Source organism: Pipra filicauda, unplaced genomic scaffold (genome assembly GCF_003945595.2).
Source record: "Pipra filicauda isolate LSUMZ 115617 unplaced genomic scaffold, ASM394559v2 scaffold299_size895176_pilon, whole genome shotgun sequence".
Classification (NCBI taxonomy): Eukaryota; Metazoa; Chordata; class Aves; order Passeriformes; family Pipridae; genus Pipra; species Pipra filicauda.
In genome coordinates, this window is record NW_024104419.1 from 1 (window position 1) to 131,719 (window position 131,719).

The 131,719-nt window shown below is 41.4% G+C and overlaps 6 protein-coding genes across 11 annotated transcripts; 2 read left to right on the forward strand and 4 right to left on the reverse strand.

Moving 5' to 3' along the window:
- Positions 1-158: 158 nt before the first annotated feature.
- Positions 159-6,495, forward strand: CCNDBP1 (cyclin D1 binding protein 1; the record flags this gene model as incomplete). Its single annotated transcript, XM_039383062.1, has 9 exons — positions 159-329; positions 967-1,048; positions 1,492-1,588; positions 1,717-1,790; positions 2,095-2,171; positions 2,817-3,070; positions 3,436-3,496; positions 4,156-4,202; positions 4,582-6,495. Coding segments are annotated over 9 exons (972 nt in total), but the record flags the coding sequence as incomplete, so codon positions are not given.
- LOC114001063 (protein 4.2-like) lies at positions 5,415-14,203 on the reverse strand. The gene is made up of 13 exons (XM_027745928.2): positions 14,139-14,203; positions 13,306-13,491; positions 12,416-12,646; positions 11,693-11,811; positions 11,035-11,157; positions 10,466-10,643; positions 9,942-10,080; positions 9,458-9,561; positions 8,912-9,154; positions 7,769-8,089; positions 7,161-7,321; positions 6,625-6,758; positions 5,415-5,705 (listed from the first exon to the last, which is right to left on the reverse strand). The coding sequence occupies exons 1-13, from the start codon at positions 14,146-14,148 to the stop codon at positions 5,555-5,557; spliced, it is 2,100 nt and encodes a 699-aa protein (XP_027601729.1). The 5' UTR covers positions 14,149-14,203; the 3' UTR covers positions 5,415-5,554.
- Positions 14,204-17,719: 3,516 nt separating this feature from the next.
- LOC114001065 (protein-glutamine gamma-glutamyltransferase 6-like) lies at positions 17,720-31,305 on the reverse strand. The gene is made up of 13 exons (XM_039383079.1): positions 31,254-31,305; positions 27,851-28,024; positions 26,869-27,108; positions 26,258-26,376; positions 25,158-25,286; positions 23,805-23,982; positions 22,835-22,970; positions 22,099-22,202; positions 21,167-21,409; positions 20,600-20,917; positions 19,893-20,050; positions 18,177-18,310; positions 17,720-17,873 (listed from the first exon to the last, which is right to left on the reverse strand). The coding sequence occupies exons 1-13, from the start codon at positions 31,303-31,305 to the stop codon at positions 17,720-17,722; spliced, it is 2,139 nt and encodes a 712-aa protein (XP_039239013.1).
- A 1,766-nt stretch (positions 31,306-33,071) lies between these two features.
- Positions 33,072-45,883, reverse strand: LOC114001026 (protein-glutamine gamma-glutamyltransferase 6-like). The gene is made up of 13 exons (XM_039383080.1): positions 45,877-45,883; positions 43,784-43,957; positions 43,351-43,590; positions 39,761-39,879; positions 39,353-39,478; positions 39,009-39,189; positions 38,628-38,763; positions 38,126-38,229; positions 37,796-38,038; positions 36,224-36,541; positions 35,067-35,230; positions 34,282-34,406; positions 33,072-33,222 (listed from the first exon to the last, which is right to left on the reverse strand). The coding sequence occupies exons 1-13, from the start codon at positions 45,881-45,883 to the stop codon at positions 33,072-33,074; spliced, it is 2,088 nt and encodes a 695-aa protein (XP_039239014.1).
- A 3,971-nt stretch (positions 45,884-49,854) lies between these two features.
- Positions 49,855-60,701, reverse strand: LOC114001064 (protein-glutamine gamma-glutamyltransferase E-like). Its single transcript, XM_027745929.2, has 13 exons — positions 60,692-60,701; positions 58,833-59,000; positions 58,279-58,521; positions 57,616-57,734; positions 57,015-57,143; positions 55,895-56,072; positions 55,601-55,736; positions 54,851-54,954; positions 54,145-54,390; positions 52,898-53,203; positions 51,706-51,863; positions 51,360-51,493; positions 49,855-50,002 (listed from the first exon to the last, which is right to left on the reverse strand). The coding sequence occupies exons 1-13, from the start codon at positions 60,699-60,701 to the stop codon at positions 49,855-49,857; spliced, it is 2,079 nt and encodes a 692-aa protein (XP_027601730.1).
- A 22,109-nt stretch (positions 60,702-82,810) lies between these two features.
- On the forward strand, positions 82,811-131,285 carry ZMYND8 (zinc finger MYND-type containing 8). Of its 6 annotated transcripts, XM_039383068.1 has the most exons (22): positions 82,811-83,151; positions 93,608-93,678; positions 103,003-103,151; positions 107,550-107,768; positions 108,828-108,941; positions 110,625-110,717; positions 111,343-111,430; positions 112,069-112,124; positions 112,620-112,697; positions 113,687-113,802; positions 114,185-114,666; positions 115,016-115,156; positions 117,492-117,644; positions 118,365-118,868; positions 119,579-119,953; positions 121,313-121,503; positions 122,406-122,486; positions 123,000-123,078; positions 124,779-125,018; positions 125,180-125,337; positions 126,736-126,825; positions 129,896-131,285. In XM_039383068.1, exons 1-22 carry the CDS (start codon positions 83,138-83,140, stop codon positions 129,995-129,997), a joined length of 3,594 nt encoding a protein of 1,197 aa, XP_039239002.1. In that variant the 5' UTR covers positions 82,811-83,137; the 3' UTR covers positions 129,998-131,285. The 6 variants fall into 6 exon arrangements, with proteins under 6 accessions (XP_039239002.1, XP_039238997.1, XP_039238998.1 ...); XM_039383063.1 differs by having other exon boundaries at positions 126,736-131,285; XM_039383064.1 differs by lacking the exon at positions 126,736-126,825.
- The last annotated feature ends 434 nt before the right edge of the window (positions 131,286-131,719 follow it).

The following is a 131,719-nucleotide window of genomic DNA, read 5'->3' on the forward strand; positions in this document are numbered from 1 at the left end:
AAAAAAAAAAAAAAGAAAAAGAAAAAAAGCAGGCATAGGACACAAGCTACATGCATGGCACCATGGAATTCTGCTTTGGAGTGGGATTTAGTGTATATGTTTGTATGGCTTGGAAGGAAGTAATGATAATCAAGCAAGTAATGATAATCAAGTAGTAGCATCAGAGATGTCGCTCATCAAGCCGCTCTGTTCTTTTATCTTTTACCCAAGTTACTTTCTTTTCTTTTGCTCCCATTGGATTTTTTCTAGGTCAGACATTCCAAGTAACGTCACAGGAAGCTACAAAGCTGAGTCTGGCGTTCTCAAGGCCTCCGCTACCTTCTGCAGAGGTGAGTGAAAGCCTCCACAGACTGTGAAATTGCCCCTGTGCATGAAGGTTCAGGTGTCTCTTGGTTCACTTGACTAAAACAATTTGATCCAGTGCAAACAAGGGATGTCACTATGGACTGTGTATTGTAGAGTCCATTAACACAATCCAAGAGCTGCCCAGAGAACTAATTTCTATAGGCTAAGGAGACATACTTACTAGAAGTGTTCTTATATTCTTTAGCAGTTGCAGCTAGTTGCTGATAGAAACAGAATATTGGAGAATACAGACTTTAGATCCAACAAAGAATATGAAATATTTTTGCTATTAATTGAGAGAAATTTATCACACCTGTGTTTGTTGGACAGGAATAAAAAATCTCCAGAATAATGATCTAAGCTACTTCTTCCTCTCTGGTGTGTGACCACCACACCAGGGCGTGTTTTGTTACCCAGTCATGTTATTATGCATACAGCTTGTTTATTTGTGTTTTCTTCTTGTGTTGGATTTGTTTCTCAAACAGGACGGCCATTATTATGTTTCCCTTTTCTCAAAGCAGTCTGAAAGCCAGTGATTGCTTGTGAGACTTTCTAAATATGCTGCAGCTGTGTGCTACTCATGATGATCTGAAGGCGATCCTTTTGCATCTCCATTTTCAGGATTGCAGGAAGCTGAGTGAAGATGTCCAAAATGCCATTCTTGCAGTTGCCACAGTATACTACTGGCTCCCCAAGGGCCAAGGTGAGATAGTGACAGCAAGGCAGCCACCCCTGTATAAAGAAACCCCATATTTCAGAGCCCAGTATGAGATCTGACATCCACAGGAAAGCAAACTTTCATTAGCAGGTTATCCCATTATCAGCTGTTCTGTAGACTTTGAACGTGTTTATGAATGAACTACTTGTCTGTCTACTCCTGCAGATTTCCATCTGTGGAAGAATGATAATGTAGGAAGTTGTATAGTTGATTGAGTGTTGGTATTTATGAAGTGTTGAAATTATTGTCCAGAGTCCTTTTGGAACTGGGAAGCATCTTGCCTCCTTCCAAATACCTGTAACTTCATTTATACAGTGTATCCACACAAACAGAGCAGTCTCTGTGTTCATCTTTGTGTTCATCTCAGCAGTTGCTTTCTGTCAGTGCTGACTGTGGCAGCTTTCTTGCTCTTTCTCAATCTCACCCAGGTACTACTCTCCGGAAGATGGTACGAGATGCTACCACTGAAGTAGTGGAAGGGATGATCCAGCTCACAGACACAATTCTCAATGCTCCAGTGGAGAGGTAATTTCTAATCACATGATTCTATGATTTTATGATAATTTTTTGGAAAAAAGGGAAGAAAAAGTTACAAGTATACTTGTTAACAAGTATACTTGAGTCTAACTTTGGGGGCTTTTGTTTTGTTTCAGCTTGTCTCAGGAACAGCTTATATCCACTGGAGGTGTGTGGGAGGCATGTGAACAAGTGTCCAACCTGCCACGAGGTGAGTGTTGTAAATGCAGAACAACAGGACTACGATGTGTTGTCTTGGAAAATCAGTAGCCTTTGCAAAGGTATTCTAGGTGGTACAATGAAGGCTCACTCATTCTCCAAAACCCGACTGGTTTTGAAATGTATAAACTTGGAAGCCGGGCCAGATTCTTTGCATGACAACAGTGCAGCTCTGAGCTCTGCAAGAAGTATGATCCTGCAGTCTCAAGATCTAATGATGGCAAACCCAGATGAAGGTTGTTGCAAACTGATTTGAAACAGTGGGGTGCCACAATTTTTATCCTTTTCCTTTGCAGATAACCAGGCAGCAGTTGCATCAGCTCTGACTGCGTGTCTGGGTGTGGTCAAGGACGCTGTGGAGGAGATGGAACATGTAAGGAAGCCCCTGAGCCTCAGAGGAACCTGCAGTGGTGGATTGTAGACTCACAGAATATCCTGAGTTGGAAGGGACACACAAGGATCATCGAGTCCAACTCCTGTCTCTGCACAGGGCAACCCCAACAATCCCACCATGTGCCTGAGAGCATTGTCCAAACAATGCCTGAGCTCTGGCAAATTTGGGGCTGTGACCACTGCCCTGTTCCAGTGCCCCACCACCCTCTATGGTGGTTCAGTGATGGAATGCAGGGATTGTTTTATATACAGGCTTTGGTTTAAATTTGTTCTGATATGACCTAGGTTATTGGTTTTTGCATGGATTTTAATGAGTTTTTAATCTCAAACCGGGTTTACTTGATGTAAGGTATCCATAAAGCCATGTCCTGAAATGGGGGACATGGGAGATTGTGGGAGGAAGTTTAGGGTGATGTAGGAATGGCAGTATTTACCAGGTTCTTGCTGTTTGCACTGTTGAATTAGAGTGGGGGATTAATTTATCTTAATCCAGTTCTGGGATTAACCAGCTGAGATTTCCCCCATTAATTATTTGCATGATGTCTAGATGATGTTCTCCCTTTCCTCCCGGGTATTGCTGGCATTGATGTCAGGCTCTGGGTTTTCAGTGCATCTGTGTTCTCAGGCACTGGTGGAAGGGCAGGATCCCTATGGTGACATCATGGAAGATGAGGAGCTGGGCTTTCGGGGCAACAGAGACACATATTGGTCAGAAGGTGACCGGCAGCTGCTGAGCTCCTGCATGGGGTTAATGAAGGCTTCCAAAGCTTGCCTGAAGAAGGTCCTGGGTGCAGTGAAGGCCTATGGCAAAGCTGATTCTCCAGAGCAGATTGCTCAGCTGGATGACCTTGCAGACATTGCTAATGAGATCAGTCCAAGGTAAGCAGGTCTCTCCCTGTGCTGCTTTTTGCTCTGGAGCAGCCCTGGTCTCGAGGTCTAGAGAATGGATTAGGACCTCCTTTATGATACTGGAGCTGTGAGCAGGTGTTGGGGAGACTATTATGGTATAAGCTGTTGAGAGTTGTGCAGGTCAGGAGGGGAACAGACATTGCAATTTGGGGTGGAGCTGTGGCCACATCTCACGCTGTGGTGAGAGGGGCACATCCCATGGCTATGAGTGATGTCTGCTTGTCATGCACTGCTGTTCCTGACTTACATTCAGGGCTGGGTGTGGGCTTGGACCAGGATCCATGAGTTGTGCTGGCAGGACCTTTCTTCCATTGCTCCCCTCTTTTCTATCCTAGTGTTGATGAGCTGGCACTGAGCATGTACCCACCTGTGAACCCTCTGGCTGTGCGACTTAATGTGAGTATCTGCAGCCTGTGTGTGGGACTGGGCTGTAGAGAATGGGGAGAAATCAAATTGGAGGGGTTATGTGACTGTCAGGGAGAGGTGGGTGTTAGTGACTGCCTCAGTAAAGATTTCTTAGGGTTGAAGAGTGGTTCTTAGCTTCCTTAGCTTCCTTCAGGTGGAAATACATTCCTCATCTTTACCTCTTCTGGGAAGGGCATGACCACTTGGAGCTTTAGCTCTGAGCTGTAATCCATAGAGATGTCCAGTGACAAGACTGGTTTCATGCCTTTGGCCAGTGGCATGATTTTTTGCAATAAAAAAGAAAGTATTGCTTAATATCAAACTGCATTAAAGTCAGTCACTTGTGACTTCATATCTTAATATCAGTTACCAATTTCTAATAGGCTTGTCTTTTTTTTAAATAAAGCATTTTAATGTATGCTTTAAAAACCATACATGTCTTTATTTTCACCTGTCCCAGCCAGCAGTAGGGTGGGAGACATTTCCAGCTTGGCAGTGATAGATAACTCCATTCTGCATCAGGATTGGTGGCAGTTTTACTCATTTTTGGCTGTTGAGCATTCCTGCATTTCTCTTTCCTTTCCAGTACTGCTGAGACCCTGTTTTTCATCATGTTTGGCTCACTTCATTTCCCTTTTGTTTCCTTCTAGGCTGCTAAGTTGGCCTCAGTGTTAAAGAAGGTCTTAGAGATTGCAAAGTGAGTATGAGCTACTGTTTTATTAGTGTGTGTTCCCTGCTATGAAAGTTCAGACCTTTCTGCCTCGTGTCAAACATGACTCATTTCTAGACAGTAAATGCTGACATTTTGGAGTAGTTATGATGTTATCTGAGGGGTGAGACTAAGAAAAGGATGGTAGGGATGAAAGCAGTTCCCACTGAAGACACACACATGTGTGTTAAGGTTTGGGACTACATACATGAATGTGGGTTCTTCCTTGCTCAAAGCCCTCTGGGGCTATAGCAGCCCTGTTTAGTGCTGTGGTTATTCAGCACTTCACAGTACCCCTGTGTTGCCTGGATGCATAGATGTAGGACACCCAGGAGGCTTTCCTAATGAATTTCCTCCACTTTTGCAGGACAAGCCATGTGTGTCCACCATCAGAGGAAGGCTGGGTGCAGTTTCTAGATGGTGCAGTAGATCACAACATGAACAAAATCAAGAACTTCACGCAGGGTCAACTCTAGCTCTCCTGTGCCTACGTGTGTTGCTGCCACTGGCTCTGGCATGTGCTTTTCCAGTGAATCTTGCTGTTCTTCAGCTGCTTGGAGAATGATGAGAACAATGTTTCTAGGAGAGAACCTTACTGCCACTTGGAAAAACTTTTCCAGGAAGTTGCTCTTTGCCATTGCAGAAGTTGTCATTTTACTTGGATTCTTGGGATGATGCAGTGCTGCATCTTAACCTGCCCCATTCTTCAGACATTACAACTACTGTGGGGTTCAAAGAACAATAAAATATTGCTAGATTTGCATTAGTTGCTTTATCTGTCTTCAGGTGGCAGAGGATATATACCGAAGGAAGGGGTCTTGCTTCTTTTGCAAGCAGCCCAATGAACCATTATAAAATATGCTGCACTGTTGCTGTTTCCTGTTTAACCTTAGAGAGCAATGAACAGCTTTCTATTATTTATTTCCTCAGAAAGCAGCAGAAAATACTGTTTACTACTTTATTAATATCAAGGATCTGTAGGGGGAGAGGGGTGTATCTCTAGAGAATTGCTACATGTATCATCACTTTAAAGTTCCAGGATATCCTTTTGTTTTCACAGGGAGGGAAAATGCCTCAGCAGTGGTGGGTTCAGCACATGTGTGTGGTGAGAAATGTCTGCTTGAGCCTTCAGCCCATCTTTGTCACAGTAAGGTTCAACTTCTGAAACTGGAGAGTGGACATAGTGCCAGATGGGAGAGAGTTGAATTTATACAAATAATCAAAATCAGACATGGTTTTAAACTTAACTTTTATTAAACTGTTAACATCTGTGCTTGCCTAAGATCAGGGCACAGATCATGACCACTCTTTTGTAAGCAGGACCTGTTCCAAGCTGGGCCTCAGGCAGCTGCAATGTCAGTAGTTCTGTAGCTCTTCAGGCTCTGGAGTTGAGGGCAGGTAAGTTGTGCAGTGAGTCTCCTGGGCCCTGCTTGGATGGGGGTGAATGGGATTTGCAGCTCTTGAGTGCTTTTAGCTTGCACAGATCCCAACCTGAAAGGTGAGAAGGGATTATACAGGAATCACACCTCTCTGTATTTCTGGTTCCCTGGGCCTAGGAGATGCATTTGGTAGACAGGAGTGTGGTGCCAAAAGTAAAAAGAAAGGAGAAAAAGAAATAGAAGAAAGCTAGCAGTTATCTAAACTACCACAATGGAATTGTCATCTGACAGTAGTTTGGGCAGGAGGTAGGACAGGAAAGTTGAAACTCCCCATGGAGCCATCTAAGGTGACTTTGTCCTAATGCAGCTTCTTCAGATAAATGTGGGGTGTTTGTCCTGTGCAGGAGAGCACACCTTTTTGGATGACTCTTGGTTAAGTCACATTTGCCTGGTTCTTCAGTTGGGAAGGGGAAGACACCACTACAATTGTACCCAGGGACTGTCTTTATTGCTTACAGTGGGAAATGGGTGGAAAGATATGTCACAAACAGTATAGTTTTATTCCACTTAAGCATGTTCAAGTGGCTCACTAAAAAGTAATTGATTTCTCAACAGCAAATTTCTGAACTTCATGGCTCATTTCAGTGACCTCTAGCTTGTCTTATTTAATGTGAGTTTCTGACTAAGTCTTGTGGTATTTCTCTTGTTATCCTTTTGTTGGCAGGAAGCTTTTCCTTTTGTTGTCTAGGCCTTTGTGGTTGAAGCTTTCACAGATGCCATATTGGCTTCAACTTATGCGTTACACATTTGTTGGAAGTTCTGTTAGCTTCTCCTTTTGAGTGTGAAAATCTTCTGTATTGTATGTAAATAAAGGACAGAATGCCTGGGGCTTTCATGCTAAAGCAGTGTCTTCCTGCCATGTTGTTGCCTGGTTATTTTTGGGGATAGCCTTTCCTGTGCAAGGGTTTCTCTAGCTTGTATTGTGTCTCTTTTTCCATTTGCTGTTCTCAGATCCATCAGTTTGCACTTACCTGTACTTCCTCTGTCTGTAAATGAGCCCTTGCCCTGCAACTGCTACCACACACTGTTCCAGGGGTTTGGGGAAAGGGTTCAGGAGGCTGATCCTTGCTGTGCTTGGCTGATACTGTACCATGGTTTTTGGAAGCTGTTGAAAGAAGGAAATGAGCTGAAACTGAGAGAAGGAGAAAGATTCTTCTGTGATTAAAGGGAGATGTATAATTTTTGGTGCCAAAGCTGCCAGTTGGCAGAAGAGGCAAAATCCAGGTTAGTTTCTTCTGCTCTAGTTTCCTTCTGCAGCCTCTGATTTCCAGAGTAGTCAGTGAGTTAGGAGTCATCAGGATTTCCTCATGCACACACACAGAAAAGGCAGAAGTGGGAGCACTGTGTACAACACTGGCCCAACTCACCTTTCCCAAACTGATATCCCAGTGCTTTGAAAGAACAAGGCATGAGGAGAGCCACTGAACCAGCAGAGTTGTTTTGCTGCCTGTGACTGTGAAAGCTGTTTTCTCCCTACTGCAGTAACAGAATGACAGCCCAGTCTAACCTCAATAGTGTGAAGGGGATCAGAAACGCTGATCTCTTCCTGTGCCAGGTATATGTAGCAGGAGGCCTCATCTCTCAGCACAGCAGTCAGCCTGAGCAGGTGGGTCTCCCCCAGCTCTCTTCCACACCATGAGTAAGGCACAAGGATCTTCAGGTTGTGGACTGGAATAGAGTGGTGAAATAACAGATGATGAGTAGAAGTCTGGTCTTTGCCTGCGTGACACCTCTGAGTGTTTAGTGCCCAACATTGTACTGAAAGCTGCAGTGTTTAAATGCTTAAGTGATCCCAGCTGGATTCACAGATTGAAAATCTCTAAGGTGGTGTTGCCAAAGTGTTGTATTTCACAGAATCACTGAATGGGTAAGGTTGGAAGTGAATCATGTGGTCAAACCTCCCTGCCCAAGCAAGGTCATCCCAGAGCACATGGCACAGGATTGTGTCCAGATGGTCCTTGAATATCTCCAATGAGGGAGACTCCACAACCTCTCTGGGCAATCATTTACAATCAACTATTCAGACAACCTTTTGTAAACTTATGGCTAAGAGCATTTTTTCTGAAGTGAGAACTAGATACACTTTTCTAGCCATGCACTCAGCCGAGTCCTTACCTTCATTGCTTTGGAGGTTAAAATTAAACTCTTCCTTCCAAAGCTGAGTAATAGGCACACCATTATAATGTAGAGACTGGACCCCAACTACCAGCTGAGTAGCCTTTTCTTCACCACTGTGGTTAGACATTTCAATGGAAAGTGGAATATCTTGTCCTGGTTGCAGAGAACTACTCGACTGGAGGTGGAGGGAAAGGTTAACTGGCTCTTCAAGGGCAATAGGAATGGAGCTAAACACTGTTGAGCTGCTGCTGGTGGTTGTCTCAAGTTTCCTTATACTTCTGTAGGCTTTGTCAAGTACTCCTTTTTCCTTAAGAGAGCCTGTCACAAAAAGGAACACGTATTTTAGTATCCTTTCCAGTTTACTAGTGTGAAGCAGCAAGTGCAGGAGAATGGCATTGATTTATCCTGGCACTGCTGTAGATAACTGTTTCTAAGAGCATAGAGAGATATCCTTTTGAGCTTCTGGTTGGAGCAGTTCAAGAATTTCTGCTGACAGGATATTCATTAGATGTACCTGACAGATTCTACTTGGGAAGAGTTGTCATAGCTTTTAAAGCACCTTGGTGCTAACATCTGTCAGAGTAAAGGAGGCATTGGCCTCTTTAACTGTTGCTGTAGCTGAGGCACAGGGCTGTGTTCTCATGTGATGGACTGCAGCCAAGGAGACAACATGCCACAGCCTAAGATGAGATGGCAGGGTTGGGTCAGGGAAACAGCACTCACATTCTGAAGCTACTTTTTCAGGGAGAGATTTAGGCAATATCTGAGAGCATAACAGTCCTTTTCAGAAATCTGGGGTCTGAAATAGTTCTATCTATCTGTCTGTCTATCTATTACAGAGGTAATGGGAGGTGAATGTACAGAGTGTAGAGGCAACAGGAACCAGAAAAGTTTTTCCAGATGTGGAAGTGTCTGGTAAAGAAACACCCAGCCATCCACAGACCTGGTTAATGCAATTAAGCAGATGAAATTTAGGCTTTGGTTCTGTAGACAGAGTTGGGTGTTCTCGTGCCATTGAAGAAGGGGAAGTTGTGAGAAGTGGATGACCCTGGTGTTTTGGTTTGGCTCTGCTCTCTAGCCTTTTCCTCTTCACTTGCAACACTGCCAAGGAAGGTGCTCAGCCACTGGCCAACCCCATACCTTCAGGATATTTGTAGTTGTGTGTGATGTCCTCACAGCGTTCACTGCCAACACTCTTGGTGCTGATGTTGTTACCAGTGTATTTTGTGCCACCAAAAGCTGGCTTAAGGGTGTCATCTGCTCTTTGTATCCAGACCTGACACTTGGCATTGATGGCAGCAAAGAAGTAGCAAACATCATAATCGACTTCTGTGTCCCCTTCCTTGATGGCGTGGACAGGGGCTGGCCCACAGAAGGATCGACCTGAAGAGAAAACGTGGCCTAGTTAAGATTCAGATGCTTTACCAGCTAAAGCCATCCCTAGTTTAGACCTATACTGGGATTAGTGAAGTATCTAGTTCAGGAAGACATTAGGAAGCAGTGCTGTGATAGAGCTCTTAAAGCTACATAAGCTGCGTAAACCAAACAGATAAATAATGATTTGGGGCCTAAAGTCAGCAAGGTGAGTCCCTGTCCTGTTGCATCTTTCCACTGGAAGTTGGGGAAGGGAGGAATGCTGAACTGCTCCTCTTCCCCCCTTTCTCAAGCCCATCTCTGGTATCTTACCTTCACTTTTTTCCTGGCAGGTGGCATCCAGTGCCTGCCACCCGCTGTACTGGGGTGGCAAATCAGCCCGAGCCATCCAGCATTCGTTCCAAACGTGGAAGGTCCTGCAGGAGACATCACGAGCTTATACCAAGGGACTGGGCCCTGAGGTACAGTACATTTTTAGCCAAATCACAGCCGGTCAATGCTCCTTTGAAAGAGTTCAGTGCATGTTGAGGAGAGCAGAGACCACGTTTTTTGATACAAGTGGAATTTCTCTGGCTGGACTGGGCTATCATTCTTCCTTTGTGGGCCCTAATAATAAAGCACTCTTCAGTTTGGGTTGCCCACTTTATCAAGGACAGGTCATGTAGACAGGATCTCAGCTGAGCTGTCTCCTATCCACCTCCCTGCAGCTCTTTCACCTCTTTGTTCTCCCCCCCATCACTTCCTACATCCAGGTGTTGTCTCAAATTCTTGCTTGGGCCCTGCCATGTTTCCTTACCAGACACGAGCACGCTTGTCCTGAGTGAGCAGTGTCCCATCTTCATCATAATACTCATCCACACTCAGGCTGCTCTTAGTGTTGTGAGCCCATGTAAAGCCAGTGACCACCCTGGTAGGGATTCCCAGGCACCTCAGAACTGTGCAGAAGAGAGAGCCGTGAATCAGTTGTGCATCCTGCCCTAAGGGTGCCTCTGCTGATGGGTGTAGAGCCTTTTTTGGTGCTAGGACTTTTAGGAATGGCACAGGCCTGCTGTCTGGACTTTGCAATAGTCCTTGCCCCTTCAGGAAATAAGATCTCATAAGTGCCTTCAGAGAATGGATGTACTGATACTCTTTTATCTCAAAGCTAGTGATGGTCAGTGCTGACGAGGAAACTCTGGGGATCTGCCTCTCACCTAAAGATTAAGGGTTGTGTTACTGGGATCTGTGTTAATCCAGGAATTTAGGCATATGCTAGAGGTCCTGCAGACCAAATAAGGCTTTGCTCAACACGAAGGTCTTTGAAGCACCACTTTGAGGTACCTGAACACATGACTGCAGCAAACACCCAGCAGTGCCCGTAGCGGACAGGCTGGCGTTTCGATGCCATCCACTGCCAGAGGATGGGGCTGCTTCCCAGCCACTTGGAAGGGGGTGTCCCATTACGGTATTTCCCGGCCTCACACTCTGCCAGGATTCCTTTAAGCTCATTGCAGTTCAGCTGCAGGGAAGGAGGAGAGAAAGATGTATTAAGGAATTGCCTCTCTTTGCTAGATCAACCCAATCCTGTTTGATGAAGCCATTCCCAAGGCAGATGAAACCAAGAGGATTTTTTTGGTGCAAAGCATGAAGGTCATGGCTGAGCAGAACAAGCACAGCAATGTCCTCTGAGATTTATTCAGTAAGTGAATAAAGTCATTGCTAAGAAACTCCTGCAGCACTACTTGTCTGCTGTGAGAATATCAGGACAGGCTGGAGGTCGGGTTTGGAACAGCCCTGGGCAGGCTTCCTCTTTGGTCAGTGGGTTGCCCTGAGCTGGGGCTGAGAAGATGCACCCTGGGATTGAGAAGATGCACCCTGCTAGTGCCAGGGCTGCTGCCTGCTCTCCTTACCATGGCAGCCACTGCTCGGCAGACGTGGACAGGGCTCCTGCGCTGGGTGGGATCCTTCTCTCCTTGATGGTGTTCACCCATGCACAGCAGTGTGAAGCAGATGTCAACAATGCCCTGCTCAAACTGAAACAAGAACACATCATTTCAGGAAATCCGGCCTGAGTTTTTGTTCTCTTGAGTCCCTACGAGGGTTTGGAACTGTGGAGGTTGTTTCTCCCTTTCTGCTGATTGTCTTATAGAATCTGTCCTGTTCTAATCACTGGCTGTGTCAGGTGGCCTTGGGCAAATTGAAAGATCTACTTGTCCTCACTTTACCTGTAATACAGAGACAGTATTACTAAGTTCTGTTAAATGCTTTTATACCTGTTTTGGAAAGGAAGGCACACAAAGCTCGGATATAGATCAATGCGTATCTTTATATAGGACAGCCTGAGAAGGTAGCTAAAATGACATATAGGGGGTTATGTGATTTCATGCAGAGGTCCCTGTTCTCCTGCACAGGCTTAGACAAAGACAGTGAGTGCAGAGAGCAAGGTCTTTCATCAGAGCCACAGCACAGAGATGGGTAAGGCTATCAGCATCCTGTACACACAAGGATGTGTACCCTTCTCTGCTGGTGGCTGTGAGAGGGCACAGACATGTTGGAACTCTGGCTTACCTGACTGAAGTCCCAGGGTTGTGCTACGGCTGCATTTTCAGTCCCCCAGTAGATGACACCCTCCTGGTTTAAAATGTACTCCTGCCGCTGTGCCTCGTTGGGCAAGAACACCTCATCATCTAGATCAGAGGGAAAAAAGCATCAGGAAGAAAGCATTCCTGGTCTCAGATGCACTTGCATCTCTCTGACATCAGCAGACTCCACTGCACTCCAGGGACTTCAGCAGTCCCTGGCATCCTGCCTTGAAAAATTTCACAGTTTGTGAATCAGACAGGAAAAAAGAATTTCACTGTAATCTCTGTTCCTTGTTCAAAAAGTTCCTCCAGACCTAGGCAGTTGCACTTGCTGGCTCTGCTACTCTCCTGGCTGGTAACTTCTCTAATACTGAGAAAGATACAGTGGCCTTAATCAGACTAGTCACAATCTTGACTCATCTTAAAATCTTTACTATAGGAAACACTTCATCAAGCATTTTTCCTTAGCAGAAGGGCAGGGCTCTGGCAGTGGAGTACTCCAGCAATGGGACAGAAGTGCTGAGGTAGGCAACTTTGAGCTTTCTTAGCCCCTTCCTCTCTCCTCAGGTGCTGTGAGGAGCAGGGCAGGAGGGGCAGGGAGCACTGGGTGGGTCAGCCTCAGCCTCCAGGAGGGCAAAGTGCCAGAGCTCAAAAGCTGTTTTTGTGAAGTGACTGATCCCAGCCTGCCTCTCCATTTCTGACCACATACCTTGGCACCAGGGGTTAAAGAGAAGGGTGAATTCTCCCAGGTCATGGGAAGTTTGGGAAGCACGTAGAAGCAGAGTGTACTGGCCAATGGGAGCATTGGCAGGGGTGTTCACAGTGAGGGTCCAGGAGCACAGGTCCTGTTCTTCCAGTGCTGCACTCCACTGCTTCTGGTCTCCCAGGCTGGAGATGGGAAATTCAGTCTGGATTTCATCTCCTTTGGAAGGATGTCGTCCTGTAGCCAAAGAGATCTGGTTGTGTTTATTCCAAACATTGTGTTTATTCCTCACCTGTGCAGACTGCAGGGACCTTGTCTGTTTGGGAGCCACAGCTCTCCTCATGAAAGAGTCTAAACCCTTTAGCAGCTTGATGCCTTGTGAACCTTCCTAAGGTTACTGCTGCACTCAGGCCTCCACATTTGAAAGTGAGATGTGCATTTCATAGATTTGTAGAAACCAGTGTATTCACTGCCAGAATGGTGCAGACCTGCTGCTCCTGGAATTCAGTCTTAGAACAAGAGTCACAGCCAAATGCTCAAGTTTTGGTAAAACAGGCTGGGGCTGAACGTTGCTGTCCTTCTCAGGGGTCTCACTAGAGAACGTTCCTTAAGGCTACCTAAGTTTGAACATTCCTAAATCAAAAGCCAGGAGAGATCTTGTGAGTACTTTCAAATCACGGAGTAGTGAACCTGTATTGGTTATTGTGCTGCAGTGTCTCTTCTGGAAAGGGATCTGGTTGTGACCCTGCAGCAGCAGGAGACTATTTTGCCTTACATAAACAGTTCACTGCCTCATGTCTAAATGTGGGCACCTCTGTCCTGCTCTGGAGATGGCTTTGCCACCAGCTCTGTTCTTCAGGAGTGTGGAGTTCTGATAGGTTTGGTAGTGGTGTTACCTGTCTGTGCAATGATGAAGGTCCTCTTCATCTGCTGCAGGTAGTTGTGTACTGGAGCTGAGAAGTTCACAGTGATGGTGAATGGCTGCCCCCGCCTCACAATCAGCCTTTCAGTGCTGATTTCTTCTGTGTGGTGGTTATTGTTGTTCATGGGGACCTTGAAATCGCATTTTTTGAAGCTCAGACCTGTAGTGTGAGAAGATACAGAATGAGTTTGGGGCTGTGAACTGCCTGCAGTCTGGCCCAGAGCCACATTCTGAGACACACAAACAGCTGGCCAAGTGTTTTCTCCACTCAGACATTCCCTCCCTGCCTTTGAGACTTTCTGACCAGTAACTGTGGGAGCCTTCACTCTGAGCTTGGTTGTTCTGCTGTCAAGTGGCTACTGAGCTGCCTTTTTTGCTGTCACTTTCTTCAAGGTTGCTTGGAACCTGGACCCTCTCCCTGCTGCGTGGCTAAAACACTTCATCATCTCTCTGCTTCAGTTTTATAGTCTGGGTTACCTCCCACCACCCCTGCCCTCCATTCCCTCTGTCGAGGATACCTCACTTGCCTTTGCTTCCAGACTCTCACCTGTCTGCCTTAGCTGCTTCTTGCTGCTTCTCAAGCTCCTCTTAGACATTGATACCAGCTTTTGTTTGCTGTGCCTTTTTGTGCAGTCTGCCATGCAAACCCAACTCCCTCAGCTTTTAGAGCACAGTCTTGGCTCCTGCCCTGTAAGCTCAGCTCTTCTAAAGCCTCGTGAACACTGTCTTGGAGCAAGAACAGTTGGTTTTTTTCCCTGACACACAGCTTGCAAATGCTTGGAACTAACCAAAGTGATTTTTGCTTACCTTGGCCCATGGCTGGTTCCCTGTACCATGAAAGTCTTCAGCTCCTGCTCACTCTGCTGGGCAACAGATCCTTCCTCCAGCTGTCTGTAAAAACTGTCCTCTTGCAAAGTTGGTTGCTTGATTTCTTTATACAGGGTGGGACGTGATGTTGCCACCTTTCCAGCTTATCTTGCTGGCCTGGTGTGCAGATGTCAAGGGCTCTTTTATCTCTCAGGCCACACTGAAGACACCCAACAGATGAGGTCAAATTGCACAGCGGGATGTGAAGCATTTAGAGACAGACAGGGACAATTCCTTCAAGAAGCTGTGCACTGGGAACTCCAGAGTAGGAAATGCAAATCTCAATATGGCTCTAAACAAAGCACAGAATGCACTTCAAATGTAAGTGTTGGAGAGCTGCTCTACAGCATTGACCCCAAGCTACTTAGATCCTAAACTCTTCAAGGAGTTAAAAAAATATGAGTCAGTACATCCCTTGCTCTTGTGCCTAATTCAAAAAAGTGAAACCTCTTCAAAATGAGGAAATGTGCCAAAGGCAGCAACTAAAAAAAGTGGAATTTTTGTAGCATAATGCAGACTATTTAAAAGTTTTGCACTGCAGAGTTGGGCTAAGCACATTTTTTAAGTTGCTGTAATATTAAAGGGACACCACTGGATGGATAAATGATTGGTCAAAAGATAGGAAATAAGATATCAGAAATGAACATCTTTCACTGTGGAGTGAGTCACCAATAGTTTTGCAGAAACCTATGATCTTCCACAAATTCAAGAGTAATTTGAGAAGCAAATCACACAATATTACACCAGAGAACTTGGTGTTTTTCTTAGTATGTCTGTATTAGACTTTACAATCTCTTGCTTATATGCATCATTTAGGCTAAATAAAAACTCCCTGTGTTTTAGTCCTTTTACAGCACAGTCTTGATTGTATACATTCACTTTCACAGAATTGCAGAGTGGTTGAGGTTGGAAGGGATCTCAGAGGTGTTCTTAAATGCAGCTCTGCAATGTAGGTATGTGTTTATGAACCTCTAAATCAGAGTGGTTCAGATCCAAGCAGGTATTTATCCCATCAGCACTGCCTTGTAATGGCTGTGTATTCCCACAGTACCATCTCTTGGTCAAACTGGCAACTGCAAGGAAGATTTGTTGCATCCCTTTGAAGGTGTCTGCATTTCCAGCTCTGACAGTGGCATGTGCACAAATTAGACAGGAATTTTCCTTTTGGAGGGAATTTCTTGTTTCTTTAGAGCTACAAGAAATGCTTACACTGTGCCCTTGGGTTTGTCTTTTATAGTGAGCAGTGCCCTCCACATTCAGCACATGGACCAAGTGGTAAAGCAGTGCAGCTTTGGTGGCAGAACAAAGTGATTTGAAACCACCAACTTTGGCTATTTCTGGTTGATCTCTTTTAATCTGTAAAATAGTAGTAATTTCATCGACTGCCTGAATCAAGGCTCTAGAAACTTAGATCAGAAGAACAGGATGGTGGGGAGAAACATTCACCACCCTGGAGGCTGATTTCAATGTGTTTCAAGATCAATTTATGGGAAGCATGTGTCATATCAGCCAGTGCTCACTGGGTTATTTTTTTGAGTGATCAAACTGGAATGAGGGCTGGCTGGGTCAGCCTCTTGGGCATGCTCACGTTTAAACTGTGCATTTATAAAGAAAAATACTGACAATTAGCCATATTTTACTCCACCGACTCCCAGTGACTTCTGACCGAGGGCTGTGTAAAGATTGTAGGTTTGACAAAAGCTATTTAAATCCTTCCTCGGGCGCTTGCATGTTTTTCTCTATAATAATCATTAGTTTAATTGTACAGTTGTCTTATGTCTCATGCAGGAAGAATGTGTTTCTCATGCATGGCACTGGCCAGATCTGCATTTTCACACTCAAACTGAGCTGGGTGTGGTTGCTGAGGGCAGATGAAAATGCTGACACTGTGAAAACCCAACCAGTGTTGCAAAGCTTGGAACTTGGCAGAGGCTTTACAGCTGATTTCCCTTTGAACAGCAGGCTTCTTTTGCAGATAATTAGGATGAGGTCACTCCAAGGTCCTGTGACAAACACTGTCTGAAATAATTGCCTGGATTGTGTTTAAGAAGGAATACTGGAAGGAATTGGAATGGTTTGGCTGCATTGTGTATTAAATGTAATGACAGTCTGCATTCTTGCAAGATTTAATGAGATTTTGTGAAATACCATCACTACCTCAAGGCCTTCTCTGAGGCTGGTGGAGGATCCTATATCCTGACTTTCCAAGATCCTGCAAGACTTAATTGATAGGTGCAAAGCTGCCTATTCCCCTCTTCTTTGCCTGGAGAAATCTGAATTCCTGTGTGTGTGTGTGTGTGTCCTTTTCAACCTTCATTCCAGTCTCTCTGGGCTGACTTGTTTTAACCAGCTTCCGCATCCCCTGTAAGTGTGTGGGTGGGTGGCAAAACAGTGTAATTGATGTAATAAAACAGGAGTTTACATGTTTTGGAGATTTTGTTGGCTTTAAATCAAAGAAATTTAAATGAGACCTCAGTTTAATCTGTGTCACAGGGTCAGTTTGTGCTCATGGAACATTCTTTCTGGGTCTGCATTGCTGGACAGTACTTGGTGTCAAGTGGAAAAAGTCAAATTGTCTCTTAGGAACATTTATATCTTTGCTATTTTGGCTTGTTAACTTTGCAAGGAATGAATGGACACATTTAGGGATTTAGATACGGGTGGCTCAGTGTGTTCCTCATGAATGATGATCTGCTTTAAGCAGCTTTGCAGAATGAGGATATGGGATTGTTAAATGTGAATTTTCATACATCCTTCTGATTGTATTGTCCTGCACCTTTTCTTCCCAGCCTGTGCTTTCTGAGCACTTCTGGTAGTGAAAAGTATCTGCCTCTGCAAACAGAGAAATCTTTTTTTTTTCTTGGCTGCTTTGTCATACCTGCATGAAAGGAATTCCTCTAACATAATTTAGGAGGGTAGATACAATGGTTTTGTAAGAGACAGAAAGGGCTGTACTGAGTGGCAGCAGCCATTGGCAAACAACAACCTTGAAGTTGGTTCCAGTACAAAACAAAAATAAATGTCATAGGGTGCTTTTTGTCAATTTGGCCAATTTTTCCTGATAGTAAAGTGAGAAGTTTCTGACCATGGCAGGAGGGTTGGAATGAGATGAGCTTTAAGGTCCCTTCCAACCAAACCATTCTGTGATTCTGTGATGATTAAATTACATTCCGAGAAGCTTATGATTTTAAATTATGTTCCTTGGAAATCCAGCTGCTATTATTGCTACAGGCTCTAATGCTGAAAACCATCACACTTGATCCTCTCCTTCAATTTAAATTATATAATAATTTCCACTAGTAATTGTATGTGTGAAGGTCCATAAAACAGGTTAGGGATTGAAAAAGGCGACGCTGTCTTTACAGCACAATGTGTGTGGTACCTTTTTATTAGTTTCCACTCATATTACATCGCTTTGCTTTGGCTGAGTAATCTGCATTTCTGTGCTCCCAGTCATAATAATGTATGGACAGTGCACCAGCCTCATAAACAGGTACAACTGAACTGATGTACAGGTTATATCACTGAGCAGGAGCCACATCAAGTGTCACAAATCCCTTAATGTCTGAAAAATGGATGCAAACCAAGTCCACCTGAAGCTGCCTGGTGCCACTCCTGTAGGGAATGATTTCAAACTGGACTGTTGAACTCTCCATGGGGGCCATTCTTGCCACACTAAAAGAGAGAATGCGTTTGTAAGGTCAAGCAGCTGAAAATTCCTTGCTATGTATTCTTCAGATCCCTAAATCTAAGACAGCATGACATCTCTCCACCCCCTGAGCATCCTGTAATTCAAAACTTGGTGAAAGAGGTGTAAAAAACTCCAGCTGGTACATGGAGGGTACTGACATGACAGTATTTTGTACAAGGTTGGTGCCAACAAAAGTCATGAGCTTGACAGAATACTTTTAAAAACCCACTAGTATTCCAGATTTCCCCCCAAAGTGAGCGAGTTTTCAGCCAGCAGCATTTACATACCTGATTCTGAGTTGCTCTTTGAGCAGGCCACTACCTTCAGCTCTCAGTACACAGTCTGTCACCTCATCAGACAGTGGGTTGGTAAATGTGACCTCCACATTAACAGCCTGGTGTACCACTGTTGGACCAAGGACCTACAGAGAGAAAACATCTTGCTCAGCCACAGTGTTATTCTCACCTATTTCTTGTGCTTTTCTCTTTTCATTCCCATTTCAAACTATTTACCCTCTTAGGATTTCCTGGACAGGAAGAGGCCAGGAATTTATACATTGGCAGCAGAGTTCAGCCTTGAATGAGCCACCCACTGTGGCTGAGAAAGAACAAACTACTGTAGAATCTACTATTTAATCTTAACATTTTAACTAGGACAGTGTATGGTGTTATGTACAGCACAGTATATGACACTTGTCAGTGAGAACAAAATGAAAACACAACTATTAACTTGGCATATATGGCTGACTGGAGGCAGCTTATGTTAAATTAGCTTTAGTTAGGCTAAATGGAAGTTTAGGATTAGAGAACATGGAAGGTGTGAATTGTGGTGTCTCAGCCAAAAAAATCCCAAAAGCAAATTAGCAAGTAAACATATTCATTACCTTATTTTGACTGAGATAAAGTGGAATTGTCATATCTGGCTGTCTTTGTAGATAATGTAATATTAGTTAACATAATGGAGAAGTCCTTTACCCCAATTGCATTCCTCTATTACTGTCTGTATGTTTATAGAGAAGTTTCAATCAGCAGAAACAGAAACGCCTCTTAAATCTTAGTCACTGAACTGAAGTAATTTAATCCTGGTGCCTGCCCTGCAGAAGCTGACCCTGTTATTTGCATGGGTCAGCACAGAGACTTTGTACAAAGTCTCACTAGAACCTGGTATTCAGAAATTGCCAAAAATTCACACATTTTACTCCTGTGTGTTGCCTTGCTTTTCTTCTTTGTTACTGGCATAGTGATTTGGGGTGGCTAATCCAGTCTGGAGGCTCTGAAAGACTCTGCAAACGACCATATTCCCCTGTGTTGTTTACAGTAAGATGGGCAGACAGCATTTGATCCCGTGTGTGATACAGCACATGAGTGTGCTGTCCAAAACCAGTTAAACTCATTTATATGGATATGATGGGCCATGCAAATCCAGGACTGTCCCTAGGCAAACATAGTGCAGGGTCTTTCCTGTAGACTAAGAACTTTTTATTCATTGTACAACATTTGCCAGAGGTCAGTCTTGAGTGGAAAGAAAAAAAAAAAAGCCTCCAGTTCTGTTTAATCATTTGGGAAGATGTTGCAGAAGGTGGAAAGTGCCTCTTTTCCTGATTCAGTGAAAGAACTCCCTTGAATATTAGTAACAAAAAGCCTCACAGCCCCAGGCATTATCAGCTGGCCAGTGAGGATGTCTTTGGTAAAAATCAGTCTTCCTAAATAAACTGGAAGAGATTGATCAGACTCCCTTAACAAAAGCAGACTAAATACAGCCCAGATTTCTCTGTCCCTCTCTGTCCTGTCTCTCTGTAGATAAGCTTGCCTTGTAACTCTTGTAACACTGAGACTTGTGGCAAGAATACCACAGCTATGCCCTGGAAAGGTTTGCTTTTCCTCAGTGTACTTCATTTCACTTGTGTCGTATGGCCCATTACCAGAGCAACAAGATCCAGTCACCTTGATTTCACTTCCCACACTCCTTTCTGTGAGGAGTGGGAATTCTAGTTGCTTTTTTACCTTGATGGTGAGAAAAGGATCCTGAAGGACAATGTCCTTCTCAACCAGAAGCGAGGCTCCCTTTTTGATTTGGCACACAGCAGTCACCAGGATCTTCCTGTCGTCCATCAGAGAGTTTTTGTATTGGGAATAGGGGATCCCGAATGAAAACTCCTTCACTGGAATGGAAATGGAAATAAAATTTCCCTCTCTTCCTTTTTCTAAGTCCCTGCTATGTGTAAGGTACCTGTATTTTAAGGAGCATGTACACCATCACCCTGGGGCTGCACATTTGTGGGTGTTGACACCCACAGACAGGAATGATGCTCATAAGTGACTTCTACTTACATTCACATAAAACACTGAATTATCAGGTACAGTTTGGTGGCTGGACAGATCTGAGGGTGGGTATATGTGGGTAGCTCCCTAGTGTCCAGTGTATGTCTCTTAGTTGTTCTCTCTTAGCAAAAAAGGTCATAATGTAGCACCAACAGTGGCCCTGCTTGGTCAGACAAAAGGTCACCTTGCTCAGTATCTTTTCTGACAGTGCCCAAAAGCAAATGCTTAAGACAGGGAAATATGAATGTTTCTCTTCCCCTGAATAGCCTTGACCTCCAGCTGATTGCAGGTCATACACTTCTCGAGCCATTCTTTATTTCCATGTGATTTGACCACAAACCAAAACTATGCTTGTCCTGTAATAAAAAGTGTAATAAAATTAAAATTACCTTCTTCTGATCCGAGTTTAATAGACCTATACAGCTCTAAAATCTCTGCCTTTGGTCTTCTTGTGTAGAGAATGGCTGAAGCCTTCAATTTAACTTTTATGGTCTTGAAATCTGAGATCAGGTTTCTGAGTGACAAGGTAAGGAGGATGTCCTGGCCAATCACAGGAGATGCGTCGAGAATCAGCTTCCCTGAGATACTGGGGGTTTGTGCCCTTGAAAATCGCCTTTTAGGTTTTCTAATTTTGGTTTTTTTTCCGGTTCTTCTCACACCAAGCAGCTTCAGTGCTTTTTTGTACACCTGCCTTTCTTTCGAAGATCCTGCTTGGAAAGATAACATGGTCAGAGATCTCGTGTGTACTGGATGCAGTGCAGTGGAACCAGGATTGATCTCAGAAATTTAGGAAGGCTGAGAAGGGCAAAGATACTCCAGAGGAGAAAGTGAGATCTAACACAGCTACTTTGCTCTAGAAGAAGTAAAGAAATTAAGTCAGTGCTCAGTCCAACAAAGGCCTAAATTCTTTTCACTTCTGATCATCAGTGGTAAGACAACAGTAATAAAGAATTTACCTTCTGGATATTTGTAATTAGCAGTGACATCCACACGGGAGTTGGTGCCCACTGCTTTGGTGCTGATACATTTCCCAATCTTCCTGGTGTTAGAATAAATCCTCTCCTTTCTTTTCTTGCTGTGGCGAATCCAGGTAACACAGTCAGCATTCACTGCTGCAAACACAAATGGGCTGTCATAATCCAGGTTCACATCCCCTTCTTTGATGGCTCTGATGGAGGCAGGACCACACTGATAGATGCCTGTATTGGAGAGGGAGAAGTTAAACAACTGCCTCTTGCAAAAGAACATAAATCCTCACGCTGGCAGTCACTCCAAAGATGCATTTGGGTGAAGTTCACTGTTTGTGTGTCTGTGTATTATGGTGACAGAATGCCCAGACTCACATGCCTTTTCTATCAAAAGGTGGGAGGTTGTTAGGGAGAGCTAAAGCTTCTTATGATGTGTGCTGTGTGAAATGTTTCACCCTGCAAAGGCTGCAGGGCTGCCAGCAAAGCTGTCTGGTGAAAGGAGAGGAGAGGGTGTGAGCCAGGTCAGAAATGCAGTCAGACCTAAGGGATGGGAGTCAACAATGCACTGAGAAGATCCAAGAAACTAAATTTGTTAAACTTTGTATTGGGGAATCAGACTGTGTGGTGTTAGGAGCTGAGACAAGCAAGGGCAGGATAAGTGAACTTCAAATGTGCTGGCTGTTGTGGAGGCAGAGAATCAAAATGAAAAAAAAGGAAGAATTGACGTGCTGATAAGTGATCCAGAGGCTGACAGAAAAGCTGCCTACTGGAGACTGATGTGGATATTGCTTTTCTTGTGCACCAAAAGTAATGCTATGTCTACAGGCAATGTATAGAAGAGAGTTGTCCTGAAATTTCAGTGGCAATCTTTCAGAATAACACTATTTGTGGGGATTTTTTTATGTTTACAACAGTGCTACCTTTGCTTTTTTCCTGGGGTGTTGCATCCAGAACCTGCCATCCATCATAAAAAGAACCAAGATCTCTTCTAGTGAACCAGCTTTCATTCCAGACGTGGAAATTCCTGTAAGGGAGGCAGAATATGGAATACCTGATTAATAATCCTGAGTGAATGAAAACTGGAGAGAGCAGCTGCTGGCTCATTACATGAGTACCTCTTTCCCCTTTTGTGCCAGATTTTTGTGTTCAGATCTCTCAGAAATGTTGAGACATTATGAAAAAGAAATCTTAAAAGGAAAATAATTCATCACAGAGTCAAGAGTTCAATTCTGGACATTCCAGAACAAACAGCCAAAGGTCTCCTGTGCACTTTGCTATCTGTTGGTATTTATCTCACAGTTTCTTTCTACTTCATGTCACCATTGTCCCATTCAGTCCAGATGGTGTGTTGTGCTTGGTGACTGAGGCACTGATGCTGCAGTACAACACACATGTGCAGTGTGATAATTTGTGGGCACTTGTTTGTCAAAAGAACAATTTTTAACAGCTTCTCTGAGGTGAAACAGTATCTCCTTTGTTGACTCTTCAAAATCATGAAGTTGACTACTTATTGAATTTCTGAACACTCTGTGGATTCTTTGGTGTGGGGTTTTATAGCACTGGCAGCATGAGGTTGGAGTAGTTTTTCAGGAGCATGATTCTTTTAATTAGTGGGGAATGTAATGGAAGAAATAATTTAAAAATATGTCTATTTACCACACGCTGTCTTCAGTCAAGTGCAGGGTCTTTCCAGAAATGTCAATGTACTTATCAATACTCAGATTTATATTGGTGTCATGGGCAGAGTTGAAGTTGGTAATAACACGAGTAGGTATTCCCAAGCATCTCAGTACTGCAATATAGAATATCATAAAAGTTCTGTAAACCTCTTTTACACACATTTAGAAAGTATTTTTCTGTTTTTCTTGGCAAAACAGTCAATGTATATATTGTATGTTTTCAGAGGGGAAACAAACCCCCAGGAATTTTCCTCCAGATATGATACAAGTCACACCCATTGTGCACAATTGCTTAGAAGACACTTCCACTCACGTGACATTCTCAGCTGCCATGTCCTTTTAACAAGAGTGAGATTCACCCATTTATTTTAATCTTTGATTCTTCCTCCTGTTCTCTCTCCCATTTTCCCTCTATTTGTTCCTCTGTTACTTGCTTCTTTTTCCTCTTACTTTCTGAGATACACCTTTGAATTGCATTATTTTTCCTCTGTACTTTTCCCAAGGAAGCTCTTATGTCTCAGAGCAGCTCTGAATGGAAAGTGCTAGTAAGAAATTCTTTTCCTGACTTGCAGCTCCTTTTACAGGTCCTTAGAATTGTGACTTGGTTTTGTGTCAGCAGTAGGTAAGACACAGCAGTAGAAAATGGGATTGTGAGGAGATGGGCTTAAAAGACCACTGGTATTCTTTGAATCCTAGCTGTGAAACAGGAAACCTTGCTCTTTTCACCAGCCCAGCCTGGCAAACCACTTTGAATTTTGTTTGGGGTGCAGTATTGCAACCTGTGGCTGTTTAAAATAGACCCTTCACCCGTGGGGAGCAGAGGTTCTTCGCTCTCTCTGCCACAGTTGGAACAACTTCAACAATATTGTCAGAAAGTTAAAACTACAGCAATTCTAGTGAGCTTCCTTCCTGGTATCATTCTGGTCTCGTTCTTCATCCCTTCATACCTGTGCAGGTGACTCCTGCAAAGACCCAGCACTGGCCATACCGGACGGGTCTGTACCTCCCCCTGTGCCACTTCCGAAGGATGGTCACGCTCCCGCTCCACTGCAGGGGGTTTGTCCCGGAGCGGTACTTCCCGGTCCACTTCCCTTCCACTACTCCCTTCTCGTCGTTGCTGTTGACCTGAAAGAGTCCTTCTCATGAGAGAATTAAAATATTTACAGAAGAAGAGAGGGAGGGAAAGAGGCAGAAGTGAGTCTGTGGGTGCCACTGCTCTCATGGGCTGGGTGGTGGGACACAGCATCTGAGCCTTGGAGTTTTGTCTGTTCGAGTGCAATGATTGGACCAAACCCAGATCAGATTGTAAAGTCTGACGATTCAAAACTGCCTTGTTTTCAGTTTATATTTTCTGTTTACATTTTCTCTGTTTCACTGATGGATTTCACCTCTTTGTGTGTCGTTATACTGTGCATTCAGTATTGTTTCATGTTCTGGGGTGATTTATGTGGAAGGCTTGAGAAGTCAATATTTTCTCTGAATGTGCATTTGTTGCAAGTGTGCATATAGTACTTATAGCCTGCTCAAACTTGTTAGATGTGGTTGCATATATTTGTGCACATCCACTGTAGAGCCCTAAGTGTCACGTGGTGGTACAGAAAGCAGAAAGTTCTTGTTTATTTGTTTTTTCTTAAGTATTCATACTTTTAGTAATTTTGTCCATCCAAGAGGAGTTATTTACTTCATGTTGAAGCTGAAATTGCCTAAAGTGAGTGCTGTCTAAAAGGCTGAAAAGTATCACAGCTGTAAAGGAGGAATCTCAGCTAAAGAAAGTGGGAAGGCATGTATTATTTATAAAATGGAAAACTTTTCAGTTGCCTGGTTGTGCATTTATGTGCTTGTGAGCTTGTGTGGGTGCTGTGCAAGTATTGGTTGCAGGAAATGCATAAAGGCCTCACTGAACAAATATCCCTTAAGTGAAGAATACTAAATCCACACATTAAATGTGGCCATAACAGCACTGGTTTTCCAAAATATTTCATGCTTCTCTTGGTATTTGAAAAACTTAGCAAGTGATTTCAGGCTTTCCAAATTAGCGAGAAGATCTAATGGACTGAAAATCTGTTAGGAAAATACATCTGAGATTCACTGTTCCCCAGAAGTTCTTGGAAACATTCCTTCAGTTATGAGCAAACTCTTGGGAAGAAGGTAAATTAAACTTTTGGGGTATTTTACCTCTTTTGTAGCTATTGTGTTGCAGAATAGTTATCTACACCTATAAAACATCGAGGCATTCACACTCAGGTGTTGGGGTTCTGTTAGTAAGTGCATGTAGAGCTGTAAGTGATGGATCATTTTACCATAGCACTGATCACCCTGCTCACATAGACAGGGTTGTTTCGGTTGGATACATCAACAGCTGGATCTTCTCGGTGGTTCAGGCTCCGATCCAGTATAGCCAGAGAGATATCAAGGATATCTTCTTCAAACTGAAATCAAAACAAGGCTAATTTCATAAGTAAACCCCAGGATAAACTCCCCATCTGTTTTCCTTCTCCTGGCACAACAGGATAACGTTGGTAACAGAGGTGTTATCTGTATATAGGGCCAAGTAGAAAACACGAGCACCAGGCTGCTGGCTCTCCGTGGGATTTTAAAGACAAGATGTCTGTGAGCATGGTGTGGGGCCATGGCCACTGGCATCCACATGGCCATTACGTGTCCTGGTGGAACAGACAGGACCACTGCAGGTCGGGCTGAGCAGGATTCACACCCTCCCACATCCTGCCGTGCCCCCACAGGAACCCTTCTGTTACGAAAGCTTTGCTCCCATGGGCTGCCTGCACCTCGTGTCAGCAGGTCACCTGAACTGAAAGAAACCCACAAACACAATTATTGTGGATTAGGGTCACAGGGATGCTGTGCTGGGCCCAGAGAATGCCCAAGTGCTCTGCTCTATGGAGGTGGCCAGGCAAGGGTGCCCCCCCGACCTGGGATATCCTTTTAATGCCTGTTACTGAGCACGTAAATATTTATGTAAATATTTACTATGTATTAACTATGTAAATAATGACTAGTTGTAATACATCACTATGTATATTTACTATGTAAATATTTAGATGTACCAGCTTTGCAATGCCTGGTGGCTTTCTTTGCCCTTTACAAGGGTCAAAAAATGAAGTGCAATTTTACCAGTTTGAGTAACGAGCAAAAGAAAAATGAAATTGTGCTTTGTTTCTTTTATTTCTGTCTTAGCACATGTCAGGCAGTGGAAAATGATCCTGATGCTGCTGTAATGTATTGATAAGCGAGACATATATCTGTAAGAAAATCTGAAGTAAGGAATACTCAGCAAGGAATGCTGAGCTCTCATACTCTGAGATAATGATTCTCTCTCCTGAAGAGGCTGTTTACCCACTGTGCTTATTTTGAAAGTTCTGGAATAGGTGATGTTTTTTACCTGTCCATAGTTCCAAGCTTCTTGCTGGATATCTTTTTCCAGTCCCTGAAATATGATTCCACTGTCATTCAGGACATACTCCCGCCGCTCCCTCTCGTTAGCCATGTAGACATCATCATCTAAGAGCAGAATGAGACACCATGGCTGAAAGGAAATTATTTTGAAAATCTCACACAGAGGGGAGATCTAGGGAGCAGGTCAGGCTGCCCCTGCATTCAGGCTTAGGACTCCCTGCTACACCTCTCTAATCATTCAGAGAGTGAATAAAATCGGCATGAAATTCCTTTGAGGGGAACTTCACTAATCTCACTGTGTGTCTTACTGGTAGATGTTGGTTGGTTTACAGCTGAATGCAAGAATCAGAGGGAAAAAAATTCTAGAATAAATGTTTGGAATATTTCCTGCCTCTGGTCTTTTATCCTACAAGCAAAAGTCTGGGGTCTTTGATAGCTTGAAGCACTGAAGAAGGGGCAAAACCTTGATCCTTGGTGTTGAGCAAAAAACCCCAACTTTGTGTAGCTGTGACTATCAGGTTCAGACTTTACTGTGACCCCCAGAATTCCTGGCTGAGACAATGAGATATCTGAAGGACGTGATGCATCAAAGCATACCTGGACACCAAGGGTTGAAGAGTAGCACAAACTGGCCCAGGACTTTTGAAAAGACCTTGTTCCCAGAAAGGACCTGGAGTTTGAGTTTGTATCGCCCGATGACGGCGCTGGCTGGGCTGAGGATGGTGAAGCTGAGGCAGCCAGGCTCGCTGGGCTCCTGGGCTGCACTCCAGCCACTGGCACCCTCCTCTGAGAGGGTAAATACGGCCTTGGTCTGCTGTGATTCTGCTGGAGATGGTCCTGCCAGAGAGAACAGGGACAGCAATTCTGAGTGGCAGCTGTGAGTGACAAACTTGGGGTCAGGGAAACCCACATGGAAAGGCTGTGGGTTGTCAGATTAAGTGTTTATTCAATGTAAACTCACTCCAGAGGTGAGCACACCCGTAATTATTCCAGGCAAGTGAGAGGGCAAGTCTGTTGTCCTGAAAACTTGACAGTTCAAAAATATGTGAGCGGGATGAGCCACACATTTTAATGCACGTGTCATGAAGACTTAGTAGCTGCCTGGAGGATTTTTTGGAGGAGACTTTTGGCAAGATGTAGGTGGGAGTTCTTATGAATTGGGTCATGTGGGCTGTTCTAGTAATAGGGAACACATGAAGTTAATCAAGGGGATTTTAAAAGGGGTGAAGTAAGGGAGGAGATGAATTGGGGATGGTGGTTTGTGAGAGGTAGAGCTGTAACATGCTCAGGAACCAGAATGGAGATAAATTGCAGTCTTCCAGGTAGGTCCTCAGGAGCAGAGGTACAGGCTTGGTTTTAGAATGAGAATGGCACCTACCTTCCTATTAATTATTACCTTTACTCTCTATATTTCCTTAAACTGCAGATCAAACTTAAAAATGGGAACTCCTAAGCCTAAAAGGACAATGAATCCTACATGATACAGGACACAGCTTGATGATTCAGGAATGGACCACACAGATCTGTATTTTGGAGGTGGAATAACTCAGATATGAGGTGAGTGCCATGGCGAAATTACCTGTGCTTGCAATAAAGGTGAAGTTGTCCCAAGATTGCACTGTTGTTTTGATGTTCAGAGAGATGTTGAAGGGCTGCCCTCTCCTGAAGATTGCTTCTGTGCTGCTGTAATCAGAGGTGTGGTGAGCAGCTTTATTTAGTTTGGATTGCCAATTGACTTTTGTTATCTTCAGGGCTAGAAAGACACAAGACATGTTCATTAAAAAAGGTCTTCCTTCAAGCTTGTACACCTTTTCATCGTGTCTAATGTAGTAATTTTATTATACTTATATATAGCTGGTGTTATGTGCTCTAGGAGAAAGAAAAATCCACTGTTATTAAAAATGGCAAAAATGCCAGTGTAGAGGAACAGTTAAAGCATCTTTTCTGCAGGCAACTTTCTGAAAGAGAAAAAACACCCATTCAGAGAATTCATCTTTGATTTAAAAAAAAAACAAACCCAAAAATCAAAACCTGCTCTATTTAGATAAGACTTTGTTAAAGTTTGAAGTGTCTGTTCTGTTCCCCATGTTCCTGCTCTTGTGAGGTCCTGTGGGGATCTCTGGTTCACAGAGAGCTTTACAGATGTACAGAAAGAAGTGCAAGCCTGACTCTGGAAGCACTTTCTGACAGATGTCAGAAGGTTGGTGTCTTCATTGTGGAACTTGTACATTATCTTCTCATGTATCTCGTATCTCAGTTAATTTGCAGTCCTGTTGCCTGAAGCTGGGTGTTATTTCACACTCTGTTGGAAAAAGATAACCAGCAGAGGACAGATGGTGGCACTAGGAGTGGCATATCTTGAGGCAGTGCTATTGTTGCTCTTTTGTATTGTGATGGGTTGTCACTGTTGAAAATGGGGCACTGAAGCACAGATTACAAAAGCTTTCAAACTTTTTTTTGTCCCTTGAGGAATTAAAAAACGGCAGTAACAAATGAAAAAAGCAGAAAAAATACAGATCCCTCTATGAAAATATGTTTGTGAAGTGGCCTCTCCCTGTGCATTTCAGAGGAGTTTCCCTTGAAGAAAATTTCCTGCTGTGACTCAAGCACATTAACCCTTTGCAGACTAAAGCAACACTTCCATCATTTCACTGAACCAAGACACAGGACTTGGTTTAGCACTGCCTTGAATCACTTGGAGAGAGGCTCATATCTGAGGGAACCCACAGGGCTCTGCTGTAGGAATAGAGAGGGTGAGATCTGAGTTTTCTGCTGTGTTTGCAGCAGAGAGTTATATTCTGTGAAGTCTTCACAAAGTCAGAACTGTCCTCATTCCTCAGCTTTTTGGAGGAAACGTGAATGTGCACGTGCATTTCTGAGGCTGCAGTGAGGATGGCTTTCCTCTAGTCTGTGGGTGTGTTTAAACACTTTCAGCTGAGGGTCTTGCTTCATGTGTGTCACCTAGAGACAGAAATTCCACTGACAGGAGCGTTGTGTCTGTGCCACGGGATGCAAAATGTCTGGAAAGTGCCTCACTTGCGTCATCGCTTTGTGTTCCTGACTCAAATATCTGTAATTGAAAGGGGCCCACAGAAAGCATCATCCCCAACATCAAGTCCTCTAATTTAAGAGTGACTTAGAACGTGTCTCTGCAGGGCCTCAGGGCTTGAAAAGAAGTTGTTTAGTCTTGCTGCACTTCACCCTGTGCGAGTTCAGTGTCCAGGCTCTGCGGGGCAGGGGGCACGTCAGAGCCTGTCACAGGCAAAGAAGTTGTCCAACAGAGTAAGACAGGATGTGTGGAGAGGTTGGAAAGATAAAGGCAGTGGCTAGCAGTGGTTAGCTCAAAGAATTTCCTGCATTAATAGTTTGATTTGCCTTGCAAAGTCCCTGCTCGTACAGGCATTTCCAGTGAATGCGTGCAGGAGATCAGCAAAAAGTTGGTTTGTATATGGGGTAAGAGCACAATAAAACCTGATACCAGTCTTTTGTCCATGTGGACTCAAATTTACCCTTGTTTTGATCTTCACAGTTTTAATTTAAATCTTATAGTTTTTTTTTCTTCTTTTGGTGTCTGTTAGAAAAACACATTTTCAGTAATTCTGTCAGTGTACAATTGGACAAACTTCTAAAAATTTCTTTGGGTGTCTGTCCTGTAGTGGACAGACACTGGGAGCAAGCTCAGAAGCAAAAGCCTGCAGAATTGGTGATCACTGCTGAAAATGCTGATCATGTGCACAGGGTTCTCTTTGACTGAAAGCTGAAGCTGTAACAGAAAAACATCTTTAAACTAAACTGTAGGTGGACTCTGTGTGTGTGTGCATTACATGACACACCTGTCTAACTAGAGATCTCTCCAGTCATGAGGACAGTGAGAGTCAGTGCAACACCACACAGACAAGCTGCCATGGCCCCTCTGTAGGGAGGGGAATGTGGGAGTCCAGAGGCCACCAAGTGACCTGTCTGAGGCCAGACATCATTTGATATCAGAGCCTGGGACTTCCATGGGGCAGTAGGATGCCCCAGTCAGTAGCCAACGGTGTTGATTAGGTGGCTGCAGAAGCACTGAATAGAGTAGTTAATTGATATGATAGAAAAAATATCTTCTTAATCTACTTTTCTGTGTTACAGAAAAAAAAGAATATGTTCAAGACCCATGATAGAAAATCAGTTCCAGTAGAATAACCCATAAATACATTAAACCTAAAGAGGGCTAAGCTGCTGAGAGAACAGCTAGTTGTAATTTATCTTGTTTCCTCAGCAAATCTCACTCAGCTGGATAGGAGGAGTGATGTCTGGAGCCATCAGGATGAACTTACCTGCCATGAGGTTTCTTTCTTCTTTTCCTCACTTGTGTGTGGTTCAGGTTATGGACACGAAAGTGTGCAAGAACATCCTAAATCTTCTTCCACCAGCACCAATAATGAAAGGCTCAGGACTGGACTTGGCTACACAGGCTGGAGTTTATACAAGCTGGGTGTGACCTGTGGTTGGTAGTTACTGTTTTTGTAGTGATATCCTACGTGAGCATCCACTGATGACTGCTTTAATTGCACAATCTTGAGTCCAATTATGCTTATTTAAAACTGGTGAATGACTGAAGAAAGATGATAATCAGTATTCTGGTGTCTTAGAGGGGAAAACATCCCAAATCGGATCTAACGAAGGAAATATGATCTTAAGCAGACACAAGAAACTTAATTTTGGATAGTTTGGTTTGTGTCAGTTTAGGTTTTTGGAGACTGTATGTACAGAGGGCAAGCGTAGACAAATATACCTGTTGTACAGCTTGGCTGTTGGGACATGGAGTGATCTGAGTAAATTTGTAATAATTAGCGTTACTGTCACTCAGTAGTTTGGGGTTTTTTCACTCTGTTTTTTTTAAGGCAGGTCTGCCTGAAGATCTTTCACATAACTGCATGTAATTCATTCTTTCTTGCAATACAGACATGTGCATTCTCACTATCTGTTCCTGACATGGTTACCTGTAATCTGCATTTCTTCTGTGTGAAGCAGCACATCCCCCAGAGAGGGCATTGTTGTGCAGTCAGCTGTGATCAGAGACTTCTGTTAAGTAAAGAGAAATGTTTAAATGGCTGTCTCTGCTTTTAATAATAATTTTTTCTTTATAGTTTGGGGTTCATAATGCATGTACAAAGTTTCTCTGTAGCTCTTTGGCATGGCACTGTGAGTCTGGCCCCGGAGGAAGCTGCAGAGCTGCTCTGCTGGTGCGAGCCCTGCCCACTCTAATTACAGGCGCTCTCAGCTCCTGCAGCTCCCTCGCGTTGTCTCCTCCCTCGTCCTGTGTCACAGCTTATCTACAAACGTACCCTGCCAGTCTGTGCCCAGAGTAGCTTGAACGCTGTTCTGAACCTTGAATGGACTGTGATGAGGAGTAAGTGGTGTCAGGGGAGAAGGGATGATCCGTCATCTTCCTCACCTTCACACTTCTGCACTGCCTTTTTGTTCTGTTTTCTGTTTTGTTTCCACTTCATATTTGTTGTTTCCAATTCATAGCAAGATTGCCAGGAACCAAAAAGGCAAGTTAATTGCCTGAAGTTTAAGTGTATTTTTTTAAAAAAAGGAATCTGGAGTTCTGTTATGGTTTCTTGTGTGTTTGTTTTTTGTTTTTTTTTTTCAGTAGGAGTTTGTGATCATATCTGGATGCCTCAGACTCTGAAATATTATCAGAAAAAGGTTTTCATATCCCTAACTCCTTACAGCTCTGTGGTTCAGAATTTTGGCCTTATTAATTCAGCTTTAATCTTTCTGCCAGTTGTACAGCAAATGTAAATCTTGAGGCTTGGCAGAGCTGTTTGCACACTGTGATTGCCCCACACCCTGGAGTGTGACCTGGAGGCTCCCGTGCCTGGTCAGTCCTTACCTGTCACAGCAGAGGCTGGAACAGGGAATCCTTACAGCTGCCTGAAAGTGTGTTCCAGCTGAGACCTGGCACCTGGAAATGCTGGGGTTGGGAACCCACAGAAGAGGCATCTGTCAGCAAACTGGCAGGGGTGGAGCTGGGGCTGCTCATGGAGGGGCCACGTGGGGAAGGTTTGAAGACAAACGTGTTCCTTGTCTCCAGTGACCTTACACTGGTGGGCAAAAAGTGTTGGTGACCTTGTGCTGCTGGGCTGTCACATTAATGCCAGGCTCTGTCAGGCTACATAAGAATGAAGTTACTGTTTTGAATATGTCCATGTGTTCTCCACTCTGTGCCAGGCCTGTGCCCACAGAAATACTGTCACAGACCCCACACATTACTTTCCCACCCTTCACAGGCTTTTTTCCTCCCCATTCACAGAGCTATATGTGTCACAAAATACAGAAATTAGGTGAACAGTGGAGGGAAATGTTCTATTCTTTTAGGCTAGAGGCTTGTGAAATGAATTAAAAAGAACTTTCCTCAATCTCGTGACTTCTTGTAATAATGTCCATGGAATGTAAAATTCATTACAAAATAATACAGTGATGAATGATTTTTATTTATTGCTGACAATTAGAATGAGGTCAAAAAGAGACTGTATTGTTTGCCTGATGGCAAAGTCAAAACTGGGAGCTGAACAGAATGAGATTTGATAAAACAGTGAAACTATTTCTACAAAGAATTCAAGAGGGAGGAAAAAAAGGAAGAAATACAATTAGAGACTAAATTAAGCACTGTGAAAGTAGGAGACTTGATTCTATTGCAATGTAAGAGGTCACCAATTTTTGTGGAAAGTTCCTTTCTGTCATCACTTTTCCTATCCAGGGGAGGATGTCTTGTCATGTTACTGCTGAAATAGGAGTTTGATTCCATCACATTATGAAGGTGCTACTGCAATGGTTACAAATCCCTTAACGTGTGAAAATTTGTCACAAGAGAAGTCTACTTGCAGCTGTAAGGGCCCACTCCTCCGAGGTGTGAATTCAAAATAAATTTTTGATCTCTCCCTCGGTGCCAGTCGTGCCAAACTGAAGAAAAAAAAGGGAAAAAAATCAATTAATTCAGGTTTACATTGTCTTTTTATGAGATTCCCAAGAAATAGGAGTGCATGAGAGCAAGGGACTCAACGGTTACTTGTGCCCCAGCCTTGGGTTTTGAGAATTACTTAAGGTTTGAGGCTTTGTGTGGGCTAAGAAATGAGACAGTGCTATCTTCATTTACTCTTGAATAGACTTATGGAAATGAGAAGTGCCATGTCAGGCCTTAGGGCTGACTGCAAATTTGGACAGTCAACACAAACTCAGAACAGGAAAACTCTAAAGTCAAAGATCTGTCCAATACCTGCTCGGTTCATATCCATTTTGGCAATAACATGATTTTTCTAATGGCCATTATGCTTTGTTTTTTACCTTTTTTTTGGCCTAAATTGGCTTAGTCTTCAACTGGAATAATGTTCTCCATATTTTTATGGATTCTCTTGTCCAAAGAGTTCCAGAGCCACAGCAAGTCACGTTTTTTTTATACTAATAAAAGGAAGCTCTAGGAAATACGAACTGCTACTCAACAGTGAGTTAATGCATAAAGCAGCAGAGTCCAGAGAAAAAGAAAAAAAAACAATAGAAAATCATGGGTTTACATTTCAAAAAGGCATATTTTTCTCCTGCTTTAAAGGAGGACAGAGCAACTTCTTGTTTGGGCTGAAGCAAGGGGAGCTATGGCAGTGTCTGACTTGTTAGCTCAGAGTTATACCTGTGGTATTAGGGCATTGTGCTTAAAAATAGAAACATGAAGCCAAGCTGCAAACTTCAGAGAGACAAAAGAATTCTACATGCATGTTTGCTTTCCCAGGGAAGGATAATGTTAATAGTTTTTCAGTTGTGGAAGGTGTTCCTAAGTGGAACAAACAGTGTGTGATTAAGAAACAATAACATCCCAATATACACCTGGTGGCATTTTTGTTTCATAAATAGAAAATATGAAAAAGACGATTAGAGCGTGTTTGGGTGGTTTTTTTTTTCTTTTTGAGACACGTGACGTGCTGTTGGTCGCGTTGGAAGCACCGAGTACGTGCTGCAGCTTTCACTTACTTTATCTTGACCTGCTGGTTCATCAGAGTCACCAGGAGGACGCAGCGGCTCACGGGCTCGGGGAGGGGGTTGGCGTAGGAGATCTCCAGAGTCGCAGCTCTGTTCACCACAATCCTCCGGGGAAGCTGCGGGACAAAGGCACGTTTCTGATCAGTCACTGGTTTACTCTCTTCTGGAGTCAGAACTCAGCTGTGGCATTTAGCTGACAGCTTTCCTGGTGTTTGAAGCTGGGCTTGGCTTAGCTAAGCTGTGCTGTGGAGCTGTCTGCAATATTTTGTGCGTAATTTCAGTGGAACAGAGCCCTGCCTGCACAGACACATCCCTGACACCTGCCTGATCCTTGGGGTGCTCAGTGGCTTTTTTTTTTCTTTTTTGGCTCATCACTGATGAGAACTGAAGTGTCGAAACAATAAGAACTGGCCCTAGCAATGACTGGAATCAAGGGTTTAAACCTCTATTCTGGTAGCAGGCAAAGTTGTTTAAAGGCAACACAAGCACTTGTGTAACTAGAACACCTGAAATGAGAACGAGTGCTGTGAACATAAAGCTGTGGCATGTGACTGGGAAAGAAAGAGCTGTTCTGAAGAACAGGGTCAGGTTCAGGCCAAGGTTCAGAACTGGCCTCTCCCATCCTTGCCTTCTCAATTTAAGCAGCAGGATTTTGGAGCAAGGTCTGAAATGGCAGCCTAAATGAATTAATTTATCCCCAAATTCTCATCTTAAGATCTGACCTCCAGAAAGACCCCTCAGTGTCCGTTTGGGACATCAGGGAGAGAATTGTTTACCTTAATGATGATGTTTGTGTCCTCTAAAATGATTGTCTTCTCTACCAGCAGCTTCAGCCCGTGCGAGCGCATGACTTCACACAGAGCAGTGACTTGGATCCTTTTGTCAGTGGTCAGATATTTTCCATAATGAGCATAAGGGATCTTTACCCGGATATGCTTCCCTGGAATACAGACATATGTTTAGGAACTATTACATTTTCAAAGAAAGCTAAAGAAAAGAGAGTTACAGCAAGGTTTGTTTGGTTTTTTTTAATTATTGAAGAGAAAAAAAGATAAGACAGATGGAGTCTGTTTATATTTCTTTCTTGTGAGACTGGTTGTGTATTTCCCTCTTGTGGTGATCATTTTCTACTTTAACTCATTTGACCCTTACAGTTTTGAATAGAGGATTTTGTTCTGAAACTGAGGGAGTCTTCTCCTCTGCATTTCACTGGATTCCTGGCCCTTTGTATTTCTTACAATTAGAGGTGTAACTATTTTTATCTATTCCCTCCTTATATCCTCTTTGTTTTACCTCAGTCAAGAAGAAAGTTTGGGTCAAGTTTCACAGAGATCCTTTTCAAGTGACCTGGTCAGCTGCTCACTGTAGTCCTACAACTTTCCTGCTGTGTATGGGGAAAAATGTATATCTTTGTAGCCCCTGGAGATGAAAAAGATCTCTATAATAATTTCAGTAGCTGTGGCTCTTCAAAACAGAGTTTCGCTGTAACTTTTAAACTTTGTCCTAGTTGATTTCTTTTAAAGTGTTGCTTGTTGGGTGCCAGAAAGCACACATCAGACTTCTTTTATTTGTTTATAGTAAGGTATGTTCCTATGTACATGTAATAATTACCACACACACACACATATATATAGATAGATATATAGATCTTGCCACACACACACATATGTATAGTGTTGCTTCTGGAGCTGTAACATAAATGTAGCCTTCTATGTAACATTTGATGAGACCTTCAATTCATTCTTGAAGTAGTGAAAGTTTTCAGTGGGGGAAAAAATCATGTAAAATTTAATCACAATGCTATTAAGAGATGGTAGGAATTGGATGCACTATGAGGCTGATCTAGGTATGATACTGATGTTTCTTCCTCCCAGTTGCCTTGCTGTGGCTAGGAAGAGGGCTAGATTGGCTCCTTGGGACCATTAAAAGTTACCTTGTTTAGGACCAAGCTCCGCAGAAGTGGTTGCCTTCAGGATCTCTGCCACTGTTCTCCTGGTGTACAGGATGGTGGAGGCACTCATGTCCACCCTCACGGCCTTGCGGTCAGAGGAGAGGTTGTTGAGAACTAAGATTAGATTAATGTCTTTGCCAAAAACTGGAGGCTCAGCCAGCTTGAACTTCCCAGCAATGCCAGGGTTTCTGACTGTCTCTGAGGGTCTCCCATCCGCAGATTCTGTGCGTCCTTCTGTGACACTCGTTCCCAATATCTTGGCCAAGGCCTTTTTGTAAACACGTCTTTCCTCGGAAGAGCCTGGGGGAAGGAGAGAACCAAGTAAAACTCTGCTTCTGTTGCGAATGCACCTCCTCTGGGTAAAGGCTTTCAGAGTGGTACAGGGTGTCAGCTCTGCATATGCAACACCTGAAAGTTCCCCAGATCTCCATTAATCCTCTGTTCAGGTTTTTCACAGGGAAGTAATAAATGCACTGTTATAAGGTGAATAAATCACTGAAATGAAATATAATGTATTTGTTAAAGAAGCAAGATTTCTCTTTCTCTGGTCAGAACTTGCAGCACTGTGATAAGTCTTTGCTGATCTGGTGACAGACGGCCTCTGTATTAAATACAGTTGCACTAAAACATTGAAGAGTGAAGTATTGAAATATGGCCACTGATTCCAAATGGCAAATTTTAAAACAAGTGAAATAGAGATTTTTTTTTTTTTTTTTTTTAAGACTTTGGGCCATAAACATTAAGCAAACTATTAAATGAAATCTGTAACCCTAAATTAAAAAAAAAAAACAACCAAAACAAACCTCCAAAAAAAAAAAACCAAAATGGAAAGATCTGTGTACCAAGTTTCTGAGGGAAGATAAAAAAAAATATTCCTGCAAGCAAATGGCTCTGCAGCTCTTAACCCTTTGCTGCTTTGTTTTCCTAAATACAGTTGAATGACACTTAGTCCCTTTACTCTTTCCTAGTAGTTTTGATTCCAGAATCCAATGATGTGGAGACAGAGTCCACTGACAGTGCAAACACTGAATGGCTGGGTATGTGATTGCCATGTGGGAGATAATGCAGAGGACTGGAGCTTAAGGTTTTGGGTTAGTGGTTTGATTGTTGCCCCACTCCCTCTGCCAGATAGGTTGGAAAACTAGTACTTAGTGACCTCAGTGTCCTATACTACAGATATGTGCACAGTTCATGATACACAATGGACCCAGTTTCAGGATGTTTTGGTATGACACCCTGAGGGTTTTGGTCTGCCTTGGGTAGTAAGGTGTATTTTATAGCCCTGTTTTCTGAATGTATTAAATTTTATACCTCTGTGTAAGGGACTAAAGTGTACTTTGTGTTGTGCCCTAATAAGGAAACTGTTAAATGCACAAAGCCAGAGGTAATACCCGTTGTATTTAGGAAGTAATCTGAGAACACTGGTGGAAATATTTTCTGAAGGAAAGCGGAGAGGTGCTCAAACAAAGCAGGTTGCTCATCCTGCCTCCCAGCACCAAGAACTCAGCAGGAAACAGTCGTGATAACAAGGAGATAACGTGACAATCCCTTTACCTTCCGGATATTTGTAGTTAGCGGTGACATCCACCCGGGCGTTGCTGCCCAGGGCTTTGGTGCTGATGAACCTGCCAATGATTTCAGTATCACAATAAACCCTTTTCTTGGTGCCATCGTTGTACACGATCCACCTGTTGCAGTCAGCGTTCACCTCCGTGTACACAAACAAGGTGTCGTAATCCAAGTCCACCTCGCCTTCTTTGATGGCTACGACGGAGGCAGGGCCACACTGAAAAATCCCTAGAATGTGAGAAAGAAGGCCAAACTCTATTAGCTGTGCTCAGTTTGGAGAAGCCACTGTTAAACACTGGTAATTTATACTGTTACCTTTGCTTTGTTCTTGCGGGGTCGCATCTAAAACCTGCCACCCGTTGTACGACCTTCCCAGGTCTGGGCGAACGAACCAGCTTTCGTTCCAGACGTGATAATCCCTGGAGACAAAGAGCAATGTCTAGAAAGCACGGTCATATAGAGTCATACAGGCTTCCAGTTTGAAAGGAGTAGTGAATTTTGGCTCTTAAAGGTTCTCCAAACTGAGATACAGGCTGTCTCATTATACTAACTCACTGCCTCTTTCAAAGGACAGATTTAATGCCTGTTTTTGAGGTCTAGACCTCAGGGCAGGGAGGGAGACAACCATGAAGTATGTTGTTTGGGTTTTTTTCTTCTCTTCTTTTTTTTTTTTTCCAAATGGATGTCTACAGTATTAATTTAGATAGTTGTATTACATTGTGTCCACTCGGTTGCTTTTGTACCACTGGTGTTCGTGTTTTTAAGTCTCCTAAATCCCCTCCCTAGTTATTAGTGAGATGCAAGAAATTATATTTACCATGTGGAATCCTTGCTGATATTAAGACTCCTTCCAGAGCTGTCATAGTACTTGTCAATACTCAGGTTTCTATCCACGTCATGGGCAGAGTTAAAATTGGAAACCAAACGGGTTGGAATCCCCAAGCACCTCAGAACTGAAATATATTTTAAAAGAAACCAAAACAAATGAGCAACGAATACAACAAAACCCACGCAGCTCAATGATTACACAAACATCTGAGAAACAAAGTTAGGGGTCTAAATATTTTGTGATTCTTCAGCATTTGGGTTCTTCACAGCACTGTTCCTCTTGTGGAGTTTATTGCTTTGTGGTTTTTTGATTAATCCAGAGGTCACAAGTGCCTCCATCTCAGCAGAGTCCTGTGTTCCCAGGGCTTACCTGTGCACATCACACCTGCAAACACCCAGCACTGGCCGTACTGAACGGGCCTGTAGTTGTCCTGGCGCCACTTCTTGAGGATGACCACGCTGCCATCCCACCTGGATGGATTCTCATGAGAGTGGAAGCTTCCTTGCCACTTTCCCAGGAGAACTCCGTTGTCGTTATCATTTCCATTGATCTAAAAAGAGGCCAGTGGACAGAATGCACGAAATGAGCTGTGCATCGTGCACCCCATCTGGTTAATTGTATTGCATAAGATGCAGGTGGCTGAGTCTCCCTGGTGTAACTGACTCTTTCTGCTCAGGTTTTGTGGGATTTGGGTGAAGTTGCCCGTTTCTTACCATAGAACTGATAACTCGGCCCACGTATTTGGGATCTCCTCGCCGTGACACGTCCATGCCTGGGTCCTGGCGGTAGTACAGGCTCAGATCCAGCATGGTGAGGCAGATGTTTAGAAGGTCTTGAAACTGTGATCAGATAAGATACATTTTTAAGAAATTAGATGGCTTCCAAACAGAATTAAAGGAGATTTTACTGCGGTTCCTCCTTTCTGAGATATTCCAGGCCAGAGGTGACAGGGACAGTGAGGGACACTGTTGAGAGACACTGTTAGACACACTGTGAGCAAAGTAAGGCTACCCAGGGTTGTGCAGTTTTCACATAAACAGGCCTATTGGAGAGGCAAATAATGATAAGAGAAATGCTGTTTGGGACAGAATGAGAGTCAAAATAAATTCCTTATGGCTTACCTGTCCATAATACCATGCTCTTGCTTCAATGTACCTTGCGTTGCCCACAAAGATTATTCCGTTTTCATTCAGAACATATTCTTGCCTCTCATTTTCATTGGCTATGAAGACATCATCACCTGAAAACCAAGTTGGGCAGGCTTAAAGCTGCAACACTAGCAACCTTTCAAAAACATTGTTGTCTTGATTTAGCAAGGGGAAAACTACTAATTGCAAAACACATCGTTACAGCTCCGTGAACATGTAGAGTTCAGTGATAATGTCTGTTATTGTAAATGTCCTGGGGGGACAGGGACCCAAAAGATCCTTATTATATTACTTAACTTTTATCCCCTACTTTTAGTGTAGCCCTTGTGTATGATTTAAATGTCCCCTAAACGTTGTGTTTCTGTGAGAAAAGTCCAGGTTCACAGATTTTTTTCTGTCTTCTCAGGGTAGTTAAGAAGTAGAACAGACATTTGAAAAGAAACACACAGATAACATTTTTATGTTTTCCAGTTATTAGGAAAGCCTGCTCAACCATTCACTTGGGTTTCATTGTTCCTCATTGGTTTTCCAAGCACAGTATGTAGCTGCTATGAAAGCATTGGCTTCCCACAGAGGTTTAGATTGTTTTCATCCTTCTTTAAGTAGCAATATCTGCTTAGCTCTGAGTTTAATTCCATACTGTTTAAAAATATCTTCTGAAAGCTCCAGGATTTCAGGAAATACATACAAAAAAAAAAATCAGCTTTTCTATTTTATTGAGTCAACTTCTTTACCTTCCTATAGGAACTTCCCATCCTTCCCTTCCTGCAAATAAAAAGATTGCAATTTATTTTAAAAATTATATCACGTGATATAAATCTATTTTTGTGGTTGCTGTCCATGTTTTTTAAAAATAATGTCATTATTGTTGATTGCTAAGCTTTTGGGGTGGCATGAGCCTGGAAACCTGTGTGCAGTTCCAGCTCTGGACCAGTTGGAAAGAGTGGGAGGAGCACTGGGAATGCTGAGCAATCCTGAAAACCTAAGTTATGAATTAACTCAGAATTATTTAAGGTAGGAAAAAAATGGGGGTGAGGAATGGGCCAAGCATGGCAGTCAATTCCAGAAATTCTTGTGAACAGGATGGGGCAGGGGGAAGGAAATCTATTCTTGGTGTCTATCATATGTAGGATGAGAAATTATATGCTGAAATGGAAGCAAGAAAGATTTGTTTGTTAATAGGAGGTACTTCTATTAGAAAGGCTGGTGTTTTATTGGAGGGAATTTCCAGGGGAGGTACTGGAGCTTCCCTAATGGCTGATCATTAGGAAGGAATTCAAAACCTGTCAGGAATGACCTAAGTGCTGAACAGGACCTGCCTTGAGGATGGTGTGGGACTAGACAACTTTCTAGGATCCTTCTAGCCCTGTGAGCTAGTTCTCTGCCCCTTCTTCCAAAGGGGATAAATTTTTATGGCTTGCTAAACCAGATTTTTTTTTTTCTGGTCCGTGAACATGTTCTAATTAATAATTTCTGTTCAAGAAAGATCAGCTGAAAGAAAATTCCAAATGATGAGATTTCATCACCTCATACAATGGCATTAATATTTAAATCTGACTGTTTTCTGTTATACAGTTTAAGATTGATTTTCCTTTTTCAGGGCCACTTCACTTTGGTTCTTGTTCTTTGATTAACAAGCGTTTCCACATTCTTCATGACTTGCAGGTGATAACTCTGCCATTGAAATTATTGTTATTTCTCCCTAAACGTGCGATCTCTTATTTTGTGTTATTGTATCTTATTCCTTCTGACCTACCCCAGTCTCTAAGGTCAGCCAGTGTTTCTATGTGTTGTCCCAGCCCACCTGTGCATGGACAATGTTGCTTAATGTCAGCATGTCAAAGTCAGTGATGAACTACTTGATCAGAGTGTTTTTTCAGATGACACCTAAGGATCCATTAGTAGCTTTTCTGCAACCCAGTGCTTTTCCTTTTGTCTCTAGTCCTGACTGTTTTCTTCTAAGTGGTTCTTTACTGATATTCCAGTTGATGAATTAATTCCTGTTTAAAGAATAATCTCACATCTGGAACCATATCTACAGGCCAGATCTGCCATTTGTCCATAGCTGAGAAAATAAATGTTCTATTTCCTTTCTGCTATGACACTTACCATAGTGGTTACATACAATCAAACTGAATTTGTTCCTGTTTTTCAGGATCAGGGAGCTTTTCCACTCTATAGAACTTCACCAGCATCCTCCTTCAAGGATACTCCCTTTTATCTGTCAGTAGCCATTGCATCATCTGGTAAATCTGGAGGGCTCTTCTGCAGCATTACTAGTTTTAAATTGTAATGGTGCAGCTTAATTTTCCTGTTTTCATCTCAGAGGAGTTTGTCTGGTCTCAGGAGTACCTCTGGTGTTCCAGTTCAGGAGCTGTCAAATAATGCTGTCCCAGCAGTGTGGTTTCCATTAATTACAAGTTACACACAAATGATCTTTCAGGGGGTTCTGGGGAGGTTTTTCTCTCAGGACTGTCTATGCAGAGACAGTCTTGAGTTTCCTGAACATACTTCTGTAATTATTTCTGACTTCCAAGACTTGCTGAGCTAATTAACATTTTTTTTTCATCTTGGCTCTTAACATATTTCTTAGTGGCCCTTGACTAATATTTGGTCACAGAAGAAAATAGTGGATGATTGTGGTTGCTGTTCTTTTATAAACTGTTTACTCACTGGGATGGCTAAGAGCTCTCTTAACTCTAGAATATCATGTTTTAGGGCATATTTGCAAAAAATCTACTATGGAGGCGGGCTGAGACATCTGGGGGTGTTCAGCCTGGAGAAGAGAAGGCTCTGGGGAGACCTCTTTGTGGCCTTCCAGTACTTCAAGGAGGCTTTTAGAAAGGAGGCAGAGTGACCTTTTACATGGGCAGAGAGTCATAGGACAAGGGGGAATGGTTATAAACTAAAAAAGGAGAGACTCAGATTAGAGATTAGGAAACAATTCTTTACTGTGAGGGTGGTGAGGCACTGACACAGGCTGTCCAGAGCAGCTGTGGCTGCCCCATCCCTGGAAGTGTCCAAGGCCAGGTTGGGTGGGGCCCTGCACAGCCTGACCTGGGGGGTGTCATCTGTGCCCATGGCAGGGAGGTTGAAGTGAGATGGTCTTTAAGGTCCCTTCCAACCCAAACCATTCTGTGAATTGCCAATCTTCACTTTTAGCCCTCCCAGTTTTTATGAAGTTAGTTGAGCTGTTGTCCTTGCAGTTAACATCTACAAGGGCAGTCTCGCTCTGATTTAGGTGCAAGTCAAGGATGTTACTGTATCCTTGTTCCGAGTTCTGAGAAGTACATGGACTTACAAAAGCCTGTCAGCCTTTGTCTGCAGACAAAGTGATCTGCTCAGTTCTAAAGAGTCTGTGATATAACCCCATATAGCACACTTTGCTAGGATAAAAGGGAGGGGGGTGGCAGCAGCTTTTTAATGTATTAAAAGCAGATCTCTGAGCACTGAGATTGCAGCCACCGATGACCCAGAGAGAGACAGCTTGAGGGAGCAGCTCTCTGGGCAGATATGAAGCAACAGGGTCAGCTACGTTCAAGAACAAAGGTGTTGGCACCTACCTGTGCACCAAGGGTTGAAGAGTAACACAAACTGCCCCAGGTATCTGGAGGAGATCTTGTTCCCTGAGGTTACCAGGAGGGTGAGGTTGTATCGCCCGATGACAGCGTTGGCTGGGCTGGTTATCACAAAGTTGGTGGCTGTGGCCTCGCTGGGTCCTTGGGCAGCACTCCAGCCACTGGGCCCGGCCTCAGAGAGGTTAAACACAGCCCTGGTGCGATGGGATTCCGAGGGGTATGGCCCTGCCAGAAAGAAGGGTGGATTGGTTTCCGTTCCAGAGTGGGATTTCAGTATTAACCTCGCACTTGAAACTGAGCATATTGCAGGGGGAAGAGCATTAGAAACACACGAAGACAAATTGCATCTCTAAATAGAACAGGGAGAGAAGTACAAGGAGAAGAGATGTGAACATGGGTTGAGCTAAGGGACTGTTACCTATCTCAGTGACAAATGCCAGGCTCTCCCCATTCTGCCTCAGCCTGTTGAAGTACAGGGTGATGGTGAAGCCTTGTCCTCTCCTCACGGTCAGCTCGGTGTTGGCATATCTGTCAGTGTGGTGGTTGGCTGCGTTCACTGATGGCTGCCAGCTGATGTGTGTGGGGGTCAGGTCTGTAAAACAGAAGTCATGAAGAAGCAGCCAGCAGGGAAAGAAGCTGTTTAGTGGCACGATGAGGCTGCTAAGAGCAATTACCTTCTGCGGGAGGAAGTACAGCTAAAAAGCACATGAGCCATTAAATTAAGTTTAGTGGTCAATAACAGAAAGTTTTGCTTGGGTTTTGTTACAGGGCTGTCATACACTGGGACTTACATACTTCCTATACACTGCTGGATGCTGTTTTACTACTGGGCAAAAAAAAAATTTACAGGGGCAAATTGGTGTAATTTCATTATCAACAGCAAATAAAGTGGCCTGTAACCCCTCTATATTTTAAACATACATATTTTTAGGATCCTGGGAATGGCACTTAGGACATCTTACTTTTCCTGCTTAAACCCTGATGCCATTTGGCCTAGGTGCAAAGGAAAAATGCATAGTGAGAGATGGATGAACAAGAGGTGTTTCCAGACATATTGGAGCTTTTGACAAAGAAATCACTCTGTCTGAATCTAGCTCTGTTCAAAGTGACAGCTGAACCACTGGAATTCCTGTTCTAGTAGGCACTAGCTTCATGTCCTAGAGGAATTCTGATGACTTGCAGTTTGCCTGGAGTTCTCCAATATCACGTCCTCCTGCACATTTGCTGTTATTATGGTCTGTGGTTTAAAACCCATCAAGTGGTTCTTGCCACCTCAAATGCTAAACTACCTTTTTGGCAAGCAGGTATTTATATGATCTTTCTTGAATGATTGTTTTCCCTCCTATAGCTCATGTTTTGTTGCCATGCTCAAACCTGAGCAGTTTTACTGTCTTTGGAAGGGCTGAGAAGCACTTTCTGTGTTTCTGTCTGTCCTGGGAGACTCTCCCAAGTACACCTGGAGCATTGTGTAGAAAGTTTTGGCAAATGCTCAGAGCAAGCACCTCAGTGAAGATTCTTCCAAGTCACTCTTATTAATATCAATGTCATAAAAGCAATGAGGTTGGGGGTGGAGGGACAGAATGGGGGGAACACAACCACCACCATTTTAAAGGGAAGTCAAAAGAAAAAAGTAATAACAACAAAAAGAATAGGATGGAAAGGATGGATTAAGGCCTATGCAGTTATTGCAGGAATCTTCAAACAAGCTTCCAGGTCTATCTCATACCATAGAGCTTAAAAATTAAATACCAAGTCAGATCTGAAACAATATAGCTGCAAATTAAACTACAATTTATATCTAATCTTTGAAGAAGAGGTAAAAGTGAAAACTAACTTAGGCAAAAAAAGGGCCATAGTTAAATTCAAGGATTTTTTTTTTCTGGTTTAAGACCATAAAGAAGTTAAGTGAGTAAGCACTGACGGGCTGAAAAGGAGAATCTTTAGCATGAGTATCTGGAACAACAATGAACTGCAGTTAGTGCTGCTTTCCATGCAAAGCAACATTTTACAAACTGATTTGTAAATGTTTGTCCCATCATTAAATGAGAGAGAACCTTGCTTTGCAATTTCCCAGTTCAACAGTCATCTTAAACTTTAAAAAGCAGACATACTGTCGTTGTTTTCCTTTGGTAGGGTTTTAATGCATATTTGAATTCCCATCTATGGGCTCCATGCTCACAGCTCCATTAGGGTGGATTACACAGATTTTGTTAATACAAAGCATAACACATTTCTGACACAGCATTTAAAAAATGGTGCCTTTTGAAATAATGGGAATTTCTTTTCTCCTCCCTGCCTTTATTATTCTCTGTTTAGCTTAAAAACTATTCTCAAACAGGTCTTAACAATAACAACAATAAAACTTCAGAAAATGAAGTGCAAGAACAAATTACAATATAGAATTTCCTTCAGATAAGAAATCTGAGCAGATACCTACAGGGCATGTATATTGAGGAAACAGTCCTGAAGAAAGTACCTGCTGAAGGGAAGCAAATGACTCGCAGAACTCACCTGCCATTCCCTCAGCTTATGAGAATTGCATACAGCTTCTGCTTTGGCCTTCAAGGTTGTCCAAGTCACATCAATCATAAAAAGAAGAAAGCCCAGCAATCTTTTTGTGCTGTCAGCTGAAATTTGAGAGATGGGAGAGGTACTTAGCCGTTGTTATTAATACCTGTAGGCTTGTCAAACGAATTAACTGGTTCCTATAATATGTAGATGTCTAATGCCAAAGGTCCTACTCAATGTGGGTGTAATTATGGGAGGAGATACCAAAATTATTTACTCAGAGGAAATGCATGCTCCTGAATCCCAAGACAGAAAGAACTTCCTACAAAGATAATAGGTGTGCCATGAATGAGTTATCTTTAAGGGTGAGGAAATGGGGAGCATGGTGGGACATAAAAGCCATCTGAAGGAAAAAGGAGCATTTCCTGATGACTTAACTTCCATGTTGGTTAATATCACTTCTGTTTGTGTCCAATAGCTGTGAGTTGGTTTTAGAGGTTTTTTTTTTTTTCAATCTCACATTATCTCCAATACCCTCTGACTTATATGAAATTATGAACTCCACCAGAAACAAATGTCTGTTTACCTGTTATGTTAGCTCCATACTACTATTGCCCAGAAGTTTTATTTCAAACAGAACTCCCAAAATATTAAATACGAGTAGTTTTTATCAGCACAAACTCTAAGGCTGTCTATTTTAACAACAATGAATATATTTCTTTTTGGTTTCGTACCATCACTTAAAAGAGTACAGGTAGTAAAGTGACATTGTTTTGAGGAGGATTATCTGCTTAAGATTCTGCAGCTCCACTGATCATATTCTAGCACTCAGTAGAGACTTAAAAATGAATGAATCTGCATTTCAAGTTACAGAGAAAGAAAAACAAACTGAGGAAGCAGAAGTTAAGCTGTTTCTAAGGCTGATTTTTACAAGAAAGTTGCATTCTTGCACCTTTCTGAGAAACTTTGTTTTCATACCAAAGACTAAGAGAGTACTTACTAATAGACCAGTCATGCTAGCCTTACCCCAAAAGAAAAGCACTGAAATTTCCCCACTAGGCAGCAGTGTACCTGGCACAGAGTGCCTCCACTTACATTATAGTTCAGTGGCGCTTCCTCCTCTGGGAAGTTTCCGGGATGTTTGAGCAGTCAGGACTTGTTCCAAGAATCACCTCAAATGGGTTTGATTGCTCTTCAAAGCTTCTTTAGTTGGTCTTTTTTCTCTTTTCCTTAATTCATATTCCTTGGAAACCATAAGAGCCACAAGCCTCTGATGTTCCCCGGTGTTCACACGCAGCCCTAGTGACAAACCGCATCGACCAGTTCTTAAGTCCAGGGCTCGGTACTTACAGGGATTGCCTCAGATGTTACACATTGCTCCCACTGGCACTTGGCTGTTTCCTTTCTTCTTCCTTGCTACTCACATGCGTAATTAAATCTCAGAACACTTTTTCTGTCTTGGCTGCAACCACCTCCTTTACCTCTGCAAGGCACGCCCACAGCCGCGTTCACCAAGCCACCAGAACCTCTCTCAGACTGGCCTACATCCCAAACTGGCACCTGCTGGTCTGTGCCTTCACCACAGCAAAGCTGCTGTTGTAATCCCTTTGGAATGCTGCAGTCATGGTTCCTGAGTGACTAATGACTGAATGTTGCCACAGGTGTTTTCCTACCTCAGTTCCCCCCCCGCCCATCGTCCGAAATGGTTCAAAATACTTTGTTCCTCCTCAAAATGGTTCAAAGTACTTTGTTTCTCCTTTTCCCCCATATCAGAGTCTTGAAATTGCAGTGCAGTTTGCTAACTTTCAGGGGGAAAATGAATTCTTTTGATTTCAGTCATCTCCTGAATAATTTTGTCTACTCTTCATACCCCCAGGGTAACCAAATTGCACCTTACCCTTGTGTTATTGCTACCTTATTCTAGAAAGGGGGGAGCAGCATAACTTCCACAAAGTTGCAGAATGTGTTCTGTCAGTCTGTGTCCAAGTTGTCCCACTTTTAATCTGACACATTAATTTATGTGCACCTGGAGTGTTGCAGGGAAAGGGTGTTGCCTTCCTTTTAACTCCCCCAGAGGTTTGATTTAAAGGCTTCTGTAGTTTCTGTTGGTGCAATTCATTTGATTTTAGCACAGCCTGGGTGGTTTCTCACACCTAAGATGTAAAATGAAGTCGTTAAGTGTATATTCACATTCTAAATCCGAGATTGTGCTGCAGCTTGAACTTCTAAGGTGGTTTACAGTAGCCAAGAGGAGGCCACCAAGGTGATTAGAGGGATGGAGAACCTCTCCTGTGAGGAAAGGCTGGGAGAGCTGGGATTGTTCAGCCTCAAAAAGCAGAGGCTTTGGGGTGGCCTAATTGCATCCTTCCAGTACCTAAAAGGTAACAAGAAAGATGGGGAGAGACTATTTACAAGGGCCTGGAGTGACAGGACAAGGGGGAATGACTTCAAACTGAAAGAGAGTAGGTTTAGATTAGATATTAAGAAGAAATTCTTTACTGTGAGGGTGGTGATGCAGTGGCACAGGTTGCCCAGAGAAAGCTGAGGATGCCCCACCCCTGGAAGTGTTCAAGACCAGGTTGGATGGGGCTCTGAGCAACCTGGGCTGGTGGAAGGTGTCCCTTCCCATGGCAGGGGGGTGGAACTGAATTGTCTTTGAGGCCCCTTCCAACCCAAACCATTCTGTGAATCTGTGATTTACACCATGAGACCTCTTGGCTCTGATGAGCCTTGAAGAGCACCAGGAGAAGAGAGAGGGCACCACTGTGGGCTCCTTGCACAGCCTGTCTGTAGCTCATCCCATGCCCAGTGTGGGCTCACACTGACCTCGTGTGATGGGCAGCAGGGAACCTGGGGGGCTGCAGGTGCCCTTCCAGAGCAATTTTGCAGGCTGCAAGGGCAAGAGAACTTTATAGGCAGCCTGAGCTTGGGCTCCTCAGCAGTGCAGGGTCCCTGTGCTGTGTGGTGGAAGTTGGGGCACAGAGCTGGCTTAGGGCACTTGTGAAGGTTTTGTTGCTTCCTGGCCCAACAGTCCAGAGTGCAGCAGAGCAGTGGCTTGACTTCCCATCCCCTTCATCCACACAGATCATTTTCAGTCAGAGATTGATTTAATGCTGTACAATTATTGGCCACAAACCAGGTCTCTCACTGGGCTACACCTGGTTCACTTGCTCCTGGAACCCATCTTTTGGCCTGTACCAATCCTTCCATAGAGGGCTTAAGTTAGTTTTATTAAACTTGAACTCTAAAAGATGACTTCCTGGCACATAATCTATAGTGAAGAATTCCTAACTCTTCTCAAGTTAAAATACCCTTAGACTTAAGATTACCCTCCTTTTGATTCCCGAAGAAGACTTTCAGCAAGTGCAAAATATCAACATGCTAAAATATGTATGTTGAGCTGGGCAATTATCCCAATGTGTTTGTCAAATTGGACACCACCCAAATTCTTGTTGAACATTTCCTATGCTTCATTTAGTCACTGTGATTTACAAAAAAAGGGGAAAATGTCAGGACAGACTCTGTAGCAAAGAAAACAAAGCTAAATGACATAAATTGGGCAGCTCATCCTCACTGTGTTCTGGTATCACAGTTGCAATAAGGAGAAACACTGCCTTGGAACTCCACTGTATGAGGCTTTCAATGCGTAAAAATGAGTTTATGAATGTTTGTGCAGAGACATCTGGAGCCAGGAGGAATTATTTACAAAGAAAGCCAGACAAAAGTCAAACAGTCTCCAAATAGAAGGTAAAATGTTGTTTTTAATAACATGGACACTCACAACAGCAAATGAAGAATCAACCATTCCTCAGTTTATTTGAAATTACAGTGTAAAATTGCAATGATATGATCTTGGCAACCCCCTTATCACAGGGAATGAGAATCTGTTTTGCTGATTATCTCATTGTTATCTATCCAAGATTTCTTATCACGTTTTGTTCAATTTATACACACACAGACCGTTCCTTGAATATCTTCACATTAATTAGTCACATTTACCATCTTAAAGGTCTTGATATCTGTGAATTTGTCACAGGAGAAATTAACAAGTAGATGTTTGGGACCCGCCTCAGAAGGGAGGAGTTTAAACTTGGTGCTGGATTTCTCGCTGGCTTTCAGTGGTGGTATGCTAAAAAAAAGGGAAAAACATAAGCTGAAAACAAGCTTGTGCATCATGCTTGAGTTTCTTCCTTGTTCTTCCTGGAACAAGGACTAACTTCTGATGACTAACCATCTTTCACCTTAAGTAAGAATTCCTGTCAGCTCAATGAAATATGGCCATGGAGAGACCACACAGGACTTGGCTATCTGATGGGTGTTTAAATCCTCAAATCCAGGCATTAAGGTCTTTCATAAATTCATTATGCAGCGACCCAGATAAGCCCACAAAGGGGGACATAATAATATCCTATGAGATAAGACTCCGTGCAGAACAGTGGGTGTAACACACATCACTGAATTATTGAAACAGAATAATCTGGACTGAAGAATGTTAATACCAACTCCTGAATTAGAATAGATTAGATCACCAAGAAAACCTCAGTGTTTACAGAGCAGGAAATTCTGAATGGAAGTTAAAGTGTTTTACACTGGTGTAATTTGTAATTCTTGGAAGCTCTTGTTTATGTTTTTCCCTTACCCTCTCATATTGCCTTGTTTTGCCTGAGGATGAAGTTGGATGGGATAGACAACACGAGGTTACTAAATTCCCTTAGGAGAAGATAAATTATGGGATGGACCATTCCTAATTGGTCATGTGCCAATGGCAATGTTATGTTGCTGTGTTTGTTTGTTTGTTTGTTTGTCTGTCTGTGTATTCATTTAAACAGCACGCTCCCATATCCCAGGTATTTTTTCAGAAATAACTGCATTTGTGAGGATATGTTGAAATTTGTGTGAAATTTTGTGTTTGTACAAAATGAGGAACAGTCTGAAAATTTAACCTTTCTGTTTAAGTTGTGAAATACTGAAGAAAAAAGTACAGGGCAAGATGCAAAGTCACCAAAGCATAAAAATAGGAACCTGGGGTCTACAGTAGAAGGAACCTATTTTATTCCAGTCTTCTCAACACTATCTCAACATCATCAAATAGTTTCCCTTGGATCAGAACAAGAAGGTTCAAGCTGTCTGGCCTATAGCATCATAGACAGCCTCAGCAAAATTTACAGCTTGGATAAGCCTTTTTGCTTGTTTGTTTGGTTTTTTTTCTGGAACTGTGTTGACCTGCTAGATAGGCAGGAAAACAAGTTCTGTCCAATTATGGCAGTAATTATTTGACTTCCCAAACTATGGAGCCAAAGCCCGGCTTAGATGAAGAGCTGGTTCATCCCTGTGTGCTTCATTATGAGATGTTACACTGTCTGACCTCCCAGGTTGCAGCAAGAAGAAGAGGATGTCTCATCCCACTGTTTGGTTCCAAGTCATCCATGCCTAAATTCTTGCTCATGTGTCTTTAATGGCAGGAAGGAGGCATTTCTTGTACTCACCGTAACTCAAGGATTCCTGTGAGCAGGTCACTGCCTTCGACCTGCAGCACACAGTCCATCACCTCTGTATCAATAGGATTGGTAAATACCACTTCCACATCCACTTCTTTATTCACTTTTGCTTCACCCAGCACCTGTGCAAAGAAAACGCTTGTCAGGCCAGGTTCCCTGTGTTCTTTTCCATCCAAAGCCTCCTCAGGCATCAGAAGAGGAGACACTAAGAGATGCTGTGATGAACCATGGCAGAACGTGAGCAGAACATCTCTTCCAGGGAAGAAGGTGCTCCTAAGAGCTCATTTTCCCTTTCCTGTGCCACTGCAGTTGGAGCAAAGGGACAGGAATTCACCTGTACATCGATGGCAGGGTTGTCCAGGGCGATGTTTCTTTGCACGAGCACTTGAATCCCATCTTCTACGTGACATATGGCTGTGACCTGGATTGTTTTGTCTGTAGTTAACTGCTGCTGGTATTCATTATATTTTATCCTAATGGGAAATTGTTTTTCTGGAAGGGGAAAAAAAAAAAGGAAGTGATACACACTTCTATAAGCCCACGGAATCTCATACCTAACATCAGTATTTCCCTTTTGTGCTGTGTCTGGAACTAGGAGGGCCTTCAGCCATCGCTGCCAAACTCAATTCCTGCAAATCTATCAGTTTGCTCTAGAGAGGTGGTGATTTATTCAGTGTTGTCCCTTCTCCATTCACTGTTCTTGTATTGCTTGGCTTGTTTTCTTCCCAATTGCTCTGAAAGATGCAGCAGCTGGAGTTTAAGGAGCTTTACCAGTGCCTCTCCATTCGTTATGGGACATGCTGGGATAGGCCTCATCAGTCCTATTTGCTCATGATATCCTGAGATGAGCTGAATGACATCTTTACATTGCTTTTATCTTTCCTGGCCTTTTCTGCTTTTTATTATCCTGTGTTTTTACAGCATTTTCAATGCTGTAATTCAAACTAAAGAATGGTAAGGGGTCTCCTCTGTTACTGAATCCAGGCAATTCCACATTTTGGCCGCTTGTACAATAAACACCAACTGCAGAGAGGTCTTTTACTCCACACCAATTCTTCAATAGAAACTTTCTTTTCTGTAGAGCTTAGTGCGCTATTTCAGCTGTTTCTATTCCTCACACTTCAATTCCAATGTGCTAATGGACTGTGTTCCTTGTTTCTGCTGTTAGCCATCTCCTGTTACCTTTCAGTAAAGTCCCTCATAACTGATCAGAACACATTTAGTTGGAGTTTATTTTAATTTTGTTGCCCATAACCTTTTTTTCAAAATGCGGATTTTGTTAGATGAAACTTCATGATTACTCACTGTCTTCTTTTCACTCTTAAGATACTTTTTCCAAAATATGAAAAGTACTTAGGGACATGACATGCCTTGTTAATGTAAGTGCACTATAATATTTTTGTCAGCCTTTTCTACATACAGATTTAAGATTGTGGTTTCTTAGAGCTCTTTCCCCCAAGTTGACCAGCTTCCAATGCCCATTCACTGATAAAACAATTATGATTGAAAGTTGTTTGAAAAATTACCTTCCTTAGGAGACAGAGTGACAGAAATGGAGTCCTTCCAGATCTCACGAACTGGTCTTCTGGTGTACAGAGTGCTCCAGGCAGTCATTTTTACATCAACAGTCTTAGGATAAGGCTGTAAATTTGCAAGAACCAGAAGCAGGTTGAGATCTTTGCCAACTTCCAGAGAGCCAGCCACCTTGAATTTCCCTGAGATGTCAGGCTTCTGCTCGATCTCCTCTGGTGTCGGTGCTGTAGGATCAAATTTATCCTCCAGTCCCAGCTTCTTACGGGCTTTTTTAAAAATATCTCTTTCTTTTGTAGAGCCTGTCAGAGAGAACCATGAAAATTATCCTTAACACTCATGGCTGCTAGAGACGAGCTAGAAGAACATGGTGTCTCTACTTAGAAACAGGCCTTCTGTTTTCCACAGCCCTACCTCATTTCCTGGATCTGCAGTCAGAAGTGTCACCGTCCCTATAATAGTGGTTTTTTGGAACACAAAATCTTGAATCCAAAGTTTCTCACTCTCCCCTTTTCAATCCCTTTTTATGGCTGTGATGTTTAGAAATGTGAATTCTCATTTGTTGATACAGAAAAGGTCCCTAAAGTAAGGGAAGGCTGATGGTACCGTGTGGTGGGTTGTCTCTGGCTGGCAGCCAAACATCCACCCAGCACCTCACTCTCCACTTCCACAGGACGGGAGAAACAGAAGGGAGGGGAGAAGACTCAGGGATTGAGATAATGACAGTTTAACAGGGAAATAAAAACTGTGCATGAACGAAGGAAAAGAGGGATACATTCAAGACCCCACATCAGCACCCAAAGGTCTGGCAAGTTGTCAAGCTGTTTGATCTTTTGAAAGAGTTGTTTTTCATGGGCCAAAGCACTGTTTTAGCTTAGGTTTCTGTAACAGGCCTTTCATCCTGCAGACAAATAACTGGGTTGTAGCCTAATTCTCACTAATCAGAGGCAGGCAGTGCATGTCAGCAATAGGCAGATGGAGCAGTGAATGTTTTATTTGGAGATACTTGGACTTGCCTTATTGAAGCCCCATAAAGCAGCTCCACATCAGAATGGGCAAGGCAGTATTTTTTGCTCTTTACCTTCACTTTCCTTTTCTGTTAGAACTTAAAAAACAGAGTATAAATTTTGCTCCCACATTATAGATACACAAAAATGCCCACTAAGAGGCTCCTAACCCAAAGTTTATAAGCTTTGGGGGATGAAGCAACTGCGTAAACAGAAGAACCAGTGTTTTTATTTACCTTCTTCATATTTATAATCCCTGGTGACATCTACACGGTCATCCCTACCGACTGCCTTCGTGCTGATGGATGCACCAATTTCAGTAGACTTAGACAATATTAATGTTTTCTTTCCAGTTGCTGAGTCATAATTCCAGTACATGCAGTCTGCATTCACTTCTGCAAACACGAACGGGCAGTCATAGTCCAGGTCTACTTCTCCTTCTTTGACGGCGTTCCTTGAGGCAGGACCACACTGATAAATTCCTACAGCATCAAGAAAAAATAATTTAGGCATAACCAAGGCTTTGGCAGTAAACAGATTACTAGGCAGATGTTTATCAGTGATTCCTGAATTGCCAGTGCTGCTGTTGCATTCAAGCCCTTTTATCCACACAGACCCTCATGCCATCAATGTATTGTGTTTATCCTGAATGTACATTGATCTATGTTATATTACCCCTTTAGTTTTCAATAGCTCTTGATACCTATATTGGAAATATGGGAATTGATGTGGAAAAACTGCTTTTAGAAGCCTGGTTTCTTTCTTGGCATCCACGGGTGATCTGAAGCTTTTCTAAAGCAATAGATGAAGGATTCTCTTCTGCAACTATTTCTGAGCAGGATGAGAAACTGCTTTTACAATTCTTTTACTTATTTTTTTTTCTTTTCACTGAAAGTGACTTTGTAATTTTTTAACATTATTCCTGAAATAAAATTTGTGTACCTCCACTTTCTTCTTGGGGAGTTGCATCCAGAATTTGCCATCCACTGTATGAGGGGCCCAAGTCCTTGCGTGTAAACCAGCTTTCATTCCAGACATGGAAATTCCTACGTGCAAAAATGAACAAAGTAAGCTGCTAGTATGTGTTTATGAATTCCTCTTCACATCCTTTAATCAGCCATCTTAGTTAAATGGATTAAATGCCTCAATTTGCACAGGTTCTTATCTTAGGCTCAGCACTTCCACTCTGACCCTGCCTATATTAACTAGGTGACTTCTGCTCTTCGCTGAATGCAAGCCTGTTTGAACTGCATTTGATGCTTAATAGCAGCAGCAGATAAATTATTTTTCACATGAAATTATGTCAGTGGAAGAAAAAAAAAGGCAGCAAAGCTGGTTCTGTTGAGCTTTTACAGAGTAGTTTCAAATTAAGTCAAGTCCCCACTGATATTTCCAGTGCAATATTGCAGTCATCTGTGCCATCATAACTGTAACTTTGCCTGCTCTGGCTTCAATTAGCTGTTGCAATTCATGTCACAATTCTCTGTTTAACTGAGAAAGAGTGAAAACACCAAGTTTTGTAGTACTATTTTGTAGTTTGTGGTTTTTTTTTAGTTGATCCTGTATGTGTGTGTGTAGTTGTTTTTAAGGCAGTTTTTAAGAAGATAAAGGTTTCATCATTAGAATCTCTTCTCTGAACCTGAAGACACTATAGGCATTGGATAAGCCCTGCTATTAAATATTGAGCCTTACCATATGCTGTCAGCTCCCCTCTCCAAATGATTTCCCTCTGCGTCATAAAACTCATCCACACGCAGGTTTCCATCTGCATCGTGGGCAGAGCTGAAGTTTGTGATTGTCCGAGTGGGAATCCCCAGACATCTGAGCACTGAAGAGTGAATAGGAAACCTCAGTCAGAAGTCAGTATTTCTGGAAATTTCATATAACACAGTAATGCTTTGAAATAACTCCCTGCAGGAAGTGTTACTGGTCCTTATTTCAATGGAATCTGTGCCAGGTCAGTTAAGTCCGTGACATAAAACATACCTGTGGTCAGTACTGCTGCAAAAACCCAACACTGTCCGTATCTAACGGGTTTGAATCCTGATTTCTTCCAGCTTTGCAGGATTTCACCACTTCCAGTCCAGCTGGTGGGATTTTTCCCACCCTCGTAGGTTCCACTCCAGTTTCCCAGCACCACCCCTTGGTCATCATTGGCGTTGACCTGAAAAGATATTCACTGCATTTATGGTGAGGTAAAGTAAGAGTTTACAGCCTGTCTGAAAGGGGCCTGGGAGTTACAGCAAAATGCCAGTGCTCCCTCATCATAAAGGGAAAGCCCATGCTGGGCTGCATTGGGAAAAGTGTCACCAGGAGGGTGAGGGAAGCTGTTAACACCCTTTAATTACCCCTGGTGAGGCTGTGCCAGGAATCCTGTCTCTAGTTTCAGGTCCCTGAGTTCAATGGGATGTTGAGACACTGAAAAGGGCCCAGGAGGGAGTGTTACCAAGGTGGTCAGGGGACCTGGAACACAAAATCTACAGGGAGAAGTTGAGAGCACTAGGCTGGTTCAGTCTGGTTAAGAGGATAGGGGGAATGTAAAAACAGCTTGCAGATACTTGAATGGAACACACTGAATGTGTGTTCTTACTAATCTTTCTCTGTTATATAACAGAGGCAACAGCAGAAGGTTGTGGCTTGGGAGAATCATGTTTGACATAAGAGAAAAATTCCTCACTAAGAGAGTAGTGCAGCTCTGGACTGGTCACCCAGAGAGGCCAGGAAACCTCCTTCCTCAGAGATTTTCAAAGCAGCCTCACAAGTCCATGGCTGAGCTGGCCTAGGACAACTGTAATTCCACTTCAAATGGGCAACTGGACTAAAGCCCTTCAGGGTCCCTCAACACACCACCCCATGTCTTGTATTTTAGGTTTGACCACTGGACATCAAAGTCATATGTAACAGAAATACCCCAGATGAGATAAATCCAGCAGGCTCACATCAGATGATCACCTCAGTGTTTCTCTGGCCCATATTTCACCACCCACACTGTCTGGTGCATACAGACAGTGGCCTAAAATTCTCTGAGAAACGTCTTTATATTTACTTTCACTAACTACTTCAAAAGCGCAGTTGGTGGTTTGGACTTTCAGAACATGTTCCTTACCATTGCACTGAGGACACGGCCCAGATATTTGGGGTCATGTCGGTGAGACACATCAGTGACAGGATCCTGACGGTAGTACAAGCTTCGATCCATTATGGAAAGGCAAATGTCAAGGATATCCCCTTGAAACTGTGTTACAGAAATAAATTAGTGGTTTGGAAGCACAGATTACTAAAAGTCAGGGTGCAGAGAGCCACATAAGCATTGAATGTTGGGTTGTTTGTTTTTTTTAATCACCAGATGAAGTGCTGTAGCTCAGCCAGGAATTACTCTATAAAAACGTGGCCACAACAAACTCTGAAGGTCAGAACTCACAGAGCCTGGAATCTGTGGGCTTTGCCTCTCCTACAGTATTTTACTGCTGTAATGCTACTTAGTGTCTTAATGAAGACACAAGGGTTTCTGCTGGCTGCACCTCCAAGGCAGAACACTGATGAATCAATCACAGATCCTCATTAATCACTGTGTTAACAAGTTCTGATTTCAACACCAGGCTCCTGCTCTTCAGAGAGGTGTGTGACGAACTGGAAAAGGCAAACGACCCAGTTCATGCAAAAACCAGAGCACAAACCAATGCCTGGTGTTCCAGCGCTGCATTTACCTGCCCAAAGTTCCATCCAAAGCCGCTGATGTGATTTTTATTGCCTGCAAAAATGATGCCAAATTCTTCTAGCACATATTCCTCACACTCAGCCTGGCTAGGCAGGAACACATCGTCACCTGAAAAACCAACACAGAGGGAGGTACAACCACAGCAGGCAGAATAAAACAAAACTTCAGGAGCCTTGGCCTCCATCTGTAAGAATGCTTGCAGATATCTACCCTTTGATATTCTGGATGTTATAAAGAGATCGTGAAACTCATGATTTTCTACAGCCAGAGAGAAAGGTGGGTGGTGTCGGAGGGAAGACAGAGGTATGACACTGTCAAATCTGTGACAAGATGGTAAATATGATTATTTCCTTGGTTCTACAGAGGCCAGACACACTATTCTAAACTTGTGCAGAAGTAGGGAAGCTCTGTCAAAAGCAGAACTTAATCTTTTAGGGCAAGGAACTGTCCAGTAAGTACGTGAATGGAAATGATTTTATGCACCAGAAGGTTCTAGGAAACTGTTAAACTCTTTTTTTTTTTTTTTTTTTGTCATTAATACTCTATGTGGTCAATGTTCAGCCCCTGTATTAAACCATAGATCAAATGCTGCAAATGTTAATGAAGCTACAAGAAACTTAATTCTTTCAGGAGAAATTTGACACGTTCATACCTGAAGACCAGGGGTTGAAAAGCAGAACAAAAGTGCCAAGTCTTGCTGTTGAGGGGCTGCCACTTGCAGTACTTTGAACACTCAGCCTGTAACGTCCAATGACAGCGTTGTGGGGGCTGGAAATGGAGATGCTCACAGAGTTGGAACTGCTGGACTGTAGAACTGCACTCCAGCCCTCTGTGCTTGCTGTGCTGGAGATCCCAAACGTGGCTAGAGTCTTAGTTGCCTTTGAGGGTTTTGGACCTTTTAAGGAAAAAAAAAAACCAACATTTTTTCCCCCCACTTTACTGAAATAGAGATTTAATCATCACCAAACTCAGCAGGGATGTAACCCTCCCCTCAGGTGAATTTGTGCCGTATATTGGAAAGTGAAGGAAGCTGTGACTGCTCACTGAGTTAGAGGTAACACAACAAACACCTCAAACGGTTCCACGACTCTGTGAACCAGCACGTTGTCTCTGAGGGATGATCTTGCTGCTCTGCAGTGTGTATCAGGCCAAAAGAATGTCCTGAGGCAGAATTACTCTCTCTGTGAAGGAAGCTGGGAGCCATACCTGTTTCTGCAATGAATATTAAGTTTTGCTCAGGCTGTTCTGTTCCATTGAAGGTGACAGTGAAGGCCTGTCCTCTCCTCACAACCAGTTCATCACCAGAAAATTTACTTGTGTGGTGTTCTCTTGCATTTTCTTTCAGGTGCCAGTTGATGCTTGGCTGCGTTGCAGCTGTGGAGAAGTGAGAAGAGCAAGAAAACTTGAGGGTCCATCCAAAGAGGAAGAAGCACAAACATGCTCTGAAGAATTGCTTATTGCTTTCTACAGGTAATTGGTGCCCGTGTGAGGTTTCCACCAAATCCAGAAATAATTTATATGTGAGCTTTTTTTTTGTTTGTTTGGAAGAGAGTCCATTTTGCTTAGGTTGCTAGAGATTATCTGGTACTAAAGAAAAATCAGAAAGGCGTCTAAGAGTAGAGAAACCAGAGAGAATTGAATATTCGTGAGTTACTTGGATAAAATTCTGGCTGAAGTCTCTCAAGATGTCATTCATTCTGACATGGTGTTATACTGACAGAGGCACAGCCTTGCTGACTCTGAATGAGAAACAGGGAAACCTGACTGAGCTGAGAAACACTTCTTGTGTATTTTCAGCCATGACATGATCTCCAGCTCCATTTGAGCCTCACACAGTTGCTACTGTTGGAAGCACCTAATGAGAATGTGTTGGTGGACACTGGGCTGTCACTGTTTGGCAGAACTGGAGAGAGAACACTGCTAATAGTGTTGTAGAAAGCTCTTGCATGTGAACTATGGCTTCAGAGGCTAAAGAGATTAAACATCTGAGATTGGTTTGGCTCTGGCATCATCAGAGCCCATGGAGGGTTCTCTAGTAGACTGATGGTTTCATTGAAATGCAGAAAAGAAGAAAAAGATTGATTTCCCCCCCCCCCAAAGGCATTGTGTGCTTTTTAAAAAATATTTTTTCTTGCTCTTCATTATTTTTATTATTCTTCATTTCCTCTCCCCCTGCAAAGAGGGAGAGTAAGAGTGTGGTCCTTAGTAGTGAAACATAGTTATCCTGTACCATTATTGAGTAAAAAAATTCATTATCCTGTGTTCAACCAGATTTATTAGTGTAAGGAATTTTTTACAGCAGGATCATAAGTTTATCAAGCTTAGACAAGCCTTGAAATAATTCCATTAGTTGTCTTAGCAATGTAGTCACAGTTCAAATGGGGAAGAACATGTTTTTTTACAATATTGACACAAGCAGCACATACTTCTATTTTTCCAGGAACACACCTACTTAAAAAAAATAAATCTTCAGAAACTTAGCAATGAAGCACATCTATCGTAGAACCAGCTGAGGGCTCAGAGAGATTTGCCTTTAGAAAGGCAGGAGTTGGAAAAGCAACATGGGGCTGTTTATAATAAACTGGTCAGTTTGCATATGTAGAAATATTAGCATGTGAGCAAAAAATACCCCACCACTGCAACAATCCAACCACAAAGCAAAAATCCCCTAAACTTTTGCATTCTGTCTGTCTTAACTACACTCTTCAACCTTCTCATTGTAGCCTTCCTCAGCCTTTGCAATGATACCTTCTTGAAGTTCTGCTTCATTTGCACGTGTCTGACAACTTCAAATAGCTGCAGACTTTCCCCTCCTTCCTATTTGCAGAATGCAACCTTGTTATATCCGTTAATATACCTGTTTTCCCAGCTCTCACTGGGAGAATTGCAGGGAAAAAAACGCAGTTCCTGTGAAAATCCTCCTCCTAACTCTGGATGGAACAATTTTCTCCTCCTCTTCTTTCTCGGGTCAAAGCTCCCTAGAGCAGCAGCGACCTTTCAGTGTCCATGTGTGGGTGTCAGGAAAGAACAAGCAGCACCACAGAAGGGGCTTTGCCCTCGCTCACCTTGGCCCATATCTGAGCAGCACGTCCTCTGTGAGCAGCTTCTGAGTGGCCTCCTCTACTTCTGCTGGCTCAAGGAATGGCTGGTGCCTTTCCCTTCTTTAAGGTTTGGTTGCAATATTTCAATATTTCCTGTGGGGGTGGAGCCTTTGCCCCCAGCCCTGGTCTGACCAGCGGGGCTCGAGGATTCATTTTCCATTCATTTTTCACTCTCTCAGCCCTCACAGCCTGACATGGTTTCCTTGCAAGTTGATATCTGAAGCTTGGACAGTAATTATTCCTAACAGCCTGGTCACTTGTTAAGAGTTTCTTAATGTATTTAAAGCTAGAAGAAATTCAACATTTAGTCGCTTTCTGTTACAGTGATAAAATTATAGGAATAGCATAACTCCTAACAATAACAATAATAATAATAATTTAGGATTTCAACCTTTCCTTGGATACTCAGCAAATTGTTTTTCTTTGATAGAAAGGTTAGTTATGTTGAAAGAAAAACCCCAGCAGTCCGTTTATGCTGGCAGACAGTACATCAGGAAGAACAAGTTGTGGCTGTTGTGTCAGCTCCTGGTGTTTATTCCCAGCTCTGGCTAAACTGCCTTGCAGGCCTATGTTGTGCTTTGTTTGTAAAACAGGTGAATGATGCATACCAGACCTTTGGATTAAAGATTATGGGCAAAGGTTGAGAACAAGGGCTAAATTAATGAGAAATATTAACAGTAGTCAGAACACTCGTCAAGCAGAATGCATCTGACCCAGGCAGCTTCCTGTACACCAAGTAATGCTTGCAGAGCTTGTATAGTGGCTGTGAATGTAAGGATTGCACAGGCAGGTGCTTGAAACTCTGTGGATAGCAAGGGAAGATTGTTTTGGACCTCAGAAAATGGAAGCTGCAAGCCACCTTTGTATTTTGTTTCATGTACCCAGAATGAGTTATATCAGAATCATCTTCTGCAAACCAGTTCAGTCATAAAATTCATAACATCTTGTAACAGTAATACCCAGATTTCTTCCCTCACTCCAGTAAGTGTTAAAGAAATGAATATAGAGGACCAAGAGTCCCTTCAATATTACTTTCTCTCCTTCTTTGGATTGCTGTTGTCTTTCACACCAACTCTTTATGAATCTGCAGTGACACTTGAATTCTATTAAATGTCACCTATTATTAACTGTGCCTTTGTTCAGGGTGGGAAATTAGTCCCTAGAATAGTCAATCTGCTCCTTTATTTCTTTCTGATCTTCCTTAACATATCCCCAAAGCACCACACTACAACCACACGACTGTGACTCACTGGGACCGCCTCAGTGGACCCACTGATCTTCCAGATCTTTCCCAACCTGAATGATTCCATGATTCTGTGATTCAGTACCCTGAGAAGTCTGGGCTATTCTGTCTCTTGTCACATTCCCTCGTTGAAAAATTAGGCAAGGAACTTGCTCAGCAAAGCTCGCTCCTGCCATCCGAGATCCAGCAAGGCAAGTGGGTTTCTACAGCTCTGCTGTCTTTGTAACCCACTCTAGGGAGAGACCTGGGCCCCTGGAACAGTGCTGTGGACTGACTCACATCAGCACTCCCCAGGCCTAGAGCCCCCTGATGTGGACTTGGTCAAGTCCCCATGGAAGAGTATTTGGTGGAGATCTCTTCTGGGCCTTACATGTTGTTCAAGACATACTTCTTACTTCCTGTCTTTGTCTTTTGTTCACAAGGCCCTAAATAGCAGGGGCATTTTGAAGGGAAGCCTTCAGCCTTCTGCAGCCTGAAGCCTTCCTGAAGTTCCTGATTGTTCTTGAAGTTCTCATTCCAGCTCATTTCAAGTGGGAGACTGGCAGTGGCATAGTAGTGACATGCACTAATATGTGAACTTCAAAAACTCCCACGGGACCAGGACACAGGAATAAACCAAACTGGCAGTGCACAGACTGGGATGAACCTCTGCTGGGCTCCCCAGGCAGCTCCCAGTCACACACCACCTGTTATTTATAGCCCATTATATTTAAATTTATTTCCCTACCTCTTCCACTTATGTACACATCCCTTCCATGGGAAGAGAGTAAAGATATTATTTGTAAGTTTTAACTTCCAGCTACTGCTGCACACTCATCATCAAAGAACACTCTTTTCGGGCTCCCATCACTACCCTGCTCTGGTCATTTCTTCCAAGAATCCAGCAGGTTGTCCCATCCTGTGCACAGCCACTCTTAATGCTAATGCCCAAACAAGATGCTTGCAGGTGTAACTCACACCTTAATTGTAATGACACTGAAGCTTAAAAGTGACAGACAGAAGCTGAGATAATTATTTTGAGTGTGAGGCTGTGAAGCAAATCCTTAGTGGCAGTAGTGGTGCTGCAGACTATCAAAACCCTTAAAAAAAAATCATGCTATCAAATTTTTAGGATCTTTTTAGGTACTTTTCCCTTTTCTTTGTGCACAGCCTTCTGGATTCTGTTAAAGCAAGTCCATTGCAGATTGGCCCACAGATGCAGAGAAATTTTGGGGAAAAAAGAAAGTGTGTCTGTCTGCAGGATGTGTGTCAGGGGGTGGGAGGAGTAAGGAGAAAGAGAGGAGGAGTGAAAACAGCTCTGTGCACATACACACCTGCACAAAAACCCTCACAGTTTTTTTACATGAAAATTGTGCCTGGCAATATGAGGAGCATCCCCGTGCAATTTTGGTATCTCCGACTGAACTTGGGTGTTTCTTGGACCCTGGGCATTGCACAAGCAAGTGCTGATCATGATCAGCAAATACCAGTTACATGCTGCTGTTGCTTCTTGCATTTTGTGTGACAGGAAAATTGTCGTTAAGAAGGATAGGCTGCTGTCTGAAATTCAAAGAGGAAGCTTTTAGAGATCACCTTGCTAAAATGTTCTGGCTAAGCTATTGGCAAATCATTGCTTAAAAGGAAGTGTTACAATGCAGAAACAATTGGTTTGTTGGGTTTTTTTCCCCATTGCTGTAGGTAAAGATTTTAACTGTCCACTTTACTGCATAGTTCTTTGGTTAAAAAAGGAATTTTTCTCTTCAGTCTAATATTTCAGCTTCACCTATCAAATTTTGTTTCACTATTTATTTAAGCTCTGCTCAATGGAGATTTATGAGGGCATTAATAGCCTTATGCTCATTGTATGGACCCAGTTCCCTCCCAGCCTAAGTTCTGCTCTTAAAACAGGTACACATGTAGATGGTATCACACCCAGCAGCTGCACTGAGATAGTCATTAACTGAGCACCATCATGCTGTGGAGGGATGCTGGCACAAGGTCAGGACAATAACATGAATTATTTAAAATAATAATATATGGACAAACACTCGTGTCCTAAGAGTTTGTGGAATCAGTTGTCCCAAAACTGTGAGAACGGGGTGACTGTGCCTCTCTGAAGCTGCAGGAGGGAAAGCAAAGAGTGCCAATTCTGCACTCAGAATCTGCTCTGGCCATGGTTGCTTTCCATTAATTTCCTGTGCTTTTCAAACCTATGTCACATAAAGCCAGCACAGCAACCTGGTCTAGTTGCAGATGTCCCTGCTCATTGCAGGAGGGGTGGAATAAATGGCCTTTAAAAGGTCCCTTCCAACTCAAACTATTCTATGATTCCATCCATTTTTACAATAAGTCAGGCCTAAGTGAGTACATGTCCAACCCTACTAAAGGATATTGATTTAAGACCTTGTCTCCTAAGACTTCACTGCTGGACTTCTGTTTGCTTTGTTTGTATTTTAAAGTGCCTTTGCCTTTCACAGTAATTATAACAAACAGTTAAAAGGGCATTGCTGACTCTGGATCTACAGGAAGAAATCAAGCCCATAGTCTGTTCTTTGCATAAGTATTCCTACTAGTACAAAATTCATTCCCACCTGACCTATACTCCAGTTCATGAAATTCCATGCTAGAAGCGAGTTTGCAGTTGTCATAACTTCTTCTGTTCTGTTTGCAGTTTTACAGTATTTATAATATTTAACTCCATTATGGTAATGGATGTATTATCTTCTTTTGCTTGTTTGTGTATTATGGAAAATCCAGGAAAGAAAAATGCTGAAACAACCTATGCATAATCTCAAAATGTAGTGTAGTCCAACAATTCAGAGCCCTTTACAAAACAGATCCCCACAGAGAAAGCTAACACATGGTACATTATTCACTTTCCCATTCCAAACGAACAAAGAGACTTTTTTTTCTTTTTCTTAACTTACCAGCCATGCTTCTTTGCTCCTCTGTGCCTTGGACTTTGTATTTCTGTGAGCAACTGTAGACCTATATGATAAAACTTCAAGCTCTGGCTGCGTGGCAGCATTTATAGGGAAAACTTTAGGCCTCTCCTTATGTTCAAACCAATTAGAATTCACATTAGGTGAGTGAGGCAGGTAAGTCATACCAGTGGTCATGTAAACTTCCTAGTAACCATATATTAGCTCACAGGTTTTAAGACACTGCACTTATGCAATTCAGGCCATTTATCCAGAAGGTTGACAAGATGCTTAGAAAAGCAGAGCATTTAATTGCATACCTGGAATCCAGGATTTCGCATGCAATGATGCATCACTCAGGAAGGGATGTTTTTTGAGTCAGTATAAATTAAAATCTCTTCCCAGTATGACCCAAAGTTGAGTATTCATGCAATAAAAGTATACATTCATAATAAAATTCATAAGGTTCCCTCCCTATGAGTGTATACTTATAAGTCTGGAAAAAACCCCCTGAACTTTTCATTTGCCTTGTCAGTCCTTTTTTGGGGATCACCACAGCAATGCCTTTGTGTCAGCCCCTCCTTAGAGCCTTTGTGAATTATACTGATGGTATGAATGCTGTAAATGTAATGTAAGCTACTAGTAACCTGACAAACCACTAAACACTGAATAACTTTGATGAGTGGATCTCAAGTGGAAACTCTCCCTGCACAGAGAGAAACTTCATCCTCATAAAATAAAACACTCATTTTGTAGCAAGTACAAATTATGACTGTAATTTGTGCTTCGATGGTGGTTACTCATCTAGTTTCTGACTCTAGAGAGAGAACAATAAATGTTAAAATATTTTCACTGGCACATATGGGGCATTTTACAGATACAGAGAAAATTAATTTATCAGCATGACCTCACAATAATTCTGTTTTTCAGGCTAATTTTTCATTTTTCATATCAGTCCTGTAGCAAATTGATTGTGGATCTCTCTCTCTCTCTCTCTCTCTCTCTCTCTCTTCCTCCCTCCACACACAGGAACTTCCATTTCCTTATGCTTACACAGATTTGAATAAGGTATTTTGTCTCTTTATTATTACTTCATCTCACTTATCTGCAGTGATGAGAAGAGACTGAGGCAATCCCAGGAATGTTAGTGCTTACCTGGAAGAACTTGAAGGGCGGAAATTTCATAAGATCAGAAATGGGCAAGCACAGTCTGTGCATGAAATGGGGCAAGAGGCACAAGAAAGAGCTGAGAAATTACAGTTGACATCAACTAGTTTGATGAAAATTCCTGGAAAACACTGAAATAAATAAACTTCTTAGCCTCTAGATGATTAACAGCTAGAACAGAGTTGCCAAGAAGTCAGCCAAGCCCATCACTACACCAGAGGAGAAGTAAGAAGTGTCATCTATCACCACATGCCGACTTTGATTTGCAACAAGATACCACAGGGTATTTTCATAAGCAGACTTTGGAAACACTGATTACACAAGATTTCTATTAGTTAACTGCATAACTTGTTGTTAAAAAAACAAATGCTGCTGTTTCAATGGTTTACCATCAGACTGGAAGGGCATAGTGGCTGAAGTGCCACTAAAAGCTGCCTTGGAGCTGTGACATTTTAAATATGCTCTTTGTTGTTAGTGTTGTTCAGCTGAAGCACTATGCTAGCCCAGGGCTAACCTCAGCTGGATAATGTCAAGAATACAGAGAATGGAGAGCTTAAAAAAATTAGAAAGATATCAAGTTTGGATCAGTCTAAAACAGAGGCAACTGCATAGATATGATGATGATTTTTTTAAAAAGATGGAAAAGTGGTTATAGAAAAGAGGAGACCAGTTGAGGAGTCATGACCTTAAAAACTTTATTCTCTAACAAAAGACACTGAAGTGAAACATAAAATAAAAATGTTGCCAGGGAAAGAAAGTGTTTAGCTGGACCCTCTGGGCAGGTTGTAAAAACGTTAACTTTTTTCCATGGAGATTAAGAATAGACTTAGATTAATAGATCTTAGACTCTATAGACTTAATAGATTAAGACACACATTTGTCAGGGATAATATATGTGTGCAGTAGAGGTGCCCTTGGGGCATTTATTTTGATGTCAGAGCTGTGACAGTGACACTTTTCCCCCCTGTTGCTTATTCTTGAACCGCGCGATGTCGGGAGCGCCTCAGTGGGGAGATGGAGCTTCTGCCTCCACTCTTGATTCAGCCTCATTTGCTTTGCTTTTGCTTTACTGCTGTGACTGACCTGCCCACTGTGAATCAACTTCACACTGTGTCCTGTGGTCAAGGGTTACCCAGTTCCTCACTGGTGTGACCCACGAGCCTGCAGACTTTTTGCGTGTCACATCCAGGTTAAGAGCTGCTCATTTCAAAGGAGCAGTAAAATGTTCCGTGTAAAACCAGAGTAGGGTTAGCACTGTGTCTGTCCAGTGTTGCATCCACTGAGATTCCTCTTTCTGCCAGTGTAAGCCCCTTCCAAACATCACCTGGAAGCCCCACAAGAGCCTTTCTCGATTGTCTTGTGAAGGGAAAGTCTGTCCCACCTTCAGTCACTTGTTCCCTGAAAGAGGGAATTTACAGAAGTGACCTGAAAACAGCCACATCTTTTTGGTGTGCAGAGAAAATCCACCTCTGCTTCAGAATCCATTTAAGTTCATTGTTTTTTTTGTACCTTAGAGCAATGTGTTTCACATGGTAATTATGAGTTGTGTAAATAATGTTCTAAACATTCCCTTTCTTCCTTTAAGATCCACTAGTTCTTACACTGTCAGGGTTAATAGGCACCCAAGACTTTGCTTCACTTTATTTATTTATTATTCAGTGCTTTGTATTTCTCTCTAATATCATGTCTTATGATATTATAATGCTCCAAATTACCTAAAATCAGATTTTTCAGTCTCTTTTTGTGCTGATACCCCAGTTTGAATATGTCAACTCGTTCAGTTTCTTCTATATGCTTTTTGATATAAAGGAAAAGGACTGAACATGATACTGCAGGAAAAAGACACTATTAATCTATTGGTGACAGTGATTTTTAGTATTTCCTGATCTATTTTTTTTTTATTAATGGCATTTTTGTTTATATTTGTTAGTTCAGCATTTGCTCAGCTTAGACCAAAAGATTGTATTTGTTCATCCCATACAAAGTAATGGTGTCATAATAAGATTTAAAATAACAAGACCCTGGACAAGATGTTTAACTGTGTGGATGGAGAAAAAACAGGGGTACTGGAAATTGTGTGAAGAGAGGCTGCACAACAAGCTGATGTGTGAAATCCATAATGCAAAAGGAGAGGATTGGAGTGTATGAAATGAACTGGCACAGGATTTGCAAATAGTGTGCTCAGGGAGCAAGGAAAATGCTGCAATAGCTGTAAAGGCAAGGGAATGAATTGTTTGAGAGGGAAGAAAATATTGTTGTTAGAGAGAAGCCAAACAATTGTGAAGGACTAAGGAGCAGAATTAAGGAGATCAGGAATTGGGATAGAGCACAGCAGGAAGTGAAGAGGAAGATGAAAAATTGATGCATTTGAGACAAAAGAGAAAGAGAGAAAATAAAGATGGAAAGTTAGGCAGGAGTACAGTTAAGGGGCAGAAGAAAACCACACATTGATATTTTTTTCATGGGAGAAATACTCCACGCAGGAGAAAATTATCACAGAAATGAAGGAAACGAGGAGTGAGTCAAAGATGGAGAAAACTGAACCAGAATGGTGGTTTGGTATTTATTAGAGTAGAAGAAGAGTAAAACTGAAGAAGAGAAGAATGAAGTTTGAGGAAATGTCATCAGGAGGAGATATTGGGGGAATCCCTAACCTGGGATAGTTGGCAGGGATATGAGTAAGAGAGAGAGAAAAAGGATCTGGGACAAAGCAGTGGAAGCTTTAAAAGAATCAAAGCCCAAATCAAGGAAGAAAAGTGAGAAGATGGTAAAAAAGTACACAATCAGCATATATATAAATACTGCATTTCAGTGACTGTACTGAAATCCAAGGTGCTCTCTAAAACAGAGCTATCAAGGGCTTGTGGAAGAAATCACACATCATAGCTCTTCCCTGTTTTCCAGTTGCAGCTGCTGGCGTAATAAGCGACTCTTTATCCCTGCAAACCTGGCTTGCTGTGTGACCTTGGACCATTGCAGCTACAGCAACAGCACTGCTAGAACAGCTTTGGTGCTTTGACAACACTGAATTTGTGCCGGGAATTTAAAGCAGGACTTCCCCTGGGACCAAGTGCTCCCATCTCTGTCCACACACCCTTCGACTCAAAGGCAGGCATTTTCTCCTTTTAGCAGGAAATCGTGCTGCACTACAGGCTGTGGCTGTGCATAGCTAGGATGTTTTAGGTGATGTTCCACAATTCTCTAGAGCTTTTGGCAGTGGAGTGGTGAGACTGCACTCTGCAAAGCAGGAGGGGGGAGGCTGCCAAGGAGAGGCAGCAAAATGACGTCTGTTTTTTGGCGTCACAGTGCTGGAAAGTCCCGACAGTTGTTCCTGCTGCCAAGGGGATGCCTTTTCTTGAAGCAGTGGTTGCCATCCACACCTCTGTTACACCAGTGTTCCCTTTCCTCCTGGGCACTCCCCACAACTCTATCCTGCACCTCTGTCCCTTTCCTTATTCTGTTCTCTTGCAGCAGAGACAGCCAGACGAGCACTCACAGGTTTAGAAGGGCTGTAGCTGGGTAGGTTAGAGTTCATTGTGTATTCCACAGTGGATAATTGTGCTTGATGCTGACTCTGAAAGAGAATTCTTTGGAATATCTGAGTGCCAAGAAACAGGTCTACTGGGCTGCAAACACTGTGTCATGGTTTTGGGAAGGCTTTCACCCCAGTCACTGGCATAGAATTAACCTGAAGCACCCAAACCTGTTCTGCAGAACCCAGCACTGTACCCCAGTGCTGCCTCTGTAGCTCATCTTTACTCACAGCCACACAACTTTGCTGTATTGCAGATCAGGCTGAAGACATTCCTGGCCACCTCTGTGACATCTTACTTAGCACTGAGGCCATGCTGTGCTTGTTTTGAGTTCCTCCAGCACTAAAGCATTTGATTGGTGTGGAATGCATGACTATGGCTAAAATAAAGTACAATCCACTTAGGTCTCAAACTAGACTCAGTAAGGTAGGTGCTGTGACTTGACACTGTAAGTAATGTGCTGTTGTAAGTCCCATCCTGCTACATCACAGTCAGACCTTTTGTCCTATGAAGAAAGTGTTTCCCTTTGGAATATTTTTAGCAAATCACTTCTTAACAAATGATACTGCAATAGTTTATCCTTTGTGTTTGGCAGTATAACCATTGGCTACACAGGGAAAGAACAGGTTACTGGTACCAAATCCCCACAACTTTAAACTGCTGCTGTTGGTAATAACAGTAACAACATCGACTATTGCAAATAATTCCGGCTTTTTGCTTTCCATTCATTGTAAAACACTCAGTAGCATTCTGAGAAGCCATGAAATCTCCAGGGATTTAAGTGCTGCAATTTGTGTTTTGTATTTGAAATTGGGTTTCTAAGCCTGGTGTATTCAGGTAAACAGAAATACTCCTTTTCCTGGCTCTCCCTCTGTTCGGGTTGCTCCTGTTAGCACAGCTGTGCGTGTGTCACTGCACAAAAACGTTTAGGACATTTCCTGTAATTTCATACTCGGGGCTGGTTTTGAGAAACCAACTTGTTTTATCAGTTATTTCTTCTTTGTGAACTGTGAAATAAATTATTGGCGTAACAGCAGAAATTGTAAGTGTGCCACGTCCCTTCCTTTGGGCAAAAGGGGGAAAAAGTATTGCTTCAAAAAGACAAACCATTTCAAACTTGCTGTGCCCTCACTTCCCTAAATAGCTCTCTCCTTTGGCATTCTTCTGTAAGCACATGCTATTAGGTTTTATTGAAATTCTTAAACAATCAGCTGCAAGCAGCCGCTGATGTAAAAGGAATGTAGCAAAGCTGAATGTGGGACTGTGTAAAAGGGGAAGGTGATTTTATTCTAAACAAAACTGATTTCAGTCACTCACACTTATTCTCCTACAGATTTCATTCAGTCAGTCTTTCGTACTTGTTTTCCATACCCACGTTTTCACAAGGACTAAGGTGTGTGTCTGGCTGGTCCAACAGGATTATTTGTGGTTCAACAGGGGAAAAGGATTCCAGTTTTGGAGTCATCGGGTTTCCTGGGTTCCTTTTGCTGGGTGACCATGTGCTCACTTTGGAAGTGCCTTTTGTACCCTTCAGGGACCAGGTCTGTGAGTCATTAAGCAATGTTGTTGATTGACAGCCTGTCCCCTTGTCTCCTGTCTTTAATTTTAGGTTGTCCTGTGTTTTCCCAGTCCATGATTCAGGACTTTGGCCATGATCTCAATGACCTGCTGTTGCTGTCCAGTCACACTGTTCTTTTCTCCCTTCTTTTCTTGTCGTTTCCTCTGGTGCTTTCACACATACGTTTCTACATGTAATCCATTACTGTCATGCTTAATGTTTCTATTACAAATCCCTGCATTCTGAAAGTACACAAGGACACACAGATGAGGTGACAAGATACAGAGAGGATCCCAGGCTGAGGACTGTACCTGTCACACTGAAATTGCACTTGGAGGGACTTCTGTGCTGTTCATTCTGACAGAACAACCCTCATTCCCAATGGAAACCCATCAGTGTAAACCAGCTCACCCCCTGGTTAAAGCATGAAGGGTACTTGGGTTTTTTGGTGGCTTTTTAGTCACCAAACTCAATGCTGTGGACACTTTTGGAAGGGGAACAGTGAGATGAACCCTCTGGAGTGACTGTAAATATATCAGTGCTCTTTCATATAGTATTACCCAATAATAACAACAGTGCTTTTGTAAGAGGAGTTTCTGAATTTAGGTCCTGGTAGCTTTGCTTGAGGGGGTCTACATTCCTCTTTCACCTACAGATCTGGTTTTGGTTGAATAATGGCCTACAGTTCCTGGAAGCTCATTAAATGTCACCCAGGTTGTAGTCAGTTGAAGACTGAGAGTGCTGGGTGTCAGGAATGTTTATCTGAGGGTTTGAGAGAGAATAGCAAATAGTAGAATAATATTGAGCAAGAATAAAACCAATCTTTTATGGAAGATGTTGCAGATGAGTGTAAGATGATGTTCCTACCTGTCTAATAACCAAAGATTAACAGCTGTGTTTATTTTTAACCCTGTAGTGCATGATGGTTAATGATGTATTAGGATATTTCCTTTGAGGGAAACAAAACAAAACAGAAAAAACCTCACCATCATGCTAAAGAAAAAAAAAAGCACATACATAAATTTAACAGCACCTCAGTTAAAATGAAATGTAAAGTTTGTTTGTTATAGAGATGCAGCCAATGACAGCAAATGTTAAAAGATAACAGACAGAAGATCTGTGGACCTGTTTAGGGGAACCCTGTTATCAGCAGAATCTCCTACCCAAGGAAGTGTTCCAACCTGGTTAACTCTGATAACTACAGAGAATAATTGTTCATTATTTCTGTCTCCCACTTTCCCCCTGTCACTCTTGTTACCTGTATCTTGCTTGGCCTTCCTTCAGATGATTCTGTTTGTAATCTTAACCTGCTAAAACATAAAGACACCCTGCTTGGCTTTTAGATTGTTGTGGCTGGAGTTGAAGACACCAGACAAACATAATCAAACTAAAGTCATCAAATCAAATAGATCCAATAGGAAGCTGCTTCCATCTCCAAACAGGAGAAACCAAGTTTCTTCTGCTGATTAGGAGAGTATCTTGCCAAGGTGTACTGCCAAGTCTGTGTATGTAACACAAAGTCTGATGCATAAACACGTATATTTGTGTGTGATGGGGCATTATCCTTTAAAAGCTACAAGGCAACAAGTTATTATCCCTGGTAGGTGGTTGTCAAGTGACCGAGGCTACGGAAGAGGAAGTGGGAGAACTGTCCAAATTATAAAGCTGAGAGAACAACTGCAGTAAGGTTCAATTAGTGCTACCCCAGGAATCGTGAGTGGGGAAATGGGAAGACAGATAGATGGAAGAAAGATTAAAGCTCTATGTGGATTAAAAGTTGCTTCTTCAACTCCAATGTAAAGCAGCTTTAGGGGAATTTAAGTTTTCACAGCAGTGCAAGATAACTTTGCTGGTATCAGCAAACTGCAATGAAAGTTACTGGAAAGGATTGTAATGGAGCTGGAACTAGGAATATGCTGCAGCTTTCACTGAATTAAAATGCAGTAGTAAAAACTTTTACCTTAAAATTCCTGAGACAAGGAAATATCTTTATAATAAGGATTTTCACATTCATTGGTACTGTGGGAGAATGACTGTTACAAAGCAGAAGTGAGTGAAAGCCAGTTCCAATAGCATTGGAATTGAAGTGCTTTGAGGTTGGATCAAACCTTCACCCCCCTGAGTGTTTAGCAGCAGCCTGGACCGTAGCAGTCTTTCACCCCTGATAGCCTGGTTGCAATCCAGTCTGCCTGGAGCCTCCTGGAGTTCCCTGTTCCAGGGAAAGGAGGAGACAGCAGAGTACCACCACACAGGTAGCATAGCAGGCACTAATTTTAACAGGTGGAGATTCCTCTACTGATATTACAAGGGGTGGATCATCTCACTTGTGCATTAAGTGAACAACAGGCAAAGCACAGGTATGTCCAAAATGGGGACTCAAACTTCCAGGAAAATCAACCACAAAAGGCTTCTTACTCTAACTTATCTGTCTGTCTTTCTGTCCCACAAGAAGTCCAAGTATCATCCTATTGTGCTCCTAGAAGGGGACAAGTGGGAGGTGTATTTCTGACTTGTACATTCTCATTCACCTTGCTTGTGCCTGCTAGATTGGCCTATATGCTTATATACTAACTTCATTTTTTCCATGTTTTTCTGCAGAACATTGGGGTTTTTCTTTGCTTCCTTTGTGTTTCTTTAGGGTGACAGATTTTCTAAACTTTCATCAAGAAGTGTTGGCTGACAAACTAAGAACTCTGCTTTGGAGCAGTTCCCAGCAGTGTGTGACTGATGGCACTGCAGGGTACAGCTGATTCTGCCTGACTTGAACAGGTTTATAGCACTTGCAGAAATTTTTAGCCTGGATTTAACCTTAAAGCTCTTCTTGATCCACCCCCCTGCTATGGGCAGGGACACCTTCCACTAGCCCAGGTTGCTCCAAGCCCTGTCCAACCTGGCCTTGGACACTTCCAGGAATGGAGCAGCCACAGCTTCTCTGGGCAACCTGTGCCAGTGCCTCACTACCCTCACAGTAAAGATTTCCTTCCTAATATATAATCTAAACTTATTCTTTTCAGTTTAAAACAATCTCCCCTTGTCCTGTTGCTATGTGCTTTTGTAAATAGTCCCTCTCCATCTCTCTTGTAGGCTCACTTCAGGAATTAACCCTAGAACATCGGGGAATGACCACTCACTGCCACGAACAACTACAGGTTCGTGCCTGCGGACCTTTACAAGCATCATCCCAAACGCCTTGAGCAGCCAGGAGGGTGCGAACAAACCCCTGCACGGTGGCGCTCAGAGCTTTGAGCCGCAACTCAGAACTTCTCAGCGGCGCCCAGGCTCATCCAACCCTGCCCCAAAGCACCCACACGCTGCCCAAACCCCGTCTCGGAGCTCTCCCCGACCCCAAACCCCGTCTCGGAGCTCTCCCCGACCCCAAACCCCGTCTCGGAGCTCTCCCCGACCCCAAACCCCGTCTCGGAGCTCTCCCGACTCTCGCCCCCCGACCCCCCCGTATCGGAGCTCCCTCAGACCCCCCAAACCCCGTCTCGGAGCTCTCCCCGACCCCAAACCCCTCTCGGAAACCCCCCGTCTCGGAGCTCCCTCAGACCCCAAACCCCGTCTCGGAGCTCTCCCCGACCCCAAACCCCGTCTCGGAGCTCTCCCCGACCCCAAACCCCGTCTCGGAGCTCTCCCCGACCCCAAACCCCGTCTCGGGTTCCCCCTCGGGGTGCCCCGGCCGGCGCTGCGGTGCTGCCGCCTCCCGGCCCAGCGCGGTACTGCAGGTGCCCTCGCCTGCGCATTCCAGGAGCTTTTCCTTCGCCTCCTCCTCATTCTTCTCGACTTCTTTCGGTGTAAAATTTCCCTCGTGTGTTTTTCCCAAGCGAAACCAATCAATGTAGCGCTGACAGGAATGGAAGAAGAAGCTGGCTCTTCTGCTTTGCTTTGCGTGAGGAGGGAAACTTCAGGGCAGTCTTTGTTGGTCCTTCACACCCGATTAATTCATGTTTACAATGGTTTGTTTAATTTGAATGGAGCTTTTTGTGATTTATTTCTAGTATTTTTTCAGAGATGTAGCCTTGGCCTGCCAGCACAGACAGGAATTGCATTAAAATAGGCTGTGGTTTGGTTCCTAGCAGATTACCTTTGTTTGGGATGCTTAATAACCCCCTTTCTTGTTAGGAGTGTGTGTGTATGTAAGGAGAGCCTTTCCCTGTGCCCATGCTGAGAAATACCCCCAGCTCAGATAGCTGGGTGTGCAAGATACCAGTGCAAGCTGCAAGTTGTGCCTTGGATGGTAGAAAACACCTGGAGCCCCAGGCAAGAGTTGGGAATGGGTGCCCACCCTTTGCCTGACAAAGGGCTTGGGACCTGCAGAGCCGGCATTTTATAAGGTATAAGGGAATATATTGAGCTCAGAATGAATGACATTTTGGTTACATGTGCTCACTTTCAATGTAAATAAAATGTGGGTCCAAAACCTCAGTCAGATATGCTTTACAGCAAACTGAGTTTCAGCCTGATGTATCAAAGCTAAAAAAAAAAAATCACGCGTGCTTTGTGCAAGATGATTCATTCTGAGTTTCACTGGGTGTTGACAGAACTCTGAAGAAATCTGGTCATAATTTATTATGAATTTAGAGGTGCGTTTTGAGGGCCTTTCCTCAGAGTGTTTTCTCAAAGTGTTGCCATGGCTATGTTGAGCTCTTTTTAGTGTGTAATTTTTGGGGTTATGTGAGTGTCCCTGGGGCCTTGTGCAGTCCAGTAGGAGTCCCAGTTGCTTCAGGATTTTCTGGGTGCTGCTGAACCACACAAGAACCGGTTTTCTTCCAGCCTGTGTCTTTTTAGCCCTGTTGACTAAGATTTGTTTAACTAACTAACATGGCAAAACCCCCTCTGGACTGACACTCAGCAAGGATTTCAAACTCTTTGCATCTGTTTGGTTTCTTCGCTGAATTAAATTTACGCGGGAGGTGTTTGATGTGGATGGAGGAGGATCATGCCTTAGCAAGCTCCTCTTCCCCACCAAATCCTAGGACAGATGTTCCATGGCGACCTCGCTAAAAAGTGGCTTTTTGGGGGCAGTGTCACATCCCAGAAATGACCGCTGCGGGGTGCTACAATCCTACCCAATTTCCCTACTCCTGGCGAGGAGAAAACCACCGCAGTTGTGGGAATATTACCGTTTCTTTCTGCGCAGAGTAGGGAAAGCAGCTTTTGGTCATTCGATGCAATAAGGGTATTTTATTGGAAGATATTCAAGGGAGTAGAAATAGATAATTTTTAAATTCTTTACTAAATGTCTGGGGAAAATGTCCTTATGATGTAAGTATAAATGTCCTTACTATGTGGGTGCAAAGAGGTTTATTTTTAAATATCTATTAAATAGAAACATCCAAGTCAAGATCAGTTCAATAGATTACATGCAGAAGTAAGTGAGGAATAGTTCAGATACACTATAGACAAAGCTACAGAGATCTTTAGTCCAGGGCTCAAACTGTAGAAACTGCCCTTTGACAACAAACATGGAACAACTTGCAGGTTTGAAATTTGTTACAGAACAAAGCTGGTTGTTCTGCACTAGAACTTGTTTTTCTTTTAAATAATTTACATTGTTTTCAAGTGCTTATAAAACCTATACAAAGCTGAAATATTTAAATGTTTGACAATTATGTAAACTTTCATCACCTTTTAACATGAAGAACAAAATAACGTAAAAGTGGATATAGATAAGTTTTTTCAATTAAAAAAACAAACTAGGAAGAAGCAGGAATGACAACCTTACCTTTCAAAGAATTGCTACTTAAAAATTGCCTGTTACAGCATTTGCTTTACAAATGTTTGAAAATAGAAGCAATGTTAAAGAGAATTTTAATTATTGTACATGAGTTAAACAGGGCCAGGTTTTTATATGTTAAATTATACAGACATCTGCATTTCAAGTTTCTGCTGAGAGCCCTGCCTTAGGGCTGCTCAGTTCTTGAGGTCACTGCACAGCATTTGATTGTTGTACAGTCCCTTTGTTTGTTTTTTTCCATCAGAAAAAAAAATCAAGATAATTTTTTGGGTGTAATTTGAAATTTGGTGGTATTCTATGCTCTCTGTCCATCAAGTTTTCCTATACAAATGCATACACGTGTAAATAAACCCAAGTGTTTGGTGCAGATATACTGTGGGGTTTGTGTTTTATGGTTTTGGCTTGGTTTTAACATAGACTCTCACAGGTCAAGTGCTGAAAGGTTCATTTTGCTCACAGGAATGCAAAGAACTAATTACCTGAAAATCTATTTATTTGCCTGTACTTTAGTTCTGTTGCTCTTAGTGTGGTTGAAATGTTGCACAGAGCTTCACTTTTGATTCCCCTGTCTGTGACATCTGTCCACTCTAATCTCAAATGAGGATATTGTGGCTTTAAAAGAAGTATTGAAGTTCATGTAATAACTATGTGACCAGTCCAAAAGAATAATTTGTGTACTTACTTAGCACTTGGATTTGATTTTGTTAATGGCAAGTAGGATAGATACAGCATGATTTGTTCTGCTCTTTCAGAATTACGTTTTTTTGATGTTGAGTGTTGATTTCTTTACAGTAAGCAAAGTAAAACAACTGTTGGAAACAACTTTATGGTGGCATTAACTCAGGAGTGCCCTCATTGTCACCTGATAAGGGGAACTTAGTAAACATCGGCTCTAAGTGAAACAGTGCATGGAAAATAACAATCCGTAAAGGTGCTAAAATGAATTCAACAGTTTATGCAAATGTTACCTAATGTGAGTGAAGTGTGCTGATTACAGGCCAGGCTGTCACCTGGCTTTGGAAGGCAAGGCCACAGCTGGAAAACGTGTTGCTTCTTTTCAGGGACCTGATTCTCTTTCAAAGGCTTTTTTTTTTTCCCTGTCCTTTCAGAAGGTTGAAGAGACAAGGACAGATCTACACTGCCATTTGGACAGGAGGAAAAACTAGTTAATAACACAAATGTGATGAAAATGTGGGTGCAGTGTTTGACCACATAATATCACAGAAACTTCTGGTGGTGGTAGTGATTGTTTAAATCACCTGGAGCTGCTCGTGCCTGCTCTCAGTCGTGCCACTACAACTGTTACTGCAGCAGGATTGTGAACAAGTGTGAACTGGAGCCTTTCCTGGTCAAAGTTATCACAGTAAATCTTTGATTCCCTGATCCTGTTCTCCATGTCACCATACAGATAGTTCTGGTAGAAGTGGACTGAGCTGAGAGCTGTGGCTGGAAGGAAGGGTGAGATGCTTAAGCCAGTACATCTGACTGAAAACTAAAAAAAAAAACAACAAGCTGGTGAAACTATGGGTGAAACTATGGGTGAAGTCTTTTTGAAAGTGATTGCACTGCACACTTGTGGTGGAAAAAGAAAGAGGTGAGAGGCAAACCACAAAAATGAGGTGAAATAGCAGTTGGAGTAGCAGATAGGGGCGAGAAAGGTGTGAGTATGCAGGGCCTTAAAGCTGAAGCCAAACTGCAAATTTAGCGTGTGGAGGAGCATGAAAGACATTAAAAGTGAGTGTGACAGTCTGAATTTGCAGTAGGTTGTGATAAGATAGAAGCCTAGGAGAGGAAAAATTACTGTAATAACTTTATTTTTACATGCATGCGTAACTTTATTTTTGTAACTCCATCACTTCACATATTTAGCATGACCTTCAGCTGAGGAAGCCTTCTGGGAGATCATCAGATTTTATTAAAAAAACAAACAGTGACGACAAACCAAAACAAGAAAAAAAAATCATGTACCTGATTACTGTTAACCAATTCCTGAATGTGGAAATATTGGAAGAGAAAAAGAAATCGTAGTAGTAGGATTAGAGTTTAGCATTATCTGAGCCTAGTCCTAAATAATTCCTCTCTAACAGCAGTGACTTTCTTTTGTTTCCTTGGGAAGGATCCTATGCCACAGTAAGTGCTATATATGAGATGTCTCACACTTGGGCATTAGAATCCCTTGGGGAAGCACAGACTTCTCTCAGGATTCTGTACCCTGGTCTGGTGCAGGATATTCACATTCTCATGGCCACAGGGCTTCCATGAGCAGTGAGCTGGACTCGTGTTCTCACAGAGTAGGGGTGATAAATCCACTTGCTACACAGGTGCTGTTCACCTGCGTGGTGGGTGTCCTTTAGGCCTGACGTGCAGAATGTCTGCATGTGCCTCACAGCTGCTTTCTGGGGAACTGAAAAAGTATTTGCCTGCACATGAAACATGAAAGAAATTAGATCTGCTAGGCCTTTAATACAGAACGTATAATTTAGATATATAATAACGAAAATCCTGTTTTATACAGGATATTCAACAGCCCAGCTGTTGAATCCTGGAGAGGCTGGTTCAAAGTGGGGGGGAAAGCGATGAAATATGTGGGCTCATGCCTTAGGATAACATCGGCTGTAGCACCTCTTTTAAAAAGCTGCAGCTGTTAAAGGGCTCAAAGATGCTTTCCTTTTTTTCTTTCCCCAGGTATTTTTGGCAGATGATTGAACATGAATGGAGATTTCCTTTAGAAGGAAACCTACACGAGGCAATCGCACAGCACACTAAAAATGGCTGTCAAGAGAAACTTTCATAAGGTACCAGATATTCAGTTTGTACAGCACAAACCAAATCAGCTTTTAATCTGCAGACAATGAGTGACCATTGTAATCCAGAACAAGTAATGTCAACCAAAAAGTACTCAAGGCTGCTGTTCAGAAGGACCAGTGCATGCATGTGGCTATGAAGTCTTTTAAGCTCATGGGCAAATCAGCTGCCTGCTGTGCACAGACACCTTTTCCAGTAGTTTTTGATAATTTACAAAATTACCAACCTTCTTTGACAGGTCACTAATTTTAGCATCCAGGCGACTTAAAAATTTGGGAGCTGTCTTTATAGAAATTTATTGTTGCATTCTGTACCAGACATCAGTCTTCTGGTCTTTAAGCAGTTACTGATACTTTATCTGATTCAGGATAAAAGGGGAAAAATAGAAAAAAGCTCTTGGAAGACACTGAATCACAGTATTTCATGTTCTTACTCTAGAAATTAGGGTTATCAGCCAATGACTTGGAAATTCATGAGCAAGCTACAAACACTTAACGCAGCTTCTTTCCCCTGTTTTTATTTATTTATTTTTATCCTCGGAAAGTATGACGTTTCCCATTTCCTTTTGTGTATCTATTCAAAATGCTCTGTCTTTTGTCCATCACCTTCTGTTCCCTCTCTCAGTGATGATTCACCCCCTGCAGGGAGGGGTACATATCAACCCCTCATTTCTGTCATAGAGCCAGACCTCTTCCTTACTGGCATTTGCTTAATTTTGGAGGCTTTCAGTATATATTCTGTAGTACAGTCCCCTCTGACACTGTGGTGCTCGAAGTGTGTGTGTGTGCTTTCTGGAAATGCTGCACAGCAGGCAGAGTTCTTTCCAAAGAACTCTAAATATAGTGGGTAGTACTTCTCACATTGCTGTGTTTTAATTTCCTTCTGACTGAATTTGTGCTTTCTGTCTTTCCTTTGGTTTCTCTTTTCAGCCTTTTTTTCCCCTGCTTCACAGCCCTGTTTTCCCTTAACATCTCCAAAGCACTGAAAAGAATAAATAGAAGCTAATCTAATCTATACCCTCTCTTCTGCTTTAATAAAGCTTTTAGCTTCACCTCTCTCTCTTTTCTGTTCTCTCTACCTTTCTTTCCCTTCACTACTCCTACGTAAAAGAATTGGTCAAGCTGCAGCAGGACATGCAATCATGGTGACTTAACACAAAAATCTGTATTTTCCAGTTGTATCTCCTGCTGCAAAATAAGTGTGTGGACAAGAGAATAAACAGAATTTCAAGCTTCCCCTTTGACTGCTGACAGAATTCTTTTGTCTATTTTAGCAGAGCAGCCGAGTGGCTGAACACACATACTCTATATGCCCGATGTGCTTTCTGGTGTTTTGTTCTTGCTAATGACTGAAGGTTTGTAAATTTTTCTTTTGTACTTGGGCCACCATTTCCTCGAATCAAGAGGACTGGGGACCTCAGGCCTTTCCTAAGGCTGCTGCTGCCTCTCCCTCTCTGCTGTGTGCTCATTCTGCTTGATAGGCCCAAGTGTGTCAGCTTGGCAGCGTTCCCAGGCACCATCAGCATTACAGCATTCCCGGAGTCGGGGCTGGGTTAGCAACAAAGCACTGACAAATTCTGTGTATTTAGTTTTGTTCTCGTCCTGAACTTCATAGGGATTAGGATTTTTTTTTTTTTTTTAATAGAATAATGTTAGAATAGAGCAGTCAAACAATGAGCATAAATGTTAATGACTGACAATCCTCACAATTACTGCCAGGAGGAATCAAATGTGGATGTTTGTGTGTTGGGGGTGATAACTCCGAGCAGCACAGGCCTTTAGGTGTGCAATTAAAAAGAAACCTGTCTTGAATGGTTTGAACTATTAAAACTGATGCAAGTATGCACTGAATGTCATGAATTTGCAGTGTGTTCCTGCTGCTGTAGTGGGCTGTATGACTCCCTTTATAGCAGCACTCTCCCTAGTTTCTGCTACATTCCTAAATCAGAACAAACGGCCAGTGTAATCCATGAGGCTTCCTGCTCCCTGCCCTGAAAAGCGTTGCCAAATCTAAAAAGAGAAAATGCTTCCAGCAGGGACTCCAGAATTACTTATGAGATGATAATTTATACTCTGGGCTGTTAATCCGCTGTTGCAGCCTAAAATGCAGAAACACAAAAGCTGTAAGCACAGGGATAGGCTGGTTTGGCAGTTTCCCTATGACAATGCTATCTCAAGAAATAATCTGAATGCACTATGGGACAATGCAGAGTAGGATGATTAATTTTACTGAGTGGCACAGTTGTGAGTCATGTCGGCTCTCAAGCAGAGAGGTTTGTGTGGTAAAGTAGTTATATCATGAAAGGAGCTGTATGGAGGTAAGGGAGGGCATTAGTTTTATTTGCAGTGATTGTTTCTGGGATCATTAGCACTGGATTAAAGGTAGAGCAAAGTGTACATTCTGTCTGCAGTCTTGTCGTAGATTTATGTAAGAGAGTTTTCTATAGTCGGTTTTGCACAATCCTGCATGCTGTGTTGGAAGAATGTTTATTTTGCTTTGGTTATTTTAGCTCATTATTTAATAATTATTGTTCCAATATTAAGCTTCTCCCTCTACAACTTCATTTGTTTTTTGTTTAATAAATAACCCTTTGATGATACTCAATATGCTTCAGAATCACCTTTTCATCTGTGGTTTCCACTGTAATCTGTTCATGGCTATAGAATGATAATACTGAGCTATATAATACAGATGCAAAATACTGAAGAATAATGTGAAGGCCCTTTCTAAAGATTTAACCTTTAAAATCTTCATCTGGAGTTAAGAGTTTCTACCTTTCTGGCATAGTGATAAATCCTCTCACTTTCACTGCATCAGGGAACAGAACGGAATCACACTTTTTAATTAAAAGCTTGGGAATTGGCCCAAAATCAAACCGGTGGCTTACACGCCGTTTCCTCACTCTGTTTCATTTGCAGCATTTTAGTAGAAGGTAAAAAGGCAGGGCAAAAACACCTGAAACGCCGTGTTTTTGTGGGGGCAGACAGATAAGCTGCCACGCAGAGAAATCTCTGTTTTTAGGGCCTGCGTGGAACCTTAAAAAGCCACCAAGTCCTAGAGGGTTAACGGACAGGAAGCTGCGGTTGCAGCCGCTCCTAAGGAAGTCAGTTTTTGTGTAACAGCCTGGAGCGGGCCGGAGGGGGCCGGGGGGTCTCGGTGTCTGGGCTGACATCGATATTTTTGGTTTTGGCTCCGCAGCGTTTTAAACACGGGGAAGGGCACGCGCCGAGTGGCAGCAGCTCCTCCGTGACAAAGCGATTTCTATTCCACGGCAGCTTTTCTGGGGGGAAACGAGACGTGAATTTTTCCTGTCTGAGGGCTCGTTTTCCCCCACCAAGGCTCAGCTTATCTAGAGAAATCACAGTGTAGGTACGCGGTCGCAGCGGCACATGTTAATATATTTAAATTCTGGAACAGGAGAACTCTTCTCTGAATTCCGAGCCCATTAATTTCAGTCCCCGCTGAGCATGTTCACTTTCGGGTAAGTGTTGCTCTGACGTGAGGGCACCAGCAAAGCGAACTCAGCGCCGAACAAAAGGGCGGCTTTTTTTTTTTTTTTTTTTTTTTTTTTTTTTCCTTTTGGCGAGCCGGGGCGAACTCTTTCCCTCCTCCAGGTTTAGAACGCCTTCAAGTAACGGCGTGTTTGAGGCACATCTGCTGGGGCAGGCAGTGTGGGCCCGCTCGCCCGTGCCGGGCAGTCGGTGTGGCGGCGGCGGGGAGGGCGGCCCGGGGTGTCGGCGGCTGTGCCGGGCCGGGCCGGGCCTAGCGCGCCGGCCTTGCCCCGCGCCCGGGATGGCTCCTGCTCCGGGAGCCGCACAAAGATAATCGCTCAGGAAGTGTCTCGGCCAATCCCCCGCCGCTTTACATTCGGATTCGCCGCGGCGGCCAATCCGGGCGCGGCTCTCATGCGGCAGACAGATGATCAAGCCGGAGTGCCAAGCCCTCCCTGCCCGAGTACTGAGAGCCTGTCCTCCATGTTTTATAAGTATTGACATAACACTGTGTTAACAATGCATCCACAGAGGTAAGCCTTGCTTTTTACCTTGCTTTTTCTCTAAGGCCTATGAGTTGTGGGTTGAGAGCGTGGTTCTCTGTGATTTCTCGTGCAAAACTCACACCACAGGCACTTATATTGAGTTGGAACTGTTTAAAATTTTTGCTTTCTTGGGTCACATGGTTAGTAGCCATTAGCCACAGCTTTGTTTTACAGTCTGGCAAAGCCTTGGCATACCTAGTTCTTCACAGGAGGATGGTGTTTTTAGAGTTTATCAAGATCCTGGTATTCCAAAGGAGCTTTCTGTCTCTGAGCAGTTTGCCAGCACTATTGTCTGTTGTGTCACATGCCTGCTGGAGAGAAAATGGAAGCTAGGGAGCAGATGCATTTAACTGCCCTACAGGGAGTCAAGCAGGGATAATGGCAGACAGAAGAACAGGCAAGTTTACCTTTCTAAACAGTGAATGGAACAGCTAAGATAAGTTATCTCTGAGAAAATATGGGATTTTTGAAAACCTAGACATCAGCAAAAAGTGCTAATGGCAGATTGTAGATATTGGGCCTAGGTGGTGGTGTGCTGTTGCATCATGTTTTTTATGCAGCTTATCTTAACTTAAAATGATTATTGAACCTTTTCTCTTGCAGGAGTAATTAATGCAACGCGTTTCTCTTTCAGAAGGACAATGTATGGTTAATATTTTGTTCCTTTAAAAGGGAGTTTTTATGCTGCAGATTTTGGGAATGGGGTGCTGCTCAGTAAAATGCAGCAGTGCATCTGTTTACAAATCTGATGCTTTATGGAAAATGCTTTTGAACTGTTAGCCTTCTCGTTTTACATAGTTCAAATAAACTAATGTACCTTTTATCTGTGCCTTTTTGTTTTATATTGTGTCAGCCACAGTTCTGTGTTGTGGAGTCCAGAAGATATAAAATCATGTGTGGTTCATGACAGTAGTACATGTTGTTCTTTCTTGTTTTTTTTTTTCCTTTTTCTTTTTTTTTTTAAAACTTTTGGTTTAATGCTACGTAATTGTTTCAAGAAATGCCTTTTTGATCAATTCTCAAATCTGCCAGCCTGTTGTATCTTCTTAACTGGAAAAATGAGATGAGTGCTTGAACAGTTGGTAAGTAAGCAGCATGCTACTCTCTGAACATTTTTAATAGTTTTCCAAACATTTTGTTTTTACTGGGTCAGTTAGTGCAGTAGATGAAGTAACGTTAGTGGTTAGTCATATAAAAAATCAGATTTGCTTAGCATCCATTTTAAGGGACTTGTACATGTAAGCTCTTCTATTTGAATGCACTGGTTTTTTAATAATTTGTCTCTAAATTTTGAAGCTTTTACTTCCTGTTTACCTCAGGCCAGTGAAAAATATTGTACTTGCTGTTTGGTCATAGATCATTAATTACCATGTTTGCAGGGTAAAGCGCATTTTCGCCGTTCCTTGGGCTTTTCAGTGTGATGAAAGTGCTAGTGCTCAGCAACGAAGTGACCTTATGAAGTAAAGTAAATAATGCTTAATGAGCATATGTTTCTGATACTATACGAAGTGTAATCTCAGACAAACTTGCTCGATTTATAGCTAATTTAGAACATTTTGTGCCCTTTTTGAAGAATTTAATCGTAACGCTTGCATGCTTGTTTGAGCAAGCTGTTTTTCAGTGATCACCAGGGCTGTTACAAAAGCAGAGGAAGGATGCGCTTTTGTGCTTTTAATGTGATTTTTGCACTTGTTTTAGCAGTCCACACACACATCCATGATTTTAGGGAAGAGCTGAGAGCTAGGCTAGCTTTGCAGATGACTGCACTGAGCCACAGTACATGCTGACTTTCCTAGACCCTTGCCATGGATTTGATAACATTCTATAACATAGCAAATTACTTGTTTACCAGTATGAGTATTTTACTTTGACTGTCTTACTTTGATTAACAGCTTCCCCCCCCCTCTCCCCCCCGCTATCCCCTTCCCCCATCCCCCAGGATTAGATTATAAAAATGTCTTGTTCACTTTGCAACCTGAAACACTGCTGGGGTACCAATGGATTTCATGTGATAGCATTTTTGTGTGCAATTTTAGTGCATTTTTCAGCATACTCAAAAGTGCTGACACAGCTAAGAAGTTATTCTGGTTTTTGTTCTTCCCTTGCCAAATGACCAAAAATTACATTTGGACGTGATTTTCCTGACAGCAGTTTATACACGTTTAGCAGTTTACTTTCAGTCTCGAAGAGTGAACAACGTAATATTCGTTTAATATGAGGAAGCAGGAGCGAGTGATCTGCAATCAGAAAGCCTGTGTTAAAATGGCTCCCCCAGGTTTTGTTAAACCAGGATCTGTTTCAAATCTGCACCTCCAGACACGCCGCTGACAGTGAAGCACATTTGTCTGAGCTGCCCTCGCGCGTGTAATGGACCGGAGCGTCGCCGGCCTGTTAAAAGTTCACTATTTTTAATCACTCGGATGCAATTCTTTTATAGTTCACAAAAAAACAAATGTCTGCATTGCAGCAAGATGTCTGAGGCAAGGTAGGGGCAGCAGCGCTGTGTTTCAGCTCAGCCCAATCGCGCCGCTCCGCCAGCGCCGGAGCCAATTGCTGCAGCAGGCAGGTTAAAGATTGACAATTGCAGTGGCAGGGCTGAGAAAGGCCTTCTGGAAATTTCTGCCATCTTTGTTCCATCTAAGTAAAGCAAATTCAGCCAAGCTGAAGAATTTCATGTGTTTTTTGGTGCTTTGTCAAGGTGTGGTGTTATCACTCACTTTCCTAGGTTGCATAATAAGCAGCGCTCTGCTGATTTTTTTGCCGTTCGGGACAGAAATGGAATGTGGGGTTTTGTTCAAGTGACAGACACAGGGAAAAAGCACGCATGCTTTCTCCCCAAGATTTGACTGGACTGGATCTTGTTAATATCACAATTAGGCAGGACATGTATGAAGCAATGTAGCTGAGGTTTATTCAGCTTGTAGCAAATGGCCATTATTCTAATATAACTAGCAGTTAATCATATAATTGCACTGTAAGTTTTCTGGCTACTAAAGAGTAATTTGAATTGCCCAGGATGAATATGATTAGCCATTATTATTTAGTGCCAACATCCAGTTACTTTTGTAATTAACTGGACAAAGAATGCAGTGGGGGAAAACAAAGGAGTGATCTGGATTATAAATCATGGTGAAAACAGTAGCTTTTTAAAAGCTACATGCCTTTTGCAGGCTACATTCTTTGCAAGCAAACTGTTTTAGTTGGAAGCTAAATAGTGCTAGGGAAAAGCTGAGTAATTTCTTTAAACAAATGACACTACTTAACATACTGGGAATGAAGAAAATGCAGAGTATAAACCACTCCAAATGTGACATTCACCCCTCCTCACATTAGGTAGGAGTACTGAAACATAGCAGAAGACCTACGTGGCTGCTGAGAAAGCATGAAATAAAAGGAACTTCATGCTCAAAATTCATAAGTAGGTAGATTACATTACAAATTTAGCCCTTTGGATCAGTGTCCATAAACTTCAATTGGCTCATCTTCCTGAGCCGTCTTCCATTTTGTGGTATCACTTTTGCTTGAGTTTTTGTTTTGGTGTTGTTTTGTGGGGTGTTTTTATTTCTTTTTTTTTTTTTCTTTTTGCTTTGTTTTCAAGTGTATTGTACTGGATCACTTTTCAGCTACTGGCAGTGTGGATCCAGTAGCTGAAAAGTGATAGGTCATGGAGAGTTTTCCATAGTAATGGTACCACTCCAGCATAATTGGTTAAAGGGTTATAAATCTGAGTAAAAGCTCTCCTCTTCTCTGTAGGGGATTCAGGGTATTAATTTGGATTTCCTAAATATCTTGAAATTTGAACATAACCTTTGCTCATGTAGAATGTAGTAGATGGCAATTTTCAAATTTTGTTGTTTGTGGATCCCCCCAGTATTTTTCCCATGGGCACATGAATCCCATTAGAGTGAATTTAAGCCTGTTAGACCAGGTTTGATTTACTTAGTTATTGTCTGCAAACCCCTTAGTGGGAGTACACTGGCTTGGAGGGGTTTGTAGACTGGAAACCATCATAGTAGGCCATCAAGCTTGGCCCTTTAAATTGTATGCAGAAAGTATTTTAAATATAGTTATTAATAAAAACGCCTTGTATTCATGGGTTAAAGTCTAATTTAGCAACAGCTTCATAGGAACTGAGTTTCATTTATTTGATAGTTGTCTGTCATTATGTTAACCCTTTACTGCCTGTTGCCATAGCATCTGTGTTTCACACTGTGTGATTAAAACCATGCTCTAACAGGATGTTAACACTCTTAATTTAGCCAGCATAACCCTTTACTTTCAAACATGATTGTTCTCAAATTATATTTTTAGCGTCTGAAATCTTGTAGCTATTTGGTTGCCTTGCTTGGGCCTCAGCTGTTTGGCTTATAGTCTTAAAGATGACTGTGTGACACCAAGGATCTCCCTCCCTCCCTCCCTCCCCCGATTTTTCTCTTTTGTGCAGCTATTTTGAATGGACACTGAATTAGAGTAAGGTTTTAAAAAGAACCTGTATGTTCTTTAAATGAGAAATAGATTTATCTGCTTGTTATCAGAGGTAAATAGCTTAAACATTGCTGTGCACAGATAGGTGAACAAGCCTTTTGCCTATGTTAATTGCTTAATACAAAATGTTATTTGCTTACAAATAAATGGAGCGTTTTGCAGGGAATTCTACAGAAGGAAATGTAAAACACGAGGTGCTCAAACTGGAGAGTGAAGCTAAAAATCGAGTGATTTCCTTAGTAACCTGTGACTTCACAAATCTCCCTCTCCTGTGCCTTTTTTTAGTTAAACGCTCGGATGTCAGGTGTCCTTTTGTCGTTCTTTACCATTTCTGATATTTAGATGCTCGCTTTGAATATTGCCCTGCTGTGTAAACAGGAGCTACTGGTATTGAACAAAGTGCTCCCATTTTAGCTCCAGTCCAGGAGTGAGGCAGTGCAGTGCTGGCAGACGCCATTTTAAGAACCCTGCATAAATAGCATAGCTACCGATGAGTAAGAGACTGTTATAGGTGAGTGCTTATACAAAGCTGCTATTTATTCAGCAATGGCATGCTAATATATATTCTTTTTTTTTTCTCTCAAATTTTTATTGAATGCAAGTTTTTTTTTTTTTTTTTAAATCATTAGTTAGAATTGCTGCTCACAGATGTGATGTAGGAGAGGCAGGAATTATCTTAAGGATGAAATTCAGTTTTAGTGCTTATGGTATTTAATCAGTTTTTGTTTTGTTTTCTGTTCATTAAAAGGAAATTAATTCCATAAATACATAGTTCTTGATTTGAAATTAATGTGTTATTCCCTGATGTAGATCTGGATTGTGTATATGGGCATTAGCTGTTTCGAGTGGTTTTCCATATCTGTCAGTTTTTCTTGGTTAAATGTCAAGGTGCAGTAGTTCATCTGCAACTTTTAATTGCTCTTTGTAGTTAATATAGGTTAGAGCAGCTTTAAATATTCTTGCATATGGACATTTTTTCAGGTAAGTACTACTGTTAGTAAAGGAATGATTTTCCTAAACAGAGAAGTCAGTATTTTGTTTAGTGGTGTGAAATTTGAAAAACTGAATTTTATATAAAAAACCTCCACCCTCTCTTCAGTTTAGTAGAGAACATATTTAAAAGTTAGGCAGCTAAGTTATTTTTCCATTTTTACGTAAGTATCAGTAAGTCTTGTATGTTTGCAATCCTTATTTTTTTTTTCTTTCTGTGCCCAACTCTCCCCAAAGGAATAACCTCCACCCCTTCTACCCTCATTCAGGCATGTTAAACTAATTTGTATGGAACAAATTAGTTTAACATTGTAGAAAACAATTTTGTTGTTGTTGTTGTAAGTTTTGTCAATATGAGTAGGGAAGTTTTAAATGATTAATTGGTGTTCTGTTCAATTGACAGGAAAACTGGCAAAGCTTAAATTTCAGTTGTGTTCTTAAAACATGTTCCTCTGTGTTCATTCATCTTAATTAGGAATTAAGAGTAGCTTTCAGAATGACTTAAGGAATTTATTGTATTCATCTGGGTACTTAATGGAGTGTATTCCAGTATCATTTCTGGTCTGCAGCCTCAGACCATCACATTCATACTTGCATGACAGTAATGCATGCTGGCTGAAATAACTGCTCTGAGCCCTGCAAAAATGAATTCTCAAAATAAAACTCTCCAGAAGAGTCTACTTGATCACACAGTTACTGTTTCCATAGAGCCATATGTTTGTTCATAATTATTTTGCTGCTGGTCTTAATTTTCCTTTTATTTTGTTGTGGGTAATAGTAAGGTACCTCTGATTAAGGACCTGTTTTTCTGGAATTATTTAATTGGAAATCTTTTGCTAATGAAACATCTGCATTGGAAAGTTTGTGCTTTGTAAGGTGCAAAGGTGAAAAGATCTGTCAGGTTTAGAAAAGTTACTGTAAACTTTATAATGTATTTACAAACTTGAGTTTCAAAGATGACCACTGCAGTCATCACTGCCACCATTCAAACAATGTCATGTTGTGCAAGTCATTACACATTACAGCAAATAAAACAATGGGAGAGGCTTTTGAAGAGCTGTGAATGGGAAGTATCTTTTACAGCTATGTCTAACACACTTATTTCACCAGTCCTCCCCAACTTTTTGATTTTTTTTTTTCAGAACAGTCTCAGTGATTTTCTTATGTGCTTAAATGTTAGTGCCCTTAAAAGATTAATTATAGCAGAGAATATGGAGATGCATCTGTTCCTCTGAGGCTCAGTTTTCGTGGTGCAGGAGGTAATTGCTGGATTTGGTGTGAGTTGTGGGTGATACACGGGGTGCACACCTGTGTGTAGGGAATGTGCTCCTCCATTGCTAAGGAAAATGGGGACCCTTGGTGTCAAGTGGTGAATGCTTCAAGTGTTGATTTAAACTTCAGATCTTTGGGAAGGCCGTCTTGAGGCACCTTTTACGTGATGTTTGCATCCCTGACCATGGCAGGGGAGTTGGAACCTGGTGATCTTTAAGGTCCCTTCCAACCCAAACCATTCTGTCTTTCTATGATTCATTGTATCAGAGATGTGGTTAAGATACTTTGTTCATCTTGAAACTGTGTATGAGGAATAATTTTCTTGTCTCTATAGATCTATTGCAAGAACACTCAAAATGGTGATGGCTCAGGTTCCTAGATTAGGCTCGTTATATGGGGAGAGACAGATTTAGAGCTGAAAACTCCTCCTGTGCTGTAACTAATATGTAGGAGTCCTGCCCTGTAACCCCTGAAGGGCTGGGTTTGGGCCCAGGGCACAGAACATCCTCAGTCAGGCTGTAAGTTCCCCTGGTACTTTGATCAGGGAAGCAGGAACAGTTCCTGCTCTGGTGTTGCTGTGTTGATCCATCACTCCCATTTCTCATCCAGGATTCATGCACAACTCTGTGTATTTTAATACTGACTTGGAGCAACTACTGCATCTTTGTTGTTGTATCATGTTCCCCTGAGGTTGTGATTTGAACAAAATGCGCTCGATGGATTTGGATGAGTCTGGAATAATATGATTGCTTTAATGTAGCTTAAATGTCAGCTGCTGCTAAAAGGATGTTGCCCTTTTCTTCCATCCTCATGTGTGGTACTCTCCCATTTCCCACATGTCCAGCTGCACAGTGAGCTACATCACAGAACTGACTCAGTTAAAATGGATGGGATTTCTTGAAACATGAAGTTAAGGGTTGGGCAAACCATTCCTTTTAGTAGTAGCCAGTGTAAAATGATCATAAGTCTTCAACCTGAGTCTTGTAAAGACTTGTATGTCCTAGTCTGGGTCTGAAACTGGATCTGTGTTTTAGAAGCAGGTAATGTGCACTGCCAAATTACTTCACTCTTGACAGAATTCCTGTGTATGATTACATGTTTGCCTGTACGCATTATTGATCATATATACATGATGTTTTAAAAATAGGGAGTTTGTTACAGTTTGGTGGTATTGAAATAGGATTTTATAAAGAGGGAGGGGAAGAAAAAAAAAACAATGCAGCGTTGGGAGAGAACAATGAACCCATCCTGTGAGCCCATCCCTTCCCATTGCTTAGGAGAGGACTGGGCAGAGGCAAGTGGTGCATGAAATGTTTTGGTGTCTGTAGCCCACTGCCAGCTCTTCTTTGCTGGAGGCCCCTGGGAAAGGGTGTAACAAATGTGCAGGATAATTGATCTGCCCATGCATAATAAATGGGTGAGCATTGTAGTACATCAGCTATGTTATGCATTTAATTTGCCCATGCAAAATAAATCTGAGAAGCATTGTGCTACAGTCAACTGTGCTACACATTTACCCTCATTCTGGTCATATGGGTGCCTTTCCTTGCTCCTGCAATGATCAGACTAGTCCATGAGATGGGAGGTGGATGCTGGTAGAATAGAACTTCCCTTCAGCGTTTTGTGACTTTGTAAATTATTTCCCTGTACAAATGACAAGTAGAGAGTAATGATTTCTGGAATTCATGGATCTTCTGAGCTTTGGGATTTTCATACATTGAGCTTGGTTAATTTGTATTTAAAATTTTTGCTGACATAACTGTGTCATTTTAGAAGTGTGAAAGGAATTGCAACCCAACCCCCCAGTAGCTAATAGTTAATTAGAAGTAGTTTTGTCAAATACCAGATTAAAAAGTCCTTCTGCTATTAAGTTTTACTTTGTTTAGGAATATCTTTTAACTTATACCCCTAACAAAACTCCTGCTAATATAAACTGTTTGTCAGGCTGAAGAGTTTCTCTGATATAAATATAACCAAGTCCTCACTGTTGTTTCTGAGCTCTGATGAGCTGATCCAGGCACACTTATACACAGTGGCTAAAGCCAAGGTCTCTGGCTGTCCTCTTGGCCTCTGTCCCTGGAGCTGGGATGGCTGAATGGAACCTCAGTCCACTCCATAGCAGCAGAAATGGATAACCTGCCATATCAGTGCAAAAAGGGCAGCAACTTCCATGGGCAGGCTGAGCAGTAAATTGTCACTGTCGAGGAGAGGATCTGCATCTCCCATGGCTGTTGTGCTCTGGTGGACACTGTGACACCTGCTTGAGGCACCAGAACCTCGTTTGTGTATCATTTTGAATTTGGGTTTTGCTTCAACATTGTATGTTTTCTTTGACTTCACATCTCCAATAGTCAGATCTCCAAAACTGGTGTGTAAATCAATCTTCATTCTAATTCACTTTTCCTCTCCCTTCCACTTTCTTTCCCCAGAGTGGCTTAACTAGTCAAATTCGGTGAGTTGCCTTTTTATATGGCACCACTATAAAAATAGAACGTCAGAATGTGAGATGTAGTTTGTAATAATTCAATCCTGCCCGGAGCAAATAAACACTGACTGTGTTAAGGTTGAGTGGTAACAACTCTGTACTGTTTACTCTTTGTTATGGTTAATAATTAGTGGAATTGTATTGCAAATAAATTATAAATATTCAGTTTTCTGTTATGTAGTCTAGTTTCAAAATCCTTAAAATTATTTATGAAATAGTGTTTAAAATTGCACTTTAGCTTCTAATTTTGCAAGTTGTTCTGTGTTGCTAAGTCTGTTACTTCAGCTAATCTGTTCATAAGTGCTGATGAACATTTAAATGTTGGCAGGCATCTGTCCACATAGTTTATCCTAGGTTAGGAGCTCCAAGGAGCAGAATTCCTGTTTTTCTGTCACACACATGCAATTTATACATACAGTGCCATAAACTTCACTACGTGTTACAAGACTGTCATTAGTATGAAAATGTTACTTTTGTGATTGGTAACTTGCAGTTGTATGCATGTACCTGGATTGTTTCTGGACATGCTTTGATCAATGTATGCTTTGGCAAACAGGCCTTTCATATAGTTGTGTTTGACAGTGTTACGTTGACCTTCATGGATGGAAGTTAGACATGAGAACAATACAGTCTCTTAAGTATTCTAATTCAGCTTTTTGAATCCTGCAGCTTGGCTGAAGAGGAAATAAAGGCAGAGCAGGAGGTGGTGGAGGGGATGGACATCTCCACTCGATCCAAAGGTGAGTAAGAGGAGTATTTCATCTTGGTTCTACAACCCAACTGTTTGTAAACCAGGATACTGAGACTGTGTCATCTGCCATGAAGCTGCTCTTGAGAGAAGGCTGAAGATTCATTTTTTTTTTACAATGACTGTTGTATGTTAGAAAGTGTTTCAATTTTTGCTTGGTTTTCATTATACAAACCTACACACACACACATATTTCAGTGTTATTTCAGATTTATGAATAACTAAGGTTAAACTATGAAAAACCATCAACCTCTTGTATTATCTCACTTATCATGGCTTCCTTTAAAGTACTTTTAGATTCTCTATGCAGGAGAAAATGTACTAGCAGTAACAGCAGCAAAAATAACAAGGTAATATTTCCTACAGTAAGGAATCCTATTTTTTCTAAGGATAAATAATCACAGTAGCATTTTTGTTTGCACAGAAACTGGTCCCCTGAGCAGTGTGTATTTAATGGGCATTCATGTATCCATTCCTGACATGAATTAAACTTGGTGGAATTGCAGGTGTCTGACAATTTCTGTCCTGGTTTCTGGTGCTTTTCCTATGAATGAGTTACTACAGACAAATGAAGTTTTATCTTTCAGTATAAAGAAAGCTAAATTTGTAACCATCTCTATAAGTGTAAATATTCCCACTGTCATTTGGAAGGGGGAGATGGAAAAGTCCTTCAGTTGGAACACTCACATGGAATTGTTTGCTCCAGTTCACTGTAATTCACTGTCCATCTCCTTCTGTAGTTGCAGCTGAGTTTACTTGGAAACCATTTCTGTAAAACAGCAGCAATAGCTACTACCATACTTTTAAAATTCTGGCACTCAACCCACTTACTCTTCACATTTCTAAACCGGGGGTCATAGGTCGAGTTAACTCCAAATATGCAGAGGGAATTGTCTTGAAAGTGTGGCACAGATCATCTGCATTCCTTTGTTTTTTTTAATGGGGTAGCCTGGGTAGATATCGTGGTTATAAAATTGAATTCAGGTCTTATTTGCCCTAACAGACAGTAAATTTTCTGGTTTCAGTTCTCATGGTACAGTTATATGAGATGGTAGGTCTGATCCGGCACCTCAAAAGATTCAGTTCCTCCTTTTGTCCCTTGTCTTGTCCTTTTCTCCCTTCTGTCCTTCTGGTCTTGCATGTTAGCCTCTATCACTGGACTGCTTTTGGTGTTTACTTCTCTCTGTATTTCAGTGTTCTAAGCCAGCAGAAAGTAAATGTTTTTGTTGCTTTAATGGTTGCTGCTGAGTGGGGTAAGCTCCCAGCTCTGCACTCCCACCGCTCACTTCCTCTGGGGTACCTATCACATCCCAGCCACTTGGACTCTCTAACCAACTTAAAAACTGAAGCATTTTTCTACCGTTGTAGTGACCAGTTCGTTTGTGAAAGAGTTTGATAATACAGACTTTGGTATAAGAGGCAATGGGGGTTATTAGATGCATTTGGCTGCCTATGAAATCTCACCTTCATTTCTCTTTAGAAAGACTTTGGCCCACAAAGTTCTGAACTAGTGGGATAGTGGCAGCAGTGTCTCCACTCATAGCAATTATCTTGTGCAGAGTTTTGCTTTGTGTGTTTTAGAAAGGATGTAGATGAGGAAGTTGACTCTATAGACAAACCTGAAGGGCAGCACACAGCTCTTTGTGCTTTGTTTGGGTTTTTTGTTGGTGCGAGAAGCCTGTGCAGGAGATCAATCCATGTTATTGTGTAACTTCACACTTGGCCTAGAGAAGCGGATGTGCTGCAAGTCTGTAACCTGACTTGCCCTGCTGCAGTTTGTGCAGCTCATGTGAGGCTGTGTCTAAAGAAAGCTGTAGGAAAATACATTTAATTGCTTTAAAACCAATTAGCCTGATGCAGACCTCCTCATGAACATTCTTGTTTTGGTACAAGCAGTTTAATTGCTATAAATCAATTCCAGTTGAGTTTAAGCTAAACTAAACCATGCATTGTTTAATCTGTGACACGGGTGTTAACACAGCCTTTGAATTGGTCTAAGTAACGTGGTGGTTTCAAAGCAGCCTAAGCTGGTCAGACTGCTCAGTGCAGCAGTTTTGTCCACTTCCTTCCATACCTAAGCCGGCAGGAAACTAACTGAACCATAAAACATGAACGGTTTTCTACTAGCTTAGTGTGCTGAAACAGCTTGGTAGACTGCCAGAACTGGTTAGAGAGAGGGCAGGAATACACCAGTCGGGTGCAGGAAGTGCAGAGCTTTGTTAGCAAGCACTTAAATGGGGTTAGGCTGTCATGAAACCAGAGCTTAAAGCTTACACTTATTACTTTATAATGTGACACACAAGAGTGAGTGTGTAGCTGGGGTCAGGGCTGTGCAGCCCTGTGTTTATCTTCAGCTGCATTTCTCTTCTCCTCGGGCTTCTGTTGCACAATCAGCTGTATCAAGCAGCTGATCTGGCAGAAAACTGATCATTTTTTGTAGTACCAGTTTTGCCTGAATCATGAACTCATTAACCCTACTAATACACAAAAGTGCCTGTCTGCAAAAAGTGATGGGGACAGATGAGGGGGGAAAGGGAAGAGGAGTAGAGTTACTGTAGCAGTTATAATTTAGGTCTGCTTATAAGCTGTGCATGTGCAGCTTTGCTAAAGACAAGGTTTTAAAATGCGCTGCTCTCTTGATGAGAACAGGAAGGTGTAAGGAACCTGAGAACTGGAAATGGGAAACGACAGCTTAAAGAGGATGCAGAGAGTCCAGAAACATAAAATGGAGTCAACAGAGGATTGCTGTTTAATAAAGGAGAAAGGTTGTGGATGAGATTATTATTATATTTTGTCCTCTGCTTATGATACATTAACATCTTGCTATATTTCTGTTCCAGCACTATGGACTACTTTTTAACCTTGTTTATTAAATATTTCGAGATGGGGCTTGCAAGGTTTCTGGATAAATGCCTAAGCATTTCCAGGTTGTGGTTCCAGAGCAGCATAACAAACTTAATTGTTTGGTGCAGTTCTGTCTTCACTTGTACCTGTTCTCTTTGGACAGAATGAACTCTCCACTGAGCTTTGACTTCCATGTAGGTTTTCATGCATTTCAACCTAGTAGTGGAACCATTCCCTGTTTCGTGCCCAGTCAAAAGGAGCTTTTAAACCCTCTTCTTCCCATCATCAGTCACACATCTCTTCCATTGCCTTTACATCTATGCTGGCTCTTAGCCAGTTCTCTTCTGGAGAACTTGGGTTCTACACCCAGGACTTGGGTGTAGAGGTAGTTTTCTACCTACTTGTCTCCCTGAACCAGATTACTGGGGAGTTGAACAGATGATGGACATGGCTGGGAGCTGGTCATTAGATGGTCTTAACCTGGCATAAAATCACATACTGCTTAATGGTGAGGATTCTGACTCCTACAGCTTTTGCACTGCAGCAGGTTTATGTTGAAGGCTTTGGTCCCAGGGGCTCCTCTCAGTGGTAAACTGTTCAGCCATCATGAATATGAATGCAAAATGACTAGTTAAGTGGACTTCCCAGAATGCATTGTACATTTTGCAACAGTTTCATCACAGCACATCATGTATCAGCTTTCTTTGCAGAGATACCGAGTATTTAATCACACAGAGATGGAGATTCTTAACTGCAACCTGAACCCAAATCTGAGACTCCTCCAGTGAACAGGCACCAGCCCCGGGCCTTTGTCTCTAGTGCAGAGCCCCTTGTTATCAGGAGTCAGCTCCGGGTCCTTGGAGTGCCTTGGGGCAGCAATACCCCAGAGCCAGGCTCCAGTTTATCCACACCTCACAGCTCCTTACCTTGCAAGTTGTTGGAAAGTGTTTCTTTTTCGTCTTCCAGAGCCTTACAGTGAAGAAACAAGTAGCAGTGTCTCCTCATACTTGTGTAAAACTGTAAGGTAGTAGGAGTTGAGCAGAATTTACACAACCGTGGCTGACCTCTGGTTATTTATGACATTAAGCAACTGGATTGGGTTAATTACATTGGTTGGTGTTTCTGGAATGTAAACAGGGCTCTGGTGGTTGATTGCAGTTGCATCATGTTTCAGAATTCTGGCAGAAGATTGAAAGGGCTCAGAGTTGAGTGTAAGTTCTGACAGATTTATCCATTATTTTGTTAAGGTGTTTTGAAGATAATTAACCTTGCTATAGTATTACAGGTAACGGATTTGAAAAATTGTAAATCTGTTAAGAATCATTCAGGATAAGAAATTTAACCGTGAGACTTCACAATTCAGGAATTCATATCAATTATTAATTGAAACCTGCTCTGTCAAATTGAACTGGAGTTAGTATTGGTATGTTTTCTTGCAGATTTCTTAATTGTTTACTCTTCATACCATTTTAAATTATAGACATTCAGAGATTTTGAGAAGGAGAAGTGACAATCTAGGTGGAAGTCACTTTTCTGGTTTTGTTCTTGTTCCTTCTGAAGGCATAGATACACATTTCTATGGGGTAATGGCAGCTTAAGAAGTCTTCAGTCACCTTTGTTTTCTTGTACCTTCTCTCACACTGCCTTTTTTTTTAAGCTAACCCAGCTGTTTCTTACAGCCATCAAATGAATTCTTCATGTTCGGTAAATTTTCGTTCTTTTGTTCCGTTTCATCAAATTTAACTCCTTGATTTGGTTCACCAAATGTTGGCAGAACTCTTGGTGTCATAATAAAAGGCATAATGGGGCACTGGGAATTAATGTTAACAGAAGTAGCCTTGGGCTGGCTCTGTTTTAAGTGACACTTCTGTTGAGTGTTTGACTTACGTGGAACAGTTGACTGTGTTTCTAGTTGGAAACATTATTCAGAATTTTGCATGTTTGACCCACTTGCATTGAGATATCAAAAACCTACTTACAGAAAATTCATTGGTGTAACTGTGTCTCAGTTTACTGATATCTCCTGGGAGACTAAAATAATGCTTTTGCTGAAAAAATACATTCCTGTTTCTGGCTCCTGGAAAAGTATAGGAAACCTAATGCAGTTAAGACAATTTTTTGATTGTCTGTATTTTATTTTGAAATGCAAAAATTTCCTTCCCATCCACGAGGTATACCCTGTCTCAAAGAAGGGTAATTCTTTTGCTGACAGTAAAAGCTTTTACCCTGCAATTTCCACACTTTTGGGGAAGGCTTTTGTTTTGATTGTCTAACTTTTTGTGAGGTTGAATTTTAAAATCATGGTGTACTGTAATTCTGATTTACTCAGGCTTTTCTTATTTGGCTTGCTATCCACTGTGTTGAGGATACAACACTAAGGCAATGTATTGTGATCCAAGTCAGTCCTGCCACGCTGGCATCCTCCTTCCTGTCAGCCACATTTCCATCCTTTTCCTTTATTCTGGCAACTATCAGCTTTGGGACTTGTTGCTGTGCTCATCCAGCTGAAAACAATTTTTAAGTGTTGTTTTTTTCTTTTTGAGTCTATATCAGTTTTCCAAACCATCTTGCTTCCTGGGTGAACAAACAACAGAGAACTGATTTGTTCCCTTTTTCTATCTGTAGGAGGGTTCTGAGAAGCTTTAACTTAGATTTCAGCTCTCATTAAGGCCTTACTGGTAGGGAAACTAATGCACATACACCTAGAAATACATATGTAGACATGATTTCATTATGGTTTTCATCTGGAATTACTTTGATTGCATTTAGCATAAGTTTTTAAATTAAAAAAAAAACAACAACAAAAAAGGTGTACGGAAAGAAGGGAATAAGAGACATCAGTGTCAGTTACTCTTTGGTACTGAGTAGTTTGTGCTGTGTTCTGACAGTAAGGCATGTTGATGTTGCTTGTTTTCAAGAAGAATTACATTTGAGGATCACAGGAAAAGCAAGGAAAACAACAGCCTACTTTTAGACATTTTCTGAGTTGGCACCTGCTTCCATTGAGAAAAACGAGACTTCTCAGTGAGTTGTCAGGAATGGCTGCTGTGCAGTGTTTACAGTGCAGCACTTGGCAATGTTTAGAGCATAAAAGGATCTGGTCGTGGTCTGTGCTCCATGTGCTGCAGCCAGATAAGATCCCTGATATAAATAATATACTTTTGTTTGGTTTTTTTAGTTTTTTCTAAGCTGAAATGTATTAAACCATTGTCGTGGTTATCTGCTCAAAAACTGCATTGCCATCACATAAAAACTGCACTTCTAAAGTAGTCATAAAGTGTGAAATTAAGTTGCTTCAGGGTTTAAGTATGCTTTAGTCTGTCTCCTGGGAGCATTAGTTACTAATCCTTTAGTCACATGATGGCATACTAAAACAAAGATTTTAAGTTTCAGGTGAAGCTCAGGTGAGCTTGTTGTTCCCCAATGGATGGTTTGCAAGAGCACTCATAGGTACTTAGTGTCAACCTCGGTAACATCACACACCAATTAATACTAACCTTGTGATGTGATGTAAAACTAGGTACCTTTTAATGAGAGTTTAAAAATTTATTTCAGGTGTCTATTTCTTCACTTAAGCTGGAAGCAGAATTTTAAAATGGTGCTAAGAAAGCAAAATCACACAAGAAATCAAGAAATAAGACTTAAGCTTGCTTGGCAAACTTAATTTTTTAGTAAATTTGGCAAATTAATTTGGGAAATTAATTTGTTGGTACAATTGGTTTATCGATGGAATGTGCAGAAACTTGAATCCAGCTCTGAAGTAACGGAGTCACCAAGTTGCTGCAGAGTTTAAATTAGAACAAAAGAGACCAGTCCTCTCAGATTAGTTTCACTTTGTTCAGGTAACACTACACCAGGGAAATGATTCAGGTTAAAAAGTAACTTTTCTCCTGACAGGTTGTTTTAACAGGGAGCAGTTTCTTGATGTGGTTCACAGCTCAGCCACACAGCTGGAAGAGCCAGGCAGGGAGAAGCAGCAGCTTGTGCTGAATGGGGCACTCCTGTTGAAAGAAATTCACACAAAATGCAACTTTAGCATTTTTTTATCTGGATTAGAATTGGAAGATAAAGCTCAAGCAATTTAAGTAGGTGCTACCATTCTTTTGTTACTTAAACTGAATTAAAAGATTGTTCATGTTATTAGGTTCCTCACAGATTGGTAGATTGGCAACACGCTGTGATAGTTAAAGAAACTGGTCTATTCCAGTAGCACAGCTAAATCTGGAAGAAGATGCCTGTGCATTGCTGTTTTCCTGTCTAGTCCTTAATTTTTCCAGTTACATTTTACCTTCTCTGCTGAGGTGTAGTTTGGATTTGACTGTGACTGAATTGTAATTCTGTTCTGGTTTAGCTAATACCAGTTTAACCCTTTTCCTGACCCTGAATCAGTTAATTTAGGAAAATACAGCATTTAAAGGTGAAAAGCATTACATCATGGGGGGCAGGAACTTTACAGCTGATTTTCTTTTTCATACTTAAAGCTGAGTCACAATGTGCAGAGTCACAGTCAACTTCTTTGTAATCCCCACAATCTGAGGCTGAGGAGCTGAAAGGAAACTGTTGTGCTTCACTGGTGGCAGTTTTGTGCCTGGAAGTAAGAAATGGAAGCCAAAGGGCAGAAAACTATGCTGTCCTTTTACCCCCCTGGTTTAAGCTGTCCCTGCATAGGTACAGTCTGGGAATAAAAGCTGAGTCTCTTGAGGGAGTTACAGTGATGGCTTTATTTGCTGGTGAGAAACTCTGGCTCAGACATCCTTGCAAGTCCTTTGGGGATGTTGTTTGGTGTAGAGAGAGACAATTCTCACATCTCCCTGCATTGAGAAAACAAGAGTAAGGCATGATCAGCACTTCACAGTGAGAGAAGTTTTCTTATGACTGTCTTTAGTAACGTGTGGAAAGACTCTGTTGGGAACTGCAATTTGTAATAAAGAAACAAAGACTTAATGTGGTGACAGGAAGATGAGAGAAGATATGGTGTGATGCTGGTTTTGCAGATCACTGAGTGCAAACAGTTCCCATGCTGAATAAGCTCTGTTCTACTTTCATAAAAAAAAAAGTAGAACTCAGAGCTTTTTTTGGTTTTAGGTTTGATCACTTTGGTTTAGTTGTGGGCTTTGGTTTAGCTGACACTGATGCTGCAGTGTTTCTTCCAGCATAGCTGGGTTGGCGAAGCTCCCTTGGGATATGTGAAGCATATCCCAGCCCAAGGAGTTCTTCTGCCACCTTCTGTGCATAATCAGCTAAACTGACAAACCCACTGAGTCTCCTGTCAGCAGAGTTGTACTGTGTTAGAATTTTTACTGTCATAATTGCTCAAGGAGAGGAGGAAGCAGACACTCTACTTTTCACACATACAGGTGACATACCTTATCTGGCAGTTCTCTGTAATGTCAAATCAATCCAAATTTTGGGCTAAATGCAGATTTGCTTGAATCAAAACACATCCAGTAACAGTCATGGCCTCAGACACATTGTATTGATTGAATCCAGCCTAGGTGTGTCAGGAGATAACTGGTCCTAAACGCTGCCTACAAGTATGAAAGGGGAGGGGTGTGTGGGAAGGAAAACAAGTCACCTCCTAGTGTCAGAACTCAAAACATGAAAACTTTTTGTTTGTTTATTTAAACCAGTTTAACTATGTTTTGCCAAAGATTTGTAACTTATGTCAACATAAAAGTTTCCCTGAGAGCTGGCATGACATTTCTGCAGCACTGCTGAAGTAGCTGTGTCTATAGAACTAGTGGCAGACACTTTTCCTAAAATTGTTGAAATGACCTGTGTTGTTAGGCTGGTGCAGCTGTTCTAGATTCATGAAACTCAGGATGGGCAAACGCTACTACGTTTATTTTCCCTCTTTCAGTTAAATAATCTTCAATCTATATTTTAATATATTTTTCATATTTACTCATGGTTTCCTTAAACGTTATCTTGACACAAGTTGCCAAGCTTTTGGTCAGTTAGAAGTCACCAGGTAGCTCCATATTTTCCATAAAATTGTGCAGAAAGGGACCAAAACCACAGTTTTGAGTTTTTTTGTTTTCCTGTGCAGTTCTGTGTTTTGGGGATGGTTCAGTTATTTCTCTGTCATATTGATGACTTCTGATCCTTATGGTTTTAACTAAAGTTCTGTTTGTTGCATGCATTAAAAGCTTAGGGAAAAACTAAACATGTCAAACCAACTCTGATGAACTTTCACTTCTATTTTGTCAAGATCATGTCACTGCTCTATGATTGTCCTTTACAGCTCCTTACACACCTGTTTCTTTTGAAAAATATCAGTAAGTTCTTTATAATTGAGCTGATTCATTAGAAATCATTTAAATTTTGTTCTGCGAGAATAAAGTTGCAAATGTTCTTACTTTAAAAAGATGAATTTAAAATCTTTGCACGGTGTGGATGACAAACCATAACCTTGTTGGAGTGTTTTTCATCACTCTGCACTCTTCAGCTATGTTGTTTGTGTCTGTTCTAGATCCTGGCTCTGCTGAACGCACAGCACAAAAAAGGAAATTTCCCAGCCCTCCACATTCCTCTAATGGCCACTCACCACAAGATGCATCAACAAGTCCTATAAAAAAGAAAAAGAAACCTGGTCTATTGAACAGTAATAATAAAGAGCAGGTAAGAGAAGTCATGTTTTTTTGGTGCTAGAATATGAAACAGTAAAGGATGTAGAGACAGCTGATCAGGAGCTCACTCCTCTTCAGGAAGCTCCATTCTTGTACTCTTAAGAAGTGGTTATTAATTTTTGACTGCAGTGGGGGTAGGAATTGGCATTATCATTTGGGTTTGAATGCTCTTTTGTTATTGTTGAGAAAGACCACCCGTGTCCTGCTTATTGATTTCACAAAGCTAATAAGATGTATAATCAATAAATGTAATTTTGAACAGAATTATTATGAAGAAATGTAAAAACAATTAAAAAACCAACAACAGCTGTTATTAATTAAAACCATTAAAAGGAAATGCTCAGTGGTGTGATATCTAAGATGAGAAAGATCTCATAATGTCAGTGGAAGTTCCTCATCTGCTTTCAGTCCCGTCCTACTGTGAATTATTAACAAAAGTCAGCTCCATCCTTGGTGCTCTGCAGATTCCCTCCCCTTCCTTAAAACTTCTGGGCAACGTACACTCCTGCCAATGGGAGTTGAATCAATGGGTCACACTGACTTTTCAGCCTTCATGCTTGAAGCCTCATTTTTAGTGACTTGTGAATACTGAATTGATGGCATTTGTTGTAGTTCTTGGAAGAACTCGACTCTGGAAGACTTTGACAATTTCTGATCCATTGTATGATGCATGTGCAAGAATTATATGTATGGAATAGCAAATGCTGTAAAGCACCTGCATGATCTTAGAGGAGAATACATGAAAGCAGTCTTCAGCCTTACTGAAATTATTTCATGTCTAATGTAATAATGACATACCTGTGTATTTTTCAAAGTTCTTTTGTGTGTCACTGTTTTTTGTTTTGCCAGGATCATATGAACACGGGATTAAGTTGTGAACATTTAAAGCACTTTTTCCTGGCATAACAACATCCACATTAGATATTACCCTGGTACAATTGCACTGGTGAAGAAAGAAAATGAAATTCCTAATCACTGCAGTTGTCCTGCAACAATGCCTGTGAATAAATCAGGCCTTAAAAACCAGTGTCAACCGTATTTTATTTCAGGATAACTGGGAGGTGTGACAGTAGCATGTGGAGATGTGCTTGCAGTAGGGCACTGGGGTCAGTTTGGCTTTTGCTGAGCTTCACTTCAGGCTGGATTTACTCCTCTACATCCTGGAAGTTTTCTGGGGAGATGTTGCCCCACTGAAGTCTGAGCTTCTAACTGTGCAGTGTAGAGATAATTTTACAAACAGTGGAATTGAATCCTAGGGTATTAATTTCCACTTTTTCTTCCTGCATTTAGAAGTACATGTGAAAACACAGTTGCAGTTGTTGAACGTGATACATTCCCCTCGGTAAATCCTTTTCTGTTTTCCAGGTATCTCAGACCTGCAATGTACAGGATAGAATAAATAATGAAGAAAACCAATCAGACTTGCTTATTTTGCTGTGTTTATTACAAGTTAGCAAGAAAATATAATCTGTTGAGTTTTGTTCAGCTTTCACAAGTTGTTTTTAATATTGTCTTGTATGTCAAATTTGAAGTGGGCCTGTTATGTTTAAAGTAGGTGCAAATTCTGCTCTGTGTGGTAGCAGGAGTTGTTAGAGATCTTTTTACTGCTGAGCAGATGTGAGTGAAGCATACAGGTACTAGTTTTACTCTCAGGTTAAGTTTCAAGTATGATGTAGCTGATAGCTGTGGTTCTGATTGGCTGATAAATCTGTTTTGAGGTACCACAACATCCCTGGAAACCTCCAACTTAATATTCTGCATTACAAAGTGCTTTGTAGTATTTGAGTATTCCAAGATACCATTGCTGAAGTTACAGTTGCATGAAGCTTTGTATTATATGTTGTGGATGCAGTAACAGATCTTCAGAATGGTGCCAACAGGCATTTAAGGTGCTGAAATACAGGCAAAGAATTATGGAATTGTGGAATGTAGCTAAGACAGGTTAAAAATCAGAGACTTATGACATTTTGTTGATCAGGTACAATGTAATAGAAGTTGTTAGCTTGTTTTACTCCTAGCTTCAGTATTCATTTAAACTGAATATAAATAGTGATCTTTTTCTCCCCAGAACAGCACTATGATACTGTTGGTTTTTTCTTCAGTTTTCTGTGTCATTCTACAGGTCTTAATAACTTTAATAAAGACTTTAAAACAAGCTGCCACCTATTTGAGCTTGAACTTTGCCAACTGTTAAAAATTTAACTCTTAAAACATTACTCTGATTACAACAAGTGAAAAGGTCCTTTGATGCAGTTGAATCATTCATTTTCAGTCCTTTAGTTTTGTTCTTTGGGTCTCTTTTGAGTCTCTGAACCTTTTTTTTGTTTTGTTTCTTAAACTTGGCTTAGGCAAAATAAGGAGATAGATGTCTAAATGGTATAAGCATCCTTGAGCAGAAAACTAATTCTTCTCATGCTTCAGCCAAAATGGACTTCTCTTCAGTTTGGATGTTCTGAGCCGATTTCTGTGGGATAGTTTCACAGGTTTTATGTTTTTCTTAAAGCTGAATCTTTGAATCTTGCAAAGTGTGCACATACTACTTATATCTACTTCCAAGTCAGAATATGTATTAAATTCTTCTGGTGATTTCCTTTGTCTGCAGTGGAGGAAATGCCCCATAGCTGCATCTCCATGTGTACAAGATTAAGATTTGGGTCTCACAGCTGTGGTACATAAAGCTGCAAACAGAACATGTTTCTGCACTGGAAATCACAACTTTCCCTTCCTCACTTCACGTTTCCTGATGCCTTTGTATCTGTTTGAATGATTGTGGTAGCAATACACTGAAATGGAGTTGAACTCTTATGCTGTCCCACTTATTCCTCAAGGTCTCATAGAACCTTCCTTCTGAAAGTCTTGTCATATTATAGAATTAAATATATATATATAGAAAGTACAGAAGTATCATTTTGTCCATTTCTGTGGTGGGAACAAAGTGTCTTTTGAGGCTTTATCATCTGTAGAATAGAAAATGAAAACCACCAAAACTGAAAGAAATTCATGTGAAATTTTAGATGCCAGAATGTTTATGGGTAACATCCTTTCTTTGCCTAAAATATTATACAATGTTAGATAATTGCAGATGATACCTCTTCTGGGTATTTTTTGAGATATAACACTTCTACCTTAAAGGTCCTTTATTCATGCAAATAATTAGATCTCATCCTTTCTAACTTCAGATATTTAGAAATATTATGGTTTGAAGTAGCATGTGGGTTGTTTTTGGTGACATTATTTATGCCTCATTGACTAATTTTGTAAAGCATGCCCCAAAGGTGGAGAATCACACAGGGATCTCAGAACTTCCAGATGTGTAAATGTAGGACCCATGCAAAATGACCTGAGAACCAAACAAAATGGTTTTGCAGACTACAAGCATTTGGATGCTTGAGTGATGTCGTGAGCAAGCGATTTGACATCAGACAAACTGCCTAAAATCTCAAGATTGTTTCCCCCTGTGCCCTCCTCAGCAAACCACCCCTGTAATTAATGCCAAACAGAGAATTGAAGTTCCCTTGTCACTAATAAATAGAATGTAGTTTCCCAATACATGTTAGCAGCTCTTCAAAGCTGATATAACAAACTTTAGGTATCTGTGGATCCACTTAAGCCCTCCCAGGCTCTTCACTTCTTGTGCTTTGGCATCAGCTGTGTCATCTTTGAGCTGTCGGGCTCAAGTGGAAGAGCAGTTCATGCAGGTTACAAATTTAACACTGTTTTCTAGGGCAGGCAAACCAATGGAGATTGTGAGTCTCAAATTTTCATACGCATTTAGATGATGAATGAAATCTCTCCCAGTGTTCCTGCTCCTGTAGCGGAGGTGGCTGCTCAGGATGTGAATTTGCTCCTTTGTCATCCTTCTCTACAGTTTGCCTTATTAATCAGAATTGGCACTGGCTTGCTTCATGGTGCAAAGCTGTGAACTGCTGCAACCTAGCCCAGATATGCATGGTGTTCTACTCCTTGTTTCAGGACTAACTTCTTCAGTTGTCCCAGGTTTAGCCACCGCTAAACATCTCAGTATTTAGCTTGCACAGCCCCATGGAATTCTGAGTTCAGAAGAGCTAATGGCTTCTGTAGCAATACTTCTTTCTTGAAGCTTAAAGTGTCTGCTCTCTCTTGTTGGATTGCATGTCTTGCACTCGATGCCCTCACTTGCCACAAAAAATTTGTTTCTGGTCTTGAGTGCAAACTGTCATTCGACATCTGAATAAGAAGTAAACTTCTTTATGAACGATTTTGTGCAATGACTAAGATACTGTGCTTGCATACATGTTAATCAAACTCTGTTAATTGCTGTTTGCTTATATATGTGATGACTATGACGATTTGAAAAAAAAAATGCAAATTTGTTTTGAAACCAAACCTGTTTTTCTTGCCTACATTTCAGTCAGAACTAAGACATGGTCCGTTTTACTATATGAAGCAGCCACTCACCACAGACCCTGTTGATGTTGTACCGCAGGATGGACGGAATGATTTCTATTGCTGGGTTTGTCATCGGGAAGGCCAAGTCCTCTGCTGCGAGCTCTGCCCTCGGGTTTATCATGCTAAGTGTCTGAAACTGACAGCCGAGCCAGAGGGGGATTGGTTTTGCCCCGAATGTGAGGTTAGTTGGATGGAAGGATGACTTTCTTGCTTGTTTGGGAGAGATTTAAGCGGCTTTTTCTGTGTTCTGAAACGTTGCTGGTTTAGTCCCGTATTGCCTCTTGGTAAAGGGACCAGAAAAATTTGTACAGGAGAGGAGCCATCCGTGGCTCTGCTTCACCACCTGTTCTCCCTGTGTGCCTGGGTTGTGTTTGCCTTCTTGCCACGAGTCTTCAACTTCCTTTGTGTTTCCAGCTCTAGAAAAGCACCATTTCAAAGAGTGATCTCTTCATCAGGCACCACTAATTCTGAAAACATTCTGCAGTTTTCCACTAGTTTAACTTGTGCTTCTCCTAGTGGGCTGATCAGCTTTTCAACAGTGCAGAAAAAAATGCCTTGATTAGATAGCAGGTTTGTGTCACCACTCAACCTTACAGCCTCATCAATTAATTTTAAAATGTAGCTTTTAATCAAACAAATTTCTTATAAGACTTGACAAAATTTGTGGAAGGCAGCAGGATGAACTTTGTCCCTCTAACCCTCCCCAAATTTCAAGAAAGGCATAGGATGACCTATATAAAAAAATACCCATAAACAAGTGGGTATTTTATTACATTTTTTTTTTCTGCAGGGCTGAGGAAGAATTTAATCATTCCTCTCCAAAGATTTCTGGGGAGAGGATACTTAGCATCCAAGTATCTCTAATGAAAACAAATTTGTTCATTGCATGTTTGGTTTTTTTTTGATCACTTATTAGAGCCCAGGTGACCTTCTCACTTGTTCACATTGCTGTGAACCCACATGGTATTTGGGAATTTTATATATTCACCCATTCACTTTGCTTGATCTTGAAGATGATAGATAATTTTCTGGTCTTTTCCTTTTTTTTTTTAATGAACATACCAAGAACAAAAACCAAGTAAAATAGGCATTTGAAGTACTTATACTGCATCATGAGAAAGGACTTTTTTTGGTATTAAACACCTATTATATTCCATTTGAATACTAGAATGTTTCAGTGGAGAAGGATTTACCTAGAAATATTTGCTGACAAAGATTTTTTTTTAATCTGAATCTGTAGAAAATCACAGTGGCAGAATGCATAGAAACACAGAGTAAAGCAATGACAATGCTCACCATCGAACAGCTATCATATCTACTGAAGTTTGCACTACAGAAAATGAAACAGCCAGGGGTAAGGAAATTTTCGTTGTTTTTTCTTTAAATATTGGGGTCATATGTTTGTTGTAATCCTGGGTTTTCCTTTCTTTAGTGGATGATGAACCTAGTTTAGTTTATCAGATTGTGTGTGACAGCTTCTGTGGTGCCTGCCACCTGCCCTGCATGGGCAGATTAGCTTGGCTTCTAGAGACTGTTTTGGAGTGCATTTAAAATGTAGTTTTTCTGGATGTATTTTCAGTAGGTGTAGTGAAAATACGGTGTGGTTTTCCAGTGGAACATGGTTTCTCTCTCTGAAAGTGGACAGTGATGTCTCAGAGATACCAGGGGAATGAGGAGACACAGTCTCTTACCAATACAATTGTATGGACAGGAGCCCTAGGCCCAGACACTTATATTAATGATTATACTTGTTGAAAACATAGCTTCTATTTGCTAGTAGAAATGGTTCTTGCCACATAAGTTAGTTGTATCATATACTTCTAAAATGCTGAAGAAATTTTAGTGCCTGTGCCATTAACTTTCATGCAACATGAGGCTGCTGTCCTCTGAATCATGGAGGTAAAACTGGATTTCCTCCAGCTTTTACCTATCTCCATGCATCTGTCTCAGACTCCTGAAAATCACCATGCCTCCAAGTTTCAGCTATTCCAGTCACTCATTCTTGCTTCTAAGTTTTAACAATTCTTGTCACTTGTTCTTTGCCATGCAGGCTGTGCCTGGTCCTCACATGTATGAAGATAACAGTTGATCAAAATGTGATGTGATGAGTTATCTTAACTCCTGTTGCTCCCCTGTATGTAAGGTAGAGGAGCAGAGAGGGTGTCTCTGTGCCTGCAGGGTTGTAACTATAGAGTATGTTGGGAAAACTATGTGCAGAATCATGGGCTCTCTGCAGCTCTTACTTTCTGTGACAAGTATTTAAGCAGAACAATAGTGACAATTTCTTACTCTGCTGTACTGACAGATTTTGGCTCTTCAAATCCTGTCACTCTGGAGTGGTAAATACTATCAGATGGAGCCCTTAGAAGCTTTAAGTGCAGCTTTTCAGTGGCAAAGTGTCAGTTGTTTGTTTATATTGAATTCACAAAGTGTTTGGGAAATGTGGTTAGAAAGCTAATGTCTAATGAATGCTTTTGGGATGTTTTGCCCTTCAGGCATTTTACTAGTAACCTGTTGTGTTGGTATCAAGTCCTTTAATTGGTTTGGTCCAAGAATTGCAGTCCCTCCACATTGGCAGATATAGTGTGGAGTCCCTCTGAAAAAAGTTTGATTGTGTTTGCATTACCAAACCCTCATTGTTTTGAAAGTTGTGATTCTAATGAGAGTCAGGAAAAAAAGTATTTGTGAGTTGTGAATTGCAAATTTAGTGTCTTTATTCTTCTAAAAATGCTCTGCTGAGCCTCATCTAATAGTCCACACAAAAAACCCCCGACTGCAAATCATAACAGTACCTTTTATGAAACCTCTAATTTTTGCAATTCATTGTGTCCAGCATATGAAAAATCAGTCAAATGAGACCTTTTAGTTCCTGTTGTTCTGCTAATAATTTACTTCCTCACAACATTTTATAATTACCTTTGAAGGATTTTCTCTGATAACACAGTTGGAAGCAGTGTTAGAAAACGAGTGAGTATTGTGTCATTGCTGTAACTGTTTCCTATTAGTAAGCAGTGTGGTTTATTATTTCCCCTAACAGACAGAGCCATTTCAAAAGCCAGTTTCACTGGATCAACACCCAGATTATGCAGAATATATCTTTCATCCAATGGACCTTTGTACATTAGAGAAGGTTTGTATGAAGCTGACAGAGGAAGGTTCCTTGACTTTGATCTTTACTATCTGTAACATTTCTGAAGTGTTCAATGGCAGGGGAGAGAAGCTGCTTGAAATAATTTTGATGGGGTTTTTTTGTTAATATAAAAATCAGTTCAGTTGCAGCTAAATCATATGCCAGCTCAATAAATTCACTGTTTTGTCTGAACTGGTAGCAAATGCTCAGGAAAAACAGTATGAAAAAGACAAGCTTACACTGGTGACTTCCTCCAGTTAAATTCATCTAATTCCAGGAATGATCTCCAGGAGAGACTCCTTTAACCAGGGTTTGCATTTGATCATCATGTTTGTGGATCACTGGTTCATTAATCTGGGACCATTTGGTGTATATCCAGGGGTCATTCCAGACTCATTTAACTGATCATTCAGCAAATACTGTGATCTCCACTGCACTGAGGTGTAGAAGAAAAAAGAAACAGTCCGGAGGTGAATAATGGAACTTGCATTGTCCAGCCTGGCTTGAACAGTTCCAGGAGTCAGTTTTATTAATTGTCTAACTGATAGGAAACAATGTTGAGGAAGAAGCTGTCACTTTTTACTCATTTCTGTTTCCTGATACATTCTTAATTTCTTCTTTACAGAATGTTAAAAAGAAAATGTACGGTTGCACTGAAGCATTTTTGGCTGATGCCAAATGGATTTTGCACAACTGCATTATTTACAATGGGGGTAAGTATTGATGTCCTCAAATATGAAACTTTTAAATAGTTAAAGTTGTGGAGCCATTTGTAGACTTCTAGTTGGTAAGTGCTGAAAGTATCTTTGTTAATGAACAGGATGCCTAAACATATAACAGATTTTTTTTTTAAACAATTGGCATACATAAAACTGTAGGGCCAAATATAGCCTGTGCTGTTACTTGCTCATTCCACCTTAGGAAAAAAAAAAATCACGTAAGTTAAAATCACAGATGGTTTGGGTCCATAGAATCATTGAATGGTTTGGGTAGGAACAGACCTTAAAGATCCCTGGGTTCCAACTCCCAAGCTGCTGTAGCATTTTGCATTGTGCAGCACTTAATTAAGACCTAACTGAGAAGATCATACAGCGCATCCCTTACTGAAAGAGTGCCTTGTTGGGGGGAAGGCTTCCAAAAGGAGCATTTAAAGATTATTACAATGTTACATTGAGAAGGAAAGTGCTCCTGTCCTGCTTTTTCAAGCGTGTAGTTTATACATAGGTTTTTACATCATTTTTAGATGTTCTTTTTTGGTTTTATCACTAACTTTTAAATCTGAAAAATGTTGATTTTATCATAATGCTAGCATAACAATTTTCTTGGTTAAAGCATTTTATTGTTTCCTCAGGAAATCACAAATTGACACAGACAGCAAAAGTCATCATCAAAATCTGTGAGCATGAGGTGAGTGCCTCAATTAACTGGTCTGTGTTTTTAAAGTGTTCAATCTCATGTATTCTTGAGTGAAATAATATGTTTTCTTATGTGTGTATTGCAGAACCATAATTTTTTAGGCTTTCTTATTCACAGCCCAGAGAATGATGTCTGGCAAGGGCATTGCTAATGTGTCTTCCATTAGGATATTCACTATTTATAATTAAAAATTCTGGGAAGGGGAGGGGAGGGAAGAGAAGACAGTGGATATATGAATTCTGCACAAAGACAGGATTTGAGATGCTTCAGCAGTGCCCAGCACAGGGGCAGGGTCAGTGCCCTGGTCCTGCTGGCCACAATACTGCTGATACAAGCCAGGTGCCATTGGCCTTCTTGGCCACCTGGGAAATGGGGATTTATACCCACAAATTTGTGGAAAAATGGTGCTAGCAAACTAGACAGGCTAACATAATAGTACTTGTGACTCTCTTTAATCTCTCCAGTAACTTTGCTTTTTGGTTTCAGATGAATGAAATCGAAGTTTGTCCGGAATGTTATTTAGCTGCTTGCCAAAAACGAGAAAATTGGTTTTGTGAGCCTTGTGTAAGTTGAGGATTATGGTAGTCTGGCTACTATAATGAACCAGTAGTTCTCCTTTCACTGTTGCTGTTATCCCCTCTTTGTTTTAAACCTGTGGTGGTTACTGAGTTGAGGGAAGCTGCTGTAGTTCACCAAATAGCTTGTGCAACGTGTTCGTTGTGGAGTCAGACTCTCAAGATGTTTTCACAAAAGGATTGGTTCCATCAGAAATAACTGTAAAGGGTGTCAGCAGCCAGTTCAGTACTCAAGTTATCTGTCCTCAAATATAAGATAATTGCTCCTGTGTCATTTGTGCTTGCCCGTGGTGCCAGCACTCCGGGAGGGTTTCTGAAGTGTGAGTGTCTCTTTCTGTAGGTGTGTGAGAATTTAGACTCAATTTTTCTTCTGTGACCTCTTTTCTGTTTAATAGAAGTGTATAATCCATCAAGTTCTTTCTTGGACTATCCTGGTTTCAGCTGGAATAGAGTTCATTTTCTCCTTAGTAGCTGGCACAGTGCTGTGTTTTGGATTTAGTATGAGAATAATGTTGATAACACACTGATGTTTTGGTTGTTGCTAAGTAGTGCTTACCTGAAGTCAAGGACTCTTCAATGTCTCATGCTCTGCCAGGACACAGAAAATTAATGAAAATTAATGAAAATACATGAAAATTAAGAGCATTTCAAAGATTGACCCTAGCCTAACTTACACGTTTGGAGGGGACTAATAAAAAATAAATGTATAAAGAAGTGCAATTGCATTGAGTTTAGTTGAGACATGTAAGGTTTTATGTTTTGGTTTTCTTTTAAATATAATTTTATCATTTTGTTCTCTCAGGATTTATATGTATGTAGTAAAATGGAGTCTTGTATTTGGCAAGTGCCTTGAGCATGTTGGATCTTTATTGAACCTAAGTAACGTATACAATTTTAAAAAAAAAATCATGTTTATTGTCAGATTTGAAGGTAGTACTACTTGCATTTTCTGACTGTGTGTTTTGCCTCTTCCTCTAGAGCAATCCCCACCCTTTGGTCTGGGCTAAACTCAAAGGCTTTCCATTCTGGCCTGCTAAAGCACTGAGGGATAAAGATGGGCAAGTCGATGCCCGTTTCTTTGGCCAACATGACAGGTGGGAGTTTAACCAGAGGATGCCTTTGGCTGTGCTTAAAAAATTCCTGTGGTAATTTTGTGCACTTAAGAGCTTTTGTATCCTGTCTTTTGAACCTTGACCCTAACAAACTCTGTAATAATGTAACACACACAATTTTAGTTCCTTACATGATGTCTGTAGAATGTGAGCCGTGTTTGTAAGATTGGTACATACATAATCTGGTGAGTATGCAGGTTAATTCCTGTGTCTGTGGTGTGCTGTGGAGAACTGTAGGTTCTTTGAAATGATCTGAGGTGTGCATATCTTTATGATCAGGCTAAAATAAATTAGTATGTGCACAAAAGTTGCCAATGTCAATCCAGAGTGTGAAATATATTATATTTTTCTGTTTTATATGTAGGGCCTGGGTTCCAATAAATAATTGCTACCTCATGTCTAAAGAAATTCCTTTTTCTGTGAAAAAGACTAAAAGCATCTTCAATAGTGCAATGCAAGAAATGGAGGTTTATGTTGATAACATTCGTAGAAAATTTGGAGTATTTAATTACGCACCTTTCCGGACACCATATACTCCCAACAATCAATACCAAATGTTGTTAGACCCTGCAAACCCAACTGCTGGAACTGCAAAGACGGACAAACAAGAGAAAATCAAACTGAACTTTGATATGACAGCATCACCCAAGATTCTGATGAGCAAGTCTATGCTGAGCAGCAGCACAGGCCGTAGGATTTCACTGACAGATATGCCACGGTCACCAATGAGTACAAACTCATCAGTTCACACTGGCTCTGATGTTGAACAGGATGCAGAGAAAAAAGCAACTTCCAGTCATTTTAGTGCCAGTGAAGAATCCATGGACTTTATTGAGAAAAATACAGGTAAAAAAAAAAAACAACAGTGGGATACAGGACTTGGTAATGCACTAGTTCTATTCCATGTACTTTTTAAAGACAGGCTGCATTATGACTTGGGTTATGAAGAAATTTTAGAAAAAAAGGTGTTTAACTTCCAGTATCGCAGATAAGAAACATCAGTTTTCTCTGTCAGGTTGAGAATTAATAAATAATCTTGAAAAGTGACCAAACCCTTTCAGGTTAAGTAGCAGAAAATAGTTGTAATTATCAAAATGAATGGAGAGTGGAAGTAAATACAGAAAGAGTTAGAATTGTCACGATTAGGAGGTATTCTAGTTTTAAATCTGTCTTTATTAATTTTCTACTTTTTCAGCTTCTCCAGCACCAACGAGAACAGGGCAAGCAGGGAGCTTGTCAGGCAGCCCCAAACCTTTCTCTCCTCAAGCATCAACACCAATTTCTTCTAAGCAAGAAAGAACCTCCACTCCAGGAAGCATTCTGAATCTTAATCTTGGTTAGTCTTGACCTTTGAAAACCTAATACTCTTATAGCTGAACAAATTGTGGTGGTGTCAGTGCAACGTAATATGAACAAACTGACTGGTATGTGGCTTTAAATGAGGCACATTTGTAATTGTTGTTTCATCAAATTTGCTGGGGGTGATTTTGTTTTGTTTTATTAAAGGGAATTTCTGTTATTGTTACTTTGTGTTGATAAGAAGTAGTTGAAGAATGTTTGGGTTTTTTTGCTGAACTGTACCAATGAATGTTTCTAAACAGTAGGTAAGTTTCTAAAGGTTGTAATTACTCTTCACCCATCAGTTTCTCAAGTGAATTGCTGGCAAGGTTTTCTTATGATCTTTGGGATTTGGGATTTACTAAAGCTTCTTCGGTCTTGCTGCCTTCACATCACCTCCTCACTGACCATCCCTCTCTAGGGAGATAGATGGATAAAGGCAATTAGCAATGTTTCTTGATGTCTTGAAACTCCCTAGAAGGAAAGTTTGGGATTGCGGAATTTTGAAAGATGGAGTAGGTAAGTTCTGAGTTGGTAAAATAGTTTTGAAAGCCAAACAGGTGTAACTCAGTGTCCTCAGCTGTGCTTTGTTCCTGTGAGTGTTCTGATTCAGTTCTGGCTGCTTTTTACCTCCCGTGATATTACCCAGAGAAACGAGATTCTGCCCCTCAGGATTGGCCAGATATTTCAGGAAGGCTTGAGTTCAAATGCTGAATTATGTCTTCACTGCCTTACAGATATTCTGATTCCAGATACAAGCCCACAAGTCTGTTTTTCAGCATGTTAATCTGTCTGTGTGGACATAATCATAGAATTAATTTCTCCTGCTGCACTGCAGCTGTTTGTTGTCTCATCTGGGGTGACATTGCATTTGGAAAAACATCAGGAAATCTGTAGTGCTGCAGTTGTTTGAGCCACAGGTGGGAGACATCAGCTGGAGCATATAACATTTTGAGTAAAATGTTATGGTCCATGAGCAATATCATAAAAGAACTGCTTGAATGCTTTCAAGTAGAGTATCAGTTATGTTTTCAGCTTTGGGGAATTTCCTTTGCTAAATATACTCTGGTGATAGGAATGAAAATGGCAACCCCTCTTCGTTTGTGTCAGCTGTGCCAGACTTGGATTCTTGTGTGAACCTAATGATTCTGTGATTTAATTATTGTGTCTCACTTCCTGTGTAATGTGAACGTGGTTTCTCTCTGCAAAAACAGAAGTGAAAGTCCAGAAAACAAAGACTCTTTGTGTCTTTAGCAGAGTGCTGGGAGGACTCTGGGATCCTGCTGTTCAAACTTGTAAAGGATGTCTGGTCAGAAGACTCATTGGCTCAGCCCTTTGTATTTATGTCACTGACTTGTACATCAACAGATTATGTCTTGTAAATATATATATTTTTTAAAGTAAAATAAGGCAATACTGTGCCACATTTAACTGCTCTGGAATGAAACTTTAAACAAAGCACAAATGCACATTGTGCCAGTGTTACCTTTTGTCTTCTCCATGGCCTCTGGCCTTTCCCAGCATATGGCACTGGCTCTTTTCATCCTACCATGAGCCAGTTCAAGGAGTTAAACTCACCAAATGTAATTCTTCTCTTTGTTCCTTCCCCCTTCTTCATGTGCCCTTCCTCTTCCACCAACTAACTCCAGCTGGTTTAGTGCCCTGAGCACTGATGCACTCTTGGCAAAGAGTAAAATAGGACTATGCCACAGGGATACAGTCTCTGAAATGGAAAAATTGAAGCAAAAATGTGAAACTTAGTTGCTAAGACAATTTTAGCTTTAGCCCTCTAGTATGTGCTCTTTGCACACAGTTATGTGTGTTCCAGAGTGAAAATTCTCTACTTGTAGATGAAAACTCAAGATTTTGCTGACATATATTAAAAACTGTATTATTTTATCTTTAATTTATTAATCTATCCAGTGTAACAATTTTTATATGTATTCTCACAACTTAACTTTTGGATTTTAAATGGTGACTGTAAGGATTTTTATTTCTATTTAATTTTCTCTGAAAATACTGCTACTAATAGTAAATAGCAGCAGTAGTTTAGCAGGGGTGCTGTCAGACAGCTTACAGACCTGAATGGTGATTTCTTGATAATTTCGTGTTGATGGAGAAAATCTCCATGTAATCGATGCTCACATTTTGTGTCAGAGAGGAAGAATCTGTTGTTTTTAGTAAAGTCATTTTAGAATTATTATTTAGCCCATAATTTTAGAAGAAGCAAAATACATTTCAGGTCATCCTCGGTGAAATTTACCTTATCTGGATAGTGATCTCTGTTCCTTTGGTAAAATCTTTTTTCTCAGTTTCTGTTTCTTTTTTTCTAGACCGTAGCAAAGCTGAGATGGATCTGAAAGAGCTGAGTGAGTCAGTCCAGCAGCAGAGCACTCCTGTGCAGCTCATCTCCCCCAAACGACAGATCCGGAGCAGGTTCCAGCTGAACCTGGACAAGACAATAGAGAGCTGCAAAGCACAACTTGGTAAGTGTGTCCCTCAAGAACACAGTGGGCACCTGAAGGATACACTTGAAAAAAAATTCTGCAATGGAGGTTAAAATAAGTTTTGGACTAGTAAAACCTTAAATATTTTATGTGTTAAAAGAAGAGTAGATGAGAAGTGAAATTTTTGAGGCAAGTAGAGTGCACTGAACTAGTTTAAAACACAGTGAGACCTGATGTTTCAGATTTTTGGCAGCAAGCTTTCATCTTTTAATCTGTTTTTGTACCATTCTGATGTAGGTAGCATGACAGGATTATACTCTTACTATTTGCTTTGTAAACTGAAAAATTGGAGAATTGTACCCAAATTCTGTCAGCTGCACAAATTAGGATGTAAGTAAGTAACTGTCATCAGGTAAATGGTATTAGTGATTTTTAAGGTGGTTTCTTGTCGATAAAAAATAAGTCCTCTTTGCATTTGCCAGCATTGGGTCCTGAGTTGGACAAAAGAGCTTGCAGGTGGTGGAAAAAAGCAGTGAAAGGAGGGCTATTGAATGAAATACAAATATTAATTGGAGTATGTGGAGATTGATTCTTACACATTGTGGTACTGAGACGGGGCACTAAGTTTGTAGCTTAAGGACTGAGAGTTAAGATAATGGTATGTGCACACTTTGTTCCAGCATATGGAGGTGTTTTTTTTTTTGGTAATTTCAGTCAGTCTGATGTCAGCATGGAATGTACTTTCCTTCCCACAATTAGGAATAAATGAAATATCTGAAGCTGTTTATACTGCAGTAGAACACAGTGACTCTGAAGATTCTGAAAAATCCGACACCAGTGACAGCGAATACAGTGATGAGGATCAGAAATCAAAGAATGATCAAGAAGATGGTGAGGACAAGGAAGGTACAAGAAGTGACAAAGAATCATTGAGCTTGAAAAAAAAACCTAAGCCCCCAGCACAGAATGAAGACAAGGAGGAACTTAAAAGCACAAGTCCAGAAGTGGAGAAAACAGAAGAACCGGTCAAGGAAAAGTCCATTTCAGACACTGAAAAAGAATTTTCCGAAAAGGGAAAAAGTTTACAGCATCCTGCAAAAGAAAAGCTGAAAGGTAAAGATGAAACAGACTCTCCAACTGTGCATCTAGGACTGGACTCTGATTCTGAGAGTGAACTTGTCATCGATCTAGGAGATGATCATTGTGCTCGTGAAGGAAGGAAAAACAAGAAAGAATCTAAAGAACCTTCTCCCAAACAAGATGGTAGGATGAAATTCTTCCTTTTTTTTTTCTCCTGTTCTGTAGAGCTGTTACCTAAGACAGAATTGTTACCTTTATTTTTGCATTAAGATAAAAATCTGTACTAAAACAATTTTCAGGAATGATTTTTCATTCTTTGTGACTGTGAAAAAAGGGCAGGACCCGTCACTTGGCCTTATTGAACCTCATGCTGTTGTCCCCAGCCCCTCAGTCCAGTCTGTCAAGATCTCTCTGCAGAGCCTTCCTACTCTCAAGCAAATCAACTTTCCCACCCAACTTGGTGTCATCTGCATTTGGTTGTCAGTGCCAGTTGACCATTGTTCAGAAAGTTTTTAGTGCCCTATTCCTTCAATTACTGCTCAGTCATTGATACTTTAGAATGCATTTTTCTCCTGATAGAAATTGGGATGACAGGTGTAAATGGTAACCCAGAAACATCCTATCAAGTGCTAACCTCTCACATAAATTCAGAGGAGGTCAGGCTGGTTTTTCTGGGTTTTGTACTTTTTGTTTTGCTTTGCTTAGTTACTGATGCATCTGAACTGCCACCACCTTCAACTAGGCTGAAATGACTTGTAGTGTATCAACGACTTTTGAGGAAATTAATTCCAAACCAGACTTTAAGGTATATATGGCTCTTCCAAAAAGAAGATGGAGAACCATGAATCAGATGTGTTTGTGAAAAGCTGGTGTAACATTTTATGTTTGTTTAGTTGTAGGTAAAACTCCACCCTCCTCCAGTGCAAGCACTCAGCCTCTACCAGAAACTCCAGTCCTCACCCGTTCTGCAGCCCAGACCCCCCCAGCTGGTGTGACAGCAACCACGAGTGCTGCTTCCACTGCCAGTGCTCCATCTGCAGCCACAGGGAGCCCTGTGAAAAAGCAGAGGCCTTTGCTGCCCAAGGAAACTGCCCCTGCTGTGCAGCGGGTGGTGTGGAATTCTTCCAATAAATTCCAGACATCTTCTCAGAAATGGCACATGCAGAAGGTACAGAGGCAGCAGCAACAGCAGCAGAGCCAGCAGGCTCAGTCACAGCAGCCTCAGTCCTCTCAAGGGACGAGATACCAGACAAGACAAGCAGTTAAAGGTACACACTTTCTAACCCAATGTGCCTGTGGTGCCTTAATTCCCCAGTAGTGATCTCAGTGCTCCAAGGCTGCCCAACCAGGAGTTCTTCCATATTAACAAAATCTCACAGTGTGGTTCTACTCTGATAAGTTACTTTAAAATACAGCAACTTACTCACCTGCTCTTTCTGGTGTGTATTTAGAGTCATGTCTCTGTGTTTTAATGAGAGAAAACTTGTGTGTGTGTCTGTGTAAATATTTTTTTGCTATTCTTAGCCATCAGAGATTTGGAAGAGTGAACTGAATTAAATTCTGGGCTGTAAGATAAAACCATTAACTGTTCTACTTGCATGTTTACCACTCAGTATGTACAAATTGCTTCCAGTTTTATCTGACAAGAAGCTGATCTGAATGGTTTTCCAGAGTATAATTTGACAACAATGAAATTACCCAGGCTCTGTTTGTCTTTGAAATCCCTGTTGTTTAACAAGACTTTGATGGTAGTTTACTGAACAAACAGCCCTGGAAATTTAGACTGTTTTCTCAACTGTTTTCTTACCACCCCTTTGCCTGAGGTTTCACTAATAGCAGGCACAGGGTAATACAAGCCCATGCTGCTGTTGCCTCACTTCACAGAACAGCAACTTTATGTAAATTAGCTTCCCTTGTAATTTCAAGTTAATAAAGTGAAATGTTTACTGCTGTGCCTGATGAATAGACATTCTCCCCTCTGCTAAAACCACTGGCATGCTGGTGATTTCATAGAGAAGAGAGGTTTAGGTAATGGCTCACATACAGATGTTTATCAGAGGCTCATTTCTCTGGTCCCTTCTGTGCCTGCCATTTAAGCAGGGTTGAGGAAGTGGTATCTTCCTACTTGCAGACGGCACAAATTTGATACAGAAAATATTCAGTGAGGAAAAAGAAATGTGAAATTTGGTGAAGTCTTATTTTTAATAGAATCATACTTTCATTCACACCTTAATAATATGGAAATGTTGAAGTCTAACTTATATGTGTGCTATTAGTAGGGAGCTTTCCAGATTGAAAAGTTAGGGAGGGGCTTCATAAGGAAGTGGGATAGAAAAGTCCCAAGATGGGAGGAATAAAGAACTGAGGAAGACTTTTGCACTGGCCAGTCTGAAATCATAAGTTTCAAAGTTACATTTGCTTTATTACCTTCAAACTTTGCAATTATGTGCAAGTTCCGTGGCTGGGCACTGTATAATTAATCATTAGGTGGCACCACTGTATAAGTAATGCAAGTCTGAAATGGTTATGTGCACACAGTTAAGTCTGATATCGAAGTTAGAAGTTTGCCCGTTTATTTTCATAATTTCTTACGTGATTGATCCACTCAATGTTCTCTTTTTTTTTAGCTGTGCAGCAAAAAGAGATCACCCAGAGCACTTCCACGTCCACTATAACCTTAGTCACAAGCACTCAGCCTATTTCTATGGTTACCAGTTCTGGATCTGCAAGTACACTTTCTTCCTCACTAAACACAGACCTGCCCATTGCAACAGCTTCAGCTGATGTGGCTGCAGATATTGCTAAATATACCAGCAAAGTAAGTTCCTCTGTAAGGTTTCCTTGAAATTTGATTTTGTGAAGCGAACTAATTCTGAAATAACTTTATTTTCAGGTTGTCATATGTTGCAAATTCATCCTACTAGGTAGGAACAGCCAGATTTTGGTGAGAGTGCAGAACTATATATTTAGACCTGTCTTAATGCTGCCATTCCAAGCCAGAGGGTGTGAGAGGGGCTTCAGCTGCTCAGGCACTTCAGACCCTCTCCTTCCCATGTTCTGCTGCTTCTTATTTATGTTACATTGTGGTTTGGAGCATTTTCTGTGTTTTCTCCTAAAGGTGTAGATGTTCCCCCAGCATCATATTTACAGTAAACAGTATTTTGTCATCTGTGTTCAGCAGAACATAAAGAGAGTTGTACTTTTCTTTTAAAACACTGTATAACTTCATCAGTTGGTAACTTGTCATAAATGTGTGTCCATGCATTAAAACAGACACTAAGTGTTAAAGAGAAGGGGTGGTGTAGTACTTGTGTCATGACAGTGACAGTGAGGGAAGAGACATTGGCTTTCCATATAGTCTCTTAGATCTTTAAATTAAAAAAAAATCAATTTGAATACTATGTATTTTTACATTGCATTTCTTTCCCCAATTCATGGTTATATATTTTTTGTTCATAAATTACATCAGTAGCAATTTCTTAGAAAAGTAGAAAGTCAAGCAGTTTACCAGTTTAGGATTAAAAATCAGAGTCCTGCTCAAAATATTGTGTTTTACCTTCTACATAGTCCTCTAAAAGTAGACCCAGATAAATATATATATATAGATAATACATTGTTGATAGCAATATAAGCTCACATTAGAGTAGTTGAAAAGAAGTGAAAGTGGGAATCTATTAAAAATATATATCAAAGAATTATTTTTTTCCTTTTATCTTTCAGATGATGGATGCCATCAAAGGAACAATGACTGAAATATATAATGATCTTTCAAAAAATACTACTGGAAGTACAATAGCTGAGGTTAGTGTAACATTAAAAAAAAAGTTTGCATTTTAACTTCTGAAAGTTGCAAATTAGTATTTTTATTTATATATATAAATAAAAACGCCACATAACTATATCTGCAAAGTATTATATATGGAGACTGGCAAGAGATCCTAATTTCTGTGATGTTTTAGAAGTGCTGATTAGAGTGGTAGAGAAAGACACTGAAAAAATACCAGATTCCAGTCAGAAATTTAAAACTTGGCAATTTCAGAGGAAGCAAGAGCAAGTTTAATAGAAGTTCTTTTTGTTTTCAAACAATCCTGTGCTCTTCATGATAAGCAAATCTAGCAGACAAATATTCAGAATACTTCAGACTTTTGTTTGGGGCTTATTATGGTCTTGTCCTCATGTTAATATGAAGGAACCTTGATATAAATAATGATCAGGCTCATTTTTTTGGGCATCGGTTTTTGTATAATTATTATTATTGTGTAATTATTATACACCCTCTTTATCACTACTGACTATTAAATTTTTAATGTTTAGATTCGGCGTTTGAGGATCGAGATAGAAAAACTTCAATGGCTACATCAACAGGAACTCTCAGAAATGAAGCATAACCTAGGTATGGAAATGACAGTCCAAAACAGTGTCAGGTTTTGTCCTACACAGAAAGTGGAAATGCTTGAACTATGTATTACCTTCATCACATGATGCTACGAATTGTTGACAGAACAGAAAACCATTTGTATTGTTCTGTGCTGATGTTAGTGCACACTTTTGGAGTCTGAACCCAAAGTTACTTTATCTGTGCATGAGCAGGAACAGCTGTTCAGCCCTCTGAGACAAATTCAGGCTAAGCTGTTGATGGGCAGAATGACTATTTTATGCATCAGTGGATAATCCCTCTTCTTGAGATATTTTATACTGGTTATTTTCTACTAATTCTCATAGGAACCAGATTCTGTTAATATAGCCAATTTATAGACTGTAGCTGGCATTTTTTTTCCTATCAACTGTTGGTGTATGGGCTTTATTTATTTAAAGTGAACAGACAACCCTGATTCAGTCTTGGTGCCAGACTGTCAGTGGAATGAGGTCAAAATGCTCCCTTAAACAGATAAAAGAATATTCCTCCTAGGAGGGGGATTTTCATCTCTACATTCACTCAGCCATATTGGCAGGAAATGACACTCTGATTAAAATGTGATTCTTCTTAAATTATCTTTTTTAATGCACTGACAGTGGGAAGAAGGTTGCAGTTGTGTGATGAAGTCTCGTTTAACCTACACACAGTCCAAGCAGCCTTAGTGTCCTCATCCACTTTGAGAGTCTCCTTTTTGCAGAGCACATCTGGAAGTGCATTAAGGGTTGATTAACTCCATACTCAGACTCGTGTCTCTGGTTCATTAGTAACATTTTGCTCTTTCAAATCAGGGTAGACCAGTTTTTCCACTGCTGCAGTCCAGTGATAACATTCTTCAGACTCACTTGGGTATGGCAACAACTCATCTGCTGTTCACAGAGCTGAATGTCTAAGTGTGCTCAGAAATAAAAGGAAAATTCTTGAAACACTTTGCCACCAGTCTGAAGCTACTGATTTAAGTAAAAAACTTTATTGGTGTTTGGAAAGTTTGTCAACTGGAGAGTTTTTCAGAAGACTCGAAGATTCACCCCGAGTCAAGGTGGCTGGAGCTGGAATGCTTTATTTGTATTTACCCACTTTCTTGAGGATTCTGTTAAGGCATTTCACTCCAAGTCTCCCACAGTGACTGAGATATCAATTTATAACTGCATCAGTAATGGGTGGCTCTCAGAGCAATCCTGAAGTAAGGCTCAAATTTACCACTTTATTCACGTAGCCATGAGTTTTTACATCTTTGTTGGTGTCCCTCTTGGAACTTTCACATTTTTTTGTAAAGAAACCAAGATATAATGACCATATGAGACAAGAGAATAAATATAATTTTCTGAATATCGGAGCAGAACAAGTCTAGGCTTGTAAAGACAAAGTATGTTAGCAGCTGCATATGTCCTTTTTGTGTTTATGCTGGGTTCTGGTCCCTTGTGGGACATGTAGAACTGAAGTGTTAAAGAAATGGAAGGTAATGGTTAGGGGTAAAAACCTTGGTGCCAGAATAAGAAAAGAAGATGGAAGTCTTGCATTTGTGGAGTAGGTATGAAACAGAGGTGCCCAGACTCGGGGGATATTTTGATTATCAGCTGTAATTTCATCTTGTGTTTAAATTCATGAATATTACTGGTTTGCACTTTGCTGTTGTGGGGTGCAAAATGCAAACCCACCTTTCTCTGGATTTGGAGCAGAACTGACAATGGCTGAAATGCGTCAGAGCCTGGAGCAGGAACGAGATCGTTTGATTGCTGAGGTGAAGAAGCAGCTGGAACTGGAAAAGCAACAAGCAGTGGATGAAACCAAGAAGAAGCAGTGGTGTGCCAACTGCAAGAAAGAGGCCATCTTCTACTGCTGTTGGAATACCAGCTACTGTGACTACCCCTGCCAACAAGCTCACTGGCCTGAGCACATGAAATCGTGCACACAGTCAGGTAACGGTGCTCTGGGCTGCCTGTGTCCCACCTGAGGGGTTGGGGTGGGTGGGTGGGTACACAGGGACCCCTTTCTTCATGTGCAGATGTGCCTGTGAGGAGGGACTGGACTGGTTCACAGGAGTTGTGGCTACTTTCTCTTTTTTTCCCCTTTATTTTAGCTACTGCGACACAGCAAGAAACAGATACTGAAATTAGCACAGAAACACTAAATAAATCATCCCAACCCAGTTCAAGTGTGCAGTCTACACCCACAGAAACAGCCAGCACCCCTAAGGAAAAGGAAGGTTCAGCTGATAAAAGCAAAGAGAGTGTTACAGTGAGTATCATCACTTCAAACAAAAATAATGTGTAAGATTTCTCTGAAACCTCCCCCTGAAGGCTTCCCTGGATAAGGCAGGATTTTATGACTATTTGCATATTTCAGAGAGTGTGTTTGGGGAATCATAGAGAGTTGTGGTTTTTATTCTTCGTCTTGTCAAAAAAAAAAAAAATCTCCTTCTGTCCTCTGAGAACACCCTTTCCCCATCACTTATTCCCAGTAAAACCTTGTGTTGGCTTGACTCATCCTTCCAGCCAAAGGGGACTGGACCTCTTTCTCTCTCTCTCTCCAGGATCCATCAGTGTAGCTTCTGGTCTGGATCTTTCGATACAAGTTGCCTTCTGATAAGCAATACTGACTGCAGCACTTCCAAGCCCTTCTTGCCTGGGGGTTCAGAGGCCAAGCTCAAGACCTGCATTCAAATCAACTTACTTTATCACCACAGACTGTCATTAGGGTACCACAATGTTCCATAACACTGATACAACAGTTCACCTGGATCTACGGTTAACGGAGCAGTTCCGAAATCCTCCATAGCATCTACTCTGATAGTATTCAGTAGGCAAGGATGAGCAAATGCTCTAATAAAAGGGACTTAACATTGCATATATAGAAAATGTTTATAGAGAAGAATCTGCTTTATAGGTAGGGCTTGACTATTAGCAATTTCGGCATCATTTTTTTTTTCTCCCCTTGCAAGATTTATTAAATGAAAAATTTTAGTGGGGGGGGGGGCTGATCCTTCAAACCCTTACACGTGATCCTGCACATCAGTAGGAGCCTTGTTGTATTTTAAAATATTAAAGGCAAACTAATTTTGTAGTATTGTGATTCCAGCATGATGTCTCATTGAGATAGTCCTGTAGAATTGGGAAGCATAGTAATCTAGAGAGCTGTGTTCATTTCTTGACACTTTTGCTACTGTCTGGTGTTAGATCTCTGGGCTTGACATGTCACCTAAGGGAGTAACTTGGGGAAACAGATTTGAAGAGGGGGAAAAAGGATGTGCTGTTCCACTTGAATACTTTGATGAAGTTGGTTAAACTCTGGCTCATTCAGTTGATGTTTGTTTGCATTGTTCTGGTGGCACAAGCTTTATATTACCGGGGAAATAGGGAATGTGAGACCTAAAGCTTGCCAGGGAATATTCCAGTTATACAAATCTGGAATTTCACATAGGTGTTCTACCTGAAACATCATGCTGTATACATGGATCATGTTCACAATATGAATTTTGTTTTATTAACAAAGAAGTAACCTGTGAATTCATTGAGATGCAGATTTTTAACATAAAGAAAACATCCAACATAAATTTTCTATCGTAGTAACAACAACTAGGTGGAATTTATGTAAAAGCTGAGGCTTCTACTGAGGTTGCCCGTGCTGTCTCTGCAGATAGCAACAGGTGTGACAAGCAACCAGCCTATAAAACTGGTCCAGGTACCACAGACCACCACCTATATTCCAACTACTCAACCCACAATTGTAAGTACAACATCATAATTTAAAGTCTGCAGCAGCACCGTGCCTGGCATTAAAACTGCTCAGTATCTCTGGGGGGTTGTCTCTGTCTGCTCTTCTATCAAGGGATGAATTCACTGGTAGAGTCTCGACTTGCAGTGCAAAATGTCTTCTTTTGCTGTGCAACATTCCACCCCTTCATTCCATTCATGATTGCAAGGATCCAGAGGTTGTTAAGTCTAGTGAAGGCACTGAGGACAGGCAGATGCCATTTCACATTATTGGTTCATTTCATGTATATACTTGACCACAACATCAATGTAAATATATAGAATTCATTTTAAATATCTTTTAAATATCTTTTTGTCTATGGTATCCTAAAGAGATTTAATTATTTCTGAGCTATGCTTGATATTCCTGTGACATCTCAGTACCTATAAAAGAGAATATGCATTTGTCAGCAGTGTCTCTGCCATGGAGTCTTGCACATTAGTGTTACAGAATGATGAGAAATTGCATTGGAATCAGACCTTTTTTTTTTTCCCATCAAAGGCTTAAGGACAGCTGAATTCCCTAGTGTCAGTCAAAGGAGATGGGACAGAAGTAAGTTTGATTTTTGTATTTAATGCACCATAAGAGCCCATTATTTCAGCTGGTTGTGCTCTGCAGGGCTCACGTCAGTCAGTGTGGCCCCTGAGCTGGCACTGCCCTGGTCCCAGCGCTGCCTCAGGTGGGGTTCAGCAGGGGAGCCCACGTGTGGGTAACTTCAGTTCATTTCTGACTTCAATCAGATCATTTATAACAATAACTATGTACTGTTTTAACAGTGTACCCTAACCACACTGTGACTGGGAGGCCTGATGTGCTGTCCAAGTCCCTCTGTCTGTCTCTCTCCTTGTGCACCCCCTACCAGCTGCAGGACACACCTGTGTGTGTGTCAGTGAATACACCACATGCACGAGGACAGAGAGTGTTTCACAGCCATCATATTCCACACAAACTTAGTGGGGATCGTGCTCTTAGTGGGGATCATCACATCCCACATTCCTCACAGCATTTTAACTCCACTCCCTTGGTCTCAACTGAGAGCACTGTGCACCTTTGCAGCATTGGCCCTGAGTTGCTTGGACTGAATTACCATTAACAACAAGGTTTTATATGTGTTTAAAAATCCAACAGCAGACATCAAAGGCGTTAGGCTTTTTTTTTTGTGAAGAGCTGTGAGGCTGTAAGATCCTAAGGTGGTTTTGTGTAATCAGAAAAATGGCAGTTACTTTCATAGGTTTTCTGTAACACAAAGTGTACTGAAGTTATGTAAAGCAGAATTGGAAGGTCTGAAAGGTTTCCAACTTTATTTGTGCATGTTTATAACTTTGTACACATTTGCATTAGTCTTGCACAGCTACAGACACCTCTGTATTCTAATGACTGCACGTGCAATTTAAATGATTTTAAACCTTAGTGCATGTTTAATATGTATGCAAAATGTACATATGTGTAAAACTGGCAGAGGTGGAAAATTTACCTCTCAGGGAATGATCTTAACACATTTAAGGAGTCTCGCACATTCCATATTCTGATCGCGCTAAGAACTGAAACTTAATTATTTTCATGTGTGTAAGTGTGTATATTTAAAAGGCGACTGTGGCAACCTTAATTTCCCCACCTCTAGTACTGACAGTGACTTACATAATGGCTTCTTTAGGGTTCAGTTTGCACTTTGTGTCCAACTAGGAATTCCTTCCTCTGAACAACTCCCAGTGTATCTTCTGGGCACCATTTCCATGGAACCCTGTACACGCATCTGAAATCATTACAAAATGGCAGTAATCTGGAATTCATTCAGAAAATTGGTTCCATGTTTGGTTTTGATTCTTCCTGCAGTTAAAATAATGTAAAAATATGAATCCATCATCTTTGCATTCCAGGGGATGGAACGAGTAGGCTTCTGGAAGGCACAGACTCTGTCTTTGTGGAATACTATTAAGACACTCGTGTGGTTTCTTGAATCAGTGTGGGGAAACATTGGGCTTCACTGAACTTGTATTTCTTCTTCTGTGTTCTCTATGGAATGTCACACTACCACTGGGGGAAGATCTGTGCATCCCTTTCAGGTTCCTCAAAGTCTCACTCCCTGTCTCTTCCACAAGATGTTGTGAACTGAAATGGATGCGTTTGTTTGATCACCAGTTGTGCATCACTGGAATTGTATTGGAACATCCTTGCAGTTTGTATGGTAGAGACATTTCTAGACTTTCTCACGTTTTTGGAGGAAGGTTAAGATACAGACTTAAGGTTCAATAAATCCTTTTACAGATCTTCCAGAGTGATGTGACCTTGACCAGATTGTTTAACATTCTTGTGCCTTTGTCTCTGCATCTGTAGAATCAATTACCACCTATAGAGATGTCCTGAAACTCCATTTGTCGAGATGTATAAATCATGATCTGTATGATGGAAGTGAAAAGTTTATTCTATATTAATATTTTTACAGGGTGTGTAAGACAGTTCCCAGTAATGCTGATGTTTTTGCTATTGATTTGTGCAAAAGTTAACTTAAGTACTTTTTTTGTTCAGATGGATGTTCTTTGTTCTCTTCTGTGTAGACTGAATGCATGGGGGAAATAGTTCCTTTTGGGGAAAAAGATTTAAGTAATGTGTAACAAGAATATACTTATAAACAAGGGTATTTTTGTACTCCAGTTTGATTTGTCAAAAACTTTTTCAAATGACAAAGGATTTTCTTAGCCCTTTTTCCTCTTCCCATGTATTAGTTTGCAGAAAATACGTAACTGGATGTAATTCTGAGACCCTCACTCTCCAAGCACAGACAGCGTGTACAGTCCCTATAGCACCTCCTGTCCCTGTAATTCTATAGCAGTAACAAGAACACACACAAACTCTTGGCTATAGGGAAGTTAAAACACTACTTTGTCCCCTGGAACGAGGTAATACTGCGGTTATAAAGGTATTAGTTCCTGCACAAAATTGGCACTTGTTCTGGATTTCCCCTGGAAGATAAATCTCTATTTCTGTGGTCATGTTTATGTGACCTTTAACATAACAATCTGTTTCTCTTGGTTTTAATCCACAGACCATTCCTGTAGTGGTAAGTCCTTCTGCTGGGACAGTGGCAATGAGAACTGGAGTTCAGTATGTTCAGACCACAATGCCAGTCCAAGTACGAAGAGTCTAACTGCTAACAAGAAGTCCATACAATTGTTGGAATAAATAAGTCTAATAGAAATGTGAAAAATAAACACAGTTCTTTGGATTAACCTCAAAGGTTCAGACTTTAGCTTTGTGTATGTGTACAAAGCATTAATTACACTACATTAATGTAAAGCATTAGTGCTGGCTTAGAAAAGCTGAGGACAGGTAAGATCCATATTAAATCTATGCTTCTTTTGTAAATAATGTACAATTTGTGGATGTCATTAGAGTACCATCTCCTTTTTATATTTGTATTGACTTTAACTTATAAAGAGTGTTTGAAGTTGGAAAAGGAAGGTTTAAAACAGCCTTATCACAACCTAATGCTGAAAACTGGTCTTGGGAAATGCGGTTATGCATCAAATAATACTAAGAATCTGAACATCTGTCTTTGCATTTGGATTGAAAAAAATTTCTGCACTTTGAAACTCTTGTAGAGTTTCTTTGAACAACCAAGTGATGAAGGATACCTTTTTTCAGTTGATTGCATCAGGCAAATTATGACATTTCCAATCTGTGGATCTGAAACACAAAGATTTACGTTGTTTTTTTCATAATGACCAGACTAACAAAAATTTCATTTAGTCTAAGATCAGAAAAGTGGGAAAGCGTAATAGCAGCTGGTTGTAGAACGATTTCTGATCACTGACATCGAAGACTGAGGAAAGTAAAATTTGTTCCTGTGCTTCTTATTTTTTAAAAATTCTCCCAAAGGACTTTGAACAAGAATTAGGTGTGGAGAAAACCACGGATCAGGAAACACGGGCAAAGGACTTTTGATGCTGGGCCAGAGCATGTGTTATTTATATGATGGAATTCCTGTTTTTCTGTAAGCATGAAGCAGTGCAGTACGAGAGGAGCTCCCCCTGCAGATGCTGTCTGTTACACTGAGACTGTAGTCCCATTTTGTATGTTGTGTAAAACGAAAGCATTGAACAAAGCAAAGGTGATGTATGTATATGAGAAAATTAACTGTATGATATCATTCCAGTACATTCTGTTGTACATTTTAGTCATGTTGATTTCTCCCATTGTTTATATAAGAATGCGGTTTGTACAGTCTCCAGCTAGTCCCCAGATTAGAGGGAAAAAAGTATTAGAAGGAAAAAAAAAAAAAAAGGCAAGAACAGAATATTCATTAATTGCAGTTGTGTCAAAACTAGCCTAGCTGGCCTTATTTGTGAAGCATAATTGCTTTTAGCATATGGAAGTATTTTTTCACATTTTCTTTGTATAAAATTTGTATTAAACTTAAATATCTTTTTTGACAATTGTGTTTCTTTGTGACTAAGACAGGTGACACACACGATATGCTTTGGGTTTCTCCAATTTTTCAAGAAACTTCACAATTTTTTTATTAAACTGTTTTAGAAAAATGCTCTGTGTTCCTGGATTTCCAGTTTTGGTTCAATCTGGAGGAATGTTCACTTCTGCACAGTCTCCAGATCACAGGTAACTTCACTTACATTAGCATCTTCTGTCTCAGAACACCTGCCGAATTTGAGATAAAACAAAGCAGCACTGACATTCTGTAAATAAGAAGCCATTTATGTGTAAAACTCAGCAGGAGATGTTTTCTCTCAGTTTTAACAGCAGCAAAGGTCCATCACTTGTTGAGTAGCATTTCTTCACTGGCTGGACTGGGGCTGGACTGATAACACGTCATTGTTAGGTGGATTTGTGGGTTAGAAATGGGGATTGTTGT

Bases quoted from the DNA above. Each gene is read 5' to 3' on its own strand.
- LOC114001064 (XM_027745929.2), bottom strand. The intron at 58,522-58,832 runs GTATGGCTCCCA...TTTCCTTAAAAG, and splicing joins AATATTCATTGCAGAAACAG to GTCCAAAACCCTCAAAGGCA. The intron at 53,204-54,144 runs GTAAATAAAAAC...TCTCTCTGACAG, and splicing joins GGATTATAAATATGAAGAAG to GCTCTACAAAAGAAAGAGAT.
- LOC114001026 (XM_039383080.1), bottom strand. The intron at 39,880-43,350 runs GTAGGTGCCAAC...CTTGGTTTTCAG, and splicing joins CTTCAACCCTTGGTGCACAG to GTGATGATGTCTTCATAGCC. The intron at 38,230-38,627 runs GTAAATATAATT...CTTTGTCTCCAG, and splicing joins ATCAGCAAGGATTCCACATG to GGATTATCACGTCTGGAACG.
- ZMYND8 (XM_039383068.1), top strand. The intron at 122,487-122,999 runs GTTAGTGTAACA...TTTAATGTTTAG, and splicing joins CTGGAAGTACAATAGCTGAG to ATTCGGCGTTTGAGGATCGA. The intron at 126,826-129,895 runs GTAAGTACAACA...TTTAATCCACAG, and splicing joins CAACTACTCAACCCACAATT to ACCATTCCTGTAGTGGTAAG.
- LOC114001065 (XM_039383079.1), bottom strand. From the start codon at position 31,305: ATGCCCTCTCTGGGGGATGTGCTGCTTCACACAGAAGAAATGCAGATT. The intron at 28,025-31,253 runs GTAACCATGTCA...GTGTCTTTCTAG, and splicing joins AGAAGAAATGCAGATTACAG to CCCTGAAGATAACAAAAGTC. The intron at 22,971-23,804 runs GTATGAAGGGAT...TCTATATTGCAG, and splicing joins TGCAGGAGTCACCTGCACAG to TACTGAGATGCTTGGGAATA.
- LOC114001063 (XM_027745928.2), bottom strand. The intron at 10,644-11,034 runs GTAAGGAGAGCA...CCTTCCCTGCAG, and splicing joins GCCGAGCAGTGGCTGCCATG to CTGAACTGCAATGAGCTTAA. The intron at 5,706-6,624 runs GTAAGTGCAAAC...CTCACCTTTCAG, and splicing joins TACAGACAGAGGAAGTACAG to GTTGGGATCTGTGCAAGCTA.